A 144,179-nucleotide genomic window follows, 5' to 3' on the forward strand; every position below is an offset into this window, starting at 1 on the left:
ATCCTCGGATGAAGCCTGGTACCCGGCTTATCGCTATTTTTGTTGTCTCATTAACGCTGTATGTCCTGTCGTTACCTACATGCACGGGGGTAAGTTCATTTACATACATGAATGCCAAGATGCACGAATAAATAGTCCTCTTTGTTCGAAATAAAGCAGAGACACCTTGATATCAAAATCATGTCTACACTGAAAACCAAAAGAACCACAGTTTGTTTTTTCAGTCTTTTTTATCTTATCTTAGCAACTCGTCCCCAGACTTTAGATAAAATGTTGCCCTCTTGTTATAACATATACCCAGCTAGTAAACGTTATATTTGGTTTAAACTAACATGCAGTTTTCACTGTATTCCGAAATTCAATAAATGGTATACTTTGTATTTATATATGAGTGGGAAAACTGTGCAGCCAGATCAGGACTCGAACCCGGGGCCTCGGAACTTCGTTCCGATACTCTAACAGGCCGCCTACAGACATCCCCTACATTTAAAGAATCAACTATACCGTTCCATATTTCCCTACCATCTATAATTTCTGTGGGTACCTTATAAATTGAGCAATTACAGGCGTCGGAGACTAACCAGCGTCATTTCGTCACGGACCCACTTGGGCGCCATATATCACAGGGCAAGAAAAATGTGTAACCAGACCGGGTTTCGAACCTGTGGTCTTGGAATACCATCCCGTTGCTCTACCGACTCAGCTGGCCGGCCGCCTACATGTATTCTCCCATCTCGTACAACATCACATAAACAATGTATCTTATAACAAGTTTCACTTGTTTTTTAGTCTTGGTGTGAGATATGAATTTTAAAGGTTCCATGGCAGACAGTTCTAACAGCCGTTGCGTCTGGCTTTTAAATATGTTTCCTTCTGCAAAGACATTTTCATGCGTTTATGTTGCGTTTGGTTTATTGTCTAATAATGTTTTACAATAGAAGATCCACTACTGATCTGAGTCCTTGTTTTTATATCAAATTGTATATATAAGAAAATACATGTTTAGTCTGTAAAACAGGTACAAAAACGTCAGTCAAGCGATAGAAAAGTGATAAAAAATGTAGATTGAATTTGCAAAAGCCTGAATTAATATCATATACATAAAATATCAACTTTAATTATGTAGATTTTATCTAGATTTTATATATGCGATGTTATCTGCACGTTCATAAATTACATTTAATTAAGTGTGGTGGGTAACTATTTCTGTAGACGACTATAGATGTGTTTTACATTTAAGTGTGTAGGAAACCTATTTCTGTGGACAGTTAAGGGTGGTGTGTACCAGTTTATGTAGACGAACTTGAAGAGTAGGGAGGGGTTAAACCTATTGCTGCTGTTATTGCTGCTGTTGCTGCTCATTTTATGTAATGTAGTATGTTTATATACCTATACAAACAGTAAGTAACTTTTGGGTTAAGGCAGTAAAAGTTAGTCAGTAGTTTACACTAGTGTTTCTCTTTACATAAATCATGTATCATTAATTTACATTTAAGGGCGGCGGGTACCTGTTTCTGTGGACGGACTGGTACAGTGGGGCGTGGATCGGACCTATTGGTTCTGTCGTGGAGGTGGTGGTTGTCGCCTGGATCTATGGTAACAAGGCAGAAGATTGTTCTCATTTTATGTACTTTGTAATTTTATAAAAGTAGTGATATGTGTTTTACCATGACACTGTCTTTATTCATCTGAATGGGAAAAGAGCTACAACGAAATCGCGATGTTTATTAAAATGACAAGAACAAGTAGTGTAAGTACTTATAAAAAGTTCATGCAAACTTCTACTACGTTGACAACATAACTTTGCCATGCACTTACTTGCAACTGAAACTTTTATAAAACACTCATATCTCATGGTGTTGTAATATGTTTTTTCTCAAAATTATATACAGTTAATACTCTGATAACAGTGCTATAAAGAACACAAATTGACGAGTTTTGTATTTAAGGTGGTAGATCCGTAAATACAATCTCTAACTTCCGGTCTTTTACGTTTTTCTCCGTATGTGATTTCGGTATTCTCCGGTTGTTACGGAAAAGCAGAATTCGTATGAGCTATATTTACGGCCGAATAATGGCGAAATAACACGAAATTGCACGGAAATTGCCGATTGGCATAACGGGTCTACTATTTTAAATAAATACGTTAGTTTGATTTATATTTAAAATAATTTGCTGGTTAATTTAAGTATTAGAATTAACTTTTTGTATAAATACTGTCTTACCCTGATATTCTACCTAGTTTTAATTCAATATATCTTCTACAACAGTACTGAATTGTTTGACAGTTTTAGAATAATCCTCAGGTAAAGTCTTTTTATAAGGACATGAAGACACATTACAATGGCTGCTACCTTTTCTCTGTATTATATTAAAGCTATGCATAGCACCATTTTGTGTCTGCTGGTCTTTTTCCTCTACGTCTGGATCGACTCAATGAAGACGTGAACATGATGATCGGACGAAGAATTCCCGCCATTTTACGTATTGCACTTGCCGTTGTATCTCCAGCCGTTATTACCGTATGTAACGTTATGTCATACTCACATATCATAAATAGATTAAAATAAAAAGATTGCACGATTTAGACTTTTTATTTTACTTTTTTTTTTGATTATGTGTGTTTTATTTTCACAAATCAATTACATATAATTTCTGTGTGTTTTCAGTGTGTAATAGAGTTTGCCACACCAATATCAGTAAACACCTCTACAAGTAGACATCGTTATATCGTTGTGACGTTAAGACACAATTCCATGGTCATGTGACCGTATTGAAAACAAGGATAACGGTCACTTAGGAAAAGACACGTTCCCAATAACGCAGCCTTCCCGGAAGCAGTGTAAATATGGATGTGTAAATGATTTACATTTACACAATATTACATAGACAAAGTAAAACAAATCAGACAAGGAAATAACAAACTGCTAAATTTATTTATTTATTTATTTTTTATTCATTTATATTATTTGGTTTAACATCGCACCGACACAATTATAGGTCATATGGTGACTTTCCAGCTTTGATGGTGGAGGAAAACCCCAGGTGCCCCTCCGTGCGTTATTTCATCACGAGCGGGCACCTGGGCAGAACCATCGACCTTCCGTAAAATAAAACAAGTGGAAAACCACAGGTCGCCAAACATGACATAAACGAAAATGTTGCAGACTCGGTTTATTTGAGCCTGTTCGTAGACAGTAGTGGAAATGCAAGCAACCATCCACGCCCTCTAGCTCCGGTTGGAGCAGAACTCAACATTTACACATGTTATAAGTACTATAATATAATTTAGAGACACCCTTAGATGTATTCATACGGCGGTATACATGGAATCTTCAATGATGCACAGAATGCATTTCCATGAAAAGCGGTGTAGGGTCCCCAGATAAAATAATGGCTTTGCCCACTTGGATGGAGGCTAGAACCCACATCGATAAGGGGAAAGTGATTTGAAGCCTGAGACCTTAACCACTCGGCCACGGAGGCCCCTACAATAGACCACTAAAGAAACTCAGTGGGACATCACCTTTGAACCGTCAGTGGCATTTGAAACATAACCGGCTAATGGTGCACACATAACCTCACTCTTAGCCACTGCTAGGTTCAAAAGTCACAGAATAGTGTAAATAAAAGTTATCTCCGCCATGTGAGACAACAAAGCAGGTGGTAACAAAACAGGCATGTACGACTTTTATATCGTGTTATTGGTACTGTTTAGTTTCTCAGCATGATCATTTCGGCCTTGGTGGTTCCAATACTCCCGTTTTCATAGCCTTGGGTATTGTACAATCACCCCTTGGATATGGTGCCTGCTTTTTAATTTTGTCTTTTGTCAGTTCCTGTGATATGCAGGCTCCATAACCTCAGATCCCCTTTCTAAATTCCAGTTTGTTTAGTTCTGCCCATTGTTTTCTCGTTTGGGGCAAACTCATTATTTTATCCGGGGACCAAACGCCGCTTTTCATGGAATTACACGCCACAACACGTTGTTCCATGTGCACCGCCGTTTGAAAACAACTGCGGATGTCTCTAAATTGCTTTTTGTACTTTTAGCATGTGTAAATGTTGAGTTCTGCTCAACCCGGGGCTAGAGGGCGTGGCGACAACAATGCTGGTGGTAACAAAACAGTGCTTTGTTCTCGGTGCTTCCGAGGGATCAACTTTCCAGATTTTATTATATAGATATATTCATACACTTATAATTATAAAAACAAGGACGCAAATTCAATAAGAATAACCACGATAGAAGAAGGCAGACTTCCCAAAACGACACCCTACAGTAGTGCATGTATGCATATTCAAATGATTACCATTTACTTGAAAATGCATATGAAATGCAGAAAAGATAAGAGAACAAGGAGAAAAAAAAAGAACAAGGAAACACACCGGGGCACCGCTTAAGAACGCTCTTAGTGGCAAAATACTCAAGGGAGATCACGACCATGACGTTCAGTTTGTACAACAGGAATTAATCTCACAAAGTGGCAATTTAAAAACTTACAATTTTCTTCAACTTTGTTTGGTTTCGCATTATTTTTGCAAATGAAAAAAAAAGTTAACATGTCACCTTTGTGCGACCGTAATAAAGTGGCACAAAAATTTGATGTAGAAATAATATCTCATTTACAATCTTTACGCACAGTACCTCGATACGTTATAAAGAATTAATTTTCATAGACCTAGTATGTTACATTAAAATCATTAATCAATCATTAAATTGTCAAAATGGAACATTAAGTAGAGGCAGTTGTCACAAATTGACATACGGGCCTTATTTTATCTGTAGTGTAAATGCAGGTATTGCATCATCTTTTTGTAAATTTTTGAGTGATTGAGGTAAATGTCAGATTTCACGCATGAATACCTCAGTTTTTTTTGTATTTCATAATTTAAAATTTTCCATGTAAATTTCTTTAAAATTCTGTTCAGAAATAAGAAAGTTGATTTTTTATAAACTTCAGAAAATTTTGTTTTTATCCCAAAACCACTATAATGGGCCTCAAATTGTCAATGTAAATTCGCCCCAAAAAGTAGTTAGATTCCCCGGTTATCGTGAATCCCGTGAAAATGACAATAGTCGGAGTCCACGGCTGCCGTGAATTCCATGAAATTTAGTATTTGGCGGGACATTATCCTTTAAATAGACTGGACTAGATATGCCTTGCGCACACCACCTTACGACTTTAAGACGAATCTATGTCTGGGAAATTTTTTTCTTGCTAGAAATTTATGCTCGATCGAGTAAGAAATTTATTGTTAGGGTTTTTGTATGATTTTACATTACGATTTTTATTGGTAAATTTTTGTTCCCTTCTACAGAATTCTGTAACATTTTCTTTTCGGCATGTGATTTTTGCTAGTTTCGGTATGTTAGGGTGATTTAAATTTAAATTTTTCAGACTTTTGTAAATTAAATTTTGAAAGAGGGGAAACTAAAATGTTTCGTTTATATAAGATGTTAGATTTATACTGAATTTGTATCGTGATAATTGTAAAGCACTGTTTCAAAAACTTTTGTCAAACATTTTGTTAATTATGGAACGCAATTACGCATTGTATGGTTATGTATAAACTATATGGCAAGCTAGTACCCGTATGTAATATATTATTGTGATAAAGTAATTGTGTGCCAGTCTATTGCATACACATACAATGTCCGTTTTAGTATATGGCATTAGATAAATTTTATGGATTTCCAGCTATGATATAACGTTTGATTTACATTGAATTTTGTTAATTTGTATTGTAAATAATAGCTGCAGTTTTTCATGTCCGTTCTATAATGTTTCATCATATACTTTTTTATATCTTTTTCATACTTTAACTTTAGTCTTTTAGTAAGTAATTTTTTTTAATAATGGAAGTAATTAGTGACGTATTTTAATCACGTGACGTCGACTTAGTAGCACATATATTTTGTATAAAATAGCACGTATTATTTTGGAGCCTACGGAGGTATGGTGTACCCAAAGGAGCAGTTTTATGCCGACTTATTGTGTTTTGCTATGGTGCTTACCATATGTTATATATTTTAGCTTTTTCCGCCAGACGATTTTTCCTGGGGATGTCATAACCCCGGAAGTACAATGCCCGAGGTTCACTTGTCTTCACTCGCCTGGATGTGATATTCCCAGCGCAAGCTTTCGTCCTATGGTTGTGCCGTAAACCGCAAAGACGATGATTTTTGTTATCCTCTGAAGTCAGCTCAGGGATGCAATCACCTACCACCCTAGGGAGCCAACACGGAATCAACGTATTCACGGTTTAAAAGGGGCTGAATTTAGAAGCTATGTTTTGTTTGTGTACTTAAAGTTCACAATTACATTAAAGACCTGTGTCACGTCAGAAAAGAATGGACTATAAGAACTTTTGTATCTAGAGATACTGAACTTTTTTTTTCTTTTAATCAGGTTTTTTTCTTTCATATCTATTCATTGTTAATAATCATCTTATGTAACTAAATTTGTAAATATTGTAAAGGGGGTGATTTGATCTGATGGTTACTGTCGCCGGTACGGCCCTTTCCTGTCTCAATGGTGTCAGATGTGGGATTTGGTCCGACCAACACAGTAGCTATTCGAACATTATTAGACAACCCCATTTAACTGCGCAAAAATTTTGTAAAAGATTCCTCTTGTTTTGTTCCTATTGTTTACACATATAATAGTGTTTATTCATTTTTCAGAGTGACGGCTTACCTCAGACAATACAAGGACAGATCCGTAACTTTCAGCTAACCACTTTAGTGGTCAAAGACTAATAGACAGTTGTATACGACACTTGGGATTCTGGGGTGATTCGTATCCTTTTAATTTTTTCTTTTTTTGGTGTTTTTGTGTCACTCTATGATAAGCCACCATATATCTGTGCTGAGAGTGATCGCCCTTGACAAGGATAGTATCCTACTCACATCCTTTAATTGTGCGTCGTCGCCCTACTTCTCCCAGTGATCCTATTTTGGTATTAGGTACTGTATACATACCAGATACAGTAATTTTTTTTTTAATTTGTATGTTTAGCAAGCTTGTTTACTTGCATATACTTAACCTACTCTTAGATGTTTTAGTGCTGCACAAACTGTTGTGTTATACCTATTCTTTATCTTAGGATAAAGCTCTTTTGTTTATTCTGTTTATTTGTTACACGAAAGTGTTAACACCAGTTACAGTTGATTGATATTTTGATGAAGGCTAAGGTAATTGTTACAGCCTACTGTCCACTGTACTTTGTTTTTTGATTGTTGTCCTTACACCTTGATGACACATAGTAAAACTGTTTGCGCAAACTTAGTGTATTTTTTTAGTGAGGAACGTTTTGTGTAGTATATACGTAGTGGTAATAGTAATTTGTTTTTGGCTTCAGTGGTAACTGTATAGCGTTAAGTGTAAAACTAGTGTAGTCTAGTAATTCCCCTCACGATTTGTTTATTTAGTGTCTCAGGTTGTTCTAGTAAGCTGTTGTACTGTATTGTTATATAGTGTTAAACGTAGTGTAATCATACATGTAGTAGAGTTAACGAAGGTAGGAAAGAGTTAGGTTATGAAGAAGAGGAGTTACGTAACTTTGTTAAGGAAGAAGCAGCCTAGGGAACGTGGAAGGAAGACATAGTCATAGTGGCGAGAGAAGCATATGTAGCAGCAGAAAAGAATAAGAGTAGAAGCAGAGGAGAGAAAGAAAAAAGATAGTTAGATGCAGAGAGATTAAGATAGAAGCAGAAAAGGATAGGTTAAAGCAGAGAGAGAAAGAGAGAATGGAAAGGTTAGAACAGATAGGGAAAGATTAGAGTTGAAGTTAGTTGCAGAAGGAAAAGATAGAATATGAACGACGTAGTATTTAGAGGCTGAAAAGAAAAAAGTTAAGGTAGAACGTAAGTTAAACAGATAAGTTTAAATGGAAAAGGAGAAGTTAATGTTGCAAGGAAGTTAGAAAACAAGAGAAGGAGGAAAGCAGAAAGTAGGACATTAAAACAGAGCCATAAGTTTCAAGACAGACTTAGAAAAGATGAGTAAGAAACAAAGGTAAAGGTTTAAGATGTCTCCCTTTGGATGAGAAAATTGAATTCCATGGATAGCGTACTTGGAATGTGTACGCAACTTACGCTGTTGCGCAGGATTGGGATAAAGAGAATATGGACACTTAACTTACCGTTCCTTTCTAAAGGGTACGGCAAGAGAGTGTTTTTGATAGGCTTCCGTTGGGAAGATAGGAAGATAGATAAACTGAAAGCCGCTTTGCTACGTCAGTTCGAACTCACTGACGATGGCTTATAAAGAAGAAAAAGTTTAGAACTGAGAGGCCTCGTGATAATGAACCTTGGTGAAATGTTTCTAGTCCAGACATGGTAGAAGGCAGGCCTATTATAGATGGTTGGCCTTAGATTGATAAGGTGAGAAAACGTACAAAGGATTGTTAGATTTTATTCTTAGGGCCCAATTAAGATGTATGTAATAGAGAACTATTACCAGAATTTGAGTAGTATGAAGTAGTTACAGCTAAGGATGTAGCAGAAGATGCAGAATTTGTTTGCAAGACTCGTGGAGGTCCCAAAGTAGTCCCGTGAATCGAACCATAAGGGACGAGCTATAAACCATATGAAATTACCTCAGACACTACCTATAAGTCGTAATGTATGCACTAGTATGAGGTAGTAAGGCAATGTTCTAATGAGGTAGAGGTTTATCAACCCTTTGTGTACTGCAGTGTATAAGTGTGGTCGTTATAGGACATAGCGCATATTACTACTGGGAATGTGTGGAAAGTACGGCGGCATCAGTGCTAATGCCAGAGCACAAGTTAGAAGTAGAGGAGCAGGAACAGAAAGTAGTAACGGGAGAATAGAAATAGTAAGGAAAGTAGAAATAGGGTAGAGGCCGTGACCGATCTAGGAGTAGAGGTAGAGGAAGAAATAGAGATAGAGTTTAGGAGTAAGTCAGTAGGTCAGAGAGTGGAAATAGTATATAGAACTAAGTGAGTAGGAGGAGTTAGGTATGCTAGTGTAAGTACATGTCCTACAAAACCCGTTACCTTGTAATGGTAGGAATTAATCGCTATGCGGGATGTCAGGTTGTAACAGTGGTGATAGTGAAACGGAACTTATTAAGACGCAAGTCATTTTTTAGAGAAAACCGTAGATGTAAGTACAAGATGGGAGTGAACATAGGCTAGATGTAGCTAGAAAAAGATATTAATTGGTCCGTATTTCAAGGTATGTAGAGGCGTTGGTTGTAGAAATCCTACCATGATGTTTTAATGGAAATGTAAGAGGGAGCTGTAGAACCTCAGTTTAGTAGCTTGCGTCAGCAGTAAACTAGGCGCAAGCCGAAAGTTAATAAGCAAGTAAAGCTAAAGTTCCGTCTCAGCTTTTAGATGTATCTAGAGAGGAATTCTTAGATAAGCACAGAAAAGATAGCACGTTAGATTTTGTGTAGAAAGAAGGCTGAGGAAGGTACGTTAAGCAGTGTAGAGGTAAAGGTTTTCAGTTAGTTTTGAGATAAGGAATAGATTGTTATATAGAGAGTAGAACCGCCCAGAATTTAGACCAAAAAGTAGACATCAGATTGTTTCCTAAATGTCTTAGAGAAACTTGAAAAAAAAAAGTTGCACATGATTCGTGTTACTGTCAATGCCATTTAGGTATAAGGAAAACTAGTGATAGGGAATAGGCGAATTTTACTGGCCGCAGGAGTAAGGGCAGAGGTTAGGAGGTACTGCCAGTCATGTAGTATTTGTCCAACGTACTAGTAGCTAAGGGTAGAGTAAGTAAAGTTCCGTAGAATAATGCCTTTGATTGATACTCCGTTTAAGAGAGTTCTGTCGATATCGTTGGTCCGATCGAACCTATGACTGATAGGAAAAACCAGAGTACCATTTTTTGACTATGGTAGATTAAGCTACTTAGAATATCCAGAAGCTATACACTTACCTAGTATTGAAACTGAGAGAGTAGCAGAGGCATTAGTAGATATGTAAGAAGATTTAGATAGGAGTGCAAGAGATTGCTTACCACCGATTTTGATCGCAGTTTACGTCCAGAGCCTTATGGCAGAATTTAGTAGGTTATGTCATTAAGGCAGTAACTACAAACACCGATCACCCTATGTGTAACGGTTTAAGTAGAGAACGTTTTAACGGTTAGTTTAAAGCAGATGTTTGAAGCGTATGTGTAGTTGAGAGACCTAGAGATTGGAAGGTATTTGAATGCTAAATGTTTGTTTTGCTTACCGTGACGTTCCGCAAGAAAGTTTGAAAAGAGTTTCTCCCTTTGAGTTACTTACCGGCAGAACAATCCGTGGACCGATAACTGTGCTAAGAGAAGTTATGGCTGTAAGACGGAGAATGATGAGGTTACAAACCCCTTACCAGTATGTTATGGATTTGCAAGAAAAGTGGAGGATTTCGTGTAAGATAGCTCAGCAACAGTGAGCAAAAAGTAGTGCTAGAACACAAGAAGTATTACAATAGGAAGGCAGAGATAGGAAGTTTTAAGGCAGTGTAAGGGATAACTTGTTATTGTTACCTACAAACATAATAAGTTTTGTACATTGGAAAGGGTCCTTACAAACGTAGTAGTAAGGTAGTTAAATAGACTAGATGTCCAGGAATAGATGTTAGACCGGAAAGTTGAAAACGTTTCATGCAAATCATGCTGAAACAGTAACTGGGGGGGTTTTGGGGGGTGGGGGAAAGGAAGGATGATAGTAAGTCTATACCAGATATGGGTATTTAAGTAAGGTTGGAGCAGCTATTGTAGAGGAAGGCTCAAAGAGATTAATGACAGATTAGATCCGAATGAAAGTAGTGATGAGTTTTCGAGTAGAGTAGAAAAGGATATAGTTTTTGGTCCAATAAAGCATGGTACAGACACGAACTAAGATGTAGAGATAAATCGAGAGTTACCAGAGAAAGAAACAGGAATATAGATTTTGTTAGACAATTTTCGCAAAGTTTTGACAGATAATATATTTGTATGCGAAACTTCTATTGGATCCTTGTTTAAGTTTTATCCAATGTCGGTGCCATTGCGTTCCCCGCCACAGAATTTGACGAAAAAGGGTCAGCCAATCTTGAAGAGGTGGGAGAAAGTCAAGAAAAAGTCCTTATCAGACTTTGAAGGCTAACTTAATGGGTCCGCCTATTTTGAAGTTGCCAGATTTGGGAGATCATATCTTTTATATTGAGAGTGAAGCCCAGATTTAGGTTTAGGCTCAGTATGCTCCAGAAAGTGATGGAGAGAAATACCTGTAGCGTATGCCTAGTAGAAAATTAGCTACCTAGGAGCAAAATACTCAGTGATAGAGAAGATGTTTAGCGATAGTAATGGTCAGTAGCCAATTTCACACGGATTGTTCGGTAAAGACCTTTGTGAATTAGAGACAGGATCATCAGCCGCTCAACAGATTTATTTGAATAAAGCGAAACTTAGCAATCCAGGCTGATGTAGATGGGGGCATTGGCATTACAAGCCATATAGGATCCAGTATTAGAGCAATTCCTGGTAGAGAAAATGTAGGCGCAATTAATTTAAGTAGATGTAGACAGGTGGCTATATAAGGTGTACAGATAGTGGACAGCGTGTTTTTTTTTGTTGTGTTGCTATGTTGGCAGTATGCCAATTTTGTTTTCATTTAAGAAAATTATAAATTTTCTTTTTTAAGGGGGGGACGTGTGTCACAAATTGACATACGGCCTTATTTTAAACTTGTAGAGTAAATGCAGGTATTGCATCATCTTTTTGTAAATTTTGAGTGTTGAGGTAAAGGTCCAGATTTCACGCATGAAAGACCTCCATTTGGTTTTCTGTATTTCATAACTTAAATTTCCATGTAAATTGTCCATATAAATTCTGTTTCAGTAATAAGACAGTGATATTTTAAAACTTCAGTAATTTAAGTTTTTATCCCCAAAACCGACTATAATGGGCGCCTCAAATTGTCAATGTAAAATTCGCGCCCAAAGTAGTTAATTCCCCGTTATATCGTGAATCCCTGGAAAAGACAATAGTCGGAGTCCACGGCCTTAGCCGTGAATCCCAGAAATTTAGTATTTGGCGGACATTACCTTTAAATAGACTGGACTAGATATGCCTTGCCGCACACCAACCTTACGAATTTATAGACGAACTATGTCTGAATTTTTTGTCTCTAGAAATTTAATGCTCGATCGAGGTAATAAATTTATTTGTTAGATTTTTTGAGATAGTTTTTACATTAAACGATATTTATTTGGTAAATTTTTGTTCATTCTACAGAGTCTTAAAGATTTTACTTTCGGCATTGATTTTTGTTTTGCTAGTTTCGTATGTTAGGATGATTTATTAATTTTTTTTTCCAGACTTTTGTAAATTATTTAGAAAGAGGAATCTAAAATGTTTCGTTTTATAATAAGATTTAGATTTATACTGAAATTTGTATCGTGATAAATTGTAAAGCACTGTTTCAAAACCGTATGGCAAACATTTTGTTAATTATGAATCGCAAAATACTGCATTGTAATGGTTTATGTATAAAAATGCTATTGCAAGTCTAGTACATGTATTAATAAATTATTTGTGATATGTCATTGTGTGGCCAGTCTGATTGCATACCCCATACAATGGTTCCGTTTTAGTATATGGCATTAGATATTATAATGGATGCCAGCCTATGATATAACGTTTAATTTACAAATGGAATTTTGTTAATTTATAGTTGTAAATAATAGCTTGCAGTTTATCATGTCCGTATCTATTATGTTATCATCATATACTTTTTCATATTTTTTCATACTTTAACTTTAGTTCTTTTATGTAAGTAATTTTGTAATAATGGAAGTAATTAGTGACGTATTTTAATCACGTGACGTCCTGAACTTAGTAGCACTTATATTTTGTATAAGTAGCACGATTATTATGGTAGCCACGTAGTATGGTTACCCAAAGGAGCAGTTTTTTATGCCCCTGACTTATTTGTTTTGCTATGGTGCTTACCATATGTAATATATTTTTAGCTCTTCCGCCAGACCGATTTTTCCTGGTGATGCATAACCCGAAGTACAAAGCCCGAGTTCACTTTGTCTTCACATCGCCCCATGGATGTGATATTCCCCAACGCAGAGTCTTTCGTCCCCATGATTGTCCGTAAACCGCAAAGGAACGATGGGAAATAAAATTTTTGTTACCTCAGAAGTCACTCAGGGATGCAATCACCTACCACCAATAGGTGAGCCACACGGAATCAACGTATTCCGGGTTTAAAGGACTGAATTTTAGAAGCTATGTGTTTTTTGTGCGACTAAAGTTCTCAATTACATTAAAAGACCTGTGTCCATCACGGTCAGATTAGAAATGACTATAAGCAGCTTGAATCTGAGATCTGAACATTTTTTTCTTTAATATACTCAGTTTTTTTTTCTTTCATATCTATTTCAGTGTTAATAATCTCATATGTAAATAAAATTTGTAAATATTGTAAAAAGGGTGTTGAATTGTTTCTGATGTTACTGCGCCGGTACGCCTTTCCTGTCACCAGCATACAATTTGAACCTGTATTATTTATTGGCGTTTCATATTGAATTGCTTCCATGGCTAATAGCTTAATTAAGACAGGTTTTGCTGCATGTGAAAAAGTGTAATTGAGTCGCACAATGAGAAAACCAACATAGTGTAATTTGTCGACCCAGCATGGATCCCCAGACACAGCCTGCGCTTCCGCGCATTCTGGGACCACGACCATGCTTTTTCGCTTCAAAAGCCAATTGCAATTAGAGAAAACCGTTAGGCGGGGGGGGGGGGGGGGGAACAGCATGGATCCCTGCCAGGATGCCTTGGCTGTCTGGATCCATGCTGGTCGCAATGCCACCTATGTTGGTTTTTTCATGGTGCGGGCTCAGTTGTTAAAGGACGTTATGCTACCATAAAAACTTACTGACCATTACTTACAGTAACAGCTTCTTTGATATTCGATACATGGAATATATCTCGTAATATCACTTAACTAGGTCATCAAGCAGCAACCTATATTTGACTGTATAGTAATACTGAGAGCAAGTGCCCTGGATACCAAACATCAAAACAAGTTGTCCAGTATGAAAACCCTTTGCAATCAATCGTATGATTCATGTAATAATAAGGACATACGTTGAAGTTTAGCACTTAAGGGTTTGCTTGCTACCCAAAATTACAGCCCTTGGCATAGAAATAATTAGCTTAGAAAAAAAGGTTGTGCTGCACAAATTTCAAAAATTACCTACCGGCTCCATTGTTTAGAAGAGGTCAATAAATAACTTATTGACCGCTTATGAGACCTCCAAGCCTGGCCTCCTTTTATTGCTTACAATACCATAAAGACGTGAGAAGTTCGACAGATCATTATATGTCACTGGTGAGTGACTACGTCAATAAGATTATGGCTATTTCTTCACAAAAGTCTTCTTTCAGATTTACATAATGATATCTCGTTGATCAAAAACTGACTTTGCAATAAAATTTAAACATTTAATATTCAACAGGTACTGTGATTTGTTTAAGCTACTCGGTGTAACTTTCGTGATATATCTTCTATCTAAATATTGTTTTTTCTTCATATGAATGGTTCACCACTAACATGACCACTAATACCCCTTCACATCCACGAGTTTTTCTTACGATTTCTTACGATTTGCCAACTCGTAGGCAGTCGCACGCAATCGTAAATAGCTCGTCGGTAGTTGTAAATAGGCAATCGTGAACGTTGAGGTAATATTTTTGACAAGTCAAAAATTTCTTACGATCGTCCGCGATTTGAATTATCAGTGAATAGCTCGAAAAGTGCTCGTAAAGAGCTCGTAACAAGTCGTTAGTATCGTAAACAACACGTAAACCACTCGTAAGCGCTCGTAAATGTATCGTAAAGACTTTGTTTTACGATTTAATACGATGTGTTTACGATGTGTTTACGAGTTCTTACGATTTCTTTCACGATGCGGTACTAGGGGTTTACGATTTGTTATGTGCACTTTACGAGTACTTTACGAGTAGGTACGTATGTATGTACCAACATATTCTAAGAAATAAACAAACTAAGAAATGTACCGGACAAACTAGTAAATGTACATAACAAACTGCTTTATCTACATAACAAATTATGATTTGTACCGAATATGTTGGAAAATGCACATAACGATCTATTAATTGTACAGCACAAACTAGTGAATGCACAGAACCAACTAAAATATGTACAGGACAAACTATTAAATATACATAACAAACTGCAATATCTACATAACAAATTATGATTTGTACCGAATATATTAGAAAATGCACATGGCGATCTACTAATTGTACAGCACAATCTAGTGAATGCACAGCACAACTAAAATATGTACAGGACAAACTAGCAAATGTACATAACAAACTGCTTTATCTACATAACAAATTATGATTTGTACAGAATATATTGGAAATGGCACATGACGAACTAATAATTATCACGCAAAGGCAGTTTAGGCGTTCCATAGGCTACATTTGCTGAATGCATGGTTAAGGCCACAGATTTCGAATTGCTTACTCTTAACTGCTATGGATTCGAATTCTCGCTTGCAGTGTAGATTTCGTTCAAGGGGAAAGTCATCTAGCTGGCTTACGGAAGGTCAGTACTTCTACCAAAGTACTCGCGTCTGAAATAATGCCCGGAGGGGCACAAGGGGGTTTTCTTCACCGTCGAAGCTGGAAAATTGCCATAAGAACTAATAAAAACCCCTTTGAAACATTTATTTGTAATCACCTTATTAGCCTTTCACTATGTTGAATAAAAATTTGCACGAATGTCTCAAGTGTATCTAATTGCAGAAGCAGAAAAACCAAAACAATCATTTTTATATTAAACTTTACTTAAAATATTTTCCCAAAAGAAAAAGTAATTATGTTTTGATTCTTTACACTTTGAACTTAAACTATCCCATCCTATTATTCCTAGTCTATTTTTCTAAGTCTTTATAGAAGAGTAACTCCCATTTTTTTTACTTTTGATCCTATGCGTATGTTACCGAAAACAAGATGATTTAGAATTAAAAAATTGTCTTTTCTCTCCAAAATCCAGTAAGATTTATTTCAGAAAGAAGTAGCGTCAGTTTTTTTTTGGTTTGAATAAAACCATTTTAATAAGGAACCTTGATAAAAACAATATAAGATTTACATAACCCTTGCTTATAGATTATTCTTCAGAGCTATAAAAAATAATGCGCTTTATTCGACCTAGCGGGGCGGAGTTAATCTCTGACTTATGCAAGTAATGGTAATCTCAAAACACGTGCAAAATAGGTAGAGCAATATCTCCCATAACCAACGACTAAATTTCAACGCTGCATTGGTAACATGTACTACATACCCTGCACAATAATGTAGTGGACTGTCGTGAAACCACGCCACGCCATGTCAAATAAAATGCACTATAGCTTGCCAACGGTAAGATTCGTAGTCAATATTAAGTAACTTGCATTGATGTAAATTCGGGTACATATTCAGTTTACTCTCATAAAGATGTTTGATTTTAACTGATAATAAGTTAACTGGATATTTATTCAATAGATACACAATCTCATGCCCATTCATTTTTCAATTTCATATTCGTTTTGATTTATTGCTAAAACGACAAGATACTAAAGGAGGGTACACGTTTTACACAAGACACAAATTAAACCCTTTCTTGTGGTGTGAAAATATTTTTTCAGGTTTCTTTAATTAATGTCATATTTACAGAACATTCTCATATGAGAATCATATGTGGCGAAATTGGTTATGAATCCCAATCGCGTGACCGTGGTTTTATTGCATTATATTCAACTCTTGTCGAAAGACAAACATTCAATACAAGTGTAGTCTAGAAGTGAAAGGCTGGTAATGCTTATAAAAACATGATATACATTGTAACTTTTACATAGAAAACAGTAACGGAAATATTTAATATCTTCTAACCTAAAAACAACGAAAAAAAAACAACCCGAAGCTTTTGAACCAAATGGAGACTTTTTACCTTGCTTTCTTAGCGTGCAATTACGCAACCGGTCGATGGTACACCAGTATAATGTGTCCTCCACAAATCTCATGATATAATATCACTCATTAGCTTTTACAAAAACAAAAACAAAAACAAAATTTCGCCATTTAAATTTTTCCTGTATAATACGTAATATATTTGATTTTAGCTTGTCGAATGCTTTTTAATGGGTACTCGTCCAAAAGTATTGTCAATTTCATATCTGCATGCATCCAGTGCCACATAATACCATCGTGCAATTTCTGAACTTCCATCCAGTTCCTGAATAAATTTTGTAAATGGCTTAGATAATGCATGCATTTGATTTAAAATATTGGTATCACCCTTTAACAGAAACAGCCCACGGCAGTCATTGGCGTAAATATAACCATTTAATACACATCGGATATATATGTTATACAGTACGATTTACCAGTGAAACATCTTTAAGAACATCAGGTGTAGTGAGTCTGCCTCAGTTGAAGCCTATTGAAATCCAGACAAATAATTCAAACAGCATGGAATCTGTCGAGAAAACCGCACCACAACAAGATCAAAGAAAACCATACCAATTTTCGTCAACATTCAGCTCTTATTTGACGCTTATAGGATATGCTCTTGGAATGGGAGATATTTGGCGGTTTCCATTTATGGCATATAGGAATGGAGGAGGTAAATTATGTCTATTCATATAGGAACTGTTTTTTAAATGGGAGATATTTGGCGGTTTCCATTTATGGCATATAGGAACGGAGGAGGTAAATTATGTCTATTTATATAGGACCTGTTTTTTAAATGGTGGATATTTGGCGGTTTCATTTATGGCATATAGGAACGGAGAAGATAAATTATGTCTGTTTGTATAGGACATGTTCTTGCAATGGGATATATTTTGCAGTTTCATTTATGGCATATAGGAACGGAGGAAGTAAATTATATCTTTTTAATAGGACATGCTCTTGGAATGGGAGATATCTGGCGGTTTTAATTTATGACATCTAAGAACGGAGGAGATAAATTATGTCCATTTATATAGGACATGCTCTTGGAATGGGAGATGTTTGGCAGTCTCATATATGGCATATAGGAACGGAGGAGGTAAATTATATCTATTTATATAGGACATGCTCTTGGAATGGGAGATATTTGGCGGTTTCATTTATGGCGTATAGGAACGGAGGAAGTAAATTATATCTATTTATATAGTACATGCTCTTGGAATGGGAGATATTTGGCGGTTTCCATTTATGGCAAGTAGGAACGGAGGAAGTAAATTATATATATTCATATAGGACATGCTCTTGGAATGGGAGATATTTGTCGGTTTCCATTTATAGCATATAGGAACGGAGTAGGTAAATTATGTCTATTTGTATAGGACATGCTTTTGGAATAGGAGATATTTAGCGGTTTGATTTATGGCATATAGGAACGGAAGAAGTAAATTATACCTATTTATATAGTACATGCTCTTGGAATGGGAGATATTTGGCGGTTTCCATTTATGGCAAGTAGGAACGGAGGAAGTAAATTATATATATTCATATAGGACATGCTTTTGGAATGGGAGATATTTGTCGGTTTCCATTTATGGCATATAGGAACGGAGTAGGTAAATTATGTCTATTTGTATAAGACATGCTTTTGGAATTTATGGCATATAGGAACGGAGAAGATAAATTATGTCTGTTTGTATAGGACATGTTCTTGCAATGGGATATATTTTGCAGTTTCATTTATGGCATATAGGAACGGAGGAAGTAAATTATATCTTTTTAATAGGACATGCTCTTGGAATGGGAGATATCTGGCGGTTTTAATTTATGACATCTAAGAACGGAGGAGATAAATTATGTCCATTTATATAGGACATGCTCTTGGAATGGGAGATGTTTGGCAGTCTCATATATGGCATATAGGAACGGAGGAGGTAAATTATATCTATTTATATAGGACATGCTCTTGGAATGGGAGATATTTGGCGGTTTCATTTATGGCGTATAGGAACGGAGGAAGTAAATTATATCTATTTATATAGTACATGCTCTTGGAATGGGAGATATTTGGCGGTTTCCATTTATGGCAAGTAGGAACGGAGGAAGTAAATTATATATATTCATATAGGACATGCTCTTGGAATGGGAGATATTTGTCGGTTTCCATTTATAGCATATAGGAACGGAGTAGGTAAATTATGTCTATTTGTATAGGACATGCTTTTGGAATAGGAGATATTTAGCGGTTTGATTTATGGCATATAGGAACGGAAGAAGTAAATTATACCTATTTATATAGTACATGCTCTTGGAATGGGAGATATTTGGCGGTTTCCATTTATGGCAAGTAGGAACGGAGGAAGTAAATTATATATATTCATATAGGACATGCTTTTGGAATCGGGGATATTTGTCGGTTTCCATTTATGGCATATAGGAACGGAGTAGGTAAATTATGTCTATTTGTATAAGACATGCTTTTGGAATGGGAGATATTTGGCGGTTTGATTTATGGCACAGGACATGCTTGGAAAGGGATAAATTTGGCGGTTTGCATTATGGCAGCAACTAAAGAGGTAAGATAAAGTATTTGTATCTTTAAAATATTCATCTAAAATACGAAGAGGTGATACACCTTTGGAACATGTTGTCGGGAGCGTAGCCGAGTGGCTTTCTATAGGCGGCGAATAACAAAGGGGTAAGTTCACTAACCGTACTATTTTGCCCTGTAATTCCAAATATATTAAATACTTAAAAAATATCATTTAAGTCTTTTTTCAAACAGACTAACCTTAGAGCTTCTCAAAAACATTAATAGATCAGTTCTATCCACAGTATGTGAATATTTACATCGCTTCAATCCAACCCTAGTTTCGCAAAAAAACCTGAATTTTCGCTATTTTTTATTGTTCAGGCGAATCATTCAGTATCAGCGCATCCGTGTACCAAAAAAATATTTGTATCAGTGAAAGGTTATTTAAATACCAACAAAATGGTGTATGTATAAGTTTGGTACACAAATGCGCTGATGCTGACATTTGATAAAATACGTTTCCAAGTGGAGCAGAAAAATGTCTATACCCCACCCATCTGATTTATAAGCTCATCCGTAAATCATGTTCGTTTACCGGTGAAACAATCGTCATCACATGCCTGTTAGTGTTTAAACGTAAACATCCTGTATTTTTAAAAGCTGAACACATAAATATAATATTAAGAACTCGAATGAAAAATATTGTAAGAGCCTGTCACGGACGTAGATCTACATACACGATATAAATATAAGCTTTTAAGCATGCATTGTCGTTTGGTTATAGAGCATTTTGTTTACAATTACATGAAAGTTTTAACACATTAATGTTTCTGGTGACGCGAAAATATAACGTTAATACTTAATTTTCTATAAGCACGCGGTCATTACCGAAGGAGCATCATTGAAGGCACGTGCAGTTTTCCCGGCAAAATGCAAAGAAGAAACGTCTGCTTCCGGTTCTATCAAGAAGGCCCGATATTTACGCATATTCATTCTTTTATTATTCACGTTTCCATCTTAACGTTCACATATGTAAGTGTGCTCAACCAAACATTAGGAAAATCTTCCGAACAATGTACGAAAATGTATACATCGATCTAGCAGTTTCTACTGAAATATGGTTTCGGAAGAATCATGTCGAGTCATTAAAACATACGGGTATCATGCCCCGACGCCGATAAGGCTTGTCATTTCTTTGGACATGATTTATGGAAATTTTGTCAACCGGTTTTAGAATATAGATTTCACACAGAACATGTTTTAGTAAACTTGTTTTAAAGGCACTGACCTCCAGATCGTACGACAACAAATAAGAAAAAATTAGATATCAGAAAACTATTGCTATATTTCTTAAGGTTTTAAAACTTAGATACTGACAGAATATGTTATAAAAAACACCTAAGAATTAGTTGATTTTGCGATTTTTTCGTTCAAAATATCGGTACACTGTAGGTAAAGTGCCTTTATATTTATTTAACGACCGTTATGCGCATATTTCTCAGTGGTGTATTGATCAGGGACCGCAGGAAAATTTTTATTGCCGCGACGGCCCGGGTTTGATTCCCAACTCGAATATGCTTTTTTTCTCTCTCTCTCTCTCTCTCTCTCTCTCTTGAATTGCATTTTAAGACAGATTAGAAACAAATCTCGTGTACTAATGTTCAAAATATGACCAAACGTTAAGCGAAAATCTGGAGGTCAGTGCCTTTAAATGGCTAAACGCTAAAGTAACAACTCGTGTGATCTTTTTGTCCACATACTGTTTAACGTATAATGGAAATAATTAAGAATGGTAAGGTTTAGGAAAAGATATGACATACTACGCAGGTCACATTTATTTTACTTCCACGTAAAATAAGTTTAAAAAAAGTTTTTTTTACGATGTTGGCTTTGTCATTAATACTTTAAACTGCAAGAATGCACTTATTTCTGATAGGTCTGTCTATCATTTGCATTAAAGTGTGGGCAAAATATGATTGGAAATTATTAGAAGATAAGTTCACCTTGCAAATCAAATGTACACGTGGCTTTTGTCTTTAATCATGTTCAACATAAATCATGCAAGTATTTTAAAGAAATTGATGTTCACTATTTTATAGTTTAACTTTGCAGTGATACGCATGTGAATTAACTGAACAATTCGACAGAAAAATAGATAAACCGCGCATGAACAGTTTAAATAGTTCAATTACATGTAAGGCCACATATAACAGTAAAGAAACATTTGGGTAATACTGCATTAAATATGATTGTGTGCGACATTAGTGACTTCCCATAATTATTTATAAACGAGAATTATTGTTGGGAATATTATGATGTTGGTTTTCCTAGCGACTTACACATTTTCTTGTAAATAAGGTTTCCTAATCGGCTAGTGCTTCACAAATATATTGAAATACCCGAGGCAAATATGGATGATGACGATATGTTATTTACGTCGGCACTGAATAATGAAATCGGTAGCATTGATTTATTAAATACGATTTTAAGTGGAATCTATACACCCGTTTAAAATATTTGTGCGAACATGAAAAATTTCGACTGATCTTCATGCATTTTTTTTTTTACTGAATTCTCGCATGTTTTCGGTTCGGCCTGCCTCGGTTTCATTTAGCTTCATTCTACTATCAGACCAGGGATACCTGACAGTGACGTCATATTGTGTTTACTTTCCAATGTTTACCTTATATTGTACTGGATTATCATTATGTTTCTTTACCTATATCCTGCATGGATATGTAGCCCAGATGATAACGGCGCTGTCGTAATAACCGAAAGATACTGAGTTCGAATCCGGTCGGCGGAACTTTTTTTCCCGCATGGTATTTTCTTATTCAACTATATAGTTATCTTGATTCTCTAGTGCTTCACGAATTATGCGTACAGAACAAATTGTGTAGAAAACGTTCGTCATAAAATGGCTAAAATGGCTATGAGCACGTTTTTAACTGTAACAAGCCTTTTGAGAATAACTAGAAAGCAATATATATTCTAAAACACAATGGACTGACGGTGAGACAGGCATATGTTGCATTAACATTATCAATCGGCCATCACGGGTTTTATTGAATTCTACAGAAGTGCGAGGTATCGTACATAATCAGTGACTCGATTCTATTACGTCAGGAAATGTTGATGGACAAACTTTCGGCGATTAATGACGCTGACTGTTAATTCAACGGGAACGAGACAGAAAAATGAAATATTTAATGAACAGAAATAAAAATGATAATATTTTTTACATTAGTGATGTAAAAATTGCGTTCCGTGTATCGCGATCAGTAAAGTAGCGACTTCGAGTTAAAAAGAAAGGAAAATATCCGTAAGTTATTAAGAGAGGTGATCAAACACACGCCCACCCATATTTATTATATTTTTACAACCTCAACCCACCACCCATAAAGACGATTTTTCTGAGGACCACCACCCATAATTATGATTACTCACACTAAAGCTGTGAGTAAATCAATTATTCTCTAATCTCAATTATCAGAACAAAACAGATTCAGTATAGGTTTAGACTATGTATTTTGACAGCAAATATCTTTACATTTTTCGCGGAGTAAATACGACATTTCTATAGTGTGGATTTCCTCTTGTTGTACCCATCAGGCTTTGGCATGGATTGTAAGCTTGATTCTTTAAGATATTCTGAAACGAAACTAACACATACTTTTAGTAATCGTACAAACGTGTTATTCAAAACTAAAATACTCAGCTTTCCGAAACTATTATTTAAAATTATGATTCTAAATGTATATTATTCATGTTTTTGAATCCAAATGAACAGTGTAATTAATTATTCTAAAGTCGGATCACAATAATTCTTATTTTATAAAGCGATAAAGCTATAAGTCTCTGATATATCCATGGTCCATTAAATAGTTTAGTTCAGCTTCAAATAAGGGAGGGTGGGTGGGTCCTGATGTGTATTGCTGTCAAAATTCTAGCCTCAAGTGACGACTACACCTGTGTAACGCTTAAATACCCCCGAATTACCACGAAAACCCCGTTCTAAATTCCCGCCAAACAAGATCAATAAATTACCGTACAACCTGATAATTTCGAAACGAGAATAATTTCACTTTTCTGATGGACCCCACCACCCATACTATGATTTTACAGTGGACCCCACCACCCGTCAATTCAATTGCCGTCCGGCACACCCATACAGTTAATTCTGGAATCGCCTTAATTTCATTTAAAATGTAAATAAGTATAAAATATTATGTCATAAAATGTATACCCCAATAACGAACACCATATAAAAACTCACACAAATTGTTTTTCCGCCGGAAATGACAGACGACAGTTATAGGTAGAGCCAATTAGAAATATATATTAGTTTTACACGTGTAACTGTTGGTAGTCCATGTGACTCAGTGGTAGGGCGATCGCTTCACTTACTGAAGATCCTAGGATCGAGAAAAAGGGGTAATTTAGCTCTAAGTGAAATTTCAATGATATTGACATTGTTGTTACCATGACAACATCAAATTATTTGACTGTCTGCTATTTTACAAATCATTCTGATAATTATTTCATGACAAGTTATAGTCTGCTTAATTTTGTATAGGGCATCTACTGTTGTAATAATGAGAACTGAAACAATGTTTTGTCTCAAATATGCATGGTTACCATAGCAACATAACCTAAGATGGGATGGAAATCGAAGCAACTTGCAATTCATCAGTGTTGTGTTGTTAATGTTTATAACAGCAGTGTTTGTTGTTTAGTAACACATTATTAAATGCCAATTTTGCAGTAAAAACGGATTTTAAGGTAGTTAGCATTGTTGCCATAGCAACCATTATGATGTCCTTCAGCTGGAAATGAGTCAGGTATTTGAACAGAATATATATTGCTCTATCACATGTGTGTAATTTATCTGTTTCTGAGATTGGGCAAATTTTGACCATTAGTGAACTTACCCCTTTGGAGTGTTTAGATGTAAAAATATGGTCTTTCAGTATTCTGCGTCGATTATTATGTGCATTTTATGTAATAGATAAGCACTATGGCATGGCGCATGCATGACGCCGACGTGACGTGAACGCGCAAATATGAGGTAACACGTCCAGCAGAATAACTTAGAAATGCAAAGACGTCTAGTGAGTTCTTTTCCGCATTATTATACCATTTTGATTGTGAAACGTCCTTTATATAAAATAGTAGAACAAAGTTGGTAGCACTCTATGGGGCCAAATAAATAAGTCGACGTGACGTCAACATGTATTAATTGTTTGATCATATTCGTTGTTTCTATTTAAGATAGTTCTGCCCGTTCAGATCGAAATTTTTTCTACATAGTAGAATTGGATCAAACTCTAATTTTTATGGTTGTGTGCTTGTTTTTTTTTCTTTTTTCCTTTTTATGCCCCCGAAGGGAGGCATATAGTTTTTGAACCGTCTGTCAGTCTGTCGGTCTGTCAGTCTGTCCGCAATTTTCGTGTCCGGTCCATATCTTTGTCATCCATGGATGGATTTTCAAATAACTTGGCATGAATGTGTACCACAGTAAGACGACGTGTCGCGCGCAAGACCCAGGTCCGTAGCTCAAAGGTCAAGGTCACACTTAGACGTTAAAGGATAGTGCATTGATGGGCGTGTCCGGTCCATATCTTTGTCATCCATGGATGAATTTTCAAATAACTTGGCATGAATGTGTACCACAGTAAGACGACGTGTCGCGCGCAAGACCCACATACCGAAGAATATTCCTCCGGCCAATAGTCGATAGCGTTCAGATTTTCTATATAGAAATAAGAAGGGCGTGTACACATTTCACTTAATAACAAAATTACTAAAAATAAGAAACCTTAGGTGCAAAAATATTTCTAAAGTTTAACATTTGATTCATCACACGGTATTTTTTAATTAAATTTATTTTTATTTTTGATTCGTTCCTGACATGATGTTTAATGCCATCGTTTCGTCATTTTTTCCCTTCTATTTTCCATATAAAATCTGTAAAAATCTCATACATGCGTTTCTTAAAAGCAATTTTTTGGATAAAACCATTGATATGTAAGCTTAGGTGCAAATGATTTCCTACTCTCAATAAATTTATCTTTTGAATGATATCTATTTCATTTTTGTAAAATAAAAATTTGATTCGTTCTCAGACGGTTAATTTTCACTGATTTTGAGGAATATTCATCTTCAGTGCGAAGTTGTTGTTGTAGCGTTATGTGCAGACGACATATCAATGTCGCGTGAACATGCGGTATCGTGATCAATAGGTTAAAGTAAATGATTTAATCAGTTTAGTAAATTTACGATTGAATGTTTTATTCGACACAATGAGTGTAAGTTTTAAATTAATTTTATTTCGCGAATAATTCCTTCTGTGTTAATATCACAAATTATAACATGAGAAATTCAATTAAATATTGCAGTTAATATCCTAGTTCTAAAAAGAAAGAGATGCGTATTTCTTCTTACGTTGTTTTTCTTACTTTTTTTAATTTTCTTTAAACATCAGTGTCAGTTATGCCAATTACAATGTATGTCAATTAAATATGAAACGAGAAAGGATGATAACAGATAAATTTTCCATGAATGCAAGATAAATATAAAGATATCAATTCAATTCAAACATTTTATTTGAGTCTCATCTTAGTATATACATGAACATATATAAAATGTACAAGTACATGTAACACAAAGCCAATCTATACAGATTTGTAAGAGGCTATACATATAAAACACATTAATAAAACATTCAAGTCAGTGCTGCAAAAACTGCATCAGCAATACGTATGTTTTCACGATATCAACTAACTTTTTATGAAATTAGAAAACAATGATCATGATCATTTTTTTTTTCATTGTGTGGAAATATAATTTTACTTTCGTGACAATTTGAACTGGTTTCATTATTTTTTTTTCAGTTATCATGAAAATCGTCATTATGAAACTTTCATAATTGATTGTACATGCTCAATTTGAAATGATTTTACATGAATGTCATTTCTATACTGTAATGAAAGGTGATAGAAATTGTTGATCCATCACTCGTAAATAACCGTTTTATTGGCCCCCAATAACCACTAAATAAGGAGCGTTAAAACAACAAAGACATATACAACACTGATAAGGCTATAAATACGTTTTGACTTTAATTATAATGCCATTTTACTTTTTCGCGTCATTTTTTTTTTAATTATTATTTTGCAACAGTTTGGTAAAATTTGTGTAGTTATTTTCACATTGAATATGGCAAAATACCACGCTGATGCTAATATTTTTTAAAGGAAAGAGAAAATGATCAATTTAACCAAGGGTGACACAAGTCCCCCTTTTATTTATTCTACAAACATACCATAATTTTCGATTCATTTAATTTCTTACTTTCCCGATATATAAAGAATTACTTAATTGATATATTGATATGATATTTAACCATTTTATAGTAAAAAAAAAAAAATAAAATAAACTCTATACATGTAATAGTACAAATTGTAATCAACCGTTTTCAAAAAACACAACTTGTATATGTACTTTTGTGATTAAAAACTGGACGTGGTTGTAAAAATCTAACAAGGTCATTATCAGGATTTTAACCTGGGGTCTGAAACATTTGATAACATATAATATATATACAACATGTCACACAGAAAAGAAAGAGCAGTATTAACTATTATAAATCGACATGATTTTACAATGTCAATTCTAAAATTTATTTGTTTTATTTATTGATATTTTGTGACTTGAAAGACAAAAATACAAAATAACATTTAAGAAACTACATATTAAATATTGTAATGGTAAAAATGACTTTTTTAATTTCTTACGAAAAGCTGCTTCTTTTACATACCTTGTAACTAAAAGTGCATGTCAGTTATGGAAAACCTCTTGAAATTGAAATAAACATCCAGGTGATGATACCCGGATAGGGGCGTACCTGGGCATACGCCGATACGCCTGTGCGTACAATCAAATTCAACACCGGGAAAATGAAAAAGCTTACTTAAAGTGTGAAAAAATGCAATAAAATGTAAAGCCTAAAGAGAGTTAGGCGGCTATTTCAAGTTCTTCCTTTAACAATATCATCTGCATGAGATTTATCAAATTCGTTTTTGAAATAGATTTATTTGTTCCTGTAATTATCTTGGAAAAGGTACGGGCAGATTCCTTGCAAGCATAAGGCAAATACAGCCAGAGCCACCCATCGCCAAACAGGCCCGCCTTAAGTAGAAATACATACGCACTCCTGTACGCACGCATACAAACAGACAGCGATGTCAAAAAAACACTGTTAGCACCGCAGGTGCAAGTGGTTCAATGTTAGCGACCTTAACCAGTCGGCCATAGAGGCCCTTAGTAAAACATTGGTACTTAAGCATGCAAAGGGTGAACAAAAATGCTTCAGTCATCCGAGGTCACAATCAATATCGACGTGCAATTAAATATATCAATCTACATCCAGATCAGGATACCGAAATAACTCGCTTTTACGCAGTTTGAATTTTCGTGTGCAAAAATTAGATGTTGTTTACGTTTTCTAGAAAATGTTTACTTTCGTGTGAGAAAGATATATCAATGATTATTGGATAAAACCTGGCATTTCGCAATGTATGGGTAGACGCATTTATGAAAAACTGTCAAAATGTGGATGCAGAAGTCATGCATGAAATGTAAACATTACGATGATTTCAAAAACGATAACAAGAAAATCTAGAACACACTTGTAAACACAATCCAATCGAGACCTACTCCATACCAGTCGCAGCTTCGCTGTTTGGCTCATAGTTATGCTGTTCGTCTTTCTGGCGTACAGTTCAAAATCATGCAGGCACGCTCCTGCCGGAGGCAACAGATATCGACATCGCAATGCCGGTCACCCGTTACCAATACCATATAGCTGTTGTCTCCCCTGATTTTCTAAGATATCGGTCATGAGGTCAATTCTTCCTCATGAGTCCGTAGCTCAAAGGTCAAGGTCACACTTAGACGTTAAAGGATAGTGCATTGATGGGCGTGTCCGGTCCATATCTTTGTCATCCATGGATGGATTTTCAAATAACTTGGCATGAATGTGTACCACAGTAAGACGATGTGTCGCACGCAAGACCCAGGTCCGTAGGTCAAAGGTCCTAAACTCTAACATCGGCCATAACTATTCATTCAAAGTGCCATCGGGGGCATGTGTCATCCTATGGAGACAGCTCTTGTTCTTTCTTTTTTTTTCTCGGTTTTTTCTTCTTTTTTTTTTGCTATATTGATTTGAAAAATTTGGACCTTACGCAGTTTTTATAATGGGAGTCTGTGGGAAAATTACAACTTTTATAACATTTTCGAGAATAGAAATTTTTCTGTACAGTGTAGATTCTTAATAAAACTTTTCACAGTCGTAAATAAACGTATGACCTATGATATGGTGAAATAAATGTATAGGTCCGTGTCCTTATTTTTTGGGATACTTGATCATGATTAAAGTAAACCGCATATTTCAAGCTATATAATTTTAAGACACTATTTTGAATTATTTAACGTCTCAGTTGTTTTAATATCAGATTTTACAGATAGTAACAGTGCAGTTGTAATAAATTTACTCACAGGTTGCCAGTTATTCATAAAATGATTTTCTTTCCGGTCGCCGAATCACTTCCGGTTTATCAATGACGTTACGCCATCACTTTCGGTTTATCAAACGTGCAGCACTACCTTAAACAATGCTTTAGAATACAAGTGATTTCATTTTCAGGTGCTTTCCTTATACCGTACGTTGTCATGGTAATAGTCTGCGGGATTCCATTGTATTTTCTTGAATATTCCATTGGGAAATTTGCCGGTCGAGGACCATATAGAATCTGGGATATCAGCCCTTTGTTTAGAGGTAATATGGACTACACGAAGTTTTATATTAGTGAAACAATAGGGTTATTATAACAGAGCCTTGATCTGCAATGTTGTATTCGGCTCGGGTGGATTTTGAAGGCCTGAATCTTACGAGGTGCATGCGCCAAGTGTGATCCGGCCTGGTAGAATTCAAGAGAGCCGGAGGCATCATTGTAGAACAATGTACTGCTTTAATGACTCTTTTATTATACACTTATTTTTTGTGTTATGTCATTCAAATTTGACAATTTTACTGAAGTAAATAAGACTAAGAACTCGTTTCAAACGGCGAACGTTTGACGCATGGAACGTCATCATTACGTCATTTGTAACATCATATGTGACGTTAAAACTAAAACTGTGACTAAAACAGATCTGGTGCGCATGTGATATACAGACTATAGTATATGCCGGATTCAAGCAATTTGAACGAAAAGTATCTTAAATGTATATATATATTGAAACCATGGTAATCATAACCCTAACCTTTAGTCAGTATATTTTACATATTATAAATTAAATGCGTGTGGACATGAAAAAATTGCGTATTTTTGCCGTGCGCGCCGATGATGATGATTTTTGTGACATGCGCAGAACGATCGACTGCACCAGATCTGTAATAAAAAACATCATAAAAACTAACGCAAATAGTCTAACTATTGAATACTTTTCCGTATCCGATGGGAGTTGAATACAGGTGGTGAAAATCATGTTATATTTCAGGCAGAAAATTCGTAGGCATTTAATAAATTGGACAACGCATGTGTAATGAAAAAGTTCGACTTACATAAAATCTCATTATAAATGTAGTACTTTACGACTAATTTAAATGGTATTTGTAAATATTGACACTACCGTCAAGTCTTTTTCGCGATGAATGTAATATTGAAACAACAATTTCTTTCATACTGATAACATATGTATGGAAGATCTAGTACATGTGTTAATGAAAAACAAAGGTCATACAATTTAGAAGAAATAATAAAAAGGTCATATAACTTGATATGTTTAACGATTGTATTTCTCTTTCAGGTGTTGGAATCACTGTTTCTGTAGGATATGGTGTCTATATGGTTGGTTCGAGCATATTCCGGTGTTGGATTGGACAGTGTATACTCTACGCATTCCAGGATCCAATACCATGGAGTCATTGTGACAATGACTGGAACACGCCTTTTTGTAAAAGTAATCGAAATTTGGTTTCAAGGAACAGCAACGCTTTAGTACTTGTCGATTTACAAAATGGCAGCGGGAATGGCGCCAACATGACGTCGTCTGCATGGGCAGGCGGACCAAAAACAGATCTTTCTGTACATCATAACGTAACCGGAACTGAAATGTCTGCTGCTGAAGAGTTTTGGCAGTGAGTCTGTTTTCTTTAGCCCTTACCATGCTAATTTTCTATACTGAACTTGTTCATCTTCCAATTTGGACTGTGCCATTAACTGTTAAAAGATACTGACTGAATGGCGAACAGTGCAGATCATGATCTACACTGGTCGCAAAGGCAGAATTTACTAAAATTTTCAATGACAGTAATACATTAAATAAAGTCTAGAAATTGATTCCCAAGTCTTTGAAATAACCAAAAATGATTTCACAAATGTGAAGTTTATGATAGTTTGGTTAATATCAATAACAGAAGTTTCAATTTTTAATTTAAAGTTGTGATCCACAAAGAATGACAACTCTTGCCTTGAGATAAAACTTATAAGCAGAGATATCTATTAGTTTACTTCCCTTGCAATTACACAATTGAGTGGAAAATGAAAACTGTTTTAGACACAATATCATACTTTTTTGCTCAACAGAAATATTTAGGATTTATTTATTTGTGTTTGATTTACCCCTCAAAACATGGTTCCTATGATTCTGTCAACTTACATATGGTAAAAAATTAACTTTTAACAAGCCAATAATAAAATGATGTACCAGTAAGTAAATAATAGTGCAGATAATACAGTTTTGCTTGTATCAAAATGTCACAATAGAAGCACTTTTGTAACACAGAACACCTGGTAGGATTAGTAAAGTTGCAATTATATTGATCTCTATTTCCTATGCCTACAGCATGGTAAGGGTTTGAATTTGCGCTTTACAGTATAATGGTATTTTATTTACTAAAACTAAGAGAAAAAAAATGGTATTGTAAACAACGTTAGATCTTTCCATACTTCAACAAAAAACTATTTTTATATAAGCTTTTTTGTTTACAGATTGAAACTCGTTTAAATTCTACATAAATCTCTTTTCTAGTACTGTATGTTGCCTCGTTCATGCCATGTCTTGCTGTCGTGTTGGCGATGCCACACGACCTGGCAAAACGAGCCGAAATATAAACTGTCTCATTCAAAGCGCAATCTGTCTATTTGTATATGAATTGAATTATGATGTAATAGACTAATAATTTAAATACACATGTAAAAGTACCTAATTAGTTTTAATTAAATCTGTTTTTGTATTGCATATATATGTGAACAGCTGCTTTAATTTTTCAATACCCCTGTAATATTTCGAAATAAATTGAACACCACTATTATTTTAAAAGGACAATAACTTGACAACTATTCAGGGGCGTAGCGTGATCAAATTAGTTTTCTCAAGAGGAGAGTGTGAGGGTGCGGGGATATCACCTCCTCCGGCGGGCCCGGTACGGGGAGCCTCCCCCGTGGAAATTTTAGAGCAAACAAATAGAAAGGGTGGCATCTGGTGACTTTTCTAACCAAAACTATGCTCCTTTAGTTTAGAACAAAATATTCACAAAAGGCTCGGAATGTAAAGAAAGGTCTATATAAGCTGATGAACGTTACAAATCGGGGTCGGGGAGAGGGGTTGGGGCTGGCAATTTGGAAGGACTTGGACTAGGCTGTCTATTTATTCAGGACGAAATTTGTTATTTACAAATTAAGCAACGCGAGTTCCTTTTCCAAACGTATTTGTTGTATACAAAATTTGCATTCACTATACATTTTATATGGAAAGACAAATGCGTAAATTTTCGTATAAACAACATTGGAGTAATAATATCAATGACGGCCCTTTCCACGAGATTGCATCCTTCACAAAATTCATGAACAAAATGGCCTCGTTCCAAAAATGCTTACAAGATTGGACGCCAAAACGTTCAAAAAGAACATTTAATTATAGCTTTAACTATTTTTTCTGACGTCAAAGATCACAACTGAATCGACACGACTGTATAAATTTTCACTGGAGTTAAAAATATTTTAAATAAAAACCAGGAACTATATTTTATTCGGAAGGCGAATTTTATAGTTGAACGTGGGCGGGTCTTTTTGACTGTTCTGTTATAAGATGACAAAAAGATCGATATCTTGACATTTACTTTGATTTTCTGATACTCCTGTTTCAAGCAAGCTATCGTGAAATCTAAATATATGAAATGAATGCTATTTTTTGTGCGTTTATATGGGTAAACTACAGTGGAAGGTTTCTTGCTAATCATCCAAGAATCGCTAGCGCGATTCATGAATTTGCAAGAAGTTCCAATGTTTTTTATACCCGTATAAATGCAAAGAAAATAGCATTCAATTCCTAGATAAAGTACACATGTATGCATACGTGTTACAACGGAATGCAAATCACCTTGCAGTAAATATTCTTAAATGCATATGAACTGATCAGACTGCAATCGTGAAACATCGGGTATTCTCTCCGGTTAAAACTATTGCGTAGCATAAAGACTGAGGTGATCAGATGGATCAGTCGGCTGAAGACAACCTTTGACTTAAATTACGCACAATTTCAAAACAGACAAAATGATGAAGCTATTTCAACAGACTTCAAGTAAATTTACGGTGAATTCTCTTTTAAATATTGCAGTTAAAGGAAAATGTTGTAAGCATATAATTAATTTCTAGACTAAGATAGTTACTAAAAGTTATTGTTTGCCATATGTTGCATGTTTGCATGTTGCAAGCCTTTTCTTGTAATATCACAATCGTTCTTGCCGTTAACATTGATTTTCAAAACTTACAAGTTCCGTAAAATGTATCTAAACAATCAAGTAAATAATGATACAAAAGCAAAAGTCTTGTGACAGATGTTTAGGCTGAAATATAAAATCTAAATTCACGAAACGACAATAAAGGAAATGTGTGGACGACCTTAGTAATGAAATACTGTAAAATCATTTAATTTCGTGGGCATGAAATTTCGTGGTTTTGGTCAAAATGGAAATTTCGTGGGGATATGAATTTGTGGATTACAACTTATGAACATAAAATGAATGGGAATTTTCTTGTTCGTTGGGATTTAATTTCATGGATTGACTCAACCACGAAATCCAGGAAAATAAGTCCCCCACAAATATTAATGATTACACAGTATTTGCTGGTTATGAGTATTTGTTACATATGTGTATCCTAGGTTTAAAAAATCGTGGTATTACCGTATTTCAAAGGTGTATTTTTTCATGACATTTTTGAAGTGATAGCGTTACAACGAGACAAAACGATTGGTTTAAATGATTTTTTTTTTCTAAAAATGTTATACAATACAAAGGTGATAATCATCGATTTGTAAATATTTAACTAATGATTATATAGCATTGAGGTCAGTTAATTTGGGTAGTTCATCCCGTGATTCGGCAACTGTTCTTGTTAACAAAGCTTTCTTCTTGTTATGATTTTGTGCTACTGCTTATTGACAAATATAAAGTTCCACAACTCTCTTCTAGTAATCGGTTATTTGTTCTCTTCAGATGCAATTTGCCACAACCTTTTTATTGTCTTTCGGTTTATCTGATATAACATTAATTGTTGTTTACTGTTACAAAATTCTACAAAGCTCGTCTGTTATTCATTATTTATCTCCCGTGAACCAGCGCAATTTTTGTTTACAGATACAAAGTTCTACAACTCTCTTCAGGAATATCAGATTTATCTCCCGTGATTTGGCACTATTTCTTGCAGATGCTCATTCTCAGAACCATAATTTGTCTCAGCGGTATTAAGAGCATCAAATCCATTGAAAAGGTAACAATTCAGACATATTAACTTACCAGCAATATTAAAGGTATATAAGATCCAATTTTTCAAATTTATGAACATGAACAATTACTTCATGTAGTTTATGTAATTATGTAAACATAGAATTAACAAGGTAATATATAATAACAGTACTATGCATTATGTTCAAAATAGTACACACTGTGTACATGTATAGAAAAACACAGCATAAATGTGTAAAACCACTAAAAAAACTGGCTGTTTTTTTAACTATCAACTGTTATTGCATCGTAGCTCTATATGCGAACTTGATTCATATATTTAGTAAAGTTAAATACATTTTATGGGGATTTTATACATTTAAAGCAAATATCTAAAGGTTGAATATTTTAGTGAAAGATGACCATTGAATATCTTTAAATTAATTTGAAATTGTAACACCGCAAAAGGACATAATTATATTTACTTAGATGACCGTAATATCATCTCTGCTTTGTCTGTTGAGTTCGGAAAATTTATTCTTTATTTAGTTGCGATCAATCGGTCGGCCATGATGTTAAAACTTTCAATAATAAAATTTTCAAAGATTATTCGAGAAATAAAGGTAATATCGAATGGAATTCAATATTGATACCAAAGAACATCGTAGATTGTTTATTCAATCATATGTTGTAACGTTATTGTAAGATATTAGTGTAAGATACTGATTGTATAGATGGAAGGACTATTGTGTAATTTACGTTACATTTTTCAATTCTAGGTAATATACGTCACGGCGCCTGTGCCATTTATCATGACGGTCGCAATTTTCATCAGGTCCTTGATGCTACCCGGGGCTGCAGATGGCATCAAGTATTTCTTCTACCCTTCTTTCGAGACGTTACTTAGAGCTAGGGTAAGTGTTAGATATACGCTAAATACTCCACTATGACGTAACTGATAGCTAAGTAATCTCCTTAACATTTTTTCTTCTCTTACAGTGTAGAAATCTGACTAAAGTACTTGATCTTCTAAACGAAGATCTGAGAACGACCTATTCACATTCGTCTTCTGTATATTTTGGATTTCCATGATTGCCATTTTTATGTTATCCAATCAGACGACTTGTTCGATTGTCAAAGAGTAAGAAAAATATGCAGTAATTCCAGGACTCGAACCCGGGACCCCTCGCTTACAAAGCAAGTGGCCTACCGACTGAGCTAACCGGCTATCTGATACATTACGACATAAGAATTGTAAATATCAAAAGTCAATGCTAGAGGTAGATTTGCAAGATGTTGTAAGCTAGGCTCTGATTGGCTAGTGAAAGGGCCGTCAGAACGAGGCAATGAATAGGTCGTTTTCAGATCCTATGCGTAGCGTAATAGGAGATGTACTTTAGTCAGATTGACAGTGTAGAGACTTCTTCCATCACAAAATATTTTATCAATATTTTGATCAGTCGGTTTTTTATCGTTCTATATTAAATTTAGTTATTAAAATTGTATAGAGTATTTTTCAAAGATTACAGGCTAATATAAGTGATAAAATGAAGAAAAAAATCAAGACGAAAATAAGAAATTAATGTTTGAATTCCTTTTACGATAATACACTTTCACGTTACTAAGACCGAGGGTGTTAGATATACGCTAATACGCTATGACGTTAAACAGAGCTAGTATAAGCACTAGATGTTCCCTAATTCGCTATGACGTTACTGAGAACAACGGTAAGCGCTAGGTACACGCTAATACGCTATGACGTTACTGAGAACGGTAAGCGCCAGGTACACGCTAATACGCTATGATGTTACTAAGACCTATAAGGTAAGCGCTAGATGAACGCTTATCAGCTATGACGTTACTGAGAGCTACGGCATGCGCTAGATATACACAGTTTTCCGCTATGACGTTACTTAGAGAAGCGTAAGCAACATTATACGCGATTCATCATGTGAAATAAGTGACCTAATCAGATTCAAATTTTGATTTTTTTCGGCCTTTAATGTATAAATATAGCCTCAAAATTTCTTATAAAATTGGCGGCAAACTTTCTACCTATTGAAGATGATGCAATATCACACAATAATAACTATCAATTATTTAGTTTTTGAAATTTCTAAAACTGTAAGATGTGAACAAGATATGAACTTGTGTACATGAAAAATATAAAGACCATTTATAAATTGATGAAGAACCTGAACTGCGGAATCTTCTGTTTCTTGCAATTTCCTCCAGTTCATATCAATAACGTATAAATAAACCTTATTCTAATATGCTTGTTTCTGTCAAAACACGCTTACGCTTAAATGACGGCACGTTAACGTGCGATGATGTCAATGTTTTTGTTGCGACCAAGAAAAAGCCCTACTGTATTTTTTCTACTGTCTTAGATAAAGGGCATATTAGAATCGAAATAATTTATAGAAAAATCGGTACACCCTTGTGAAATTATTCCGCCGACGTATAACATCTTTTCGTATATTAATAACGTTAAAACACGTTTTTTCTATACATTATTTCATAATTACACGTGCAAAATAATGGATTTTTCTTCTGATTTTAGGTATGGATAGAGGCAGCTCTGATGGCGTTTTATTCTTTAAGTTTTGGATGGGGAGGAATAATACTGATGGCGTCACATGCAGATTTCAAAGATAACTGTCTCAGGTATAAATAAAAAGATGCAATTTCCGAACAGGATACGTGTAGTGGCTGATATCTGCCAGTTCGTTCTGGCATGTTGGAGCGTTTGAAAAGTACCAACACACCAGAACGAAATGGCAATAATCAGCCACCGTAGTATACAACATTTGACCGCTTGTTAAATACATGCAGCAAGTGGTGTCAAAAGTGACCAGGAAAATGGTCACATGGTAAACATTCATTATAAGAAAGTCTGTTTGAATTTGTCTATATACAAAGACTTACTTTGGGCATCATTCTTTGTTGCAACAGTTATATATACATACCATACTCTTTGCCACTGTATCTATGGAGATCCTCACCGTCTAGTTGTTCTACCAAGGAAAGAATGACAACCACAGTATCCAGCCCCATTCAGCTAGTCCACAATCGTATTAATCTAACTTAACATTGTACTTGCTATTGAAAGACACAAGAAAAAAAATAATACGCAGAGTTTTGTAAGAAGCTCGTCACCAAACAAAATAAAATTATTACATTATCTAGCATACATTTCACCCATAAGGAAAGCCCAGAATACTCACTTTGAAGGCTAGATGTGTCTTGCATTCCAGTTCTTACTCAGTTGTATAACTTGTCAAAACGAAAACAAAATTCAATTCTAACAACTTTACACACAGGACATCCATCGTTCTCCCAGCTATTGATGCACTTGCAGCTATTTTCAGTGGACTTGTTTGTTTTTCTATACTCGGAAACATGGCGGATTCCTATGACGTCGACATAAGAGAGGTTGTTAATGCAGGTAAGTTACGTCATAATATATCCTCGTAAATTGCGCTCATCTCATTGGTCGATAACTGTTCACAAAGAGGTTCATAGAAAGTGATGTTCGCCGCAAAAAGAGATATTCTTATACAAACCCACGTGCTAATCTAAATATAGGTTTATTTCTTATGGAAGTCTCATTTGCATATAATGCCATGTATTAGGGCTGGGGCGATTTCAAAATTTTGAAACCGGTTAATCCTTTGTTTGAAATCGAATCGAACCGGTTAATCGGCCGCCATATTGAAAATGCTGTTTTCTTTCCTGACGACCGTATCAAGGTACTTCCAGCAGCTAATTCATTTGAAACTTACCGACTTAATCGTTTGCAAGCAGTGTGACAATTGATAAGTCATATTTTGGTGTATTTTATTTCAAATAATCACGACATGCAAATTCAAGACTAATGATTCTGTTCAGCTGATATGTTTTAGCGGAAATATACTGCGGGTCTATGTGCTGGTCAAAGAAATGTATAAAGAATAAAGTACGACTCGTGATGTTTATTTTTTGAGAGCGATTAGCGGTTTTGCAAAATTGAAACCGGTTTCACCTAGTAATCGAATCGGATCCGATTAACCGAGTAATCGTCCCAGTCCTAGCATGTACTGGGATAAAAGACATCTGTAAGCTTCTATAGCTGTTTAACAATATTTTTTATTTTGCATTTCCAGTACAATGTGAGCGCTGTAGTAGAAGAGAATTAATTGTCTGTAAATTTTCCTTATGAACAATCTTACATTAATTTTTCTGTGAGATACTAACCATGATGCAGTCTTATTTCACTGTAGTCGTAAAAAAAAAACTTACAGTATGATAATATCGGTGAATATCCTAGGTCATGAATCTGATCTAAGTGATCTTATACGTCGGGGAATATCATTTAAGTCAGGTCCATAAAATTTGATATTTACTTCATCATCATACAATGACTGCTTACTAGTACAATGTTAGACTGGCATCAGTCGTTAGAGTCATTGAATGTAAAGCACCTGGCCATAAAATCAATCCTCTCTGATACCACTTTCTAAAAAAATTTACAATGAGCCTAGAGAGAAAATGTTTTTCTGAGAAAATAATTTAGTGTCAGAATAAAGAAATTAATATTATTACAGACTATTTGATCTCAACAGACTTTGTAAGTCTAGTACAATGTAGACATATCCAAAATTAATGCTTTATGTCTATTACTTTTCATAAAATTGCAGCCAAATGTTTAGTACTTTTCAACATACTGTTTCAGTCATATAAAATTTGTGTGAAAATTGATTTAATATATTTTGTACAACATATATAGGTAGGAGAGTTATCTTCCGTAGGTATTTTAACAAAATCAATGTACAAAAATTTCGTGTCTTTTAGAAAATTTCATATACAAAGGTTTAACTCCTATTAAATATTCGTATTTTTCCGTTTGTTACAACTTTAAATGCATTGAAATATGCCAACAAAATTGAGAGTCTTCTCAATGACGAGGCCGTTATTTTTAAAGCGTAGTGGTCTCATTTGAGTCGCGCCATGAGAAAACGAACATAGTGGCTTTGCGACCAGCATGGATCCAGACCAGCCTGCGCATCCGCGCAGTCTGGTCAGGATCCATGCTGTTCGCTTTCAAACCCTATTGCAATTAGAGAAACCATTAGCGAACAGCATGGATCCTGACTAGACTGCGCGGATGCGCAGGCTGGTCTGGATCCATGCTAGTCGCAAAGCCACTATGTTCGTTTTCTCATGGCGCGGCTCAAAAATTTCGTTTAGCAGACCTCCATTGTAATCATGCACGTGTTCATCACAGGAATGTCTACTGGAATTGTGGCATACATCACAGCCTTGTCGTCTCTCCCTATACCACAACTTTGGGCTGGATTGTTCCTTATCTCGATGTATCTCACTGGAGTGGAATCGCAGGTAGCTGCACGAAATTTTCAAGATATTATTCAATTATTGTCTATGAGTAAGGCTTATATGAATAGGCCGATATTGAAATTACCTTCCCATGACTGGTAACTCCTCATATCAACCAAACCTTTTAAGGTTTAAACCTTTATCCTGCTAAATTTCTAAAATGAACTGGTCTATCATTGAATTTGGGCAGTACCATTTATCATTTGAAGGGGTGTTCAATGAAAATTTACTGAGAATAGCGAACAGTGCAGACCATGACCTGCACTGGTCGCAAAGGCAGAATCACTTGATGCCAGCAGACTAAAGGTTAAACCTTTAACATTAACTCAAACAACGCGAATGTTGCCTGTGGAAAGGATTGCACAAATTTATCAAAGGTTGTTGATTTCTATCGCACTTTAGTATATGCAATAATTGCCTTTTAATGAGATCGAGAGAGAACTGAAAGGCAACTATCATCATTATTTCAAACTTGAACCTTACCGGGTGGCCACTCGAATGTCTGCCCCGTGATAAAAAAAAAAACATTTACATCTGCATATTTACTTCTTCCATAAGTATGTCTTTTTTGTATTGTTTTCTTTTTTAAATTATCTCTCTTCCAGGTTAATTGCCTTTTGCTTTCGTTCTTTAACAAAACTTCAGTTTTAACAAGATTTCGAATGTGACATTTATTTCCAGCTCTTTAGTTATTGACTGAGTTGAAAGTGTCACAGTCCAAAGCAGGATTTTGTACTTTTAAGCCATAGACAAAAAATTTCTGAACTTTCTTTCTTTTTATAGCTTTTATAAAAATATATGAAAATTACGTAAATTTTGATTTTATCCATTGGCAGTTAATTCCACTCGAGATGATCATGCAGTTTATCGGTGACTTGTATCCTCGGATGAAGCCTGGTACCCGGCTTATCGCTATTTTTGTTGTCTCATTAACGTTGTATGTCTTGTCGTTACCTACATGCACGGGGGTAAGTTCATTTACATACATGAATGCCAAGATGCATGAATAAATATTCCTCTTTGTTCGAAATAAAGCAGAGACACCTTGATATCAAAATCATGTCTACACTGAAAACCAAAAGAACCACAGTTTGTTTTTTTCAGTCTTTTTTATCTTATCTTAGCAACTCGTACCCAGACTTTAGATAAAATGTTGCCCTCTTGTTATAACATATACCCAGCTAGTAAACGTTATATTTGGTTTAAACTTACTAACATGCAGTTTTCACTGTATTCCGAAATTTTATAAACGGTATACTTTGTATTTATATATAAGAGTGGGAAAACTGTGCAGCCAGATCAGGACTCGAACCCGGGGCCTCGGAACTTCGTTCCGATACTCTAACAGGCCGCCTACAGATATCCCCTACATTTAAAGAATCGACTATACCGTTCCATATTTCCCTACCATCTATAATTTCTGTGGGTACTTTATAAATTGAGCAATTACAGGCGTCGGAGACTAACCAGCGTCATTTCGTCACGGACCCACTTGGGCGCCATATATCACAGGGCAAGAAAAATGTGTAACCAGACCGGGTTTCGAACCTGTGGTCTCGGAACACCATCCCGTTGCTCTACCGACTCAGCTGGCCGGCCGCCTACACGTATTCTCCCATCTCGTACAACATCACATAAACAATGTATCTAATAACAAGTTTCACTTGTGTTTTAGCCTTGGTGTGAGATATGAATTTTAAAGATTCCATGACAGACAGTTCTAACAGCCGTTGCGTCTGGCTTTTAAATATGTTTCCTTCTGCAAAGACATTTTCATGCGTTTATGTTGCGTTTGGTTTATTGTCTAATAATGTTTTACAATAAAAGATCCACTACTGATCTGAGTCCTTGTTTTCATATCAAATTGTATATGTGAAAAAAATGCATGTTTAGTCTGTAAAACAGGTACGAAAACGTCAGTCAAGCGATAGAAAAGTGATAAAAAAGTAGATTGAATTTGAAAGCCTGAATTAATATCATATACATAAAACATCAACTTTAATTATGTAGATTTTATCTCGGTTTTATCTAGATTTTATATATGCGATGTTATCTGCACGTTCATATTACGTTTAATTAAGTGTGGTGGGTAACTATTTCTGAAGACGACTAGATGTGTTTTACATTTAAGTGTGGAAGAAACCTATTCCTGTGGACAGTTAAAGGTCCAATACTAAGGAAAGTGAACATTTTAATTTCTTTTAAAAAGCACAGAAACTATTTCATTTTATTGGAAAATGAAAGTTGGTATGTAGAAATTCGGAATAAATCGCAGTATATGTACAATTATTTTTCTATGAAGTATGAAGAAAGTTAAAAAGACCTGGGGGGTCATTCTGTCGATTCATTGGAATTTCAACATAATACACATACAATTCTTTGAGTTCCAAAGACCTTCTGTAAATTTTGACCTGCCAATCTTCATTATTTAGTGTCTTGCAGAAGTCTATGCACTGGCTATGAAAAAAATTGCCAACTCACTTTCCCTTAGTAATGGACCTTTAAGGGTGGTGTGTACCAATTTATGTAGACGAACTTGAAGAGTAGGGAGGGGTTAGACCTATTGCTGCTATTATTGCTGATGTTGCTGCTCATCTTTTTATGTAATGTAGTTTGTTTATGTAGCAGTGTGTATATAATGTATATAACTAGTCTATGATATCGATTGTCAGATTAGCTCAGTTGGTAGAGCATCTGACTTGCAGACAGAAGGTCGCAGGTTCGAGTCCTGTATCGGGCTGCACATTTTTCCGCTCCTATTACATTGGTGCCGTGAATGTGGTGACTAGCCTTGGAATCCTAGAGCTAGGGTGAAGCAATGGCTGTCTTAGTCAAAAGAATCTGAGTTTGTCTTTGAAAAAAAGGAGAGAGGAATGTAGCAGTGTGTATATAATGTATATAATTAGTCTATGATATCGATCGTCCGATTAGCTCAGTTGGTAGAGCATGTGACTTGCAAGCAGAAGGTCGCAGGTTCGAGTCCTGTATCGGGCTGCACATTTTTCCGCTCCTATTACATTTATATACCTATACAAACAGTATAACTTTTGGGTTAAGGCTGTAAAAGTTAAGTCAATAGTTTACACTGGTGTTTTTCCTACACATAAAGCATGTATGGTTAATTTACATTTTAGGGTGGCGGGTACCAGTTTCTGTGGACGGACTGGTACAGTGGTGCGTGGATCGGACCTATTGTTGCTGTCGTGGAGGTGGTGGTTGTCGCCTGGATCTATGGTAACAAGCCAGAAGTTATGTACTTCTATAAAAGTGGTGATATGTGTTTTACAATGAATTTCTTAACTTATCTGAATGGGAAAAGAACTACAATGAAATCGCGATGTTTTTAAAAAGACAGGAACAAATATTAGTAGCACATATCAAGAGTTCATGCAAACTTATACGTTGACAACAAAGTTTTTGCTGTAGAGTTATTTGCGTTTCAAACGTTTATAAAACAGTCATATCTCACGGTATTGTACCAGTAATATGTTTTTCTCAAAATTATATCGAGTTAATACCCTAAATATAATGTTACAAAAGAACACAAAGTTATGAGTTTTGCATTTTAAGGTGATGGATCCATAATTACATTCGCTAATTTCCGTTAGACTACGTTTTCTCCGTATGTGATTTCGGTATTCTCCGGTTGTTACGGAAAGCAGAATTCGTATGAGCTACATTTACGGCCGAATAACGCCGAAATAACACGAAATTGCACGGAAATTGCCGATTGGCATCACTGGTCCACTACCTCAAATATTGTAACCTTTTAAAGTTAGTTTACTTTTAAAAGAAGTCGGTGCTTAATTTTAATTTATCAAAATTAACTTCCTGTATATGTATTGTCGTATCCAGATTTTTATCTACATTGTAGTTTTTATTAAATATATATTCTACGACAGTACTGAATTAATAAGCAAATGTTTGACAGTTTTAGAATAATCCTCAGTTAAAGTCTTTTTATTAGGACATGAAGACACATTACAATGGCTGCTACCCTCTCTCTGTATTATAATAAAGCTATGCATAGCACCATTTTGTGTCTGCTGGTCTTTTTCCTCCAGGTCTGGATCGACTCAATGAAGACGTGAACATGATGATAGGACGAAGAATTCCCGCCATTTTACGTATTGCACTTGCCGTTGTATCTCCAGCCGTTATTACCGTATGTAACGTTATGTTATACTCATATATCATAAATAGATCAAAATAAAAAGATTGGACGATTTAGACTTTTTTTATTTTACTTTTATTGTTTGTGTGTTATCTTCAAACAATAATACTTGTGTGTTTTCATGTGTAAAGGTTTCCAACAATATCAGCAACTCTTTTCACTTTATTCTGGATGTCCATTTAGAATTACACCATGTGTGACCGTATTGAAAACGAGAATAACGGTCACTTAGGAAAAGACACGTTCCCAATAACGCAGCCTTCCCGAAAGCAGTGTAACTATTGATGTGTAAATGATTTACATTTACACAATATTACATAGACAAAGTAAAACAAATCAGACAACAAGGAAATAACAAACTATTAAATTTCTTTCTTTCTTTATTTTTTATTTATTTATATTGTTTGGTTTAACATCGCACCGACACAATTATAGGTCATACGGCGACTTTCCAGCTTTGATGGTGGAGGAAGACCCAAGGTGCCCCTCCGTGCATTATTTCATCACGAGCGGGCACCTGGGTAGAATCACCGACCTTCCGTAAAATAAAACAGGTGGAAAACCACTGATCGCCAAACATGACATAAACGAAAATGTTGCAGACTCGGTTTAATTGAACGTATTCGTAGACAGTAGTGGAAATGCAAGCAACCATCCATGCCCTCTAGCTCCGGGTGGAGCAGAACTCAACATTTACATGTTATAGGTACTAGACTATAATTTAGAGACATCCTTAGATGTATTCATACGGCGGTGTACATGGAACCTTCAATGATGTACAGAGTGCATTTCCATGAAAAGCGGTGTAGGGTCCCCAGATAAAATAATGGCTTTACCCAGCTAGATGGCTTCCTCTCATGAAGAATTCAACGCCCTGAGTGAGGCTAGAACCCACATCGATGAGGGGCAAGTGATTTGAAGTGTGAGACATTAACCACTTGGCTACGGAGGCCCCTACAATAAACCACTTAAGTAAGAAACTCAGTGGGACATCACCCTGGAACCGTCAGTGGCATTTGAAACATCACCGGCTAATGGTGCACACATAACCTCACTCTTAGCCGCTGCTAGGTTCAAAAGTCAAAGAGCAGGGTAAATAAAAGTTATCTCCGCCATGTGAACACACATTGGTAACAAAACAGGCATGATATGTACAACACAAAATCCTCATGTAAATGTAAACATACATAAGAGGCAAACCCTAAAGACTTGTATACGCATGTACTCAATGATTTTGCAAGAGCATTAGAGAAACTCCAGTATGCATAAAAATGATTATGTTATCTCAATCTGATGCACAATTTTGCTAACTAAGCATTTTTCTATCATATTCAGGTAATATTCTTCACAAGTTTGGTTGAATATGTACCGCCTAGGTACGGCTCATACTCCTATCCTACATTAGCAAGGATCCTGGGCTGGCTGCTGGTTGCTATAATTATGATGCCTATCGTAGGACAAGCTGTTTACAGTGTTAGGCAAGCCGAAGGACCTTTCATTAAGGTATTTCATAATGTCTTACAAGTGCGAGTTGCCGCAACTAAGGATACCACCTGTTTACCGGACTCATTATCTAAATTTCCAATAACACGTTTTTAGTCACAGACACTTGGGGTTCGGACCCCCACATACCCCATTCTCCTCCGCCCCTGGTTAAGTTTAGCCAATACTTTTTAGCATTTTACCATGTATTGAGCATAGGTGACGATCATAAAACGCATTTTGTAACATTTCAGCGTGTTTTTAAAAAAAAGTATTTTACCATTTTCAAAGAACTGTTACATATGTTCGTTTTGATGCATTTGCAATAGCGTGCGAGCAGTGAAATTTCACATAACAAAGTGGAACACAGTTTTAAGCAATTGTTTTCTTTATTTCTTTCCAAATGCAATTCATTTTCAAAGGGAGATGACTTTTTCTCGACTGATACTTAAAATATTCGGAAAAAGTTATCTCCCTTTGAAAATAAATTCCATTTGTACTTGAAATATTCGGAAACTGTTGTCTCCCTTTGAAAATGAATGCCATTTGTAAAGAAATAAAGATAAACAATTGCTGAAAACTGTGTTCCACCTTGTTATATGAAATTTCACCACTCGCACGCTATTGCAAATGCATCAAAACGAGCATGTGTAACAGTTCTTTGAAAATGGTGAGTTTTTAAAGGCGTTTGACTGTCCGGAAGTGGGGCCCCTTTAGGCAGGCCTTTTCCGGAATTCAATGTTTATATCAGTATACCGACACTTGTTTCGTAAAGTAATATACATGTTTTACATGTTGTTCAATTTTCATGTCAAACAACTCTTTCTTTCCATGATTTGGTGTTGTTTGATTTCTGTTTCTCAAAGTCTAATTCTAAGCCTTAAAAACACGCTGAAATGTTACAGAATGCTTTTATGATCGTCACCTATGCTCAATACATGGTAGATTTTTCTAAAATGCTAAAATATATTGGCTAAACTTAACCAGGTCCGAACCCCAAGTGTCTGTGGTTTTAGTTGCACTCATAACACGTGTTTTAGTTATACTCGTAATGCATTCAGTATTTATATAAATAACTGTCAAGAATCGATTAAGTTTCCTGATATATATTTGCGTTATGCCAGTCATCTACGTATATTCATCAAATAGCCATTCTTTGTAACAACCATTTTGCTTGTGAAAAGTCAGTTGCTTTGTCCGCGTGCATTTTTGAACCTGAAATAAATTTTGTCCAAATGAGCACATGGGATCTTCCTTCGCTATAAAATCTGGATTTTTTTTGTTAGCGTTTCTTGTAGTTTTTACAAGGTTGTCAGTTGTATAATTCCTGTACTTCTATTGAAAATCTCATTTCAGAAAATAAAATATCTGACTGAACCAACGGAATCCTGGGGCCCTAATGACGAGGAAAAAATGGCAGAATATCAAGAAAAGAAATCAAAATACAACAGCAGAACATTCAAAGATTTATTTTACTTTAACATGTTTGGAAGTTACCCTTCATCGTCCGCTATGCACCGAGTGTCTACTCAGGAACTGGAGTGGTTGAAAAAATAATCTGTTCATTTAAGAACAAGAGAAATGGTTAAGGATTCAGTGTTGTTATATTTTCTTGGCATTTCGAGGGTTCAACGCAATAAGGGCGTATCTACATATAAAAATTATATCCAGATACGCCCTTATTGCGTTGAACCCTCGATTTGGGATCATGGAGTACATTCATTTTTACAATAAATGAATTTCTCTTTGGTCGGTAACATGGGGCGTGCGTGGAGTTGCACTTTTCATTACATCTCATGAACAGACTCAGCTGCTCGATTACGTTCAATGCTTCCAGTGGATCTTTTCACAGATTTTATTAATTGTGGTACAGCAATATCAGCTTTTTATTTATTTTCATTAACACACGAGCCTAAATAATCATGTGTTGGTACAAGTTGCATTTAAATGAAAAAAGCGAATTTTAAACTATCTTGTGGTATTTAATACAGATATCCTCCGTAAATGAGAAATGTAAATAAGAATTAATACATATTCCTGAATGGTTTCTTAAGTAAAGCAGTTTTAAAAAAGCATGACAACTGTCTAATTATTCACGTATTCATGCATGCTCTGACATAGAAGTACATTTTATATAGATATATTCATACAGATATAATTATAAAAACAAGGACGCAGATTCAATAAGAATAGCCACGATAGCAGAAAGCAGGCTTCCCAAAACGATCGACACCCTACAGTAGTGTATGTATGCATATCTAAATGATTACCATTTACTTGAAAATGCATATGCAATGTAGAAAAGATAAGAGAACAAGGAGAAAAAAAAAGAACAAGGAAACACACCGGGGCACCGCTTAAGAACGCTCTTAGTGGCAAAATACTCTAGGGAGATCTCGACCATGACGATCATTTTGTACAACATGAATTAATCTCACAAAGTGGCAATTTAAAAACTTACAATTTTCTTCAATTTTGTTTGGTTTCGCATTATTTTTGCAAATGATAAAAAAGTTAACATGTCACCTTTGTGCGACCGTAATAAAGTGGCACAAAAATTTGATATAGAAATAATATCTCATTTACAATCTTTACGCACAGTACCTCGATACGTTATAAAGAATTAATTTTCATAGACCTAGTATGTTACATAAAAATCATTAATCAATCATTTAATTGTCAAAATGAAACATTAAGTAGGGGCAGTACAGTTTCATATTGAATTGCTTCCATGGCTTAATAGCTTAATTAAGACAGGTTTTACTGCATGTGAAAAAGTGTAATTGAGTCGCACAATGAGAAAACCAACATAGTGTATTTGCGACCAGCATGGATCCAGACCAGCCTGCGCATCCGCGCAGTCTGGCCACGATCCATGCTTTTCGCTTTCAAAGCCTATTGCAATTAGAGAAAACCGTTAGCGAACAGCATGGATCCTGACCAGGATGCGCTGGCTGGTCTGGATCCATGCTGGTCGCAAATGCACTATGTTGGTTTTTTCATGGTGCGGCTCAGTTGTTAAAAGGACGTTATGCTACCATAAAACTTAATGACTTTCTTACATTAACAGCTCTTTGATATTCGATACATGGATATATCTCGTAATATCACTTTAACTAGGTGCATCAAATGCAGCACCTATATTTGACTGTATAGTAAATACTGAGAGCAAGTGCCTGGATACAACATCAAAACAAGTTGTCCAGTATGAAAAGCTTTGCAATCAATCGTATGATTCATGTATAATAATGGACATACGTTTGAAGTTATGCACTTAAGGGTTTGCTTGCTAGCCCAAAATTACAGCCCTTGGCATAGAAATAATTAGCTTACAAAAAAGGGTTGTGCTGCACAAATTTCAAAAATTACCTACCGGCTCCATTGTTTAGAAGAGGTCAATAAATACTACTTAATTGACCGCTTATGAGACCTACAAGCCTGGCCTCCTTTTATTGTTTACAATACCATAAAGACGTGAGAAGTTCGACAGATCATTATATGTCACTGGTGACTGACTACGTCAATAAGATTATGGGCTATTTCTTCACAAAAGTCTTCTTTCAGATTTACATAATGATATCTCGTTTGATCAAAAACTGACTTTGCAATAAAATTTAAACATTTAATATTCAACAGGTACTGGGATTTATTTAAGCTACTCGGTGTAATTTTCGTGATACATCTTCTATCTAAATATTGTTTTTTTCCATATGAAACCATCGCCACTTACATGACCACTAACGCAAATAATAATTACAAATGAGCCGCACCATGAGAAAATCAACATATTGCATTTGCGACCTGCATGGATCCAGACCAATACTGCTCGCTTTCAAACCCTATTGCAATTAGAGAAACCGTTAGCGAACAGTTGGGATCCTGACCAGAGTGCGCGGATGCGCATGCTGGTCTGAATCCATGCTGGTCGCGGACGCACTATTTGGTTTTCTCATGGTGCAGCTCAAATGATAAAATCACAAAATTTACTATTTTATATTTAATCTAAAACTTATTAATCTGTTTCACTTCACTGTCTATGTTATTTACTTCTATGCATAGTTTTTTTACATTATTATGTTAAAGTACCATAAGGATAATATGGACCATATGATAGATTGGCTATAGCGAAATAATTCATTCTCTTTAAATCAATTTATTATCATTATTATTATTATTATTATTATTAACGTTCAAGACGCTCTCCATAAGTTGAAAACAGATTCCAGTTCATTATACAGTAATATTAAGCAATAATCATGCCGATTGGTAAATAGGATTATGAACACGTATTTACGTGTAGTATCTATGCTTGAAGTAAAACTGGTTAAGGACACGTCACGGCTGAGAAAGTTTAGCATTATTGCAATACACAGTCGGTATTAAAATTGTATTTCCAATACATGTGCTCATTAGATAAATCCTCAATATCTATGTGAAAATAAGGGATGCGTTTTGTATGATTGCAACACTGTGAGTTTCCCTAATTAGTGACAATTGACGACTGAAACAATAGGAATTCGTACGTGACTTGGATAGACAAAACGACAGCGAGGTAACAATATATTCTTTTATTGTTTTTATTCATGAGTTGTAAGCTACAATACCCATTTTTAAGAAAATCAAACTGGAAGTTAGAAATAATAGAAAAAAAATTAATTAGGTCATGAGTCATCATACACAATGCTTTTGCCATAAGAAATGACTATTTGTTTAGAAAAGAATCCAAGGTACTAAAATCATCATTTACTTTTATCATTACTTCGATTTGTAGTTAAGCCAATATATATTTAATATAACACAAAAATAAACAAATTTTGAAAATGTCAATGTTTAAATCAATATAATATTTCCAAAATGTTAACCTTTATTCGTTTTTGGGGAAAAGGTTAACACTTATTGGAATATTTTATACAGTAAAGTTATTATCATCTGGACCTTTCTTTTTGCTTTCGTGAAAGGTTTACGGTGATCTTGTTTTTGAGGTATATATATTTATTTATATGTATATGTATATATTTCTCTTGGTATGACATTGTTTATGAACCTGGCAGAATGTTTCTTGTAGTATGGTTACATATAATTTTATTATACCTCACTTTTGTCTACAATGGTAAAATCCCATTACCCGAAAAAAAAATATTTTGACTATCAAAAACATTTTCAACCTTTTTGACACGTGACCAAGCGAAAGTGACTGTCAGGTCATGTGACCGCGCTGATATTTTGAATGTCATATAAGGGCAAATAACTGCTTCAGCTTTTAGCCATATAATTGCCTCCCTTGTACACATTGTAATGACATCACTATTAAATGTGAACACAGCTGATTACCGCGCTAAAGATGAAACTGTTGAATTAAATGAATTAAAAACATTTTAAAAACTTTTTTATGTGCTTAGTTTTGTTCAGTATAATAAAATAAATACCATATGGCAGCGTGTGTGACATTGATATTATCAACCCTCGAAACAGAATGTCACCACTCGGCTTTCGCCTCGGGTGACATTCTGCCCTCGGGTTGACAATATCAATGTCACATACGCTGCCATATGATATTTATATAATGTGTCTATGTAGATACCACGTCTGCTATTAGAATTGCATATTAGGAAAATTACATGTAATCTTCTCCGGCCATTTAGAACATTTGTCGTTAAGTTTCAAATATTATTTGTTAATATCACTGTTCGTCATATAACTACCATGCAATGTTTTTCCTCATGGGCTTCTTAGCCTAATGGAATGAAATATAATAAACTTGTAAACTTGTAAACACCTGTCAAAATTTGACATTAGTTTTCACGAGCTGTCAGAATTATTTTTATTTCTGGATTCTGCAAATGCATTGTTTTTGTAAGTATCTGGGATGGATATTGTAGTGTGTAACTTACTTTACATTACATTCCACATAAATATTTGTGCTTGAAGTTGCTTTGTTGAGCTCACCGAAGTCACGCATGAATTGCTATTGTTTTAGTTTATTGTCTGCTTATAAAGGTACCAAACCTCAATACTGAGATGTAAATGAAACATTAGCATTATCTATGCATTCGTTGTTTTAGTTGGTAAGCACAAGAAAAACAGAGTTACAACAGAGTTACCGACGTCCTTCGCCTAGGGACATTTTTTACAAAAAAACATATTGCATGCCAATACAAAATCTTCTACATAATAAGGCAATATACTAACAATGCGTGTAAGTCGTAACTAAATATCTTTTAATTCAAGAAAACGTTATTTAGTTTGACTATACGTGGTGAATTCTTTCAAATGAATATATGAGCCGCACCATGAGAAATCCAACATAGTGCATTTACGACCAGCATGGATCCAGACCAAGATCTACACTGTTCGCTAACTGTTTCTCTAATTGCAATATGCTTTGAAAGCGAACAGCACGGATCCTGAACAGACTGCGCGGATGCGCAGGCTGGTTTGGATCCATGCTGGTCGCAAATGCACTATGTTGGCCTTCTCATGGCGCGGCTCAATTATCTGTATTGTAAAGATCAATACCAAACGTTTTACTTTTAACATAATTTCATTTTTAGATTTGTAGGTAAACTGACATAAAAACACATGTATTGTACTTTATCATATAAAAGGGAAGTAAGTTCATGTGCAAACAAAATAAAGAAACATAACTTCGGTGCCTGTGACCTTGACCTTTGCACATGGTGCAATGTCTTGTAATGGTGAATATTTATGCCAAGTGATTTTAATATACACACATCCATAAAAAGTTACAGACCAGACAAAACTACAAGTTATAGGTCTGAGTCTTACATGAAGAATTTTTTATGGCGACTGTCTGTGTTAAGATACTTGAAGATCCACTAACTAGACCAACCCCCCCCCCCCCCCAACTTTTGTCTTTGACCTGTAAGTGTGACCTTGGCCTTTGGGGCAGGGGCAATAATCTGTCTGGTTCTATGGCTCATGCGGATTGAGACAAGGCTGGGTCCTGTCACCTGCATATCACATGAACTGCCAAAGACAAAATTAAAAAGCAGGCACCATATCCAAGGGGTGATTATACAATACCCAAAGCTATGAAAGTGGAATATTGGAACCACCCAGGCCGAAATGTTCAAGCTGAGAAACTAAACAGTACCAGTAACACGCTGAACGATCTGAGAAGATCGAAATATAACAGCCCTGATTGAATGTATAATGAATGAGATGATAATATCTGAAAATAACATAAAATAATTATTATGATATAATTATTATGCGTGCAGTCAAAATGTCCTATTCAAAAGCTTTAAGGCGTGAACATGAAACTGACAACTTTCTCAACCAATATTTTATCAATTTCTTTATATGAGTATTATAATCGTATTATAGAAATTTACCTTTATAAAATCCTTAAGCATAGATGCTGTATGATTTTAATATTTCACATGTTCAGGTATATTACAAAATGAACAATCAAATAGAACGAAAATCAAATAAATTACAAAATCAAAGAAAACTCTGCCAGAAGTTAGATTTCCATTTTTATTCTACTCACCCTGGCGTCGGCGTCACACCTTGGTTAAAGTTTTGCATGCAAGTACACATTGTTAAACAAAGGGAGATGGTCCTTGCAATAGAGAATATATGACCAAAAAAAAAAAAAAAAAAAAAACAGCAACAAGAAATACACTTCATATTAATGACAGTAATGCCTGACAAAAAGTATTTATATATCACAGCTTTCATTTAACACTATATTGATAACATCACTCAAATACTTTAATAATTTCCTTAATGAACATACACGCTCCGGGAGAAGTACATTCCAACGTAACCCAAGTCTCAACGATGCCGTGTTGCAAACTATCACCGACAATTTTATCACGTGACCTCTCTCCACAGCTGATTTACCCAGGAAAGTGTACTGAATTACGTGTTTTGTGAAGAAAAGTATGTTTTACGGGAAAGACAGATTTCATAATGCAATTTGCAACAACTGTATTAGCAAAAAATATATTCTATATTACCTGCTAAAACTGAAACCGAAAGTAAAATTTGGCTAGGTATATTGATTTCACATTGATGAGAAATTATACATACATGTACAATCAGTAAAAGCTTGCCACTTGTAAATGCCTTTCTGAATCTACATTTGTATCTACAAAATCTTGTCATATTCACTCGTTTAGCATATAAATATACATATTTCATTTTGATGCAAACTCTACACGATTGTTGCAATACAACGTATCATCGAAAACGAAAGCAGTTACTGTTTCTAACTTACTGTGTTACTATGTATCAACGACGGAGATTTCATTTGAGGAAGAAAGCGTACGCATTGAACACAACTAACAATTTTCAATCATTTACTAGGCAAGATATGATAAAAAAAGGTATTCATCAGTGTAAAGCGCAAATATCAAACTGTATATAGGGAATATTCATACAGACATTCACGTGTTCATGGCAAAATAGTTGTCAAATGTTGCAAATGTAAAAATCATTTTCAGATATGTACGACCTTAGACATCACGCATTGTCAATTTATGAAGGTTTAAAAATGTTATGTTAATTTTGTAACAAGCACTTCAACAACAGATTTACCCTGCAAAGATATGTTTAAACAGAGCATTCAAAACTACACATGTGAAATATGTGGACACCAGTTTTATGAAAAACTTTGTTATTTAAGGAGCAAAGACAAACGCCTAGACCTTTTGCGCGTAATACATGTAATAAAGGTTTCGGTTATACGACAAGTCTTAAAGCGCACATTGAAGCAATATACGGAGAAAAAGCATTTATTATAATAAGTATGACACATGCGAAGCATTTTTAACAGTAAAACTGCCTTAAATGACCATAGCAAGGGGATACATGGTCCAAACACGTTGAAATGCGGTCGTGGTTAAGCGTATGTATGTCTACAGTCTTTGCTCCGCTAGAAGACATCCTTGATAAAGTTTACTGGAGAAGCTTGATTATGTATTAATAACCTTTTTATTCGCATAAATGAGCTCTCATTGCTTAGTTCAGACTTCGCACGTTAGATGTTCAGTTTTATAATAAATATGTGTTTGCATTGGCTTCACATACTTAAGCTTGCAGTGTTTATATAACCTGGTCATCAATTTTGTCCCCTTTGTCCTTTTTATCTCGATTATTCGAATAATAAGGATTGCTTTGTACTCGCCCAATCGTTGGCTTCGGCATCGGGGCCGCTGTCTGTGTCGCCGTTGCATACAAGTTTTATTGCTGCCTTATCAATTTCACTATATGTGCCCCTATTATCATCAAACTTCACGTATAGAAGGATAAAGGAAAGGATTGGATATCTGGTAATTTAGGGTCTAATATCTTAAAGGTCAATGTCACTGGGGGCAAATATTATAATAGCGTCGGCAAACGTTTTTTTTTTGAAGCTTCACAATTTTATTATCATTTTAACTGCTATCCCTATCATTCTCAAACTTCACATAAGATTTGATCTTGTTAAGGGGCAGAAATTCGACAGTTTAGGGTCAGGTACCTCGCAGGCCATGATCACTGTGGTCAAAAAATGTAATAGTGCTGGTTAAAGTTAACACTGTTTTACAACATACCTCACATTTCCTTACACTTACTTATATCTTTTATCTCATACATATATTCACCTGTTTCAGTATCCCACATCCGCCCTCCTCATCCCGCAACATGTACACTTTTCTGTTTGATGCCCTCCTCATCCCGCAACATGTACACTTTTCTGTTTAATTTTACCTCTCTAACATTCACTTATATCTTATCAGGATTGTAAGTATCTCTCATATCCCCTCAATTTCGCCCCCCACCTCCCATCCACACACACACACACAACCTGCTATCCATCTTCCCTTCCCTAATTTGTTTTCGTATTTCTCCCACTAACTTTTAACTTAAAGGTCCAATACTAAGGAAAGTGAACATTTTAATTTCTTTTAAAAAGCACAGAAACTATTTCATTTTATTGGAAAATGAAAGTTGGTATGTAGAAATTCGAAATAAATTGCAGTATATGTACAATTATTTTTCTATGAAGTATGAAGAAAGTTAAAAAGACCTGGGGGGTCATTCTGTCGATTCATTGAAATTTCAACATAATACACATACAATTCTTTGAGTTCCAAAGACCTTCTGTAAATTTTGACCTGCCAGTCTTCATTATTTAGTGTCTTGCAGAAGTCTATGTACTGGCTATGAAAAAAATTGCCAACTCACTTTCCCTTAGTAATGGACCTTAAATTGTTTCTCATTCACTCAAAATTTTTTCTATGCTTACTAGTATATAGTTTGATATTAATATCTTTGTAAAAAATTTCGATTAGTTGAGCGGACAGTCCGATAAGAATACTTATTCTATCTCTTGCGGTTATTGATTGATCTAGAAGTTATTGTTTTAAAGGATATGGAGTCTCTTAGCTCGCACTTTTTGTAATCTTCCAAATTCAGAAAATTTAAAAGTACTAGTACTTTAATACAGTTGAACTTCGATGGCTCGAACTCGGATCTTTCGAACACCCGGGATCGCTCGAACTCTTCGCCCGGTCCCGAATTTATTCCTTCTTTATTCTATATAGTTCTACCTCGGATCGCTCGAACTTTGATAATTCGAACTCTCGAACTCATTTGGTGGTCCCCTCGGCTTAATTACAGTGATAATTACACCTATTCAGTCGAACAGACAATTTTTGCCGGGATGGCTTGTATATACAAAGTTTTTCACACTTCTGCCTGACATTCGCCAAGCTTCCCCTTTAACCGGCGCGTGCGTAAGTTTTCACACGCTTACGTAATTAGCGTCGGTATACGACAAACAAATTAAAAAAAAGTGACTTTCGTTCACTGCAATGCTTTAATGGGCTTTGATTTATACAAATAAAATCATTTAAAATGATTGAGCAAGGTACATACTACGTCTGTCTTTATTTTTTCTGCATAAAAACGGGACATCCGACGTCAACTTTCATAATGCTTTAGCATGGCTGAACAACTTAGTAAAGGGCCCGGATACGTGGGGATAGCTAAGTCAGCTACTGGAAAGCAATATATTTGATAATATTTGTACTGGACTATGATTCAAAAAGGTTTGTTATTCATGTCTTTCTATATGATGCTGTCTTCACCAAATTCTTATAATTATATTAGTGTTTTATCTGTGTTTTTTCCTTATCTATGTCATGTTTGAAAATAAATAATAAAACATATTTCAGCGTTCGTTTTTTATTTATCATCGTATCGTACACGCATTTAGGTACAATATGACAATATATTACGGTGTAAGGTTTGTAACACATCATGCCCTCGAATTCCCAAATTCAAAATGGCCGCCATTTGGATGGCTCGAACAACGGAAAATTCGAACTAATTTCCACGGGACCCTCGAGTTCGAGCCATCGAAGTTCGACTGTAAGTTGTAAATTGTAGACATATGTTGATTTAGACTTTACATTTGGAAATGCACAACATTAATCTAAATAGAATTGTTCGATTATTTAAGAAATAATAAGTTCCCAAACGTGGTTTATCGTAGAATAACCCGAGTTTTGAGTTCGTATGCGTAAGAATATATCACGGAGGCCGTAGGCCTGAGTGATATATTGTTTTGCGTAAGAACGAAAAACTCGGGTTATTCTACGATAAATCACACTTGGGAACTTATTATTTCGATTCTAACACGACAGACTAGTATCAACAGTGTTAGAAAAAATGGTAACTACTTCTTACGACCGTGCTACTCACCTGGATCGGATGACGTCATTGCACGCGATTGGTTTATTGCAGAATAACCCGAGATAGATTTTGCTCTTCATGTATGTAGGTTATTTGCTGGTCATGTTAGAATTTTTGATATCTTATGTAAGTAGAAAGTTGATAGAAAACGGAAGCGAAATTACTCCTATAGTCTATACGCTATGTTGGTTCTTAAAGCGTTAGTCACGCGATATAGTAGGAATGTAAAATAGAACATTTTATGTATGTAGAAATCTATTTGAAAACAGACATAAAATTACTCATAAAGTCTGTAGGATTCGTGGGTCTCTTAAAAGTAACTCGCGAGAAAGGTTTGATATTTTCTGATATTTTATATACGTACATCTGGGAAGCAGAAATGGATTTACTCGCAAAGTGCATTTGGATCTCTAAGGCCTAAGTCACGCGACTGAGTTAGAATTTAATATAAAGGTAATTTACTGTATTTTATATTACGATCAATATCAATTTCAATAGACTAGCTCCTAGACTATGATATATCTTTTAACATTTTTATGATTGAATGTAGTGAACTGAGCCAGTCTATATTCTATGTCCAATATCATTTTAACATCATTCCTCTGTTAAAATCTCTAAAATAGACTGGCTTTTGTCTTTATGAAATTGAATTCGACAAAAAAGGGGGGAAATGTAGAAATATGTTTATTATCTGTCTAGTGGCTAATCTACAATTTCAATAGAATGGATTGGTTTTGGATATTTCATGGACATAGTTATCTATTTGAAAATACATATAAAAATACTTCTATAGTCTATTTTTTTATCTTCAGTTGTCGTTTTCCATAACATCAAATATTTTACGGTAAATAAATTTTTTGTTTGCATGTTCAATGTTAATTTTTTTTATGGGACTATTTTTACTACTTTCCTTCTGCGAAATAGCTAGTTTTCTAGACTCATTGATATATACTGTCAAGGGCACAGGCTACATGTTTACCTTAAAAAGGACACGTATTCATTATTATGGCATCTGATGCTGGGTCAAACAAAGAGTCACATTTAAGATTGGAATTCTGTAAAGGTAGCATGAAATATATGACACTTTATTTATGATTTTCGTTGCAAATCTGTAACAATATTCCCAAAAACATCGATGAGAGCTGGTAACATATGATTGTGTCATCGTTTAGAGTTTGAACGTATTCTGTTAGACTTCGTAACATTATAAAGACTATCTACGAGCTTTTTTTTCAAACTACATGCACAATAATGATTGTAAGATCACTACTGACAACAATTAAAATATAAGCGTTTTGTTTAGTTATAAAATAACGTTCATTTCTTTAAATTGTAGTATACATGGTTTGACTGGGTGAAATATAAATAAACTATTGATATACTATGAGATCAATGGGTAACAAGGAAAGTTATCTGACCATGTCCGTTGCTGATGTTTGTTTGAAATCAAAAAATTGTTGTCATGTTGACACAGTAACATAATTGTTGAGATACCGTATCGTGTGTCGTTGATATTTTGCAACACGATATCGTTGAGACATGACTTAAGTTGGAACGTACTTCTCCCGGAGTGATACACAGCTTTCTATATTCAACATGGTTATTACAATTGGTTGTCATTAATTTTTCAAATGAAATAAAATAAGGGTTTCTACGGTGTTCCGTTAGGACCAGCGCCTGTTCCCTGTGAACGCGAAGCGCGATGGTACGACGGTACGATGGCGAAGCGCGACAGTACGATGGCGAAGCGCGACAGTGCGATGGCGAAGCGCGACAGTACGGTGGTGACAGTCCGTCGTACTGTCACGCTTCGCCATCGTACAGTCACGCTTTACCATCGTAGTGTCGCGCTTCGCCATCGCACTGTCGCGCTTCACCATCGTAGTGTCACCATCGTACTGTCGCGCTTCGACATCGTACTGTCGCACTTCGCCATCGCACTGTCGCCCTTCACCATCGTAGTGTCACCATCGTACTGTCGCGCTTCGCCATCGTACTGTCGCGCTTCACCATCGTACTGTCGAGCTTCGCCATCGCACTGTCGCGCTTCACCATCGTAGTGTCACCATCGTACTGTCGCGCTTCGCCATCGTACTGTCGCGCTTCACCATCTGTTATCTGTTTACATTAGAACCGACTTTAATTAAACTTTGTATTGTATAGTATTGTCAACTCTGTCCAATGATCAAATAAATGGAACGCTTTTCGGCACGGGTATTATTGAAATGAATATCACCAGACCTGATGTTATTTAAATGAATATCACCAGGCAGCTATTATTCAAACGGATATCACCCGGGTGTTATTCAAATGAACCCCCCCCCCACCCCCCGGCAGAGTGTCACTCAAATAAATATCATTTGGCACGATGATATTAAAAATTTCATACCTTAATGTTGTTTGAAATGTACTATTCAAAATTAATCTCCGTTGATCTATTTACATTGTTTACTTGAGGGATAATAAAAATGAATATCAACCGGTAGGGTGTTGTTTAATCAAATATCACCCGACCGAGTGTTATTTATGAACAAAATATCGTTGTATTTAAAATTAACCTCTCTTTTGAAAAATAAATAATAATGTATTTTCATGTAATTAATTGTTTTGTGAGGAAATGTTGTTTAATCAGCTCTTATATTTCAAGCTATGAAACGTTAAAATTATATATTGTCAGCTTAAAATAATAAAAAATATAATAAAAAATACACTTTTATTAAAATTTGTTTATAAATCTTTTGGGTAAATTTTATACAAAAGTGTTAATTAGGTCTAGAATAAACGGAGCACCGTATGGATCATATACATCTTGTACTGCAAAATAAGAAACCCATTTTGAAATTCAAACTGCAAACTGCAAACTGCAAAATGCAAAAGTTGACAATACGATACAGTACAAAGTTTAATTATGGTGAAGCGCGACAGTACGATGGCGAAGCGCGACAGTACGATGGTGACACTACGATGGTGAAGCGCGACAGTGCGATGGCGAAGCGCGACAGTACGATGACGAAGCGCGACAGTACGATGGTGACACTACGATGGTGAAGCGCGACAGTGCAATGGCGAAGTGCGACAGTACGATGGCGAAGCGCGACAGTACGATGGTGACACTACGGCGGTGAAGCGCGACACTACGATGGTGAAGCGCGACAATACGACGGCGAAGCGTGACAGTACGACGGACTGTCACCATCGTACTGTCGCGCTTCGCCATCATACTGTCACGCTTCGCCATCGTACTGTCGTGTTATCACCATCGTACTGTCGCGCTTCGCCATCGTACCGTCGTACCGTCGCGCTTCGCGTTCACAGGGAGCAGGCGCTGGCCCTAACGGAACACCGTAGTTTTCTTATATTGTGGTTTAATGATTTTTTTCTTGCAATTTTCCATCGTGGACCGGTCGCATTGCCTCGTAGAGTCACTATGCGTAGTTTTTAGTCATACAAACCCGAAACCAATCTTGACTATTTAAAAAAGGAGCATGTAGGTAACTCGGTTATCATTCTCGGGCATAGCTATGCATGGTGTTTATAGACCTCAGTGAAGGTTTGAAAATCTCGCTCGCTACACTTGCTCGGTCGACAATTGCCCTCAAAGGTCTATAAACACCACGCTGCCTATTCCTCGTACAACAACTATTGCATTTTTTGCTTTTTTTTGCTTATACCGGCAAATTATCGTCGTTTAAGTCGGATACACGTACTGATGTTATCGTATGCGGACGAACCTATTATTCGTTCAAGCGATTGAAGCAAAACACATACTGTCGAATTATTGTTATAAACCAGTTGAGTTAGCTTATATTTTGTTCGTAAAGGCACTGTATGCCCTAAGATATATTTCAATTTTGAGTAGTTATTTTTGTGTCATTTTGGATATATCTAAAACAATTTCGATTTGGGTTTAAATAAATTTAAGATGCTTGAAGGAAAAGAGATTTCATCAAGCCAGTGTGTAATGCCGCAGAATGAAAAGAGGGAAAAGTACCAGTTCGCATCAACATTCAGCTCCTATCTTACTCAGCTTGGAATTTCTCTTGGAATGTCCGACATTTGGAGGTTTCCATTTCTGACATATAGAAATGGCGGAGGTAAGTTTATTTCTGTATTATTCGAGCAACATTAAAAAAAAAACGGAAAAAGGAGCGATGCACAATAGTAATACAGTAAAACTCCCAAAACCGGACACTGAAAATCGGATCCATTTTTTTCTATTCTAAATTTCAATTAAAAACACTCTGAATACAGAAAAATGAATTCTGAAAATCGGACAATTTTGTATGGCCTCAAAGGAAAAGTATACATGAACTATCTCTTGAACAAAATATCGGACAATACGTTTATATTTTAACGTAATTCCATATATAAATTATCGGTCCATGTTCAGTGCTATATGACCGATATATATTAAACACAGGTTTGCAGGGCTATTGAATTCCAGTAAGATTTAGAATCAAAAGAAAGGTATAACTTCATTAATACTTAAACAAAAATTGATGTCTAAATACTTGTGGAGGTGTGTGTGTGGTGGAGGAGGGGGTTGGGGGGGGGGGGGGCATTAATATGTCATCCCCTGATCTCTCCTTTGCCAATGATTAATGTCAAAAGCAGCCAAAGTAGGTAAAACAGCAGGTCAGCTTACAAGAGAAACAAAACTGTCATTTTAAGAAATCGTGATTTTTACACAGAAAACCATAAGTTTCTTATTAGTTCATAGTAAAATAAATGATTGATTAACAGAAAGTTGGCCACTAACGTAACCGTCATAACTACAAACCAACTGGTCATTTACAACTTTGAAACAGTGCCTTTTACAATAGCTTTGAAACAATATGTTTTTCTCCACAAAAAATCCCATGAATTTAACAAAGCTTGAACTATCGTAAAAAAAGAGAAAAGAAAAAGTGCGAAATGTTATTATGTATGCCAAGCGTATTAGGATACCGTCATAAATTTATATTTATTAGGCGAGTCGAAGAAAATGTAAATGTCAAGGCTCCAGACGAGGCATTTATTGTTTCGTAGACATTCCCCGCTGGGGTCATGGTCACACTTCATGTGAAACCAGAAAGCTGACTCGAGACGGGTACAAGATTGAGACTTTCGAGCTAAACAAATTAGTATAAACTAAAACTGTAGAAACAATCATTTTTGTTTTCATTTTATGCTGGAATAGCGACATTGCACCTCATTTTGTATGTTAACATCTGTAGGTACCCGACCTCGGGCTTCAACTACGTCTCAAGGCTTCTGCAAATAAGGGCATATATACGGCTCAAACAAATCCAGGGGTAAAAGTGAAAAAAGTCTGTATGCGTTTTTATTTATATGCACTAACTTCTCATTGGATTGTAAAATACACATTTTTTGTAACTTCCAGGTGCTTTTCTTATTCCGTTTGTGATCATGATTGTTGTGTGTGGAATTCCAATGTATTTCCTTGAGTTTTCAATTGGAAAATTTTCCGGGCGCGGTCCGTACCAGGTCTGGGATATCAGTCCATTATTTAGAGGTAAGTCGGTGATAGAGTTAAGGAGACTGACATAGTTAACTTTTCATGACGTCATAAAAATAGATATAACGTTAATGATAACTAATTGCTGTGACGTCATCGAATGAAAGAATAATACGACAGAGAGACGTTATGTAATATTTGGAATAAAATGGTATTGTGTTCGTGTGACATCATCAAAAAAGGACACATAAAGCAATATGTACAGGTTATAGATCATTTATTGACTTTCTAATGCAATTAAGTTTGCCGAAACGGAGCGCAGCGTAGTGAAGGCAAAACTTAATGCATTAGAATGTCAATAAGTGTATCTATAACCGACTTATAGTTAAAACGCCCCTTTTCATCAATCAGCGACATCTCCGTCCCACGCAGGGAACCCTTCTTTGAAGTAGAAAGCTATTTTTTGAATTTGCACATTTGTACATAGTGATTTTTAAAATATCTTATTAAAAATCCGTTTCTGTTTTATTTTGCAAAGGTAACTTTGAAAAAAAAGTTTAAGATTTGAATTTCGCTGGGAGGTGTGGCCAGCATTGTACACAAAATCATGTGGTTGTAATTATAAATACATAGCAGACGACTCACTTATCGAGTAGTTTGTAGAACACCATATTTCATTCTTATTCAATGAAAATATAATATGCAGGTTTAACTCCTAATGATCTAACAGTTCTATTTACTATAACTTAAAAATAAAACAAGACAAAGTAATAACCACTGTGGCTGCTTTTGCTCAACATTTATATAGTAAGCGCACTCTGGTTTATTTTTAGACCAGTAGCGGTTTACATTTTTGAATTTAATGAACAATAGGAAAATTTGGATTATATATATAAACAGCAACAATTAGTGCACTTCCCGGTCAAAGCTTGGTAAAAACAAATCATATAAAAAATTATATATATATTATTTATAGTAAAATACAAATACCTAAAAATTGACAAAACATTTACAAATAATCACTGTATCTTACTGTATCATATACTGTGGGACCATAATGTGCAAGTCGGTTATATCCAGTTTTCAACCTGAAATTAATCTGTTTTCAAAATGTAATATATCTCCATATTTTTTCTTATTTCAACTTTAACGACTTCATAGATGTTATCATATGCGACAAGTATGAATTTATTAAAACCGCATTCTTATCGCGAAAGATTTTATATCGGTTATATTAAAATGTCAAAGTGATATTTTGTGTGCATTTGACAGTTGGATTTGTATCAATATCAGCTTATACACCTGCAAGCGGAAAAGTAGCAGACCTGGTTTGATTGAGTCTTCATGCCCGCTTAGCTCAGTAGGTAGAGCGTCGGTCTACGGATCGTGGGGTCGCGAGTTCGATCCTCGGGCAGGGCGTATGTTCTCCGTGGCTATTTGATAAACGACATTGTGTCTGAAATCATTAGTTCTCCACCTCTGTTTCAAGTGGGGAAGTTAGCAGTTACTTGCGGAGAACAGGTTTGTACTGGTACAGAATCCAGGAACACTGGTTAGGTTAACTGCCCGCCGTTACATGACTGAAATACTGTTGAAAAACGGCGTTAAACCCAAAACAAAACAAAACAAAAAATCATGAGAGATTATAAAATATGCAACACGCCTGAAAACTTTAACTTAGAACCTATGGTAACCGTTTATATTCACATATATATTACTCATTCATTAAATCGTCTTACGGCACCAACAAACACCAAACACCATTGCGCTACCCTTTTGTCTTCCGTTTTCATATATACGTTTGTGTCTGTCTGGAACATTTGTGTGTTGCTGCACGTTACCCTTTGGTCATATGGATGTGCTGTATGAGTGACTACTTTCTCTGAAAGAGGATCTTCCTGCTAGACTGTGTCCTTGTTTTGTTTAAGTAACCCGTTTACAAAATATAAGCATTCGCCAAAAAATGTTATAGAATTCCTAAAGACGTTTTATTCACGTTGACGTTACTTTGCGTGTCTGCGTTTTGCTTTAGGTGTTGGTATCACAATAAACCTGGCCTGTGGTGTCTACGTGATTTCCGCAACTATATTCCGTTGTTGGATTCTGCAGTTTATAGTATATGCTTTCCAAGATCCCTTACCATGGAGTCACTGTGGCAACGATTGGAATACACATGCCTGTGAAGGCAAAAAGAATACAAGTACGGAATTACCAGCTTATTGGAACCTCACACACGAAAATGGGACGTTAGAAGCAAACAGATCAGCTCCAACAAAAATGTTGTATATGAGTGCAGGAGAAGAATTTTGGCAGTAAGTGTTTTAGTGCTCAAGGTGACATATTGTGAAAGCCCTTTGTCTGTCGTGCGTAGTCATTATGCAACTATTAACACTCTGGGGATCACATTTTTGACTCATTCTTTATGTTTGACCAGCGTATTTGAAAATATAATCGCGGAAAAGTGAAACTTTGAAACTGGATTATCCAAGGTTAATAACTAAGTCATTTCAAAATATCTACGTATTAATTTAAAATATCTACGTACTTACCTTCAAAATATCTACGTCCTTACCTACAAAATATGTACGTATTAACCTTTAAAATAACTACGTATTAACTTTCAAAATATATTCATATTAACTTTCAAAATATCAACGTACTTAACTTCAAATCATAAAGATAAACCTTGTTAACAATCTAGAGGCCACATTTTACCCGGTCTTCATGATACATTGATAGAATGTTTGTCTTCATAAAATCTAGGCTAAGTTCAAAACTAGGTCATCTGAGTTTAATAAAATCTGTGAGAGCCTAGACTTACTAGAGTCCGCATTTTAATCTATCTTCCTAAAACACAGAATGTTTGCTTTTTAAAAATCTTTGTCAAGTTCGAAATTGAGTAAGCTTGAATGAAAAAGCTATGTTATTACATTAAATCTTAGAAAATCCAAGTTAACACCCCAGATGCCACGTTTTCTATTTGATTTTCATGAACAATGTCCAGCATATATCTTCATGAAATCAAGTTTAAATACGAAACGGTAGAAAATCTAAGTCCATGGATGAAATCATATAAAACCCTTGTTAAAAACTAGAGGTTTCATGAAAAGCAGGTAGAAAATGTTACCCGAAGTGGTTTAAAAGATTTTTTAAAATCCAGGTAAAGTTCGAAACTCGTTTATAATGGATCAAAAACTAGGTTACTAGGTCAAATCGAAGTAAAACAATGTTAACGTCCAAGAGGCCACAATTTTCTGACTTTCTTGAAACCTGGTAGGGATATTTGTCTTTATAAATGTAGGTCAGGTTTGAAACTGGATCATGTAGGATCAAACACTAAGGCAGTTTATTTTTGCTACACAAAGTTCATGTACTCGTATTTACATATTTATAAAAATATAGGTCACTTGACTTAAGGGAAAGGTCACAGAGGCCTGAAGATGGAAAAACTCTTTCTGATCAATAACTTGAGAATCACTTGACCCAGAATGTTGAAACTTCATAGGATGATTAGACATGCAGAGTAGATGACCCCTGTTGATTTTGGGCTCACTCGATCAAAGGTCACAGGGGCCTGAACATGGAAAATGGTTTACTTGAGAACCACTTGACCCAGAATCTTGAAACTTCATAGGGTGATTGGACATGCCAAGTAGATGATCCCTATTGCAGCCAACCATTAGTGTCTCTTTGTCTTTCGCACCTATCCTCATTTGACTTTTTGCCTATTACGACTATGCATTGGGGGAGACATGGGCATCGTCTAGTTTGAAAATTAATTGCCCTCCTTCGAAGGAGGAGGGATATATTCACTGGCGCCAGATCAGAAAGAAAATGCCTCTGTACATATTATACCCTACCCCTAGGTATTCTATAAGAACCATGGTCGTGAACGGGAAAATATACTAACCCGTTTCAATCGCGCATTTCATACCTAAAACACGCAGTTGGGTAAATGTGTACTATGGATATCAAACAGGTGGTAATTTATCTTCTATTGTGTACCGGTCACATTTTTAAATACATCTTATCTTAGAAAAACAACGCGTAGTTTATAGTAATTTCAACATTACACAAAAAACTTGCTTGAACTTCCCTGGTGAAGTTCCGTTCTAGATTACAAAACCATTCTGATTGGCTGTTGTAAAAATGTATGTCAATCGTCATTTTACTACACGTGTTCGCTAAAATGTGAAAATGCAGCAAAATGTGCAAAATGAATAAAATATACAGAACAGACGCAGACCAATGTACGATTTCAAATTAAAGATCATATACAAGATGAATTTCATTCATCATTTCGAGTTTTAGTGTAAAATTTTGATTTTTTTAAAATCTGTTTTTGTTTGTTTACGTTTCGCCAAACATGTGCGCACTGCCGTGACCTCTAGACCGGATGTTCATTAGGGAAGTTCAAGCAAGTTTTTTCTGTAACGTTGACGAAAGCATAAAATATGTTGATAATCTCAGCAATATGGAATATTGAGACAATGTGACTGGTGCACGATGGAAGATAAATTATCGCTTGTTCAATATACTAGGTACCCATTCACCGAACTGCGCGTTTAAGTTGAGAAATGTACGATTGAAACGGGTTAGTGCACTTTCCCGTTCATGACCATGGTTCTTATAGAATACCTAGGGGTAGGGTATAACATGTACAGAGGCATTTTCTTTCTGATCTGGCGCCAGTGGATATATTGTAAATATTATTGTTTGATGATGGATGTCGGTCGGTCTGTAGACCAATCGGTTTCCGGATAATAACTGGAGAACGCTTGGGTCTAGGATCATGAACTTTGATCGGGAGATTTGTCAAGACCAGCCGATGACCCCTATTGATTTTGAGCTCAGTAGGTCAAAGGTCAAGATCACATTGACAATAGAACTTTTTTGCCAGAAAACTAGATAATGCTTTGGTCTAAGATCCCATTTGAGACTCGCAAATGACCCATTATTATTGATTTAAGGTCAATACGTCAAATGTCCAGTGCGCAGTGACCAAATAATTTCTGTTCCTTGTCAGTTACTTCATGGAAGTGTTCTACAAGCTCTTGTTATAACTAGAATCTCCAAACATCACATAATTATCAATTAGTCCATGACCTTTGCTCACATTTACTGTTATTCCCCTTGTTCCAGTAAAAACAGAGTGTTTTCCCATTGATTTGTAAAAAAATGCTTATAATTCAAAAAAGATTTTGAGCAAGATTAACCAAACCTCACAAAATATTCAATAAGCACATGAACTTTGCTCATATATTATTCTATCCTCTTTGACAGAGTAAAAGCAGAGTTTTACCCCTTGATTTGGTAAAAAAAAAGGTTGAAAATGCTTATTAATCAAAAGTAGTTTAACTAGAATCACCAAACTTAAGCTAACTGTTCATGCCCATTACCAAAAGCTGTCAACCGCTGCCCACATCAGTCCTCTCAGTGCTTTGATTTAAATGTGGGAGAATTTTCAACAATGTACTGTAATTACAAATTAAACTTTACCCTAGGTGTAACAAAAACTATTACAGAATAGAAATCAAACTAGACCCTATATGTAATAAAACTGAAATAAATTAAATGTAACAATACCTTCAGATAATTTGGAATCAGCTAAACTCTTTTGCTAGACTCGATTCTATTTCTTTTTTCACAGGTACAAGGTTCTACAACTGTCTACAGGAATATGGGATTTGTCACCTGTCATTTGGCGTTACTTTCTTTTCTTGTTCATTCTTAGAACTGCAGTCTGTCTATGCACAATAAAAAGTATCAAGTCTATTGAGAAGGTAACTAACCATAATTCCTAGCGGATAGGACGCACCAATATATGAGCCGTGCCATAAGAAAATCAACATAGTGGCTTTGCGACCAGCATGGATCCAGACCAGCCTGCGCATCCGCGCAGTCTGGTCAGGATCCATGCTGTTCGCTAACAGTTTCTTCGATTGCAATAGGCTTTGAAAGCGAACAGCATGGATCCTGACCAGACTGAGCAGGCTGGTCTGGATCCATGCTGGTCGCAAAGGCACTATGTTGGTTTTCTCATGACACGGCTCATATATCATTCTGCAGGACGTGTCACCTGTTCGCCATGTTATATTATTAAGCCAATAAATAAGCGCATACCTATTTCATCCAGTTTTTCACAAAAAAGACATTAGAATTGAAGTAATATATATATATACAGCAGAATTACGTTTCACGTTTAATATATTTAGACACTTCGAACTGGTTATAAGCCACATAGAATAATTCACTCAGGCTACGCCCCCGCCTATGTATTACCTCTTCTTCGTGTATAGATATATTAAAACATGATTCTATTATATAATTTTTCTTAAATGTTTTTGTTCTGACCAGCGAAATTCTATCAGTTGGGCATAACTTGGCTTCTTATGAATATTGATATGAATATCCGTCATATATATATATATATATATGATGCATGCTATTTTTGTTTAAATGAACTTAAAGAAACATTCCGTGTACAGTGGCCAACGCAGAAACTACTTGCAGGCGCATGGCTATGGCATTCTTCATAGTACGCAGAGGTAATGCGGTGTGTTCTTGGTATCCTCCCCATGATTTTTTTTTCAACTGAGAACCGCAAATGGTGCATTTTAGCATGTATTTGAAGCTAAACATTGCACAAAAACCTTATTCGTTCTTAATCTTTTATATAAAATGTATTATTTTATTAGGTATGCGTGTAATATTGCACGTGCAATTTGTGGTTCATTGATCCATGTTATATGTGTGCAGTATTCAAAACAGATGGTTGGTGGTAACAAACTTTCAAAACATCATTATGATTGGATAACAAGAGATGTATGTATAAGTATATGTATAAGTATATATTCGAGATGTGTGTATAAGTATATATTCGAGAGTTGTTAAAAGGAATTTTGCCATAACTCCAAACTGAATACTAGTCAACAAAGACATGCTAAGTTTCATGATATTGTTACAAATGTACCAAATAAGAAACGGATGCCTTGCATAGGGAAAATATTTCGGCGGATGTCATCGACGTCTGCATTATGTCAACTTCGTTAAAATGTATTATTATCTTTTCTTCAACTAAAACAGTATTCTGCAAAATGTTTCTTACTCCTTTTAAATTATTTTGCAGTTTGCCATCGTGATCTTGCGCTTAGCGCTTCGTGCATCTCTTTCTCTGGCGAGCTGTAAAGCGCGAGATAGCGATGGTGAAGCCATCGTGATTTCGCGCTGTGAACACTTTGCCGCGAAATTTGCGTATTGTGAAGCGTGAAGCGCAAAATCACGATGGTGAAGCTAAACATCACGGTGGTGAAGCGAAAAATTTCGAAAAAGACAACAATAAAATTTAAAAAAACAAACTCCATTTCGTGCTTTGTCATTTTGATCTCGCGCTTCGGGTATCGCCTTCCCATGACAGAGAAGCGTGGAAGACGAAGCGCGAGATCACAACGGCGAAGTGCGGAACTATAAAAATCTCAGGCTTTAACATTAGCATTGGGCAGATTTCGTACCAACACTTTCGAATCACAAAACAAATATTTAAACGTAGCGGGATTGTTGATATAATATTATCTAAACGACATCTAAAACCAAGTATTACACTGAAATCTTGTTTTGATGATTTGATGTTGCTTAAGATCCGAAATATTATACATAATTGAGCCATGCCATGGGAAAACCAACATAGTGGGTATGCGACCAGCATGGATCCAGACCAGCCTGCACATCCGCACAGTCTGGTCAGGATCCATGCTGTTCGCTAACAGTTTCTCCAATTCCAATAGGCTTTAAAAGCGAACAGCATGGAGCCTGACCAGACTGCGCGGATGCGCAGGCTGGTCTGGATCCATGCTGGTCGCATACCCACTATGTTGGTTTTCTCATGGCATGGCTCATATAATTTAGTTACGTAATACGCATCACCAATTATATAGAAAGAGCATATTTATCTCACTGTGAATTGGTTGTCAAATACTGTAATATCGTATGACTTGTACCGGTGTCAATAGCGTAAGATTTAACTAGGTGTAATGAATGGATTTCTATTGAATTTTATTTTCTATGGAATAATAGTTGATAAATTCATACACTTAAGTACAATTGTAACATATATCTATGATATCAAAGGCTGAGCGTGAAGCTATTATATCTTATTTTTTATTTATATATCGTTACAATAGTTTCGCGCTCAGCTCAAGATAAAGTAAATATTATGCGAGACAAATTACGTTTACTCTCTCTCTCTCTCTCTCTCTGTTATCGAGAGTAAATTAATTATTATCTTATCTGCTATAACAAAAACAACAAAAGACAGAAATAGGAATAAGACTTATTATTTGGCAGTACGTATTTATACAGTGCAATTTCAGCCAATCCGTTCGATAATTAATCTTCATGGTCCATTGGTATTGTGATATTGGCATCGTCAAGTGGTCCTTTGGCACTGAAACGATATATTAACTGATTAAAATCCGCGTACACAATGTAATTGCAATGTTCTTGTGATATACTGCTTGAATTCGCCACATCTCCATTGACTCTATAGAAATGACAATTATCTATAAAACAAACATTCAATTTCTTGAAGTGCTACAGCATTCTGAATACGACATTCTGTAATAAAATATATTTATCAGGATGGGTGGGTGGGAGGGGTGTATATGACAACAAAACAATGATGCGTTTACTGCCAAATATTAGTCTTGAGTGAAGAAAACCCGCGAAACATCTATATAAATGCCTGAGATATGCACGAATTTCACGTGTTTACCCGCGAAGGTTATAAAACACTTAAGGTGATAAACACCCACTAACATTGTTATATCCGAAACGATAATAATTTCCTCTGCGGTGTTATACAAAAAGTCATATTCAAAAGCTTTTAGCCTTGAAAATGTATTTTTTTCCGATTTCTCAACCAACATTTTATTAATTGTTAACACTGTATTATCATTTTGTTATAGAAATTTCCTCCTAGACAGCGTATGATTGTAATATTTCACATGGTCAGGATTATTACAAAATAAGCAATCAGATAGTAGGATTATGAGATAAATTGCAAAACGATTGGTGAATTTCAATGCACGTTAAATCAACTAATTATATAAATCAGTTTACTATACAAATAACTGCTAGTTCTGAGCGTTACGCAGTATAGCTCAGAACGTATGTCTTAACTTGGGCGAAGCACAAAATCGCGGGTATATTTTGTGCGATTCAGTGACGCGGAACGTCACGTGATATTAGGCGGGCTATTGCACGGCCAGCGCCGTGTGAATAAGTTCTAGGCTTGACTTCTATACAGACACACGTATTTTCGCTATTCAAATTCGGATATGTTTCTTATTTAAGGTACTTCCGCCATCTTGAATTTAGAGTGACCTTCATTTGAGGTGTGAAAATATAGTGAACCAAAGCTTTCAAATGCAGCTGTTCCGTAGCACAAAAACAGCTCAGTTTGCAAGACCTGAACTAAATGTAGCTGTATAAAAAGTGATACTAAAATTGGGAAATAAACAAAGCAGATATTTTACCTGTATTTTTCCAAATTTTTGGTTAGATTTATAAATCCTTTCAAAATACTTTATTAAAAATTCATGAATGGCAAAAGTTAGTTCAAAGTTTCAATTAGTGCATAGGAGAATTGTCTTACTGAATAGAACTTAACTTATTACAAAATCTGTTTTCAAATCTGACCACTTCATGTATTAAAACGAAAATACATTTGTACATATTGCTATTTTCAACATACATAAAAGTAGTGCAATGTGCGCACAATGATTTTTCTATGTATGGTGTACCAAACTGCCTAAAATTGTTAGAGAAGTCTCCGACTTAATGCGACCAAGATTTGGCAATGATCAAAAATTCGTTTAAAGGATTGTGCAAGTATAAGAAAGGTTTAATTTATTACAGCGGAATTTATGTACTTACACGCTGCTTATCTCAAGGAAAATTTGGAGCAAATGGAATTTTCGAAACTTCCTGCGGTAACTACCGAAATTACTTAACGTAACTTTCTCACACATACGTGATTTTATATTTATTAATTATAAAAACAATCGAAAATATTTGTTTTATCACGATATATGCAAACATTTTAGACAATCTTGAAACATTGGGCCACAGTATTTCCGCATACTGGTCCGGGACAAGTTCGATGTGTATAGAGATTCCTTATTAGATGTTTCATGCGTTGTAAACTAACCAGTTTTGATCTATCGACTTTTTATACACTATGAGAATTTATGCAGCATGTTTTTAAAAACGCAGTGAGATTAAATCGCAGACAAAATGTACAGCCAAATATGTTAGGAGGTAATACAATTTATATACAATTGTAGATAACTACAAAACAAACAAAATGCAATCAGTTGAACTTTTCAGGCGAAAACCTGATGATTAAAATCAGAAATATCTCATAAGTTACTGTTCTTCGTTAAACAATAATATTTTTTCACACTTCCATAGATATATACTGATAATAAATGTGTATTGAAATTCCGGCATAGAAATGGACAATGACTTTATATTACTGCGGTGTTGACAGCGGAAGCAGCGGTCCAGTACTAAGACTGTCTACGAAACCAAGGATAACGAGTACAAACATAAGGCTCAGTGTTCAGTATACACCTGAAAATAATAGACTTGCTATTGCCGAGTGCACACTTGTTTTCTATAGTCGTTAATATATAGTGACTTTGAAATATGCGCACACATGCATAATCTCATAAGCACTTCTTTAATGTATGAACCGCCTCGGTAGCCTAGAGGTATCTAGCGTCCGCTTCGAGAGCGGGAGGTCGTGGGTTCGATCCCCGGCCGCGTCATACCAAAGACGTAAAAACTGTACTAGTAGCTTCCTCGCTTGGCGCTCAGCATTAAGAGAATAGTGCTAGGACTGGTCAGTCTGGTGTCAGTATAATGTGACTAGGTGGGGTAACATGCCGCGTGTCTACGGCGTGAAATTCCAGTGAGGCAGCACTATAAAGTTGGGCATTGTGCTCACTGCTACAAGAAGACACCGTCGTTTATGACTGAAAAATTGTTGGAAAAGACGTTAAACCAGAACACACACACACACACACACACACACACACACACACACACACACACACACACACACACACACACACACACACACTCTTTAATGTATGTTCTCTGAAATTAACAAATAACTGGCTCAACTGAGACACCATACTTTAAAGTAAATTCAGTTTATTCACCACGAGGTTCAAAATGCACGGGAGTCTCGTGATAGTACATGCCTTTAATTTCACATGGTTAAAGTGTAAACAAATAGTTAAATTTGCTTCGTTTTATTTCTCACAGAAAAGATCGGACGGTTTTTGATATTGGAATAATTTTAGAACATATATGCATTTAAAGTTGAAAGTTGATCGTTTTCTACAGGATGTAAAACTGAAACAAGTAAGCACTTTTACTTTTTCAGCAATGTGCCTCAGGTGAACTTTGACACTGTTTACAAAGAGAAACCAGTTTTGTGTCATCCTGAAATGCGTTGTTCGGCTGAAACTTATAGTTCCCGGAAAAGTTCTAAAATGGTTTATTTTAGGGGATTTTTGTTTTATTTATGTATTCAACACAATGTGCAATATTTTCAGTATTTGAAAATGATTGAAATTGAGCTTTATTTTAGAAAACGTTCCGATCTTTCAATAATATTTTGCCAGCGGATGCTTACAAATTTTAAGTGAAACGCCTTTCTTGTCCAAAGGTGGTGTGTAAAGCGAAAAACTATCATTACACATTGCGTTTATTCTTTAAATGTAAAGGATAGGTAACAGATTAAGGAGATCGGGCAGTGCTAAACTTTTCTAAATGGATATCTCTAACCATGAATAAGGAGGCATATATATTTCAGTAAAGAAATCTGAGGTAAAAGAACAATCATATATTTAATTCATTGAAATAAACATGGCGGCGAAATATTTTAGAGAAACTGTGCACGTGTTTTGCGCATTAGAATGTTTAACGACATTTTCTTGAAAAAGTAACGCTCGTGTGCACTATTTTGACATTTCTTTGATTTGAAAATAAATATTTTATAGCAATTTAGATTGCATACGATACCGAAATTTTGCACCAAAAATGTTCACTCATTTTCTTCCAAAGCACTGTGGAGATATGGTTCAGCGTAGCTTTCATGCTCGCAAGTTTACCTACAGATATATCTTTTCAACTTTTATCATATATTTTTTGTGTCCTTGCATTTCGAAAGCTGTTTTGAGGATATTGATTTTTCACATGAATTTCTAATTTCAATTTGCGGAAGTACCTTAAGTTTGTACATCACGATAATAATAACATTATTTTAAAGTACGGCGCTATTGTTTTGGAAAGGCGTACAATGATGAGACCCAATATCTAGTGGTATGACAGTCGGCGTAACTCGCTGATGACAAACGGGTGGAGGTTCCCACTGGCGCCAGATCAGAAAGAAAATGCCCCTGTACATGTTATACCCTACCCCTAGGTATTCTATAAGAACCATGGTCGTGAACGGGAAAATATACTAACCCGTTTCAAAAGCGCATTTCATACCTAAAACACGCAGTGGGGTAAATGTGTACTATGGATATCAAACAAGTGGTAATTTATCTTCCATTGTGCATCGGTCACATTTTTCAATACATCTTATCTTAGAAAAACAACGCGTAGTTTATAGTAATTTCAACATTACACAAAAAACTTGCTTGAACTTCCCTGGTGAAGTTCCGTTCTAGATTACAAAACCATTCTGATTGGCTGTTGTAAAAATGTATGTCAATCGTCATTTTACTACACGTGTTCGCTAAAATGTGAAAATGCAGCAAAATGTGCAAAATGAATAAAATATACAGAACAGACGCAGACCAATGTACGATTTCAAATTAAAGATCATATACAAGATGATTTCATTCATCATTTCGAGTTTTAGTGTAAAATTTTGATTTTTTTAAAATCTGTTTTTGTTGTTTACGTTTCGCCAAACATGTGCGCACTGCCGTGACCTCTAGACCGGATGTTCATTAGGGAAGTTCAAGCAAGTTTTTTCTGTAACGTTGACGAAAGCATAAAATATGTTGATAATCTCAGCAATATGGAATATTGAGACAATGTGACTGGTGCACGATGGAAGATAAATTATCGCTTGTTCAATATACTAGGTACCCATTCACCGAACTGCGCGTTTAAGTTGAGAAATGTACGATTGAAACGGGTTAGTGCACTTTCCCGTTCATGACCATGGTTCTTATAGAATACCTAGGGGTAGGGTATAATATGTACAGAGGCATTTTCTTTCTGATCTGGCGCCAGTGGAGGTTCCTGAGTTTTTTCCCTTTAAAATAGGAAGGTTTTACTTCAGGTTTTCCTCGGCCAGTCGACCACGTCTGTAAGCGTTTTCATAACCTTGTACGGGTTTTTTACAACAAGCATCATCAGTTATAACTTTATTTTGTATTTTTCGAGGAGCAAATGATCAAAGATGTTTAATTGTAGTTGCAGATTTGACACAGAATGAAAAAGAAATATTCATATTCAGTTGTACAAGATTTTATTATTCTGCGTAGACTTGATGTTTTCATATAGAATATACTTTCTCATATCGAAAGTTTTCACTTAGTCCAGAGCATGATTTAAGCTTATTTTGTGCACGTTTGAACTTATGTTGATAATATACATCATAACAGTAACGCTTTTCAGAATTATTTTAAACTACTTAGATCTATTATGTTATCACAATTTGTTACCGTACATGTACATATTTTGTGCGCCTGCCTTTCGTCCAATAAATATAGCAAGTCTTGCCCACTGCAAACCGGAGTTTGTTTTTGTGTGTAGTTAGGTTAAGACTAAGAAACAGGTTCGCTATATTTTTATTACAAACTCAGGTTATAACGAAAACGCACTTGCTTGTCCCGATGAGTTCGCTAAAACCGGAGTTTAGGGTAAAATGGGGTAACTGGGACACTTAAAGAAACACTGTTGAGTAATATTTTAGAAAGACAAAATATAAACTGGATTTATTGATTTTTCAGTATGCGCAGCCTATACAATATATGACGAATGTAAACTTTTACAAATACCTGAAAACCTGTGATTAACTTTAAATTAATTAAACATTGGTCAAGTGTCCCAGTTGGGGTAACTTGGGACATTTTAATTGTATTAAAACTGTGTATATTACAGTCGCATTTATGAAAAATGAAACCATTCATGTCCACAGATCAAAACAGAAGTCTAAACTGAAAATATAGCTCAATATTAATTACAGTTTATGACTGTTTTGTAAAACAAGGATGCATAAAGAAATCAATATGTCCAAATTTTGCCAAAATTATGTCATTATTTGTTTCAATATATGCTTATCGGATAAATCGGTTAAAATAAAAAAGTGTTGTAAGTGTAAAATACAATGTGTGAATTAAACATAAACTTGAAATAATCCATTACGTACTTATATATGTGACTTTTACACTTGAAACTGATCAAAATTTTAAACAGTCTTAAAACATAGATTTTATCAAATATTAACGGGACAATTGAAATGTGTGTCTTTTTTCACAAAGAAATAAGGACATTAACTAGCTTTGCATACATTTTTGCATACAGGAAGACTCGGGGAGGAGGGATGAGATGTGAGGGGAATGAAGGCAGGGTTAAGGAGATCCAGAGGGATACATAGGCATATGCTCTAGGAAATTATTGGCAACTGTACCTAAAATGTGTTGTCTGACCAATATTTGGTGTTTGCTTTAGCCTGAATATTTGGCACAACGGCATAGTAATTAACAAAAAGAACAACCCAGTTGGCTTGACTGTCAGTTGGTTTCTACGCTTCACCTAGTATAAATACTATTTATTAATATAAGATTTGCCGACAGTTTATTTAAACATGAAAGAAGTATCAGTATTAGCCTATTAGACTATCAAAAATTCTAAACTCACCAGATTTTACGCGGAATGAGTGGGAGGGGTTTACGGAACGATCTCTCTTAGATAAACTTATGTGACTTAACAGTTACTTGGGTCATGTAAACTTGGTATCAGGTAGAAAATGTTCAGTAATTGCACCCAAGTTAAGCTAATATAGATTATGACCACGCCTGTGAACTAGTGGTATACTTACAAAATATCAGAGTTTCATCATTACTAGACTTTCTTTCCTTTTTTCATTTCATTCGTGGAAAAAGATTAAAAGTTGACAATTTATAGTGGTTATGTACAGTTATGTACAACATTTTATGTACTGTCCATTGGAGCATATCCCCTTTTTCTTCCAGCATCCAGTTTGTTCAAAAATAAAAACATGGATAACCTTGTTCTTAACGAGAGTGTCCCACTTGCCCTAATAAATTTGGGTAAGTGGGACACTTTTGAAAAGGAACGTTCAAAATAAAGTATGTTGTGATTTCTTAAAACCAAATCTCATTGTATGAAACAGTAATGTGATACCTACAGTTTTGCCACTCTTCCTATAGCTGAAGGTATCAACACATACCAATATAAATATTTTAGACTTGCCATATTTCACAAACAAGCACCTGTTTTATAACGTCATTGTCTGACGTCAACGCAACGGTTCATGACAGACCACTTTATTATTCAAAATGAAAGTCATTTAAACCAAATTATTATACTTTTCGATAGAATTTTAAAAAGATAATGCCATGTCCTTGATTTGCAATGATACAAAATACGATTCAATATTTCAAACAAGTTTAATGCGATATTACATACACATACGAGAACCAGCTTCATGCGTCAAAATTATCATGACGTCACATTTATGATCAAGCCGTATCGAAGTTAAATATCTTTAAGATCTTATTGATATACCGACCACATATAAGCAAATACATCTATAAAGTCAGAAGACTATTTCTACTGTGCGTTTCACTAGACAGGAACATAACGAGAATATTTTAATGCACCATCTGAAAAAAATAGGCATAATTATTTATAGCGTGTAATTTTATGTTTTCTTATTTTTATTTAATCAGTAATACTCTCAACATATGTCTAAGAAAATTTACTCTTAAAATATTTTCCAATTCATAGGTAGAAAAAGTTTTGTCAAAATAGGCTTTAACACTGAATGTTCTTTTTCAACATATGATCTTATTTAGGGAACGTAACCAATATTTTCCCCCAATTTACTGAAAAGTGTAAAGTGTCCCAGTTACCCCATTGTCCCAGTTACCCCATTTTACCCTACTGTACTTCAAACACAATATGAAGTAAGCAATGATAGTGTATGAAGCCATCTCCGTTGCATGACACTAGCCAAGTAATTGTGTATGGTTGCCAGATTTTCACTACGCAGCTGCGTATTTGCGTAAGGGTAGCTACGCGCATGTAAACTATATTTTGGCGGATCCTATATAATGTAAATTTATACACCTAAGGACTGATCTAAAGAACTGTACTATGTAAAGAAACGTACAATAGTGATACTGTAGCAGTAGCTACCTTGATTTGAAATATATTTGGCTTGGGTAGACATTGCCAGGCCTGCATCCTAATATGCACTTGCGCTGAGTGTGACCCGCCCTGGCAAAATCCAACAGATGAAAATCCATCGTTGCGGATCAAGGTACTGTTATGAATTACACCTCTAAGTTTTTCTAGAAATTGTCTAATTTGAGACAAAAGTGACCAAAAATTCGCTTAAAACAGTGAACTGTTTGAGGCATGGAACGACGAGACGCCATTATTACATCAGTTTTGACATCAGATGTGACGTCACGACTAACACAAGTAGTACCATTATTAAACATTTGTCCGTATCTAAATAAAACTAAACATACATATTCACAATACAGTGAATACCATTTTTTCACAGCGTTATGGTAAAAAAAATGTTTAAATGTGTAGGCAGATCAGTAGTGCACTGGATGACACTGTTGCCCTGGACCCATGTCCACAAAGCAATTTCAGTCTCAGTTGAGTTATATAATGAAACGTTATTTATTTGTCACTTATATCTAAATTTCATGTTTTAAATTAAATATTAACTTAAAGACTATTTTCAAATGACTATTCCATATTGACATTAGTCGCAATTTGAATTTAATCTTGAGCTTCCAGCAGAATTTGCTAGATCTATTAACATTTCAATCTCTAACTCAGCTGAGACTGAAAAATGTTTTGTGAACAAAGGGCCTGAACTGGATGATCTGAAATAAGTCTACCTTTTTTTTTTGATTTCAGGTGATTTACGTGACAGCAACATTCCCCGTTATTATGTCGGTGGCAATCTTCATACGTTCCGTTATGTTACCCGGATATCAGGATGGCCTATACTATTTCTTCTATCCTAAGTTTGATAAACTTCTAGACGCTCGGGTAAGGAAAGTGAAACCTGATGGTTATACAAATCTGAGGTTTGAAAAAAACACACAAAAGAATCAATTTGTCTAGAAACTAGGATGTGATACATGGCCCTACTGCAACCGTCCCATTCCTGTCATGATTTATTATTATTAAGACCCCGTCCATCACATGTCAAAACTTTGTCCAAAAAAGACTTTGAATATTATTTTTTTGGAAACTGTTCATTACAGTTTCAGCTGAATTCCATGTCTCAAAAAACATCTAATTGAAACAAAAGTTTTAGTGAAGAATAAAATTGTGTATTTCCCGTTTCTGTTTTTTTTTAGATAGAAATTGCAAATGTCTGTTATAGTCAAATTATGTATAATCAAAAGTATAGTTTCTCAAGCACTGATATTAACCTTTAGCCTGCTGGCAGCAAGTGATTCTGCCTTTGCGACCAGTGCAGACCAAGATTAGCCTGCACATCCGTGCAGTCTAATCATGGTCTGCACTGTTCGCTATTCAGTTGGCAAATTTTAAGTAAACACCCCTTTGAATAATAAATGGTATTGCCCAAATTGAATGATGGACCAGTTCACTTTAGAAATTTAGCAGGGTAAAGGTTAAGGTTGTGGACCCGTAGTGACACTAGGCAATTTCCGTGCGATTACGCGGTCTCATCAACCAGCTCGGCATTCTTCAGTTCGTAAATATAACTAAACGTGCACCTGGATTACGCGGTCACATCAACCAGCTCGGCATTCTTTAGTTCGTAAATATAACTAAACGTGCACCTGGATTACGCGGTCACATCAACCAGCTCGGCATTCTTTAGTTCGTAAATATAACTAAACGTGCACCTGGATTACGCGGTCACATCAACCAGCTCGGCATTCTTTAGTTCGTAAATATAACTAAACGTGCACCTGGATTACGCGGTCACATCAACCAGCTCGGCATTCTTTAGTTCGTATAATATACATACTATAAAACGTGCACCCTGGACTACGCGTGCCACCGACTCAACCAGCTCGGCATTCTTTAGTTCGTAAATATAAGTAAACGTGCCACCTGGATTACGCGGTCACATCAACCAGCTCGGCATTCTTTAGTTCGTAAATATAAGTAAACGTGCACCTGGATTACGCGGTCACATCAACCAGCTCGGCATTCTTTAGTTTGTAAATATAACTAAACGTGCACCTGGATTACGCGGTCACATCAACCAGCTCGGCAGTCTTAAGTTTGTAAATATAACTAAACGCGCACCTGGATTTCCGAAAAAAGACGGAGAATACCGGAATAACATACTGAGATTACGTAAATTGCCGATTATCACAATTATCAAGCATTGATATTAAGGTATCCGATCCACAAATGGGTAACATTTCGATGTCTGGTGACCCCATGTTTTTTTTATATCATTTGAAAGAATACTATAAAGCAAATAAATAAAAATTCTATAACATATTTTGGAGATTCAGTTCATTAAAACTAACAATTCGGATACTGATGCTTCAGTTTTAGATTTACATCTCTCTATTTATGACAATATTATACATACCAAAATTTATGACAAGAGGGATGATTTTAATTTTAGTATTGTAAATTTTCCCCATTTGGATGGGGATGTACCTCAGGCTACATTTTATGGGGTATATGTTTTACAATTAATTCGGTTTGCCAGAGCGTGTAGTCATGTCAATGATTTCAATGATCGTAATCAAAATATTACAAGTAAATTTCTTCAACAAGGCTACCGTATTACAAATTGCGTAAATATTTTGCTAAATTTTACTATCGTAATTCTGATTTGGTTTTAAAATTCAATAGTAATATATAGACACTTTTGCGAGAAGGTATTTCAAAACCCGTTTTTATGGGGATGTGGTTTACAAACTTCGTATGATCTTGGGTAATGGTAATTTTCCAACTGTATTTGGTAAAATTATAAAACGTTTTATTAAAAGAGGTTACGGCCCAACTGTTTTGAGACATACCGCATGTTTAGTGTTCAACCCGTTTACAGTTGGACACTATGCTTCCCTCTTTGATTGTGTCTGACGGAAGAGGGGGAGGACTCTATGATAAGCAGTTTTTAAATCCCACCAGGACTGAACTGTTTTGATATCTGTCTTTTGGCCTGTTTCGTCGGGCCCTTAAGGGTGTTTCTCTTGTTGCTCTGTCTTCTGCAAAGGCATTGAGTACATACGTTTTTGGTTCTTAAGGTTTGTTTTTTATATATTTATACACGAGCATTTTTGTGTTTTACATGACATGCCTTTGTTTACGTGTGTTAGAGATTCACTTGGAGGGAATTACTTTTATTTACACTGTCCCGTGTCTTTGGAACATGGTGGGGGTAAGAGTGAGGTTGGGTGCGCACCATAAACCGGTTTAAGCTCCCCAGTGGTGTTTTTGCCACTGACCGTTCCAAGGCGGCGCCCCACTGTGTTCCTTTGTTTGTTCGTTTTATCCTCGTGTGTTGGCTTTGTGTGCGAGTGTGTGTGCGTGTGTGTGTGTGTGTGTGTGTGTGTGTGTGTGTGTGTGTGTGTTTGTAGTGTGCACGTCTGCGTGCTGTTGGTTTCGTTTTGGGTATGCTCGGTTTTTGGTACGTGGCATTCCCTGTTTGATATTTGTCTTTGTTTTTTTTTTGTCATGTAATTTATATTTTCTTTTTCAGTAGGCATTACACTTTCAAATGATATCAAAATTATATGAGCTTACCAGGCATCAATATTTAATATATTTTAATAGCACTGTTATATACAACTTGCTTATTTGTGGATCGGATACCTTAATTCATGTTTAACATACGCAGCAGTTACCAAAGCATACGACAATGCTATTGCAGATATGGTAATATTTGCCAACAGTTTTAGCAGTGCATAACCACATTCAAGTTAATTCACGTTTTATTACCTTTGATGGATGATATGTTACTACCTTGGAAATATGACATTTAATTACCTTAGAAAGATGACATTTTATTACATTAGATGGTTGACATTATATTACCATAGACAACTGACGTTATATTACCTCAGATGGATAACTTTCTATTACTGTATGTAGAAGACATTTTATTATCTTAGATAGATGACATCTTCTCACGTTAGACGTATTGCATTTTATTATTTTGGATGGAAGACATTTTATTACTTTAGATGGATAGCATTTTATTACCTTAGATGGAAATTCTATTAACTTATATCAACTTAAGCTGCATAATGTTCTATTACCTTAGACGGATGATATATATATTATCTTAGATGCATGAAAATGCTTTCATTTGCTCCAGGTATGGATAGAAGCAACTTTAATGGCATTCTATACGTTGTCATTTGGATGGGGAGTCGTTGTATTGCTCGGATCACATGCAGACTTTAAGGAAAATTGCCTAAGGTCATAATTTACGTACTAGGGCAGTATGTTAGAAATATAAAAGTAATCATAATCAGTTAAGAAATCAACGGCTATCAAGCTATTGCGAAAATAGAAAAATCCATTGTCTAACACAAAATATTTAAGTTTATGTCATATTTTGGTGTTTTGAAATGTTCTGTTCGAATCCGCTATCAGCGAACTATTTACTAAACGTGTTCAAAAGGCATTTCTAAAACACTTACTGTCATTTGGGTCATTTTCGTGTTGGCTTTTATAGACGTGGCGACTACTGAGGCAACCGAGGCACTTGCCTCGGTAAATTTTTCTGCCTCTTCTGCCTCGATCGATTTTCCTGCCTCAATTGATTTTTTGCCTAGCCATTATTTTTGGTCCCCGGGTTTGGTTTTGCTGTATGAAATACCGGCCGTTCTTGAAGAATCTGATCTCGGTTTAGAAAGTATTTTTTTTCAAACAGATTTGAGATAAAAATATGGAACAAACTACAGCATATATCTACGACGTCACACCCTCGCGAATATTAGCAAAAATTAAACACTTACGAATATTACCCAATCTGTAGTAGACTTCTAATACTGTAGGATTTAACAACATTTACAGATTAAAATGTGATCTTTGAGACGTATTTAGTCTTTTCCGCATTTTAATTTTATTTCTGAACTGTATCAAAGTTTTGTAACTAACTATTATTTTGACAATACACATACAAACATAATTGTCCAAAATGCATAAACGACGTTATATTTTCTCCTTCTATACAGAACTGCTGTTATAATACCAATCATTGACATGAGTATGGCTGTTTTCAATGGAATGGTTTGCTTTTGTGTACTTGGAAATATGGCGCATGCGTACAATGTCCATATTACAGAGGTTATCAATGCAGGTAATTTTTCAAATCACATATCGACATATGTATGTGAAATAAGGCGCATGCGTACAGTTTCAATATAACGCAAGGTAATTGTATGAAATTTAAACTGACGTAATCAATGCAGGTAAAATATATATTCTGTTAAAGTATTCATTCAAGTTAAATCATCTTGTGTACTGGGAAATATGGCGCATTCACACAATGTTATCATTATCAAGACAGTTAATGTTGACATTGTTCGAAAAACGTAATATTTCCAAGTATACGAAACAGGTTGTCAATGCAAATAAAATGTAGAAGGTTCAAGTTATGTTACCTCGCGTACTTGAAACTATGGAGTCTTCGTACAATGTCATCATAGAATAGGTCATGAACAAAGGTCAAGTGTATATATTTCAACTGACACCGCAGTGTATGCCTCTTTTGTATTATGGTAGCATTCCAGATACATGTTTATCATTCGACTTGGAAATAGGACATATTTTTGTATTGAAGCCATTTCAAAGGTTTCCAATGCATGAATAACGCGTGTTTAAATATCAGTAGAATCCCGAGGGACCAGTTGGTTCAAATTGTTTTTCGTACTTATTTAATGATATACTAACAATCATTATTTATAAGTTTGAGTTTAAAGAGAATAAAAATTAGCCTGCAGTTTTAAAATATTGAACAGACGCATTTTGGTGTATCCGTTTTTATGTGTTGCCTGTTATGGATATCTAAAACATGTTTACAGGTTTTAGACAAGTGGATAGTACGGATACCGGAATTCATGAAGGCGTCAAGACGCCATCATCACATCTTTTCTGACGTTATATGTGACACAGATTTATTTCACATCTGCAGAACCCTTTTTGAGCTCCTGCTTGTGTACGTTCAAAAACGCATGCTGTCCCAATAATATTCTCATCATTCCATTGCAACGCTCGTTTTGCTCTAATATTTGCTCTAACAATTGTACTAAAATCAGATTCTGCAATGGTGTAGAAAAAATGTCATCATTTATTTCAGGTATGGCAACGGGAATGGTAGCTTACGTCACAGCTTTGTCTTCTTTCCCTGTTCCACAGCTTTGGTCTGTGTTGTTCTTGGTGTCCGTGCTTTTTACAGGTATCGACTCACAGGTAATACTAATACTACCCAGGAAGTGGACTTGAAGGTGATTCAAATAAGCTTCAAGCTTTCCCCACACTTTCTAAATAGTAAAACCCATTTGAAAAACACTCGAACTCATCTAGGTCTTTTATGAAGTTGTATCACTGCATAAAATTATAAGATAACTTTGAAAACGCAAGATGTCGCCAGCAATTTGGAATGAACAATTTGTTTACGTCACGTGACTGGTTAAGGCCAATGAAAAGCAACGTTACAATTCCTGTGTTAATGTTTACTTTTTCAGATGCTTCTGCTAGAAATGATAATGCAGTTCATAGGAGATGTTTTCCCCAGGGTGAAGTCGGGTTACAGGGTTAGGGCCCTCATTGTAATATCGAGTTTAATGTTTCTACTTGCATTACCTACATGCACAGGGGTAATTATCATTCGTAGTTTTACGGTCGTTTTTCCATCAAATTCCGGCAAGTTTCTTCTATTCTTTAATGGGATAATGGTTTAATTTCTTCATTTTAAGTTTCACATTTATGCTCGTATGATTCTGATTAAAACATTTTCCTTTCATTCAAAATGCAATTAAATTCAAACTATTTAATGACTTTGATATAAAAGCAAACAGTCAAAGACTTTTGTTCTATTTAAGAAGATGTACATACTTCTATACATCAAATTACATGGCGTTTGATTTTGCTCGACAAAGACTCGATTATTTATCATTTATAAATTTAAATTGCAGAGCGGCGGGTATTTGTTTCTGTGGCTAGACTGGTACAATGGGGCGTGGGTTGGACCAATTGTTGCCTTTATAGAAGTGTTCATTGTTGCCTGGATATATGGTATAAGTTCTTCGCAGTAATATTGTTACATATTGGGAATGGCTGATATAAAATCCACATGCAACATCACAAACCAAAAACTCGTGTAATTTCAACTGTATGTTAATAAGTTAAGGCAGCTGATCCGTAAAGACGCTCGGCAATTTTCGTGTGATTACGTACTATCGTTAGGTGGTTCGGCATTTTCCGGACGTAGAAAATGGTTTTCCATATAAAAATAGTAAATGTCGAACTCGCATACGGAGAAAACGTATTTTGTCGATTATTAGGGATCCACGGCTAAATTTTTACAATGAACTTGTCCATCTTCCAATTTGGACAGTACCATTAACTGTTAAAAGGGGTGCTTACCAAAATGATACTGACTGAATGGCGAACAGTGCAGAACATGATCAGAAAATACCGACGATATGCACAACTAGACTTGGCATTGAACACTCTTGTTAAGTTTGGTGTAGATTCATTCATTGGTGTCGGAGAAGTTGCGTCGACACTATTTGTGACAGACAGACAGATAGGCATCACTAAATCAATATGTCTCCCCCACTAAATGTGGGAGACATAAATATCCAAACTAGATAAAGACTTGAGCAAAAATATAGGACGAATTTTGTGTTCCTGAAGTAAAATTGTAATGTTTTGTATATAATTCTCCTGAGTAAATATACTAAGCTAAGTTAATTAGGATATGCAAATCTTCGAGAATTTTGACATCTGTGTGTATCTTTTATTTAAGCTCACCTGAGCATGAAGTGCTCATGGTGAGTTTTTAGGGTTTTGGATGTGCGACGTGTACCGTTCGACTGTAGTCAATAGTTACTTTGTTTGCGCTCTAGCATCAACATTTCTAAAGTAATCTTATACAAACTTACAAAACAATGTACGAAGCTATAAGAAAATCAAAGGCTTAATCGGATCACAATGGGTTAGACCCTTTGTCAAAATGATACATTATTTAGTCCTATTTACATTCAAGCTCTTTCATTTCACCACTAATCATAATCACATTAGCCAGAATATGTATAGCCTTTAGATATCTGTCGAATTTAAGTATGGGCTAAATCAAACTTCTAAGAGTGAGGTTGGGTGCGCACCATAAACCAGTTTAAGCTCCCCAGTGGTGTTTTTGCCACTGAACGTTCCAAGGCGGTGCCCCTCTGTGTTCCTTTGTTTGTTCGTTTTGTCCTAATGTGTTGGCTTTGTGTGTGCGCGTGTATGTGTGTGTGTGTTTGTGGTGTACTGGCTTTGTGTGTATGTGTGTGTGTGTGCGGGTGATGTGCACGTCTGCGTGCTGTAGGTTTCGTTCTGGGGAGGCTGCGTTTTTGGTGCGTGGCATTCCCTGTTTGATATTTGTCTTTGTTTTTTCTAAACCCTCAGTTATGGCACTTGCTTTATACAAAATTCCAGTATGTCACAGTAGCACATGCATTGCTTCACCATTCCTTGTCGTACATAATAAGTATATAACAAAGGTATTGTGCAAATCACATGATGGGTCAGATTGAATCAGTAGGTCTTTAGTTCCGTACCTTTGATAGCCCTCAGTTATGGCACTTGCTTTATACAAAATTCCAGTATATCACTGTAGCATATGCATTGCTTCACCATTCATTGTCGTACATAATAAGTATATAACTAAGGTATTGTGCAAATCAAATGATGGTTCAGATTGAATCAGTAGGTCTTTAGTTCCGTACCTTTGATTTATCAAATATGTCATGCGTCACTATTCGAATACGGCCATATATTTTAACACGGTCCAGTTGTTTTCATAGTTTACAAAGAAGACGTTAGTATGCAACAAGTCACAGTTTGTACTTCACACTTATTATGTTATAGTGTCACACGTCATAGCGGTACACTGGAAAAGGAAGCCACACAAAACAGGCAAATATTTGGTGGATATCAAAAAGGATGTACATAATAATCCTTGATGACGGGTTAGAATTGAAATAATATATCTCAAACAATGATTTGCTCTTGTTTAGATGTGCATTATTATATCACTCGAGCTGTGCTCCATTAATATAATTCCTTCGCATCTGTACAACGACAAATCACTGTTTGGGATATATATCTTTTCTTAAACAAAGAAGACTGAAACTGTGACGTTATAGTTCAACAAAATAAGTGTTTGTTCGTCATAATTATTACGTCATCGCAAATCGTTGGAAAAGAAAAAAAAATAACATAAAAGAAATAGGCAATTACTTGTTGGATATCGTCAAGGATGTTAAACAGTGATTTTCTATGGAATAAAATCATTGTCGTTCAGAAACATATTGTTATATCACTGTACCCAATGGTCTAGAGTATCACTGATTAATAAGTTTAAAGTGTGTTTCATCGTTTTAGCAAGCCAGCTACTTCATTTCTTCACAAATCCTGGGGCAGATTATAGAATTTTCAGAATCTTATAAAAAAATTGCTCTACTTATCACACGCCTATTTCATCAGCAGCCTTTCTCCAAAGAACAATATGGCATTAATCACACACCCTAAGTACTCAGGTGAGCAGGTATAAAGCCATCATGACCCTCTTGTTTCTTTCTTATCACAGGACTGGACCGATTTAATGACGACGTATATTTGATGGTAGGAAAACCTATTCCAGGAATTCTGAGATTTGGACTCGCATTTGTGTCCCCAATCGTTGTTGCGGTACGTAAATATATTAAAATAAAATGTAATCATGAATGTACATAATTCGTATTGTAAGCGTTCAAAATAGATATTATAATTACCAAAAAAGTGATCATTAAGTGTACAAACCTGAGATCATGTGTATAAGAATAATTTCATGAATGCATAGAATTTTTGTCATAAGTATCTAGATTCTTATCGAGAGTATACGAAATTAAGATCATAGTCTTACAAAAATTTATATAGTTTAAGTGTGCGAAATTGCTATTTTAGTTGTAAAAATGAAATATTATGTATTAATTTTGTTATCAAAAATAAGTACCAAAAGTGTGCATTTATGTGTAATTTACCATTGTAATCATGCTGTTATGTAACCTATCTTGGTGCGTCTCACTTTGCTGTGAAGGTTTTAAGCTCTTTTCGTATTGTATGTGTTACTTACGTTACAGCAGAGTCCGTCGGTATTAATTCACATTCAAATGATGTACATGATGATGAGACTGAAATAGAATTCATGTATCTCTTAAAACTGTGTGTCAATAACAGTACACGCGTTGAGTGTTTAAAACTATTAACACTTAGACTGTTTTGCCGCACCTCAAGTGACAACTGACTAGTTGCTTTCTGAGCATCTGAGAGGGAAGAATTAGACAAAATTTCTAAAGGCACGTTGTCCTAGTAAACTGTAATTCCTTGTAATTATCTTTTTTTTTTATTTGTATAATCATGTAGTCATCTTTCCAGGTAGCATTCTTCACAAGTTTGGTAGAATATGTACCGCCTAGGTACGGCTCATACTCCTATCCTACATTAGCAAGAATCCTGGGCTGGGTGCTGGTTGTTTTTATCATGACGCCTATCATAGGACAAGCTGTCTATATTGTACGGAAAACGGAAGGCCCTTTTAGGAAGGTATGCTTCAGACCCAAACTAATCTTTAAACAGAACATTACCGCCGACAGTTTAACATCGCAACGTTGTAGCATTTAGCTGTATAAGGGCTGAACACCAAACATACTAAGTGGCTTCTTAAAATCGGCTCGAACGTTCCGAGTTATACTTTAACAGTACTAGGAAGGAAATTTCTTAGTTTTTGAACACGTTAAAGTTTTGAAGATCTTGAAAACTTTTTATAAGTTTTCAAAAACATTTCAAACGTACGAGGACCCATTGAGGAAATGATACATAGCTAAAGGTAAATTTCAGCTTACAGAAAGGACATTCATTGACGTGTTATTTTATCATTTGTTTTTTTCCTTTTCTCCAGAAAATGGCTGGCCTCCTTAAGCCATTAAATACATGGGGACCACACGAAGAAGCGCATGAAGCAAAGTATCAATCAAAGAAATCAAAATACAGTAACAGGACATTTCAGGATTTGTTTTATTACAACTTGTTTGGGAAATACAGACAGTCCTCCGCTATGAATGTTGTTTTTGCTCAAGAATTGGACAATCTGAAGACATAACGAACAGAATGAATATACTTGCATACTAAATAAAATGAATTCGGTTTATATTTGCGTTAAACTTTATTCTGTAACACTATTTACTCTATCCCCACTTTCCCTGCAATCTATCGGTGAGTCCAACAGTGACACGATGTGTAACTTTTAAATAACAAAATTGTTCATGTCATATAGATACAGGGAAATATTCATACGTGGGTGCGTGCATGTGTTCATGCGTGCGTGCATGCATGCGTCCGTCCATCTGTCCGTCTAATTTTTGTCCAGATCATAACTTCGTCGATTATTTTGAAAATGTTTTATGCTTTACTCAGTGAGATCGATTCTCGCGAGCAAATATAGGACCTCTATCCACACTTGACTGACGGGGTTAGACAAAGGTCGTGCTCACAAAAATCAACACACTGAGGCAAGCATGTAGCATTTTCCCAATGTGGAACAACAAAAATTAAACAGACGGATGTTGAGAATGACGTCACACCGACACAATTTTAGTCATATAGCGGCTTTCCAGCTTTTGATGATGGAGGAGACCCCATGTTCCCGTGTGTGCATTATTTAAGGGAAGAGATAAAATGTCATGTGCAGGAGATGAGATGCGCGCACGAGATAAAATGTAGAACACACAAGATGAATTGTCATGTGCTCGAGATAAGATGTCATGCGCTCGAGAGAAGATAATTTAATCTAAAATAAATGTATTTTTCCTAAACATAAAATCGCATAATACAGTGCTGGTATCCTAAAAATATTAACACTGTCTTTTTCCTAAACATAACATCGCATAGTACAGTGCTGGTATCCTAAAAATATTAACACTGTAAAGTTCGTTCTTGTTTGTAGACAGGGATTTTTCTATAAGGAATAAATACATTAAAAGTATGTCAACATTAAAATCATTTGCAACTTTTTTTTTCCAACAGGACGAAATGCTTAAATTGGCACATTGTCGTGACCGCGTGCAGGGCATACGCGCAATATTAACTGAGAAGGTCGGAAAAAAGTGCTAGTGTAACTAACAGGTCAAAATAATAAACTCATTGTCATCAAATTTTGATAGGAAATGAAAATGTACTTTAGCAAATGCAATTTTAGTATACGTTTCAGTACTATTGTTAGTGCACATATAAGAGTAGCATTTCATTTCTAAATTTCATAGTTCTTTAAACTCCCGAGTTATCGAATTCAGAATACGACAGCTTGTGCAAATTCATTGTTCACGCTTAAAATGTAAAATATAAATCTGATAAGTTATACTTGTAGCTATGTGTAACGGGCAAAAAGATGGAATATATTTGTAAAAAATAATGCAAGTGTTTTTTTTTTTTAACATTCATAGAAGTTCACTGCACGTACGTGTAACAGTATGGGATCGCATCGATATTGCGTGGAACAACCTTATCGAATGTATAATCAAATGCAATAACACACTTTTCCCAATTGCTATGAAAATGAGTTAATGCAGATGCTGCGTGTGTTCTTTTCATTCAATAGACATTTTTTATTTATTCTAAAAACAAAGTTGTGAAATGCAAGACATTTTTCACTTTTGTTCAGTGGTTTATTCCACTTAAAAAATGATTTTTTTTCAGTAAAAAATGTTCTAAATAGAAAATAGAATAGAATTCTTTTATTACCCCCACCCCCACCGCAGGAAGAGTACATAATATGTTATACATACATATATATATATTTAACATAAAGTAATCGTTTAAAGAACAATACATAATACAAAAATACTTAAAGCTTGATACTTTGGTATTTCTGTCATATGCTTATACAAACAAACCGTGAGTGAAAACGTTTTGTGTCTGTTCATCCATATTATTCTATTGACGCAACGTTAATTAGATAGAGTTTTATTATATGCGTTATATTTTGACGTCACTTTTTACTGACGGATATGTTTAATAAACCATTAATTAAAAAAATAACTGGATGGTAAAAGTACTTAATTTTTTTATATTCTATCAAACATAAGTCTATCTTGGAAATATAAAAACTTGGCAAAAAAAAATCAAACCGTTTTTCCGTTAATTAGACAAGTGTGCCATTTGTTTCTAAAAATCTAAAAAATTGAGAATGTCGTTTGTCTTCATTTTTTCCCATAATTTTGAAAATAAAAGTGACAGATAGTGTCTAGTGCCATAGACCTTTGTATAACACACATAAAGATGTAAGTTTCATTGCTGTAAATTAAAAAAATAAACAAATGAGAGAAAATAAACCAATTTTTTTATCGCTTTTTTAGCGTGGCGCGAAAACAGACGTGCATGGTAATGTTTGCGACGTCACAACTAAAAAGTTTCACTTATTACCAAGAAAACAGTTACACATTCATGCCGGGGGTAACTTCTACTTTATTATGATATCAAAATCATATGCGGGTTGTAAAAAAAAATACAAAGTGCTATTCCCCCTTAAAAGAAATATTACATGCCAACAGGTAAAACACCATTAAATCAAAGAACTATAGAAACATTTTCTTGGACCTAACTAAGACAAATTCTATAAATATTTCTTTCTGAGTATTTTGTGTTAAAGAGGAACACGTACCTGGATATTCTTCCATTACTGCAAAAGTCAAGACCTCAGTTGAAAGAAAGCAGTTAATTAAAATTGGCATTCGTTTATTTAATTGTAAGTAATACATTTCTTTTTCAATGAAAATAAGGAACTGATGGATTAAAAGCTATACTGAGGAGAGCTAGATATGTATTGGAAACTAATCAGTAAATTGTAAAATCAAACATTAAATGTCAAAAACAACCAATAAAAAACAAAGTCTGGTCACTGTTAGCAAATTTGAAGCAGTACTTTATAATTTTGCATTTTCTCTAAATGACTGATGGATGGCTTCCGGATTCTCCATATAGGCCCCAAGAGTTATTGGTTTATTGGTTGTCTTACACACGTTCCGTCTCTTCGGTCGACGAGAAGCCCCATACTTCAGAATGAATGTGATATATGCATCGAACAAGTTAAATTTTATATTTATCGACATATCGATGTCGTTTATGAGTGTTAATAGAGATTTCATTGATTTTATGGCCTTGCTAGACAATGCATAATGAACCGTTACTGATTTAAGCGAATCCTAAAATAATTAAAGAGTCCAAAATTTCTATGTCTTTACCATCATATGTCCACTTTACTACTTTACTTAGTTGACAATGACCCTATTTAGATGTGATAATTTTTGCTTTTGCAAGATTAATGGTTAATCAACGTTAACAGTATTGAAGCAATAAGTCAAGATGTGACTGTAGACCCTCCGGTGTATAACTTAGTAAAATACAATCTTTGGCAATAGGTAAATATTCCTTTGTTCAGTGGTTAACCCAGAAAATGTGTTGCCTGCATTGCCATTCAATGTCGTTTACGAAAAGAGACACCAGTAACGACGAGGTCATCTAACCTTGAAATACACCCAAATCACAGTAATGTGTCAATGTGTTTAACACACGACCTGACCTCACTGATAGATCTCAGTAGTTTTAGTATTTTATCACCAATTCCGACTGAATATGTTTGTTCCATAAAGCATTTTTTGAAATCGAGTCAAATGCCTTTTGGTAATCGACGAAGGCGCAGTTAATCGCTTACCGCTAATTAAGTTGTAGTAGTCAATCAAACTTTGCAAAACAAAGATGGCATCGGCGGTGCCATGTTTCGATCGAAATCCAAATGGTGCATCGGTTATTTTAAAGTTGTGTGTAACCCATGTCTTCAAACGTTCATTTAGAACTGTTGTAAAACGTTTTGCAAAGCATCTTATAAGCGTTAACCTTCCGTAATTGCTTGGGTTATCGGATGGCTGTTTTTAAAGTAACTCCATGGTTTTGGCAACTCTCTAGAATTAAGAATGCTGTTAAGGCTTCTAAGGCTTCTATGAGGTATACGTTAATTATGTTACCTAACCTGTTGACTTGTTTAGCTTTTAGGCTAATCAGGGATGTTATATTTCGATCTTCTCAGATCGTTCAGCACGACTTTTATGTCGTGTTATTGGTACTGTTTAGTTTCTCAACATGACCATTTCGGCCTAGGTGGTTCCAATACTCCCGCTTTCATAGCCTTGGGTATTGTTTAATCACCCATTGGATATGGTGCCTGCTTTTTAATTTTGTCTTTTGACAGTTCCTGTGATTCCTAAATTCTAGTTTGTTTAGTTCTGCCCATTGTTTTCTCGTTTAGGGCAAACTCTTTACTTTATCTGGGGACCAAACGCCGCTCTTCATGGAATTACACGCCTCAACACGTGTATCATTGAAGGTTCCATGTTCACCGCCGTTTGAATATATCTGCGGATGTCTCTAAATTGCTTTTTGTACTTTTAGCATGTGTAAATGTTGAGTTCTGCTGAACCCGGGGCTAGAGGGCGTGGACGGTAGCATGCATTTCCACTACCGTCCATGAACAGGCTCAATCAAACCGAGCCTGCAACATTTTCGTTTTTTTTTTCGTGTTGAGCGACCTGTGAAGTTCCTACTTTTCTCTATTTTGCATACTTTATTAACTTCTTCCTATTTAATAAAGATATCTAATTCTGCAAAATGTTCATGATTGTTCCCTGTGCTAACACCAACAAGAAATCACTGAAATCTTCATTGCCCTCTATGTTTTACTTCGATAGGGATTTGAATGTTCAAGCAGACCCTCAGGTGAGACAGAGTCGTTAAGGCATGTCTATCTTGTTTGAAACATTCGCCGAAACTTCCTAGGCCTTATCCATGTCATATTTCACTAATAATGTTCCGCTTTTCTATATAATCCGCATTAAACATTTCTTCCTGTCTATATTGTCATCGACGAAACTTTGACACTTTTCTTAACGTACTGTTCTGTGTTCTCTGTAATAATGCTATTAAATATTCCACCTTTTTATCCACAGATGCATCAGCAGTATCAAGAACAGTATTCAGTTCCGGGATTGTATGTGAAATGTCCGCAACAAGTTTCGTTTCATCTGTATAGTGCGAATCTACCCTTACCTATTATCTCCACTACATTATTCGTAGAGCCATTTGTAACACAAACGAGACGGGCTTATGATTTGAAAATTCGGTACACCCGTGCACTTTGAATTCCTGGAGATAAACAAAATTTTAGTATTTTGTTAAGACAAAGCCAAAGAGGCTTTCAACTCTGTATATCATACACATGAAATTACCCATGTCGTCTGTCATTCCAGATCGATTATAAAAATTACTCCGTTGAAAAATTATTAACAAATAATTGTCTGTTCTATTGTGACTTTGTAATCCAGATTGTGGTTGTCAGTCTGTCGTTAATTTTTATCAATAATTAATATGTTAGCAATGTCCCGAAGACATTCTAAAGGTATCCTAGGGTGGTAGTATTTAAAAAATCTTTAAAAATGTCAATTTTAGGAACAAAAATGTATTTTTTCCCATACAAAAATCATAGTTAAACCCCCCCCCCCCCCCCCTCCCCATCTTTTTAGACATTTTATTTTTTTTTATCTAAATATTGCTTTTATGCAAACTAAGCTATTCTGAAAGTTTTATTACACTCCATTCTATTCGCAAACAAAGTCAAAATTGCTGTCAAAGAATGGCTGAAATTCTCAAAGGAAAAGATCGTATCAACATAGTTTTATAACAATATATTCAATAAAATTTGAATGAAGATCCTTTGGAAGCATAGAATACAACTAAGCAAGATAATAGAAGACTCGCTTTGATTGAGTCGTTCATGATGAGAGGTAATGGAAAGTGCAAAACCTTCACGCCCACTCCCCCAGCCCCGGCTTAAGCGGAATTCTAAAACTTATCATAATATTTTGTGAAATTAAAAGATTCTGTTGCAGCCCTCGGAGTCCTCTCGAATAATATATTATATCTGAAGTGAAACTTTTTAACGGATAAAACGGTATTTTGGAAGTATGTATAATGGTTAGAATATGTACTATGTTAAATTGCAATCATGTATAATGATAAGGAATTATACTTAGTTGCAACTGCGTATTATGGTTAGGAAAAGCACTTTGATAAGTTGCATGGTAGTGAACATTATTTTACTAAGTTGCAATTGCGTATGGACTATGCTATGTTGCAATTTCATATAATTAAGAAATGCACTATGCTAAGATGCAATTATGTATCATGGTCAAATATGTACATAGCGAAGTCGCAATTGTGTATTTTGGTTTAAACTACAGGTTTTATTATAATCGCCTTTTGAAATAAAAGTTAAAGTAAACAAATTGCTGCTTTACGGCTCGACGGATACGTAAAATAAAATTGTTATTTTCCTTATTTATTAAATAGTAAAGGCTATGATCAAGCTCAAACTTTTACATTATCAACAAGTAAAAAATTGCTGCAAGATGCAGCAAATAGATGGTCGCACGGCCAAAAAAAAACAAAGTGTTTGACCCATATTCAAACTTGACCTAGATTTTATCAAGGCAATAATTCTGACCAAATTTCATGAAGATCAATTGAAAAATACTGTCTCTATCGCATACACAAGGTTTTTCTTTGATTTGACCTATGACCTACATTTTGGCCCCAGATGACCCATATTCAAACTCGACCTAGATTTCATCAATGCAATCATTCTGACATAATTTTATGAAGATCAATTGAAAAATACAGCCTCTATCGCATACACAAGGCTTTTCTTTGATTTGACATAGTGTCCTAGTTTTTGACCCCAGAAAAACCATTTTCGAACTTGGCCTAGATTTCATCAAGATAATCATTCTGACAAAATTTCACAAAGATCAGTTGAAAAACAGGTGAATGAAGTATTGCCATGCAATACAAAGTCCCCTACTGGAAGGCACCTAGTTTTCTCTACTGCAGTATAACATGATGAACTGATATCTGTCAATGATGTATAAACAATATTGTACTTTATATACAATATGTTATAACAACACACTTGGATTAAAATGTGCATATATAAAAACCCACAGTTGTTTTCATATTGAAATGTTTTTGCCGATTATAAAAAAGTTATCATGTAAGTTATTTATAGTACCAACAAAAGGAAATTAATCTTAAGAAAAAAAAAATCTATATAATATAAGTCCACAAGAAACTCTTTACCAGGTAGAGATAGGTCAAAATACACCTAAAAATTGGATGTAACATGCATGTTGTACCACAGAAAAGTGGTCTTGACTTTTCTCTACAGCCAATAATAAAAAAGTTACAATAAAATCTGTTTATAGTAACAAAGGGACATAATTCTAAAATAGGGTGCCTCATGGTGGTGACCATTTGGTCCAAGTTACATCAAAATCCCTCAATGCATGAAGAAGAAATGCTCCGGACAAAGTCATTCTTGAATTTGACCTTTGACCTCTAAATATGACCTTGACTTTAGACCTAGGGACCTGGTTCTTGCGCTTGACAATCCGTCTTATGTTGGTGAACATTTGTGCCAAGTTACATCAAAATCCCTCCATGCATGTAGAAGAAATGCTCCAGACAAAGTCATTCTTGTGTCTGACCTTTGGTCTCTAAGTGTGACCTTGACATTAGACCCTGGGCTTGGGTTTTGCGCCTAACATGTTGTCTCATCCAGGGGAATATTTGTGCCAACTGATGTCTAAATCCTGTTTTGCATGACAAAGTTATAGACTGGACAGGAAAAAAATCCTACTGACCTTTGATCTCAAAGTGTGACCTTGACCTTTAAGCTAGGGTACTGGGTGTTGCGCATGACATGTCATCTCACCATGGGGAACATTTATGCTAAGCAATATTGTAATCCCTTCATGGATGACAGAGTTCTGGATCGGACAGGAAAAAAACCTTATTGACCTTTGACCTCCAATTGTGACCTTGACCTTTGAGGTAAGGGTCCGGGATTTGTGCATGACAAAACGTCTCATCATGGGGAACATTTCTGCCAAGTAATATTAAAATCCCTTAATGAATGTCAGAGTTATGGACCGAACACGAAACAGACCCTGTTCATGCTATGTTAACATTTGACTGCTAAGTGTGACCTTGACCTTTGAGCTAGGGGTCTGAAAGTTGTGCATGACACATCGTCTTATTATGAGGTACATCTGTGCCAAGTAATATTAAAATCCTTTCATGGACGGCAGAGTTATGGACCGGACAGGTAAAAAGCCCATTGACCTTTGACCTCTAATTGTGACCTTGACCTTTAAGCTAGGGGTCTAGGTTTTGCGCGTGACTCGTCGTCTCATCATGGGGAACATTTGTGCCAAGTAATATTAAAATCCCTTCATGGATGGGAGAGTTATGGACCGGACAGGAAAAAAGCCCTGTTGACCTTTGACCTCCAATTGTGACCTTGACCTGTGAGCTAGGGGTCCGGGTTTTGCGCATGACACATCGCCTCATCATGGGGAACATTTGTGCCAAGTAATAATAAAATCCCTTCATGGATGGGACAGTTATGGACCGGACAGGAAAAGAGCCCTGTTGACCTTTGACCTCCAATTGTGACCTTGACCTTTGAGCTAGGGGTCCGGGTTTTGTGCATGACACGTCGTCTCATCATGGGGAACATTTGTGCCAAGTAATATTAAAGTTCCTTCATGGATGACAGAGTTATGGACCGGACATGAAATTGCGGACGGACGGACGGAATGACGGAAAAGCGCATTCCTATAGTCCCCGAAACTGGTTTTTCAACCAGTAGGGGACTAATAAAGCCTCTGTCGCATACACAAGCTAAATGTTGACAGACGACAGAGTGACATCGAGTGATCACAAGAGCTAAAAAAAAAACAAAGAGTACAAATATGCCCCAAAGAGTAAACAAAATAGTGGGGAATAAATTTATTTCAAGGTAAATACAGTATTACAGCAGTTTAAGTAAATAAGATGCATTTTTATATTTTACCTGTAGATCTTCTATAAAAAAAAAACTGGAAAAAGTTAACTTCACAACGCGACAGTTTGCACAGCCAGACCAGGATTCGAACCTGAAACCTCCCCAAAACACAAATTACCATACGTAATTTCCTCAATTTTGGGTTGCTCTGCCAATTGAGCTATCTGACCAGCGGAACTGCAATATCCTAGCAATATCACTTAAGATAAATGTTTGATTTGCGGTTTTTAAAGCTGAAAGGGAGCATGAAAATGTGAAAAAATGGTAATGAGGATATTAGTAACCATTCAAGTTTCTACCAAGTCAACTCTGTATATAAGCTGATTTACCACCTTTTTTTCTATTGAGCCTGCTGAAATTCTCTCAAAAATATTAATTAAATCCTCTTTTAATATTTAAAACAAGCATTGTCATAAATAAATACAAATTAGGTTAGAAAAAAAAATTGTTTCCGGTATCCCGACCTACCCTTTATTCCGGACCCTAATTCTTTTTCATTGCCTCGGAGAAGTTTTTTTTTATTTAATGTTTTAACAAAAAGTTGAAAAACTGCACTTTTTATGTTTTAAACATAGTCAGTGATGTTAAAAATCAACTTACTCAAGAAAAAATCAGCAGGGGCTAAGGGTGTAACGATACATCGGAATTCATTTTATCATGATACATCAGTTTGGCCATACAAATATCGTACCATAGGCCTGTTATTTCGAAATTCATTTTACCATGATACATCAGTTTGGCGATACGCGTATCGAATCATAGGTCTGTTTCACAATACAGAAACGATAAGTGGAAACTAGAAATATTGCATGATATCTTACATACAATCAGTGTTAAGGATAGTAACTAAAGAAATGTATCATTCCAAGAGTAGAGACATTGAATAATTTTTTTTTTGTCACACAAATGCTTACTTACGATACTCAATTCATATTGCGATATGTACCGTATCGTTGCATCTGTATCACGATACATATTGTATCGTGAGACTAGCATATTGTTACACCCCTAGCAAGGGCCCAGTAGCCCATGGTTCCTAGATTTTTGGCTGGGACCCTAAATTGTTGAAGAAAATGCCCATATACCTGATGTTAAACATTTATTTTGACAGTCTGGGCCCAAAAATAAAAATAGCTAGTTTATATCCTTGTTACTGAGGCTCTAAAGGAATAACTCCCTTATTCGTATTTTTGTACACAAAAATAGTTTCCGAAAGGTCCCACTTGATAATAAAATCCAGATTTTTAAAAAAAAAAATTACTGACCAGCTACCTACCTATTTTTCTTTAGCATGTTACTGGAAACATTTGTTTGGCCTTACAGTACATGTATACCTAAATTGTAGTCATACAGGGTATCTTGAATACTATATGATTTTTAAGACGGGAAAGTGTGCAGATTGGAAATTATACCTACACTGTTTTTCAAAGTGAAAGCACCTAAGTTGTTTTTCAAAGTGAAAGCACCTAAGTGTATTTGAATGGGGCTAAAATTACATTTTCATTTTTCATCGAGTGGGTGCGTAATCTCCCTATAAATCCATATCTAAATTTACAGAAATACTCCCAACATTCAACTATTAATTTCTGATCATAACTGGGAGGTCAAGGCAGTTGTTAAAAACTGGGGATATCTTCAAATAAATGTAGCACAAAATATGCAATTATACCTGCTGTCACTCATGCAGAAAAACCTGAAAAATGTGTTAGTGTCATAATTTAGGGCCTATATAAATCTTTATTACTTTAATTTTATGTCAAAAGCATTGATTTGTCATTCAATACATTCATACACTTACAAGAGTCCAAACACAATTTTCGTCTTGTAATCAAAACTAGCAGAAAAGTAGTGGTTGCTATTAATCAGGAAGTACATTATGTACCAGAAGACAGCGAGTCAAAAATTTTCAAAAAGTCTCAAATCGCCCATTATCTGGACTGTCATTGGACCTTATAATAAGACGAAATGCCCCCTTGTGCAGGACATTGGATTATGTTTAACGGTTCGCTTTAACAATTGGAAAAAACCTTGAACAGTGCCACCTGCCGAGTGTAACACATGTACATGTGTAGTAAATTCGTGTCATAAGTCACATGGTCTATTCTAGGATTTCTTCGTTTTAAAATATATACTGTACAGTACATATATGGACCATCCATGATTTCAAAGATTTTTCTATCTATAATTTTACAGAACATTCAAACTCCTAGACTTGTTATCTCTTTAGACAAGCTTATACAGCGGATTATTTCGACTATCTATCTCTTCATACTGCATCGCGCCTCTTGTTATCAGGAAGTATGTATGCTGCTTTCTCCTTGATTCGAGCCTTTTAAATCTTTTAGGGGCGTGCATATTTTTATAAACCGGTTCAAAGAAGTATAAAATACACAGAAAGGAAATTGGCTGTAATCTCGCGTGAGCTCGTGTCAGAGCGTGATTCGGCGTTATCTTACTAAAAACAAACATCGGCGAGCATGGAGTTACAATTTGTACCTTTAAAACTACATTTAAAATACATGTTAGCTTCTAAAACAAAATTAGTTTAATGTGAAATGGTCTTAAGACACGAAGTACACGTTTTTTTTTGCCATCGAAAGAAGCGTGGTCATACGGTGATAATTATTTTACCGATGAATAATTGCTTTCGCATACAAAATAGCGCGTGGAGAAAGCGCCACTTCCGGTAAACGAGATCTCGTTTTTTTGTCACGGGAGGTTGGCGAGATTTGCTCTATATGCCTTTCAAGTTGCCAATCTATTTATTTTTATAGCTCTTTGACCGGTTCAATTAAATAATTTTTGTTTGTTGTTACAAAAATATTTGCATTTAACAATGAACATTAAAATTACAATGTTATCATGTTTTATATGTACCTTTTTGCACGAGACTGAAGGAGGTCAAACTCTGCATCATTTTAAAACTTTCTCATTGATTCGAGCCCTTTGTTTGGTAGGTCAATAAGTGTTAATGTTTGCACAGTCTATTTCCATAAAACAAATTTCTATCAAGACTGACTTCTTGTTCAATTGTTACAACAGTCGAAATATGCTCAGGATGCTTTTATATTGAAATTTTGGCTCATAATATTACCCACTGTGTAATTTCCTTTTGAAATAAGCATTTTTTTATGCAAAATATTAAAACAAGTATTTACTCAATTTTTCAGTGATATCATGACTAATATTTTCATAGGCATTTTAAATGTAAATGGCACGAGTTTCTGATGGAAGAACATGCTTCATGAGCATGAATTTTACTAAAACACAAGGGCTCGAATCGATGAGAAAGCTCGAATCGACGAGAAACAGGCATACAAGAAAATTCTCTCCAAGACACCGAGTCAAAAGTTCTGACGCGGTCTCAAATTGATAAATTAAAATGCCTAATGTTTCAGTAACTGTTTCAGACATTGGGATATGTTTATAAATAGCGTCATTTAATAATTGGAAAAACCCTACACTGCGCCACCTGCCAAAAGTAGCATATGTACATGTATGTGTAGTAAAATCGCGCCAAAAATCACGTGGTCTATTGTTTACACTATTCCGTCTTCAAAAACTTCACATTTATACACATTAAAAAATGATACTTTGACTGCAATTCATCTCTATAAACCTATTAAAATGCATAACTAAGCAAAAAGTCTTCTAAAGCATGCTATTTATTTATGATTCCTATTGATAGTGTAAGTAGAATCTAGGTCATCACTTAGGGTGACTCGCTTTGAGTTTGGTTTATTCTAAAATTTAGATCAACGAATGTGAATTGGCACTTAAAATGCATTGTTATCAAAAACAATATTGTTCGTAACAATTTACCTTGTTCTTGACAAAATCCACTACAAAATATTTCAATAAAAAAGACGTTACACTGACTGCAAGAATGTATAATTTAACTGCGCAAGCGCGAATGGCTCTGCGCGAAGAACTTGAAAGGCTGAAATTGATCAAATCCGATTCAATATAATGCAAATTCTGCAAATATTGCAAAATATAAACCAGAAGGAACACAATTAAATAATATTAATTCCATTATTTTTGCGATTACACGTTTGAATATTCACTTTCTGAGTGTCAAACGAAAATTTAACAGAAATATGACTCGAAGGGAAAAAATTGTCAAATCCGAACCCATTGCACATTCTAAAACCACCTCTATATGCCCGGCCCTGATGGGCCGTGCAATAAAATACTGACGTTCATACACGACATAGCGTTTGACGTCCTCCCAGTATATGTGTACATCAAGTAACAGCTTACGTTATAAATTCTCATTCGATATTTTGGCAATATCTTTAAGGGGACGCATATTGCTACATTCACAGTTCATACAGAAATGCGGAAGGGGTGCATATTGAAGAAATCGATGGTGGGAAAATAAAAAACATATTCCTAAACTGATATAATACTGATGGACACCTGTAATATTCAGTATTTTGTGGATAAGGATGTGGTACTATGAATGTAATAGGAAAACAGAGGTGTTTGTGAAAGTACATTCAACACAAAATACTAAGCTTTTGTATAAGGAAAAAACAGGTTTTTTACAAAAACAGTGTTCCAAATAATGTTGAAGGGATGAGATTTTCTTTCTAACACACCAGGTTTGCTTAAACATGTAAAAATTTAACGCCACGTCATTTCAGCTCGGGATGGACGCCATATTTCTCATTGATAAAAATGTAAACAAAAAAAATCAGAGTGGGATTAACATTGCAAGGGCATAACATGACATTCTACACAATGAATACGTTAGAACAGATATCTAAGATGCTACACAGGTCAGGCGGGTTAAATGCATAATGGCGATCACTTGAAATTCATCTTGAAACTGTGGTTAATTTTAGTTTATTTACATGGTTTTTAATTTTCCCACGACTTCTCGGCGATTCACTGCAAATGTATTACTGCGCCGGACGAAAGGTAACTCTAATAAACAACGGGAGACAACTTAGGTGTCAGCACGTGTACGATTTTTAAAAAAACATGTCGATGGTTATAATTTCTTATCAAATAATGAATCCTATTCAGATATTCGTCTTTAATATTAGAAAATTATTAATTTTTGTGGACATTTGTCAAAAAATATTACTTACATTGGACTACTTTGCGCATCAAACTGGTTTCCGCTTCAGTTGTGAGGCACTTCCGTTATACTTTTTGACAACAATAACAAAACACAAAACGAATCAATAAAGTCACTTATAAACCGACTGCTACTTAAATCAGTGTAAGTAAAGTTGTTGTTACAACATTATACATGTTCGTTACGTTATGAGATAAAGTTTATCTTGAATTGCATATTCCATTAATTACGTTTAGATGATATTGCATTTACAACTTATTTGACCCCATTTTTTTACGTGAATGACAGCATTCTCGTGCAACTCGCGCAAACAGAGTTATGAAAAGTATGGTGGAGAATTCAAGGACAAAATATAAATGACATTAAAGTGAGGATAAATGTATATTCGTCCAGTTTTGATCATTGACATGCCTGCTGTGTATTAGTAACTTTTGTGAACAAGATTAGAATGTTACTTTTGCACATAAACACATTGATTGGACCTCTGAACCAAATTTCATACCTTATTTTAGGGATTTTTAAGACAATACATTTTCAAAAGTTTGTTGAATGTGTTTTGGTATTTAAGTGCATTGTAGTTCATGAATACCAAGTTAAAAATTACTAATGGCAACATTTCTAGGCCCTTATTGTAAGCCACTAGACTTCTGTAACGATAAATGTTTAATATATCAAGGGGAATATACTCTTTTAGATTTGGAATGTGGCATTCCTTGACCACCGTATCTTTTCTTATGCACTACTTTGTAAACAAACTAAATAATGTGTTTTAGCTTACATATGCGAAATGAAAAGCAAGACAATGACCATATTTCACATTATTTCTTTAAATTAGAATCTGTAGGACATTGATAAATGTTTGGACAAGGTGAAGCACTATTATTTTCGCACCAAAAAGTCGTAATTGTTGACTTTGAATGTACACAATAAGTCTTATGTAATTCAACAATAACTTTCTTGTTTCAGTTTTCTCATTTTTATTTTAGTGAGCAATCCTTTGTGTACTTATAACAGTTGAAACAGTATCCATTTCATGTACCAAAACCTTGTACTTTTTTGCAGGTAAATTTTATCATACCCCACCCACTTTTTTCTAATTTCAAAGTATGCGTCCCCTTAATACTACTGACGGTACATTAACGAAAATCTCACTCGTTTAGAAAAAAAAAGATTTTTGTTTCAAATGCTATATTTTAATAAAATCAAGTTATGCTTTGATATTATGTTATTCGTTGTACGACCCAAATGAAGTTACAATAACTCACATAAAGGTGTAGAATTTACTTACGTACGTGCGATTTCGTTAAAAGACAAGAAAATCATGAGAAAAAATGTCTCTTTTTAGAAACAATTTTTTTTTTGTATTTGACCAAACATCAGAAACAATTCAATATCTGTTTCTTAATATCTTTATCACTGATATTTGTTGAAAAATTCATGTTTAATTCAATGACTTTTTGAAAATGGGTAGAGGTCGTAAATTGAATAAAATAATATCACTGCATAACCCGATTTTTTTTATTTCTTTTATATTTGGAAATTAAAACCATGATCTTCTTTTAACACGAAAGATTCATCGGCGTAACTAACACACGTGTTGATTAGGAAGCCATCCGACTTCTTCGTTTAGCTGTGGTACAGTGGTTAAAGTATCGACCGCTTAACATGAGGGTCATGGGTTCCAGCCCTAGTGGGGTGAAGACCACACATTTTAATATGACACATGTACTGTGTTTTTTCCAAGAAGAGGAATCGAACGTAGTTCAAATAAGATTGTACCTCGCCATAATCTAGATAATCAGATTTATAATATACACTCACTGAACTCGTGGTTTATAATATGACAAAATTTTCCAATCATTTAATGGCATTTTCAACACTTTTTCATTGTCAGAATAAATATTCGAATATACGCATATGACTTGAAGTAACTACATACCAAAACATTTTAATTTCTGCATTTAAAGGACACAAAATGATCTGGTTTTTTTGTGGTCTAAACATATCTTATTGCATTACAAACTTACACCATAGATGTATATACATCTCAGTAACACTGCATGAAAAATAATAAATGTCAAGAACACAAACAATCAAAATATTTCTCAAATCTTCGAACGTGACGTCGTTTGTATTGTACGTTGTTATTTCTGGCAAAGACATAAAAGTCGAAACTTGTAAAGAATGTGTTGTCTTGGTAATTTTAAATCCTTTTGATCTATTAAATCTCCGGATAACGTGTGTGGCCTGTGTTGTAGTACTAAGTAGTTTATCTTTCGATGTATCTTAGGTTTTGACCTATGTAGTACTAGCTGAATATCCGTTAGATGTGACATGGCAGGAAGTTAGGCCCTATGTAATGATTTCATCATCCTCTAATATGGTGTTATAACTGTCAATATTTAATATCATTACATTTTGTTAGATAAAAAAGCAAACAGAAACATAAAGTGCATTTTATTCAGTCCACAACTATATTAATTTCTTTCGTTATGTCTTCAGATTGTCCATTTCTTGAGCCAAAACAACATTCATAGCGGAGGACTGTCTGTATTTCCCAAACACGTTGTAATAAAACAAATCCTGAAATGTCCTGTTACAGTATTTTGATTTCTTCGCTTGGTATTTTGCTCCATGCGCTTCTTCGTGTGGTCCCCATGTATTTAATGGCTTAAGAAGGCCAACTATTTCCTGGAAAGGATAAAAATGGTAACATAACACGTCAATGAATGTCCTGTTTATAAGCTGTAATTTACCTTTGGCTATGTAACCATTCCTTCAATGGGTCCCCATGCGTTGAACTTATAAAACGCTTTGTAAGATATTCAAAACTTTTAAGTGTTCATGAAAACGGAATGTTTTAGGTTAAACTGATTTTCAGAAGAAACGCAATATGTTTGATGTTCAGCCGTTTGTACAGCTGGACGCTAACTGTTGGCAGCGAACATGAGTGACAACAACTTTGACTGCATTAATTCCAACAACTGTGTCCTATCTAAAAATTTGTTTATGTTTTAAGAATACCTTCCAAAAAGGGCCCTCCGTTTTCTTTACAATATAAACAGCTTGTCCTACGATAGGCATCATGATTATAGCAACCAGCAGCCAGCCCAGGATCCTTGCTAATGTAGGATAGGAGTATGAGCCGTACTTTGGCGGTACATATTCTACCAAACTTGTGAAGAATATTACCTGGAAAAATGACTATATGATTAAACAAAATAAGAGAAATAATCGCAAGAAATAACATTTTACTAAGAAATCTTGCCTAAATGAATTCAACTTAATCGTTCTTTGTCTTAGCAACTATCCCTTATGCTCAAAAAGCAACCAGTAATTTGTTAAGACGCGGCATTAGTATTTTAAACATTCAATGTACTGTCATTTGACAAACTGTTTGAAAATAGACAGACAGACAGACAGACAGAGAAAAGATTAGACCGACAGACAGATAAATAGATAATTTTAGTATCATGATTAATCCAAGATTTATGTTCTTACTGCACAAATACCACAGGAGGATATGCAGACATGTTTGATTAAAGTCGAATCGAGTTCCGATAGGAATCAACAAAAAGGATACAATCAATTGTAAACATGTATATGTATCAAGGAGGAACTCATTTAGTTCTTTAACTCAAAAACATAACAAATAATAATTGTTAAAAAACGCTAGAGATCGAGTAGAAAAAAATAAGTATATGTTCGAGTATGCAAGTTTTTAACTTACATTTTACATGCAACTGCATAATAATCAAATGCCTTCATAGTTGTACATTGCTGCTTATGTCCTGAAAACTGACTTTGTTCAATCCAAAACTATGCTATAAGCCATTAAGTACAATTACTGAATGCATTTGATTACTTATCAGTTGCATGTAAAAACATACTAAAAACTTGCAAACTGAACAATTAATTCTTTTTCTAGTACCCTTGCTAGCATTTTTTCCAATTATGATTTAATATCTACCATTAAAAATATTGTTAATGTGGCAAGTATATCAATAGAATGCTTAAAGCAAGAAACCACGCTAGTTACATTTTTTAACACATGTTATTCTCATTTATTATATGTCCTGCCATAAAGAAATCAACATAGTGGGTTTCGACCAGTCATGGATCCAAACAGCCTGCGCATCAATGCATCTGGTCTAGGATCCATGTGTTCGACTAATGTTTCTCTAATTCAGTAGGACTTTAAACGAAACAGCATGATCTGACCAGACTGCGCGGATGCGAGGCTGGTCTGGTCTTGCTGGTCGCAGTACCCACTATGTTGTTTTCTCATGCTACGGCCTCATAATAATCATTCACCACGTTTACTTATTCTATTGACCTGTTAATTAATAATGCATGATATTATTACAATGTATTGAGGACGATTAGACCTTTTAGGCGGTTTGATCTGATCTAATGTTATTAAAAATTGTACTGTATCTGTTTATTTTGTACCTGTCACTATAATAATAAATAATAATAAAAAATGCTCTCGGACTATTATCCTCTTCTCAGAGCCATTGCCACTCAAAGGCACCGCTCTTCCATTCAGTTACATAAACATTATGCCCGCTTTCGGTTATTTGGCTTGGAGATGGGATTTTGTTCTGTGCAGTTTTGTAACAATATATGATCATTAAATGTATTTACGTACAGAAACCACGATAGGGGATACAAATGCGAGTCCAAATCTCAGAATTCCCGGAATGGGTTTTCCTATCATCAAATACACGTCATCGCTAAATCGGTCCAATCCTGTGGTAATAAAGAAACAAGAGGGTCATGATGGTCATATACCTGCTCACCTGAATAGTCAGGATGTCTGACTTGTACCGTTTTGTTCTGTGGAGAAAGACTCCTAACGAAATAATGTAGATTCTATTTAGAGTAGACACATGATCAACAGAGTTTTTTTTTTAATTAAAGGAACGCTACTATGGAAGATTTGTCCTTTCTTGAATTACTATAACCTGGCCAATGAATAGTACAGAAACAAAGATGAGTAGCTGGTTTCCAAAATGGTGAAATACTTTTTTATCAATCAGTGACACTCTAGACCATGTCTTTTTTGACCCGTAATCAAACATAATCCTGAATATACCTTATACCAGCACGATCTCAGTGTTATTTCGATAATGGGTTTTTATCTACATCCTTAATATTTGCTTATTTTGGGTGTTTTCTTTTTCAGCGCGTCGCTATCACCTTTGGTGCTATGACGTAACAATTGTGACGTAGAGATACTAACTTTGTTGAAATATAACGTCATAGTTTCAGTTTTCTTTGTTAAATGAACATTTGAAATTGTGAATAATGACATATTTGATAAATCAAAGGTACGTAACTGTAGACCTACTGTTTTGATCTGATATAACTAAACTTGCACGGGGCCTTATTGATATATTTAATCAGGTGTCATGTCATAATTGAAAGTCTAAAAGATAGATTTAGCCCATTCCATTCTTGAATTCGACAAAGATAGTAAGGACTAAAATTAATGTGATAAGTGATAAAATAAAAAGGCTGGAGTGTAAGCATGAATAATTAATGAATCTTTTGGACGAATCAAGTCCCGTTCATTTAATCCATAATTAATCTTGACAGAGAATTCATATCTATATAAATTTCTGTACGTTTGAAAAAAGATCGCTTTAGGTATGCTGTAGCTAGAGTGTAAACAAAACAATTGCTGATAACAGTCAAGTGATAGATGACGAATATCTAACCACCCTGAAAGCTCATTATGAAACACATCATGCTCAGGTAAGCTAATAATAGAAATTACACAAAGATGTCGAAATTATCGAAGATTTACATATTCTATTTCACTTAGCTTAGTATATTGACTGAGGAGGATTATATACAAGATAGAACAATTTCACTTCCTTCCTCTGTTTTTGTTGTTGAAATAGTATTTTCCTTTAATGTTCATTTCACAGATACCACAATACTAAAATCGCAAAGAAACACTTTTATTTCATCATACTTCATGTTACATCTATCAAATGAAAAATGATTCATCATATTTTATTTAAGGTAGTGGATTCCTACGGACAATAGGTAAATTAAGTAATTCTCCGTATGCGACATTGATATTTTCCGTGTTTTATTACGAAATCCATCAGCTATATATATGTCCGAGGAATTCCGAATTGCTCAATGAGAGTACGTAATCACACGACAGTTGTTGAAAGTCATTACGGATCCACTACCTTAACTTTTTGACATACCTATGCAATTACGCGACATTTTGTATGTAGATTATATACCTACCATTATAACATGTAATAATATTACTGCAAAGAACATATACCATATATCCAGGAAACAACGAATACTTCTACAAAAGCAACAATTGGTCCAAGCCACGCCCCACTGTACCAGTCAAGCCACAGAAACAAATACCCGCCGCTCTGCAATTAAACTATATTAATGATAAATAATCGTGTATTTCTTGCACAAAATCAAACGTGGTGAGTAAAACAAAAGTCCTTATTTGCTTTTATATCAAAGTCATAGAATGGTTTGATTTTAATTGCATTTTGAATAAAAGGAAAATAGTTTTTATCAGAACAATACATAGAACCTACTCTTAATGAATAAATCACTATCCCACTCGATATCTCTCTAACATTAAAACATAGAAGAATTTTGCCTAAGTATGGCGGAAATGGCATAATGGTGGAAATGGCGTAAAACTACGATTGATAATTACCCCTGTGCATGTAGGTAATGCAAGTAGAAACATTAAACTCGATACTACAATGAGGGCCTTAATCCTGTAACCCGACTTCACGCTGGGGAATACATCGCCCAGCAACTGCATTATCATTTCCAGCGGAAGTAACTGAAACAGTAAACATTTCCACAAGAATTATTTTGTAACATTGTTTTTGTTGGCCTAAACCAGTCACATGACGTAAACAAAATAGTAACTGATCAAGCCCATTGCAGTTTACGGGCAACATCTTGCTTTATCTAAGTCATGTTAAAATTGTAAGCAGTGATAAAACTACATACAAACCTCAGTATAAAGATTTAATCACATGCTTGATCCTCGCATCATCATATTAAACCTAATAAAATTTGTTTGATTTATATGAGGAGTTTTAAAATAGTTCTTATTATTTTAGAAAGTGTGATGAGAACGCGAAGCTTCGAATCCACTTCCTGAGAAAACAAGCATTGCATGTAGTATTACCTGTGCGTCGATATCTGTACATAGCATGGAAACCAAGAATAACACAGACCAAAGCTGCGGAACGGGGAAAGAAGACAAGGCTGTGATGTAAGCAACCATTCCCGTTGCCATACCTGAAATAAATGATGATTTTTTTCTACACCATTGGAGAATCTGATTTTAGTACATGCGTTAGAGCACATATTTGAGCAAAAAGAGCACTGCATTGGAATAACAAAATTTTATAGGTATAACATACGGTTTTTGCTCCAAAACGTGTGTTATAACCAACGCCATTACAGCTTCTATAGACGTTTAACAAATCTGTGTTGTCCCTATTTTTGCATAAAATTAAAACATAGATACTAGGTTAAGATTTGACTACTTGTTTGAATCCTGACGTCACATATGACGTCATAAATGATGTAATGATGACGTCTTGACGACTTTATAAATTCCGGTACCTTTACTATCTTCTATTTTAAATCTATCGTTTTGGAAACTGCAAACATGTTTAAGATATACATAACCGGTCAACACGTTTTGAAGTTTTTGTTGGGTTTAACGTCGCTACGACATAATTCAGGTGATATGGCGACTTTCCATCTTTGATGGAGGAGGAAGATCCCAGGTACCCCTCCGTGCATAATTTGACTGTGACTCAATGCAGACTTGGACCGCCGGTATAAATTACAGTCTCCGGTACATACCGGATTAACTAAATTTGAACGAAAATATCTTAAATGTATATATTTTGTAACCATGGTGATACTAACCCTAACCTTTAGTCAGTATTTTATGCATATTGTACACTAAATGCATGCGGACATGCAAAAATATGCATATTTTTGCCGTGCGCTAGAACTGATAATCACTTTCGGGCATGCGCAGAAGACCGCTCCAAGTCTGCAATGAGTTACATCGTATTTTATCATGGGTGGGCACCTGGGTAGAACCATTGACTTTCCGTATGCAAGCTGGATGGCTCCCTCACATGAAGAGATCAACGCCCAAAGAAAGGTTCGGACCCACATCGTTGAAGGCCAAGTGATTCGACGTCAACGACTTTAACAACTCGGCCACGGAGGCCTTTGAAGTAGCGTTTAAACATGGAAACAAAGGTATGTAGACACGGAGATCACGTGTTGTTAATATGATATATATTAGAATACTCGCTCGTTGTTGTACTGTTATGATATAACAGCTCTATAACGCAGATTAAAAACAAAAGAACAAAAAAACAAGGAACAAAAAACCCGCCTGGCATACCATTAATTTAATTTAGCTTTTTACACATTTTATATGTTTTAAGCTAGAAAACAGTTAACAAGTATTTGTTCCATGTTAAAACATTCGTAAAATCATTTAGTACACGTTGGTTAGAGTCCGGGCACCAATTCTGCAGATATTTTAACACGAAGAAAAAACATGCGTTCTTCATGCATTGACAATCTTCAATACAAAATTGTATTCTATTTTAATAATACAAGTAGAATGATAAGTAAATGATCTGCAATGTTACTATGATACAAAAGAGGCATATTGCCAAATTCACCAGCGTCAATTGAATTATATGAGCCGTGCCATGGGAAAACCAACATAGTGTGTTTGCGACCAGCATAGATCCAGACCAGCCTGCGCATCCGCTTTCGCTTTCAAAGCCTATATAGCATTCAGAGAAACTGTTAGCGAATAGCATGGATCCTGCCCAGACTGCGCGGATGCGCAGGCTGGTCTGGATCCATGCTGGTCGCAAACCCATTATGTTGGTTTTCTCATGGCGCGGCTCATGTATAAATTTGTTTTTTTTTTTATGACTTATCCTCTGATGACATTTCAAAAACACTACATATTTTAAAAAAACATGAGTTAACATAATGTGAACCTTCTACAGTTTATTTGTATTGACAACCTGTTTGGAACACATACACGTATGCTTCGAAATATTACGTATTTCGAACAACGTCAGCATAACTTGTCTTGATAATGATAACATAGTGTGAATACACCATAGTTCCCAGCCCACAAGATGATTTAACTTGAATGAATAAATACTCAGACTTTATAAATTTACTTGCATCGATTACGTCAATGTTGAGGTGACACTGTACGACTATGTCATATTACCAAGTACCGTGGTCAATATAGGTTGAATTTTATACATTGTACCTGAGTTAATAATTTCAATAAAGGTGAAATTGTCTGACTGTGCCGTGTTTCAAAATACACAAGTCAATATACATTTAAATTTTATACGATTACCACATTTAAATTTTATACGATTACCTTGCGTTATATTGAAATTGTACGCATGCGCCTTTAATATCTCTCATACACATGTCAATATGTAATTTGAAAAATTACCTGCACCAATACCCTCTGCTTTATGTTGCCATTGTACGAATACCCTATATTTCCATGTACACGTCAAGTCGATATGTTATTTGAAAAAAAATACCTGCATTGATAACCTCTGTAATGTGGACATTGTACGCATGCGCCATATTTCCAAGTATACAAAAGCAAACCATTCCATTGAAAACAGCCATACTCATGTCAATAATCGGTACTATAACAGCAGTTCTGTATAGAAGGAGAAAATATAACGTTCACATTATACACACGTAGTCTATGCATTTTGGAAAATCATGTTTGTATGTGTATTGTCAAAATACTAGTCAGTTACAAAACTTTGTACATTTCAAAATTAAGGTGCGGAAAATACTGAATACGTCTCAAAAAATCATATTTTAATCTGTAAATTTTGTTAAAATCTACAGTATTATAAACTACTTCAGATTGGGTAATATTCGCGGGGGTTTAATTTTCGCAAATAACTCGCGAATTTAAAAAATCCGTGAATATTGATCTGCATCCTTTCCTTAACCACACAGACTCAAGTTTCACGAGTTCTTAACATCGCAAAAAAGGCTGTTGACCGTGAAATCGTCAACAAGGCCCACGCGACCGTTGGATATTAGTGAATTCGAACAGATTTTAACACAACAAAGTATGACATAGATATTAATAGTTTGTCTTAGACAATGGATTTTTTTTTCACAATAGCTTGATAGCTTGATTTCTTTACTGATTACGATTATCTTTATACTTCTAATATACTGCCCTGGTGCGTAAATTATAACCTTAAACAATTTTCCTTAAAGTCTGCATGTGATCCGATCAATACAATGGCTCCCCATCCAAATGACAACGTATAGAATGCCATTAAAGTTGCTTCTATCCATACCTGGAGCAAATGAAAGCATTTTCAATGCATCTTAGATAATAGAATGTCACCCACTTAAGCTAATAAAATATCATGTATTTATGGTTTATAAAATGTCATCTATCTAAGGTAAAAGAATTTCATCCATCTTAGGTATTAAAATGCCATCCATTTGCAGAAATAAGATGCCATCCTACGAAGATAATAACATGTCTTCCATTTAAGTTAATAAATGCTATCCATCTAAGGTAATAAAATGCCATAAGTCTAACGTGATAAGATGTCATCTATCTAAGATAAAAATGTCTTTTACATAAAGTAATTAAAAGTTACCAATCTAAGGTAATATAACGTCATTTATCTAATGAAATAGAATGTCATTCATCTAAGTTAGCCTCATTACCGCCAAATGCGCAGGTGCCCTCGGGACGGATATTTCTATCCGATTCGTAAACACATGACAAATATTATTAATCTTTTTAAGGTAGTAAAATATCATCCATCTTAGTTTATAAAATACATTGATTCTACATTGGGCGATATTTCATTCAAATTCAAGAGTCGCTTTCTAGAGACATCGAACCCGATTGAAACTACATGTACATGTATTATCATTTTTCCTAAAAATATCACATTTAAGGACGGTTGCAGCAGTTTTGAGTAAAACATTTATTTGTTTAAACTTTGTATATGAAGACAGTGTCATGTTAGAAACAGAGTTATGAAAAAAGAGAATAAAATCGAAAGTCATCAGGCTTGTTCAAGAGTTATCTGTCTTTGAATATAAAAAATTGAAGAAAAGTCCAGTTAACTACTACACAAGCACGGTGACCTTTGATTGTTTTTTTTTTTTTTTTTTTTCATTTTTCTGTTTCTAACATGTAACTGTGTTCATATACAAAGTTTGAACAAATTCTATTGTTGGGAAATGTTTTGCCTCATGTCTCATACAAGAAACTACAGCAAGTGTCTTTACAGCTGTTTGGACAAAATTCTGACATGTAATGGACGAAGTCTTGATACTTGTAAATGGCAGAAATGGGACGTTTGGGATAATTGTGCCAGGTAGAAGCATCTTGGTATCTAGAAAAAATAATGATAATATTTTTTTTTCAGACCTCAGATTTGTATGAACATCATGTTTTAAGTTCCTTACCCGAGCATCTAGAAGTTTATCAAACTTAGGATAGAAGAAATAGTATATGCATCTTGATATCCAGACATTACGACTATGAAAATTCCAACGACAAATAATGGGAATGTTGTTGTGACTGTTAATAACCTGAATAAAAATAAACAACTTTATTCGTTTAATATGCACTCACTAACAGTCAGGTGATGACCAGGGCCTACTGACCTCCTTCTTTAGGTAGCATGCATATTTTTACAGTATGTTAAGAAAAAATATTTGACTCTACTGTGAACATGCAATTCTTAAACTGTCGAAATTACCCGACTTGTCAACGCCAATTTTTGTATGATATAGCTACCACTCGTATTTTGCAAATGAGAATCATCTATCGGACCGCATAAATATTTATTCAACACACCGATTTATTCTATTAAAAAAGAGGCTGAAACTGTGTTTATTATACAAAATTCATTTTTTCGACTCCATTTATTACTCATAGCGTCAAACGGCAGCAGCCGCAGGAAAAGAACAGCGGAAAAAATGCAAGTAGTCTTGTAACGTTTAGACTCGAATACATCATCTCATTAGTGACTGCTCTGAGTAAAATTTTTGTGTCAGATCTTAATATCATCGGTGGCCTCGTATATAATTCATTCGCATCGAACCAAACAACGCTTTTATTCAGCGACAAATCACTAAATGAAACATATTAATACTATTTGTTTTAACCGTGACGTCACATATGATGTCAGAACTGATATAGATCTAATGATGGCGTTTCGAGGTTCAATGTGTCAAACAGTTCACTGTTTCAAACGATCTTTTCTGTCATTTTTGTCTATAATTAGTCAATTGCTAGATATAGGTTGAAGTTGTATTTATGGCAGTAGATTCTAGATTTGTGTCTATGTTCGATTTCTATATTATGTTCAATAATCGGACATATATGCGTTAAGTTGTTTTTATTTCTGCCCGATTATCGAATACAAATAATTATTTTCATGCTAGATCTACGTTTGTTCGATGATAAAAACAAAATGTATCTAGTTTCGCACAGACTGTTTTTAATTAGATTTATAGATCTATGTCCAATAATCGAAGACATATTTGATACATTACTGTATATATGTGTTCAATAATTGAAGACATGGCCTAGATCTATTTGGTACAAACTTCTAAATGTGTGTCCAATAATCGAAGACTTATTTAATGCCTGTTACTTTATATAAATGTGTTCGATAATCGAAGTCGTATTTAATACATGTTCTAAATTCTTCTTTATATAATAATGAAATGCTTCCCACCAGGGTTTGCCGTAGGCAGCCATTTTAATTGTTGACGTGACGTGGTTCAACCAATCATTATCGAACATAAATTATCGAACGCAAATTTTTTAGTGTCTTTCAAAAATGTCTTCCATTTTTGAACACATAGGGTCTATTTAGTAGTTTGTACTAAATATGTTTTCGATTATCGAACACATATAACAGTATGCATTAAACATGTCTTCGATTCAGCGTGCCAATTAAGTGTAACACCTTTCTATTACTTAATTCGATCCTGAATTGTTTTTAATTTAAAATAGTAGATCATATATGGAAGCATTCTTTCCCGGTGCCTGCCAATTTAGCCGTATTTTAATGAAAATAAACATGATTTGTTTCCATATAAGAATAGGAATTATTGATACATAATACTGTAAGTCACCTTCTCAATAGACTTGATGCTTTTTATTGTGCATAGACAGACTGCAGTCCTCAGAATGAACAAGAATAGAAAGTAACGCCAAATGACAGGTGACAAATCCCATATCCCTGTAGACAGTTGTAGAACCTTGTACCTGTGAAACAGAAATAGAATCTCAAGAGTTTACTCGATTACAAATTGTTACATTATATAGAATACAGTGTACTCGGGTATTCCGGATCAACCTAAGATGCGTTTAACAGCTGAATATTTCAGCAAAACTTACAATGTAACATACATTTAAGAAAACGATTGATACCACCATACTTCTGGGGAAAGTCTAGTATGTATAAATTTATTGAACTTGTAAATTCAGATAATCCACGCACTGTAAAGAATTGATCTATTTATATTGATAAAGCGTTTGCAACAAGATAAAATCTATAATAGATAATAATTTCCATATAGAAAAGGCAATTAAACATTTTGGTACAGTTATTTTGTAATAAGAAAAATAGACAAGTTAAAACAAAATGTAAGAAATCACTTTTATTTTTGAAACGCATCAATGATACAAGTGTTTGTCATTTATGGTTGTCAATATTTTCACTATATTGTATTAACCTTTACCCTGCTAAATTTCTAAAATGGACTGTTCCATCATTCAATTTGGGCAATACCATTTATAACTGGAAGGGGTGTTCACTGAAAATTTACTGGCTGAATAGCGAACAGTGCAGAACATGATCAGCCTGCACGAATGTTCATGCAGATCTTGCTCTTTACTGGTCGCAAAGGCAGAATCGCTTGCCGCCAAGAGGCTAAAGGTTAATATATTTTATTTTATGTGTTAATCAAATTATGTACAAAATTTATAATGGTTTTGCCGGTTTTGGTGAAGATTCCACAAGGCCCTTTCGCTTTTCCCTTACAAGAACGGTCATCCGTGGATTACAAATATAGCTTTAGTCATATTGTGTCATTTCTTATTATATCAATGGTGTAGTATATTAAATGGAAATTGATCTTATCTTGATATTTCGTTTTTGTTTTAATCAAAATCATTTTATTCGTTATATATAAAACAATCTAGTATAAATACCTTTAGACAGCTTTCATCAGTGGAAAACTTTAAATCATATTGCAACTGCATGATATTTCAGATTGCAACATACATGAAATGTTAAAGATGTTAGAATTGTTATACTATATGAATCATTTGCATATTGCGTTATAACTAAATGTTCACTGTTACCATGGATATATGATGTATATGTACCACATGGATCTATATCAAAATAAACTTGAATCTTTGAACTTAGCAATTTGTGTGGTCTGACGATCATAAAGTTTTCACAGCATACCGAAGAGCACTTTACTTTAAAACTAGTGTCCGTAGTTAGTTTGTTCAGTTTTATTTCACGCAGAACTTTTCTTCCATAGTTTTGTTACACATAGGGTAAAGTTTGCTAAAAAGTGTTGACAATGTTTTACATATAGGGTATGGCTACTTTCAATTTTGTTACATAAAGAGTTTAAGTCAGTGAAACGCTGTCTTATTTGAATTCTATGCTTCCAAATGACTTGAGCCGTGCCATGAGAAAACCAACATAGTGGCTTTGCGACCAGCATGGATCCAGACCAGCCTGCGCATCCGCGCAGTCTGGTCAGGATCCATACTGTTCGCTTTCAAAGCCTATAGCAATTAGAGAGACCGTTAGCGAACAGCATGGATCCTGACCAGACTGCGCGGATGCGCAGGCTGGTCTGGATCCATGCTGGTCGCACACCCACTATGTTGATTTTCTCATGGTACGGCTCAAGTCTTCATTGCAGATTATATTACATTGTTTAAAATTCTCTTACTGTTTTTTACCTGGGTATAGATTTCTTTCAGTTTTATTAAATATAGAGTTTAGCACACAGATTTGTTATTCAGTGCACCTAATGTTTTAACTGGGATCTCACACACAGCTAAACCAGAGTTATGGTCCTCGACTTAGTCTATATATGCATCCAAAAAGCCTAATTTGCATGTATCTAAAACCCATAAATAAGCAAAATTACAGGAATATCATTCAGCATATGAGTTTGTGCACCTTGCTTTTTTATAGATTTAAGTTTCAGCCAGAACAGAGTTATGACCCTTGATTTAGTCAAAAATATATATAAAAGGACATAAAAGTTGTTGTCGCATGTATCTTTAAACTTTTCTGACCTAGTGTGATGAAACATGATAAGAATACTATTCAGCATGTGAAGTTGTGCACCTTGCGTATTGTATGCATAAATGGCACACAAGTTTGTGTCGCATGTATCACAAAAGTATTAAGCATACAGTTATGTGTCAAACAATTACAGAATTGGTAAATAGTATATAAACTTGTGCAGCTGTTGTTCTGTTTTGAATTCACCCAGTCAGACCAGTCCTTGACTAAGTGAAAAATATACATGAAGTGCTTATATGTTTATGTTGCATTTCTCTTAAAATATTTCACCAAAAGTCACGAAACCATACACGAATATTATCCAGCATGTGAATTAGTGTACCTGAATTGTTTTATTTCATTCTGCAAGACCAGAGTTATGGCCCTTGTCTTTGTCAAAAAATAAAAGTTTGTAGCCCCTGTATCTCAAAATGTACTTGACTTAGAGTACATTGCATGTGAAGTTGTAAATTAGGCTTTCACTCAGCTAGACCAGAGTTGTGGTCCTTCACTCAGTGAAAAATACACATAAAGTGCTTAAAAGTTCGCGTTGCATATATTTTAAAAAACATTTCACCTAGTATCATGAAACAATGTACAGTCACATGAGTGGTGGTAACTGTTTCATATGGACATACATCTAGTTTTCTTAAAAATCTCTAAATTCCACATTTATTTTTGTTAGAATGTATAATCTGATATTGCCCATTGCCAGAAGACCGGATTTGAGAGCGCCTTAGCTTAAAAATCGAGCTAGTGCAATAAGGTCACGCGTGGTCTAAAGTATGCTTACAATTTTATTTTTATTTTTCAAACAATTTTTAGAATAAGCTGGTGAAAACATATTAACTTCAGAAAGATAAATAATTCTATTTACCCGTGCATCTGAAGTGCGAGGTTTTATACATTAATTAATACAGGATTAAGCATAGCTTTGAAATGAAATGTGCCCTCTGGAGTGTTTACAAGGGTTTTCCAAGATTTAATGCAATGAAGAAAAACATTCTATTAAAGTATCATGAAGACCGGGTAAACGTTGCCTCTGGAGTTAGTGTTATTGGGATCATGGAGTCCATAGAGTTCCGCTTAAACCGGTGCTAGGGGGTGTGAGCGGTGTTGCACATTTACTTACCTCTCATGAACAGACTCGATAAAACCGAGTCTGCTGCTTTTCTTCTTGGTTGCTTCCAAGGATCTTTTTACAGATTTTATCAAAAGGTTTATCTCTATGATTTCAAGTGAGGTACGTAGGAGTTTTTAAGCTTAATGCGTAGATATTTTGAAGTATTCAGTACGTGGATATTTTAAATTAATACATAGATATTTTGAAATGACCTAGTTATTCATCAGTTTCAAAATGTTCCATGATTATATTGAAAGCAAACACGCTGGTCAAGTTTCATTAAGAATGAGCCAAATGTGTTGCCTCCAGACTATTAACAGTTAAATTGTTGACTACGCACGACATACACAGGACTTTCACAATATGTCACCTTGAGCACTAAAAACACTTACTGCCAAAATTCTTCTCCTGCACTCATATACAACATTTTTGTTGGAGCTGATGTGTTTGCTTCTAACGTCCCATTTTCGTGTGTGATGTTCCAATAAGCTGGTAATTCCGTACCTGTATTGTTTTTGCCTTCGCAGGCACGTGTATTCCAGTCGTTGCCACAATGACTCCATGGTATTGGATCTTGGAAAGCATAAACTATAAACTGCAGAATCCAACAACGGAATATAGTTGCACCCACCATGTAGATACCATAGCCCAGGCTTATTGTTATACCAACACCTAAAGCAAAACGTAGACAACGCCAAGTAACGTCAACGCGAATAAAACGTCTTCAGGAATTTTATAACATTTATAATAATACATATAGAGGCCCTGATGAAAATGGTTGGTTGAAAATGTTTCATAAGAGAAAATACGACATGGAATAGTGCTTGTATCTTTTTTTCTGAAATTGATTGTGAACGTCTCGCAAACTTTCCCAACTTGACGTAAAGAAATAAAATAAGAAAGCAAAAAGATTAACCATCGTGAAGTATGTATTCCTCCGTGCTGTATTGGTCAAGAACCCTGGAAATTTTCTATTGGCGCGGCGGTCCGAGTTCGATTTCCGGTTCGAGTATGATCTTTTCCTGACTTCGCATTTTTAAGACAGTTTAGAAACAAAAGCACATGCTCTTATGTTCATAATATGATGAAACTTCAATTCTAAAGAAAGATTATTTTAGCTAAAATCTAGAGTCCAGACCCTTCAAGCCAAATGTTTGTTGAAACAAGTTGTCTGACTGGTTCAAACAAAAATAGATTACTAGAAATAAAGATAGCAATATTGGAAATCCGATTATACAGAAAATATGATTTTGAATGGGTCACTATCTAATTTTTAGGAAGATAGGGTAGTTAAGTCAGATGGAAATACATGAAGACAGAACACAGCAGGGCAACGCAATTGATCAGTCAGTGATAAAACCTCTGAAATGTTTGAACCTGTTTGTTGGTAATGAATGATTACTATATTTGTGAATATATATGGTAATCATAGACTCTTAGTTATAGTTTGAGAGGGTGTTGCACATTCCATTACCTCTCATGAACAAACTCAATCCAACAAGATATGCTGCTATTTCGCTTTGTTCAACTACATAGAAAGCTGATATTCATACAAACCGAAGTGTCAAACTCAAATTTGCGCAACATATTATGATGGTATTTTATCATACCCGATAAAATCCAAGACATAAACTGATAAAAAGTACGAGTAAATGTGGTTTAATGGCCTCATTATTGTTGTATATGAGCTGTGGTTAATATTCATGAAGTCGTAAAAGTTAAGATAAGAACAAATACGAAAAATATATTAGATTTAAGTGTCCCTTTTTGAAGATGTCACAAAAACATACAAGATACCATTTTATTCCTAATACAGTAAAACTTGCTTTAGCGGTCACCTCTATTAAACAGCCAACCTGTCTCAAGCAGCCAGTGTCTCATTTCCCAAATTATTCATTCATTCTATAAATTACCTGCATTAAGCAGCCACCTGGTGTAAGCAGCCACTTTTTCCCACTCCCTTGGCTGGCTGCTTAAGACAGGTTTTACTGTATAACGTAAATGCATGTTGTTCTCTCATTCATCTATTTATATTTTTAAGATGTCACAACAACTATATTAACATTACAGTTATAATATATCTATTTTATGACGTCTTATTACAAAGTTAACCATGCCAGTCTCGTTGACTTACCTCTAAATAATGGACTGATATCCCAAACCTGGTACGGACCACGCCCGGAAAATGTTCCAATTGAAAACTCGAGGAAATATATTGGAATTCCACACACAACAATCATGGTCACGAACGGAATGAGAAAAGCACCTGGAAGTTATGAAAAGGTATATTTTAAAAAACAAGGGATGAGAGCAAACGAGAACTTTTTGCATATAAAACTTCTTTCACTTTCATCCATCGAGCCGTATATATGCCCTCATTTGCAGAAGCCTAGAAAAATGTTGAAGCCAGAGCTCGCTCGAAGGGCGCGGGTATCTATTAATGTTAACCCACAAAATAAGGAGCAATGTCGCTTTTCTGACATAAAATGGAAATAATGAATAATTCCAAGGTTTTAGTTCATACTAAATTTTTTTTACGTGTCATTCTATTTTTTTAGGAACTCCTGTCCCCCAACTTTTGAAGTATTTTTTTTTATTTTTAAATTTTGCTGACAAAAATGAATATAAAGCATTTTAGTTACCTTTAGTAATACATATGTGACAGATATCAGTTGTGTATTTTAATTTTTTATTGTATTTCTAATAAAACTTTCTTTTATCATGACCAGGGATAAGGAAAACTACGTGTCCCTCAACTGGGCTTGACTTCAACAAATCGATTTAATGCATGTCAGGCAACAGTTATTAGCTAATTTCAGTGGCCTTGTTTGCTTGAAATAAATTTATGAGCTACTTGCAAGAAACATCATAAAAATAACTGGCATAAAAATTACAAAAAAATATTGACTTTCATCTGTCCCTAAATTTTACGTCATTTCCGTAACCCATGTGGAATCCCTGTGATATCTGAACAGATTTAAGTATTTATTATCATTCAAAGGGGTGTCATAGAAGAATGTTGTGATGTTTTCATTTAAAGAACTTTGTCTTTTACAAAATATAATGGAATATGTATATTCTGATGGTCAACATGTTTTATTTTTAGTGAGTATACTTTTTGTTTGTCATTACCGTAAACGCTTATTTTAGCCAAATTGCTGTATCTAGATTTAAGAGCATAACACCCCATTGTAGATTTTGCGTACATGGTTCCACACCTTGAATTTAAAATACTTATTTAGACTAAATAAAGCAGTGATGTGACAAAATTTAAACAGTTTGTCATTTCCGTAACTGTCATTTCCATAACGTGATCGTTACGGAAATGACATTTTGTTATTAAAAACAGAGATTTCATTACAGAAAACAATTCTATAATTTATGTTTTATACAATTGTTAAAAAATATTTTTGGAAACCTTACTTTAAAACGAAATTTTAACGTCAAATATAGCGTCTGTTAACCGTACTATGTCATTTCCGTAACGCTGATTGTGAGCAGATCTCTCATAATGTGTGTAGAAATAATTTTTATGTTATGAAGTCTTTGACCCTTTGAGACACTTTTGTTTCGCAAAATAATGTTTTCAATGATGTTGACAGATTCAAGTGTGTTCTAGTTAAAGGAAATTGTATGTGTTGCTACGGTAATGACCAAATGTTTGGAAAAGACAAACAAGAAACTTATTTAAAATAATGCCAAAACGCTATTTTTCCACTATGGATTAGTTTTCTAATTAAGAATAACCATATGTACGAGGCCAAACCAAAATTTTGTAAATTATAAAGCTTTAAAAATTTATCATTTTTTTATCCATAAAAATTCAAAAATTAATAGAATGACCCTTGCCACGATTGTGATGAAAGCCGCGAAAACTTATTTGTTCCAGTGTCTAGTCCGGTTTCTGGTTTCATATGAGAAGGTATGACCATGACCAAAGTGGGACTTGTCTACGAAACAATTAATGCCTTGGCAAAAGTTTTCTATATTTTCTTCGTCTCGCCTAATAAATATAAATTATTGACAGTATACCCCCACCCCCTCATTAACTCCATCTTTTGAAGACAAGTATTTAGACATCTATTTTTGTTTAATTATTAATGAATTTACACCTTTATATTTATTCTAAACCTCACTGAAATTCAATAGCCCTGCAAACCTGTGTTTAATATCGACGGGTCATATAGCACTGAATATGGACGATTTGTATAGGAAATCACGTAAAAAATACATGTATGTACGTATCGTCCGATTTTCAGGGGATATTCCTTGTATGTTATTCCTTTGTATCCATGCAAAATTGTCTGGTTTTTTTTAGATTTCAGTCAATTTCGGTATTCAGAGTGCTTTATTTTTTGGAGAAAAAAATTGAGACTTTAAAAATCGTCCGATTTTTACAGGGTCCGGTGTTTCGAGTTTTACTGTAATATTATTGTGTATTGCTCCTTTTTCAGTTTACTACTTTTATAATTTGCATACAGAAATATACTTACCTCCGCCATTTCTATATGTCAGAAATGGAAACCTCCAAATGTCTGACATTCCAAGCGAATTCCCCAGCTGAGTAAGATAGGAGCTGAATGTCGAAGCAAACTGATACCTTTCCCTCTTTTCATTTTGCGAAATTTCACACTGGCTTGATGAAATTTTGTTCCCGTCAAGCATCTTGAATATATTTAAACCCACATCGAAATTATTTTAAATATATCCAACTTAAATTTAGAAATTATAATTGACACAAAATTAAGTACAAAGGATATACAGTGTCTGAATTCTTCCTTCACGAACAAATTTTACGCTACATTTTTGTAACTCAACTGTTGTATTATTTGGTTATAATACTTTTTTGTGAGTCTCTACAAATGTAGGGATATAAACTAAACAACACAAGTGTGCTATCTACGAGTATATTTCAAAGACTGAAGCACAATACACAATGCACGCTGCGGGTTAACTAGTCCAAATAATAAGCCGTTTCGGGACAGCGTGATACTTTTTATTCTGCATATTTCTGTTAGGAAATCCCCAATGAAATCCGTTGGGAACGTTTTCTGGTACATGTACAAAGTATTTGTAATGATTACATCTCTGATAATGAATTTATGTTGACATTAATGCATAAACTTGCCTTGCTGACATTTTATGAATGTATATTTTGTGTTTTGCAGGTGCGTACCTGGATATTTTGAACTGTACTCCAGATATGAGCAGCACAGCTACGAACCAAGCAGAAATGCTGCGAATGTGGAGTAGGTGAGGGAGGGAGTCTCCATCTCCCGGCGGATTAGGTCTTTGGGGCCTCCCCTTGAAAATGTTGAAAAAATGTTCGGCAAGAGATGCGTTCTCTTGCTATATTCCAGCGTTAATATATTTTGTTTGTCACATTTGTACTACATATTACAAAGATAATCATCTAAATTCATAGTTTATCACACCGCGCATGCTTACTGGCAGGGATCGTAACAGTGTCTAAAATTGCAACTGGGGCAGCCCTGGATACTTGGAGGAATATAACCATTTTTTGTATAGAGTCCTATGTAACGTTACCCTGGAAAGTGTGTGTTCGATCGCTCTGGCACGATACTTGGCCCGTACTAGTATTCATTAATAATTTTATCTAAGATTTTAAAATGTTTAATATCTATTTCACAGATTTTTCCTTTAATTACTTCGATACAACTGAATTATGCCAGACTTAATATGTTGAAAAGTCAGAGTTATGTGAATTGCTCTATACTATACACTCCAGAGCAAAACAACTTTAAATCAACAGTAACAGTAGATATAAATTATAGTTATGTTTCAAAATATTGCGTCACTGAAACACTGTGTCATTCTATGATATATTTATTGTGCAACTGCCAATTCGGATCTATAGTGCACCTTTGAGATATGGTCTGTAGCTTGTATCCGCCCGTATCTTTGTATGTTCGAAACCCCGCACGAGGTGTCTATTTTTATATACGAGTAAGCCATCAAGCTGGCTTTGTGAAGAATTCATGGCTATATCAAAGTACCAGTTCATGTCTAAAGTTATGTCCGAAGGAGGCACCCGGGGTCTTCCTCCCAACATAAAACACTGTTAAAAGCTGGATTGTTCTTTTGAAACACAAACACGAGCTTGTAAAATATTGCAAATTTACTTTAATTGATCACTTTCTAAACATTTTAGCGTTTACCTGCATATTTTCCATGGCATTAATACACTTGCTTCACTTGCATTGTTCGAATGTTTCTACTTAGGTTTGCCACCTGGGTATTTTGGTTCTTGTGTGAGACATTTCTATGCGTAATTTCTTCTATAGAAAACTTTAACCAAGGGATGCCCAATATACACATATCCGTTCGTTTTGTCCCCGCTGTCAGTTTGTGTACTCATGCGTGCTTGTGTGCGTAAGTGTTTCTATTTGTGGCAGGCCTATTAGGCGGTCTGTGTCTCTGGCTGTGTTTGCTGTGCTTTATGATTCCATGAAATTTACTCTTACCTCTTACGTTTTTTTTTCTATATTCACGATTATTAAAACAACACAAATCAGTCTAATATTTCAAAAACGGATTTGATAATCTCATTAAGATGATATTGTTCAAATGAAGAACTTTAAATAGCCACCTAAACTCCTTAGGCTTTACATTTTATTGTATTTTTAGCATCTTAAGCCTTTTCATTTTCACGCTGCCGAATTTGAATTTTACGCACAGGCGTATAGGCGTATGCCCAGGTACGGCCCTGTTTTGTTTCTGCAATTAAGGTAGCAGGGTACACTTAGATTCGAAAATTTTGGGCACGGCCAGGCTTACATGTAGCGAGTCGTAATATTTCACTTCCCTAATGAGCAGAATCAGGGTGGCCATTTTATAAATTGTGTGCATGTTTTGTGCTTTTAATTAATGAAAAGATCAGGACTCTCATACAAGAATACAGAAAGTTATCAAAACGAGAGTTTTACACCATCCATTAAAAATAACATGCCAAAATCATCAATTTTGCACTTTTTAAACAGCCTGCAATGATCCCGTTGCAGGAACTATGTCCAATTTTATTGCATTTCTCATTTTAATAGTCCCTACTGAACTACAGGATATTAATGGAATGGGGGCCCATCCATCTCGTTTTTTCACAAAATAGCAAAAATGTTCCTGAGTATCAATCAACAAGCATGTAACCCTTCTATGATTTGAATTTCACGCGCCAGGGTGACTCATCGATTCATACAAAGCTAGCAGCAGTTAGTTTTACAACTGACATCAGAATTTTACATGTATCAGCTGTTTAACAATCATTATCTCTCACTTTAATTTACAGACATCCAAAATCACGATGTTCTAATTACTACAAATATTGACGGGGACCAAAATTCGAAGTGTACCCTGCTACCTAATGTCATCGGCAGTCTGCTGTAAAGGCATACAGACACTAAATAGAAAAATGGCGCGAAAAAGAAATGGTAGTCGTATAATGGTGGATACAATTAGTCCTCAGTTTTGTTTGCTCTGTAGAGCTATTTTCCTTATTTTCTTTGCAATGTTTTGGCTAAAATCACATGACAGATCTATGCTTAACATGTATGTAGCATTTTCATAATGAAATAACAACATGACAAAATTTTTCATGGAAACTTAGATCATACACCACCAGTATAATTTGGGGTCTCATTTTTTAGCTGATTTTGCAGTTTGTGTGTTTGACTGAAATTATTTTTCTTGCATCAAACATGACCCCCACTTTTCTTTTGAATTTTAGTTAACACTGACAATATTCTTCAAGAAAATGTAGGTTACAGACGTTTAAAATGGGTCCTGATGTGTGCTGCGGCCATTGGGAATAGGTCAATTTTATATAGAATAAAGAACAACAACTATTTAGTGTGTTATAACCTATAAGATGACATTGGTAAAAATTGAAATCTGGCCAGATGATGGTGGAAATGGGCTACTTTGATTAGAATTTGATAGAAAATGACAAATTTATTGCAATTTCGTTGAAAATGAGGATAAAACCCAAAAATATCACATTTTCACTGTTTTGCGTATATTTTTTTCAAAAACTGCATATATATAGCCTACTGATTGCTAATTTCTGGCCATCAGAGGTAAAAGTGAACATATTTAACAGTTTAAATGTGTAATTTGCATGCAGATCAGAGTAGAAAATGTCAAAACAGGGCAAAACAAGGCCGCATTTAGGGTAACTGCTTCAAAAGTATGTCGCGACATCTATTTTTGACAAAATCTGACGCTTTGTCTTATGGTACTGAAAATGCCATAAAAACTTAGAAACTGTTGATATCAAGCTAAAACCTTGCATTTTTTCATGCATTTGGGTTCTTGTACATTTCAAATGAAACTGGCACAGTGTCAGAGAAAAAAAAATTCTTATAGGCATACAGACACAAAATAGAAAAATGGCGCGAAAAAATGGTAGTCGCATAATGGCGGATACAAATAGTCCTCAGTTTTTTTGCTCTGTAGAGCTATTTTCCTTATTTTCTTTGCAATTTTTTTGGCTAAAATCACATGACAGATCTATGCTTGACATGTAGGTAGCATTTTCATAATGAAATAACAACATGACAAAATTTTTCATGGAAACTTAGATCATACACCACCAGTATAATTTGGGGTCTCATTTTTAGCTGATTTTGCAGTTTGACTGAAATTATTTTTTATTTTCGAAGATTTAAGTCTCTTATTTAAACAATGGATTAAATTCAACCCATTTGAAGTTTCTACATGAATATTAATGTTTAAAATATTAAAGCAAGTAAGTCTAACCAGTATATTATGACTTTTTTGGATTTTTAATGTCTTCGTTTTCCTAACAGTAAAATGCAGATACGGGTTAGGCTTAGGGGGATGACAACTATAAAATATCAGATCATAAAATAAGTCATCCCGATAAGTCAAATGAGTAAGGCTACGGGTTAACAGACCATATAATTAACTCATGAATATGTATGTAAAATCATTCTGTTGTTGAATCAGAACCCAATACTACATTCCGGTCCTTTTACTGAAAAGAAATAATTGTAATAGTTATTTAAAGAAATAGGGTTTCAACATTTCTTGGGTCATGGGTAATACAGACTTGGTTCTCCGGCCTTGGAGGAGCTGGACAGGGGACGCCCCACACTGAAGTGGACAGTTATTCCAAGAAGTCTCGACCGCTGTCTTTTAACCTTTTGGTCAAGCGCTTAACAATAGACACTGATTTCTTTTGTAATCCATTGCTGGCAGGCTGATAAGGTGACGAGATTTTGTGTTCAAATCCCCATTGTTTGGCAAAATCTACAAACTCTTGGACACTAGGTTTGGAATACCATTCCTTGACATATGCACCTTCAGTTTTGTAATGATCGTAGAAGTACGCATGTCTGGGAGCAAATCTATTTCGAAAAATCGACTGTAATAGTCTGTTGTCAGGAGGTAATTTTACCATCATAGGTAAAAATATCACAACCAATTCTTGGTATGGCCTTAATTGGAATTCGTGGGGCATGAGATGTTCTTTTTGGTTGGAATCTCTGTGGGTCAAGCAAACTGGGCGATTTAGTACAAGGTTTGTTATTTCTTTGACCATGCCGGGCCACAAAATACAGTCTTTTGCACGTGCGATTGTTTTGGTAACCCCTAAGTGATTGGAATGGACCGAACCTAATAACTTCTTGCGCAGTGACCTAGGGATAAGGCCTCACTAAATTAAAAAGTTGTTCATCGGATTTGCCGCTCGTATATTTTCAGAAACACACAAAAAAAAATAAATTTTGTTTGGTTTTGGCTTGCGCTCGCCCCATTGAAAAAAATCAAGCCAAACTTTTTTGGTGCGCTACTTCTTACGGACGTAACAGTGTACAAATGCTTATAATTCCAATCCCAGATTGTTCTAAAATGGACTTTAATCATAATAAATACATACTACTACACACATCGTCTATAATATATCATGATACTTATATTTAGTTGCATTAAAGTTATTTCCCCTTATGCCGTTACGCCATTTTCTTCAAATTTTGCTACAAAAATCGGATTCATTTTTTTGAAAATTGGATGAAAAAACATACTAATTTATTTGATAACATCAATCTACATTATTTTGGTAAGGGTAAATACGTATTGATGCATGTCACTTTTCTGTTTTCTGTTTTTCCTGTCAATGCACGTTAATCTCCATTTCAGACCTTAATTGAGACTTTGTTCCAACAAATTTAATCCGTTAAGAAAGTTTAAAGTTAGAACAAGAGCTGTCCGTAAGACAGCACGCTCGACTTTTCTAAGTGCTTGACTCTGAATTAGAGCTTTGCCAGGGGCATAATAGTCAACAGCTTTGAAAGTAACAGAGCTACTGGACGTTATACAAAACATAAACAAAAATATTCTAAGTTAAAAAGGGGCATAACTCTTTCAAAATTCAATCAGAGTTATGGGGATTGTTTCTCCTGGTGTGAACTTTGATAGTAAATAACTTTTTTTAGTGTCAAGTCAAAAGCTTTAATAGTAAAAGAGATATTTGACTTTATCAAAAACTTTGAAAAGTTGAGCTAAAAATGCTACATTTTCATAGCAGTAAATATTTAACTCACATATCTATGTCATGATTATGGCTTAATGTTATGCATTGTTGTATATTACATATTTTCTAACAGCATTTTCAAACGCATACATTATTTGATTACATTGTACTGTATGCCAATGTTATTACCTTTTTGCACGAGTTCGCTTTGTTGTGCGCCTGCAGGTCAAAATTTACCCAAACCAAAATGTACCCATGTTTTCTCAATCCCTGGTGAATTATTTTTAATGAAGGGCTGTACATTCTATTTTAAGGTTTTTATTAGTTAATCGAGAGCCAAATCAAGACAAATATATTTCTTCGCTCTTCGCTCGCTCCTGCTTTTCTCAAAAAAAAAAAAAAAAAAAAATATTTAAATTATTTTTTCGCTCGCCGCCTCAATTTTTTCAGAAAAAAATAAAAAAATCCGATGAACAACTTTTCAATTTGGTGTGGCCTAAGTAGCTTTTGACCTCTAAAGATTAAGCCTTCTGCATAGGACAGCTCGTCTCTATGATTCCAAAATTCAAGGATTTGTGGATCACATTCTTAGCGGGTCTTTGGCCAACCTAGATCAAAAGTCTGGATCAATTTTCTGGGATTGAGGGTCAGACTTTATGGCGTCTTTCACAGATTCTATGCGTCTGTCTGTTACACACAATTGTTGAATCACTGAATGAACATGCAAATCCAGTCCTTCACTGAGGGATGGGTATATATCTGACATAGCATTTCTGGACAGGAAGTCACTGATTGACACACTTCGGCCACTGACATGTTTGACCTCTATGTCATATTGGGACAGTTGGAGAAGGAATCTACCAAGACGTGGTGGACTTGCTGAGATTCCTTTCTTCATGATACTCGAGATTGGACGACAATCTGAAAGGACAATGGCCTTTCGCACATGCAAGATCCAAGTCCGGTTCCGGAGGCATCGACCTCCAGGAAAAGTGGTTTGTTGGGATCAAAATACCCGAGTACGGAGGCATTTGTAATAAATTCCTCAACCTTAAGGAGCGATTGCTTTTTGGGAAAATCCCATACAAACTCCACATCTTTCTGAAGTTATGATCCTCAGGGCACTTGTTTCATTTGCAATGTTTGGACAGAACTTTGAGAGGTAGTTTACTAAACCAAGAAATTTCTCCAACTTAGCCCGTGTATCAGGTTCTTCGAGGTTTGCAATAGCCTTAACCTTACTAGGATCAGGTTTGAGACCCTCTGAAGTAATAACGTGTCCAAAATATGGCACTTCCTGTGCCCCTATAATGCATTTATCAGGGTTAAAACACAAACCTTTGAACTGTGCTCGCAAAAGCACTTTCTCGAGCATTGCATCGTGCTCGTCTCTAGTTCGACCCCAGATTAATAGGTCATCTACTATGCATATTTTAGGCTTCATTGATCTTTCTTTGGAACAGATCCTGGCTTGACTTTTTTCCAAATGGTAACCTGAGAAATCTGTACCTGGAAAACGTGGACGAAAATGTTGTAAGATATGACGAAGCATCGTCCAACTTACAACTTCAGAAGCCATGTGTACAGACAAGTCTAGAGAACCATGACTCAACATTAAGCCTTGCTGTGACATCATCCACGGTTTGCATTGGATAAGGTGGTCTCATGATTGAGCCATCGAGATGTCTGGAATCCAGACACACCCTTATGTCATTACAGCGGGGCTTAACTGTAATGACAAGACTGTTAACCCATTATGTTGGTTCTGTGACCTTTTCTATGACATCTTGCTTTTCCATCCGGTTAAGTTCAGCCTTAAGTTTGGGTTTTAAGGACTCTGGTACCCGGCGGGGAGGGTTAACAACTGGAACTGTATTTAACTTCACATGCAATTTGCATTCTCTCTCAAAAAGATCAATACCTTTAAATGCATCTTTGTACTTATTTAGGACTGTTGACTTATTCAACGGGGAGTCTTGACTGACAGCATACAAAATCTTGATTAATTGCAAATCAAGAGACGTTTGCAACGGTGTCTCTTTCTATAACGTAGAAAAGTGCATCTATAGTATTCTCTGCGTGAGAACATTGTAACCTGAGCATTCCTACTACCAGTATAATATAATAATTCACCACCAGGGGGGAACAGATGGTGATTTATGCCTAACTGGTGCAGAAGTTTACGAGGAAAGATATTTGCCTCAGAGCCAGTATCAATTTTAAATTTATCTTTTTGACGGGGAGGAACGAGAGAAATATCAACTAGCACACGGTTAGGAAGAGTTCCCTACCGTATCAATGTTAATTTCCGAATCGCTAGAATAGTCACTGTTTTTATTCACATTTGAAAATTCAACATCACGCACTCTCTTCGTCCTGCACATTTTGATTCATTTTGCAGTTGAAACATTTGACACTACTCGCAGGACTATTGGCTGGATTTTGGTGTGAGTTACCGCATTTCCCACATTTCGAGAATTCAGCTCGACCATATTTCGATTGCCCTTTGTATTTATACTGTACTTTGGATTTCCTGACGTAATTTATCAACATTATTCCTGTTAGATAAATACATTGTCTGAATTTGTTCTCGGCAATATTCAAAGTTTTGGGCAATTTGGATAGCTTTGTCCAATGTTAACTTTTCACCTTCAGTGATAAGTTTTTCTCGAATCCCCCGATTCGAACACCCAAATACAATCCGATCCCTTATCATTTCTTAACTGTTAAATGAAATTGAAAGAGTAAACAAATATAGAGATATGCACGACACAAATTCGAACGGACGGACGAACAGACGTATATACAAGAGTAATTTTAAATGCTCCAAAGACCAAAAAAAAGTTTATTCGCCAAGGCGTAGCTTAGTGTAATAGTATTATCGGAGAAAGGCCCGATAAAGGCACTTGGCTAACATTCTACTCATCCCGCTATCAATATAACCTGTCAACGGCAACTTATTTCTTACTTCGTAAAAATACTATAATCCAATAATAATGGGTATTTTATTGTCTTTTAAAATCCTCAGCCCCTACTTGATTAGCGTCTCACGATTTTTTGCATATTACAAAAGATTCATTAACCCTTATCTTACAGTTTGACTTCTGATAACATTTTTAATGATGAAAATAAGAAACTGACAATAATGATGAGGATATATGATATATTAAAACAACGTATTAGGAAATGATGATGATGATGATGTTAAGAAGATTTAAGAAAAAACAGATAGTGATAATGATGATGATATATGATATATGAGAAACGTATAGGAAATGACAATATCGGTAATGTTTAATATAAAATAACGTATAAGGAAATGACGATAACGAAGATGATGATGATATAGGATATATAAAACACGTATTAGAAAATGACGATAACAATGAGGAGGAGGGTGTATGCTATATTAAAAACGTATAATAAAATGACGATAACGATGTGGATGATGATATACGATGTATGAAAATACGTAAGAGGAAATGACGATAACGATGTGGATGATGATACACGATGTATAAAAATACGTATGAGGAAATGACGATAACGATGTGGATGATGATACACGATGTATAAAAATACGCATGAGGAAATGACGATAACGATGTGGATGATGATACACGATGTATAAAAATACGCATGAGGAAATGACGATAACGATGTGGATGATGATACACGATGTATAAAAAATACGCATGAGGAAATGACGATAACGATGTGGATGATGATACACGATGTATAAAAATACGTATGAGGAAATGACGATAACGATGAGGAGGATCATATACAATGTATAAAAGTACGTATGAGGAAATGACGATAACGATGAGGAGGATGATATACGATGTATAAAAATACGTATGAGGAAATGACGATAACGATGAGGAGGAGGATGTAGGCTATATTAAAAACGTATGAGGAAATGACCATAACGATGAGAAGGATGATATACGATGTATAAAAATACGCATGAGGAAATGACGATAACGATGAGGAGGATGATATATGATGTATGAAAATACGTATGAGGAAATGACGATAACGATGTGGATGATGATATACGATATATAAAAATACGTATGAGGAAATGACGATAACGATGTGGAGGATGATATACGATGTATAAAAATACGTTTGAGGAAATGACGATAACGGTGAGGAGGATGATATACGATATATTAAAAACGTATAGGAAAATAACTATATATGATGACATACGATAGGTAAAAAACGTAAAAGGAAATGACGATAAGGATGCTGATGATGATATATGACAAGTAAATAACGTATAAGGAAATCATGGTGATGATGATGATTATGTTTTTTGTTGTTAGAAGATTTAAGAAATTGCAGATAGTGATGAGGATGGTGATATATGATATATAAAAAGAACGTATTAGGAAATGACGATAACGATGATGATGATGATGAAGAAGATGATTATGATGTTAAGAAGTTTTAAGAAAATGCAGATAGTGATAAGGATGATGATATATGAAATAAAAAATAACGTATAAGGAAATGACGATATCGGTAATGATGATGTTACCATGATAATGATGGTCAGAAACCACATATTCAAAAAAAAGATACATTGGACTTACGTCAAAATACCTAAGGAATGAGATAAGACTTAGTCCGTTCTGATTCTTCCGTTATGTGAACAAACCAAAGCAGTGTTTGTTTTTCAAAGTTCAAACTCTTTTTCTTGCATTTGTAGTATCTTATTATATATTTCAACAATATTTGCTATATGATGTGTACTTAAAACAGTTTCTCTCACAATGCCACCGATATAACAGGGGATCATGCGAACTATCACGCGAAAACGTACAAAGACAGTACCATTATTCATATGTTTTATAATAAATCATGTTGTTGAAATTGTCTGGAGAATAATCTACTAGAACCTTTCAGACACTAGTAAGAACTTTGTACTCTACTCTGTATCTCACAGGTAGCCACATAGGGCCACTTCAATACAGGCCAGCTATGACCGGTCGTTCTAATAATATCATCTGTTAGAGTAATAGTAAGTCGAGCCTGATAATTGACTGTGACTTTGAATTTGCGCTGCTTTTGCTTAAGCATGTATTTTAGATGATGTCATAGTTGTCTTCTTCTTGAAATCCGTCCGTAAACAAGGGTCAGTTTGAACGTCGCAGTACGATTTTTTAAAAAAAAATTTGCGGACAGGAGAATGTTTGTGATCTGTTTAAATATACACTCACTAGCTTTTCCTCGTCTGTACATGGCACATATACATGTGACGTAGAAATGCCCTGTTTGTAAGAATTTACGTCAATAAAGCATAGTTTTCTAAATGGTCATGTGACATGTTGACAGTATGATAGCAGTGACCAAGGCAAACTAACTGTCTAAACACTGAAAACACCATTATAATAGCATAGGATCAGTCCCTGTATATGCTTACCTAATGAATAAAATGGGTTTTTCTAGACACTGGTGTGGTGTGATATTTAAAGGCTTAAAGATTATCTATGACTTATATGAGCATTGTTGTTTGACACATGCAAAAACTACATTATCTGCAACTGCTGTGATACTGTGTATAGCTCTTTGCCAATGTTTTGGTAATTTTGACAAAGGTTGATAAAATTGATAAACTGACTACCTGAACAATAAACATATATTCTTTGCATTTCAAGGTACATGTATAAACATAAATATGATAAGAATCAAACATATTCAATTCATTTAACATAGTGTTCATGTTTGCTTACACATTACATAACAGTAAAACAGTAAAATGTCTGTTGCTGAGAAAGGCTGTAGTAAAACGTTTTGTTTCTTAACCTTTAGCCTGCTGGCGGCAAGTGTTTTTGCCTTTGGGACCAGTGCAGACCAAGATCAGCCTGCACATCCGTGCATGCTGATCTTATTTAGCACTGTTCGCTATTCAATCAGTAAATTTTCATTTAACACCTTTCAAATAATAAATGCCATGTTACTGCCCAAATTGAAAGATAGACTAGTCCATTTAGAAATTTAGCAAGGTAAAGGTTAATAATCTTTCCCATATATATTGTTATAGATTTGTTTAATCATTATTTTTTTACGCTGTACAATACATACTATGTAGTTCATATATGATTATATTCTTAATCTACAGTATCATATGATATTCCGATTGAAGAAATAAATTGCTACTTCATATTCATAGTTTTGGCAGACATTTTAGTTTTGGCTGCTATTATGATGCTCAGTATCAAGGAATAAACTATACATATTATACTCGTAATGTGTAAATATGTTGCATTATTGTGTGTGTGTGTGTGTGTGTGTGTGTGTGTGTGTGTGTGTGTGAGTTTGTAAACGCTGCCAACTGGGTAATTTCGTATGAATACACACCAACGTACTGGGGATACGCCTCGAACCGGGGAATTCCCCAGTTCATTTTAACAATACCACGTTATTCCTGACCTTCAAATTAGTCGTATCTCGAAATTTGAGCTGATTCTGAGCGATAGAAATTTATTCCCCGGTACGCCGGTTCTGGTCATACACATATCTCACACACAATCAGAATTTTACAACGGTGTGTATCTCTCGCCATTTACTGCAGTTCCCCAGTTTACCTGTATACAACTCGTAGTACATACACACAAAGGTTTAAATTATTTTCACTAATTTAACATAATGCTTTCGTTATTATAAGCTTATGAGTGAAAAGATTATGTTGATTAATTCATCAATTACCAATTAAATATCTTTTTACGTTCACAAGACAGTATTATATTTATGTTACCGAATATCTTTTCCGGCTTATTGTGTTATGCGCTTTTATTGCTTAGTTAATGACTTGATTTGACAATACAAATGTTAAACTGAGAATATTATAATACACAGGAACACTACTCAAAATATACATTCTATATATATTCATCGCATTTAACAAACTTACAACTTCAGGCGCGGTGCTGAAATATACAAATGTACTAATTCCTTTTGAATTACCGTGCTGCATTTGAAAAAATAAATGTAGTATTACCTCCAAAGATGTTCATATATTCAGCTCATAATGCAATTACCTATGTAAATTCAACAGTAATTAATACAGCAAAGCGAGAGAATTTTAATACAGTTTCGTTATTTGTAAAAAAAAGAACAACAACATTTGTACATTAACTTATTGATATTATTTACTACACATCAAAGAAATGCATATGAGGATCTGACTCCAGTACGTTTAAAATACTGGTTAAGAACACGTGAAAATAATAAAACCTATATCATACAGTTGCTAACTTATGCAATTATCTTAACACAGGATTCTCATGCTATTTTCCCGCTGATTTTGTTCAGCAATCGCAATGTGTTGAAATCTATGATGTAAAAATGTCCCAAAAGTAAAAAAGATACTAATACCTCTCAAAAACCTGTGCTGCATTTGAAACAGCATTTGTTATGTAATTACCTCCTATGATGTTTATACATGTATAAGCAGCTGTCAACTTGTTACGCAATTATCTACGTGTGTTGAAGAGTAGTAAATACTACAAAGCCGAAATAGTTTAATACAGTTTTATTTTATTAAGTATTTGTCAAATTTAGAGACCACATTAATCATAACATTAGTACATTATCTGATTGATTTTATCTACTACACATCAAAGAAAATGACACAAGGATCTGACTCCAATACATTCTTAAAACTGTTTAAACACTTGGAAATTCTAAAGCCTAGATCATAGCTAACTCGTGCATTTACCTTAACATGGGAATTTCATGCTATTTTCGCGCGATTTTTGTTTAGCGATCGTTTGTTTCAACAAATGTTTCAACAAAGCATAGGCTATAAAGTTTGTTGTACATGTCCGAAATAATTGTAGTTTACGACGGTTAAAAAAAATGATAATGCTGCGGCTGCACGGGTTTAGGATCATTTGGCAAAAAAATATAGAAACCGTGAGACATCAGTTAAACACATGGGAATCACAGCAAAACAATTTTCATGCAAAAAAAAAAATAAAATAAAATAAAATTTGATGTTCCCATAACGAACAGATATATCCTACAGAAAAATTGTGCCCAGATTCTGCAACCTGAAGCACACTATTTTAAAACTTATGTCATAAATTTGCTATATTTTAATAAGCGTCTTATCTTTATAGACTGTCGCTTTTAGCATTAAAAAAGTTATTAAGTTGTTACACACAAAAAAAAATGAGGTGTAAAGTTTGAAAATTTAAAAGTCTCATTGCGTTACTGACATACCAAGGGTAATTTTTTTACAATGCTTATGCTCTTAAAACCAAAAAGGTTTTTTTTTTTCTGTCACGACATTCCAAACTTTCTACAAAAGTATGAATATACATAAAATTTAAACACTGCACTTTGAAATTTTTTTAAACGTCAGGCCCGTAGAAGTTCAATTTAAATCAAAAAACGTTAAAAAGAATTTTTGTTTTTTTGGACGGGGGGGGAACGCCTCCCCTCACCGGGCTTATAAATTTTTGTTCATCCAGTGATATATGACACCGTCTTTTAAATTGCGGAAAGCATTTTCTGTGGTTTTTTGGGGAAATAAAAAAAACGAAAATTTTTGTTTAATTGAACGAAAGTGCTATGAAATAGAAACAATCACAGTATTCTACAAAAATTTTTCCCCGGGAAAAATTAGAAAAAAACAATAGGTAACGCACGTATAATTCACAAACTTTTTAAAACTTTTAAACAAAACGTTTAAATTGAAACTTGAAAACAGAGAAATTTTATTCCCGATTGAAGGTTTTTAAATTAAATATAAACCCTTTTAAAACAACCCAGGAAGCACAGAAAACGTTGTGAAAACGTTGTTACAACTTTGTGCTGAAATTTTTGTGACAACTTTAAGAAACAACTTTGTACAACGTAAAAGTGTTGGGATTCCTGCAACTTTGCGACAACGGGGGGCATAAATTTGTGTTGGGGTTCAGATACAACGTTGTGACAACGAAAAATGGGGATCGTATCAACGATGTAAACAAGGGTTTTTGGTTAAGTTGTAAACCAAACCAAAAATACAACCAACTTTTGACAGCTCATTTTTAAAAATAAATAAGCAAAAAAAAATTTTCAATTACATTTTTTAAAATTCAAGATCTAATTAAAAAATTTATTTAAAATATTTTTTAAAATTTTTCAGAAACAACGAAAGTAACCCCCTTAACAGTAAAAGGGGAAACCCCCACCCCTTAAAAACCCCCAATAAATTTAAAACAAAAGTAACAATTTTTAAAATCCATCAAATAAAAAAAAACTTATGTAGTTTAACAATTTTAAGCAAATTTCAAGCCCAAAAATTTAAATAAAAAAAAATTATGTATTTTAAACCGAAAAACGAAATTTAAATTTTAATTAAATACAAAAAGCTATGTATTTAAACATAACAAAATCAATACAATGACATCCCACAGGAACAAGGTAAAAACAGACTTCTTTAAGCTGCAAGACCCGGCAAAGGTGAACTAAAAAAATTAATTTGAAGGAAAATGAAAGTCCCCCAAATGCATAGTCGTAAGGCAAGAAGTCAAAGGGGCCCTGTAAAAGACAAGAACAATGATGGTTGGTTTAAAAAAGGGATCATCAACAAGGCATGCCCCAATCATCCGACTAATTTAAAAATTCTGGACTACGGTTCAAAATTTAAAATGGAAACTTTTCCATGATCGGGGTCCATTGACCCCCAAAATAAATGGGGGTCATAAACCTTCAGGGGCAAAAAACCCAAATTTTTGTTTTAAAACATTCAGGAAAGGGGTTTCTCAAGTTACAAAAGAAAAACATCTTATGCTGAAACCACAAAAAGGGGGCCTTTGGGTTTTTACCAAATAAAATAAAATTACAAAAAAGTTCCCAAGAAATTTTTTAAAAAAACAACAAAGGGGAAAAAATTTTTAAAAAAAAAAATCCCCCCCCCCCCAAAAAATTGCAAGCCCCCACAAAAAATTTTCCCGGGAAGAGACAGGCCCAAAATACATCCGGGAAATTGGATGTATCTTTCATTTCCACTACAGAAAATAAACCCCTTTTTTTCCCCCCAAACGACTATTAATGAAAAAGTTGCAATATAAGGCAAAAAAAAAACTGTTTGTTTCCGGAACCCCCTACCAAACCCCAAATTTTTGGCCCACCCTAAATGTTTTTAGGGCCTTTGAGAATAATTTTTTTCAATTTTTTTAACAAAAATTTAAAAAAAATTTGCACTTTTTATTTTTAAAACATGGCCATGATTTTAAGAAAACAACTTACTGATGCTCAAAAAAGGAAATAACCTCCTTATTTGTATCCATTTTTTCACAAAAAAAATAATTTCCAAAAAGTCCCCCTTTTAAAAAAAAAAAAAATATTTTCCGACCTACCCAACCCCAAAAATTTTTTTGAGCATTTTTTAACCGGAAACAAAGACCCCAAAACTATTTAAAGTAAAACAAAAGGGAAAGGTAAATTCTAAAAAAGGGGACCCCAAAACCCCTCCTCCCATAAAGGGGGACTTTTTGGCCAATTTACTAAAAAACCCCCTTTTTTTAAATGAAGAAGAAAGTTTGGGGGACAATGAAACCCTTGTTTTCTAAACTTTAGCCCTAAGTAAACCTTGCCCCTAGCCCCTAGGGACCCGGTTTCGGGGGCCATGAAAACCTGCCCTCGGAGGGTTTAAACTTTTTGTCCCAAAGGGAAATTTTCAAAATCCCCCCAAATGCATGAAAAAAATTCTCCGAAAAAAGTTTTCATTCTTGTACCCTTTTAAAACCTCAAATTTACCTTGCCCTTAGCCCCAGGGACCGGTTCTTGTAAAGACACTCCGTCCATGATGGGAACAATTGTGCCAAGTTTTTCATAAAAATTTCCCTTTCCATGCATGAAGAAAAATTTCCCCGGGAAAAAGTCTTTAAATTAAATTTTAAAAAACCTTTTGGGACCCAAATTGGCCCTTTGCCCTTTCCGAGAAAGGAACCGGGGTTTTTGCACATGATTTCCGTCTCACGGGGTTTAAAAAATTCATGCCAAAAAAAAAAATAAATTTTACCCATGCATGCCCAAATTTAAACAGCCCGGGCCCAATAAATACCCGGGAAACCAAAACCACAAAAGGCACATACTCTGAACACCCTAGGACCGGTTTTTGCGCTTTGACATTTTCCGTCCAAATGATGGTGAGCAACTTTTTGGCCAATTTTAAACAAAATCCCCCCAAATTCTTTAAGAAATTTTCCCCGGGCCGTCACCTCCCGGGCCCCGCCGGGGGCGTTCCCAAAAACCCAATTTTTAAAACGGCGAAAAAAAAAGGGGGCAAAAATTTCTTAGAAAATGATCCGGGAACATTTTTTACCTTCCCTTGTCTAAAAAAATTGGGTCATCAAAAAAAATTTAATTCAAGTATCAGGGCCCAAAACCAATAAATAAATACTTTAAATTGGGAATTAAAAAAAAAAAAAAACCCTAAAAATTTTAAAAGGTAAAAAAAATGCAATACTCAAAAAAAAAACCCAGTGAAATCCCCCTAGTCCCAGAAAAAAGGTCCCACGAAAAGAAGAAAAAATCCCTTTTTAACTTTAAAAATTGAAAAATTTTGAGACTGAAAACCCAGTAAGAGGTATTACCTCTGTAAAAACAAATCAAAAGGGTTACCTGCTTTTGCAATGAAAAAAAAGTGAAAAAGGAACAATTTTTCCCAAAATTTTAAAAGGGTTTAACCTTTGACATTTTTTGGGAGAAAAAAAAAATTTAAGTAACCCCAACATCAAAAAATTAAAAATTTTCGGGTTTAAAAAATAGTAAAAAAAAAACCCCAAGGGAATGCTTAGAACAACTCTCTTTTGACCTTGACCAAAGTGTGCCCTTTAAACCCAAGGTTATATGGATGCCGGGTGGGGAAACACATCAAGTGAAGATTTTGCGACAACAAATTTAAAATTTCTCTAAGGGGGGGGCCCACAAAAAAAAAGGGGCGGGTCTGTAAACAGGGGGGGGGGCCTCCACTATTCGGCGATTTGACAGAAAAATGGCAATTTGGAGAGTTTTTGCATCGGGCTGGGTTTTAAGCGCGTTATTTTATTTAAACGTTATATTTTTTTCCCAAAGTGTTTCCCCGATTTGACCCACCCCCTGATCAAATCAAAAAGAACTTACGGGAAGGGGAATTAAACGGCATTCCCAAGGGGGTGTAACATTAAAAATTTTTACCCCTTTGATAAAAATTTTAAAAGGTTTGAAATGTTGGGGGGGGGGGGGGCCATTTCCCAAGGCTGAAAAAGGTTTTTTTTTGATAAAAAATTTAATTTAAAAATTTGAGGGGGTCAATTCTCAACTTTGAAAAAATGACCCTTTATAAAAAATTGATGTTGAAATGTTGAGGGGGTTCAATTCTAAAAACTTTGGGGGAAAAGGGATCTAGGGGTAAATTTTCAAGGGTCAGTTTTTAAATTTTCCCCCCTTTTGGTGTGTAATAAACCAATCGGGCCCATTTTACAACAACTGAAAAATTTCTAAAGTTTCCAAAACAAAAATTCATTGTTTCCCCCTGTGAAAAAATTTACTGATAAAATTATTAAAAAAGTACCTTTTTAGCTTTATACAAAAAACGATCATTTTTCCTTTTTTTCAAAGCAAAAGCTTGCCCGATAAATTGTGATCAAATATGAAAAACTAAAACAGACCCCTCATTCAGTTGCCATGTGATTAGGGGCGAGTTTTGCTCAAAAACCCTTTAAAAGTTGCCCAACTTTTTTTCCTTTGTAAAAATAAAACAAGTTAGTAGTAAAGCTGGGGAAATTTTTTTAAAGAGCCTGAAAATTTTTTTGATAATTAAAGGGAATATTAATTTAAAGAAAAATTTTTTTTTACAAAACCCCTTTAAGAATAAAAGGGCCCAATCTATTTTAACAATATCAATAATTTAAATCACTACAGAATTTTTTTTATTTTTTTGCCTTCTTTTGTCATAAGAAAATCATTCAGAATCGGGCCCAAATATGATTATCTGTATCGGCGTGAACTTTTTTCACTTTCTAC

At 35.0% G+C, this 144,179-nt stretch overlaps 4 protein-coding genes and 2 long non-coding RNA genes across 7 annotated transcripts; 3 read left to right on the forward strand and 3 right to left on the reverse strand.

Annotated features, from left to right (window-relative positions):
* The first annotated feature begins 17,284 nt into the window (after positions 1-17,284).
* Positions 17,285-48,147, forward strand: LOC123535245 (sodium-dependent proline transporter-like). The gene is made up of 13 exons (XM_045317832.2): positions 17,285-17,660; positions 29,227-29,358; positions 30,393-30,723; positions 34,225-34,357; positions 35,091-35,225; positions 36,875-36,978; positions 37,635-37,759; positions 39,578-39,690; positions 40,524-40,655; positions 42,822-42,921; positions 43,752-43,852; positions 45,197-45,364; positions 46,700-48,147. The coding sequence occupies exons 1-13, from the start codon at positions 17,300-17,302 to the stop codon at positions 46,898-46,900; spliced, it is 2,136 nt and encodes a 711-aa protein (XP_045173767.2). The 5' UTR covers positions 17,285-17,299; the 3' UTR covers positions 46,901-48,147.
* A 1,464-nt stretch (positions 48,148-49,611) lies between these two features.
* LOC123533827 (sodium- and chloride-dependent glycine transporter 2-like) lies at positions 49,612-90,219 on the forward strand. 2 transcript variants are annotated; one of them, XM_053518975.1, is made up of 14 exons: positions 49,612-49,813; positions 60,975-61,146; positions 62,436-62,567; positions 64,543-64,822; positions 68,161-68,293; positions 79,728-79,862; positions 83,134-83,237; positions 83,999-84,123; positions 85,123-85,235; positions 85,511-85,642; positions 85,961-86,060; positions 88,621-88,721; positions 89,448-89,615; positions 89,971-90,219. In XM_053518975.1, the coding sequence occupies exons 2-14, from the start codon at positions 60,975-60,977 to the stop codon at positions 90,169-90,171; spliced, it is 1,896 nt and encodes a 631-aa protein (XP_053374950.1). In that variant the 5' UTR covers positions 49,612-49,813; the 3' UTR covers positions 90,172-90,219. The 2 variants fall into 2 exon arrangements, with proteins under 2 accessions (XP_053374950.1, XP_045171673.2); XM_045315738.2 differs by having other exon boundaries at positions 49,613-49,895.
* On the reverse strand, positions 63,459-68,222 carry LOC123533829 (uncharacterized). The gene is made up of 3 exons (XR_006682892.2): positions 68,097-68,222; positions 65,060-65,082; positions 63,459-64,687 (listed from the first exon to the last, which is right to left on the reverse strand). It is a non-coding gene; the product is annotated as an uncharacterized LOC123533829 (long non-coding RNA).
* Positions 71,160-79,298, forward strand: LOC128547180 (uncharacterized). Its single transcript, XR_008366355.1, has 3 exons — positions 71,160-71,861; positions 74,815-74,945; positions 75,836-79,298. It is a non-coding gene; the product is annotated as an uncharacterized LOC128547180 (long non-coding RNA).
* Positions 90,220-105,953: 15,734 nt separating the features above from the next.
* Positions 105,954-116,969, reverse strand: LOC123535301 (sodium- and chloride-dependent glycine transporter 2-like). Its single transcript, XM_053518901.1, has 10 exons — positions 116,904-116,969; positions 115,667-115,792; positions 114,428-114,531; positions 113,743-113,867; positions 111,306-111,418; positions 110,820-110,951; positions 110,418-110,517; positions 108,759-108,859; positions 107,132-107,299; positions 105,954-106,798 (listed from the first exon to the last, which is right to left on the reverse strand). The coding sequence occupies exons 1-10, from the start codon at positions 116,967-116,969 to the stop codon at positions 106,598-106,600; spliced, it is 1,236 nt and encodes a 411-aa protein (XP_053374876.1). The 3' UTR covers positions 105,954-106,597.
* Positions 116,970-117,322: 353 nt separating this feature from the next.
* LOC128547150 (sodium-dependent proline transporter-like) lies at positions 117,323-125,702 on the reverse strand. The gene is made up of 4 exons (XM_053518902.1): positions 125,152-125,702; positions 122,793-122,924; positions 121,051-121,330; positions 117,323-117,482 (listed from the first exon to the last, which is right to left on the reverse strand). Exons 1-4 carry the CDS (start codon positions 125,321-125,323, stop codon positions 117,323-117,325), a joined length of 744 nt encoding a protein of 247 aa, XP_053374877.1. The 5' UTR covers positions 125,324-125,702.
* Between the last annotated feature and the right edge of the window lie 18,477 nt (positions 125,703-144,179).

Source organism: Mercenaria mercenaria, chromosome 12 (assembly GCF_021730395.1).
Source record: "Mercenaria mercenaria strain notata chromosome 12, MADL_Memer_1, whole genome shotgun sequence".
NCBI classification, from domain to species: Eukaryota; Metazoa; Mollusca; class Bivalvia; order Venerida; family Veneridae; genus Mercenaria; species Mercenaria mercenaria.

Coding starts and splice junctions, on each gene's coding strand:
- LOC123535245 (XM_045317832.2), top strand. CDS start 17,300: ATGCATGCATTTGATTTAAAATATTGGTATCACCCTTTAACAGAAACA. Junction 37,760..39,577: donor AAGAGAGGTTGTTAATGCAG/GTAAGTTACGTC, acceptor TGTTCATCACAG/GAATGTCTACTGGAATTGTG. Junction 40,656..42,821: donor CGTTACCTACATGCACGGGG/GTAAGTTCATTT, acceptor TTTACATTTTAG/GGTGGCGGGTACCAGTTTCT.
- LOC123533827 (XM_053518975.1), top strand. CDS start 60,975: ATGCTTGAAGGAAAAGAGATTTCATCAAGCCAGTGTGTAATGCCGCAG. Junction 61,147..62,435: donor GACATATAGAAATGGCGGAG/GTAAGTTTATTT, acceptor TGTAACTTCCAG/GTGCTTTTCTTATTCCGTTT. Junction 89,616..89,970: donor CGGAAGGCCCTTTTAGGAAG/GTATGCTTCAGA, acceptor CCTTTTCTCCAG/AAAATGGCTGGCCTCCTTAA.
- LOC123535301 (XM_053518901.1), bottom strand. CDS start 116,969: ATGGCTGCCTACGGCAAACCCTGGTGGGAAGCATTTCATTATTATATA. Junction 114,532..115,666: donor ATAAACTTCTAGATGCTCGG/GTAAGGAACTTA, acceptor CATTTGCTCCAG/GTATGGATAGAAGCAACTTT. Junction 108,860..110,417: donor CGTTGTTTCCTGGATATATG/GTATATGTTCTT, acceptor TTATTACCACAG/GATTGGACCGATTTAGCGAT.
- LOC128547150 (XM_053518902.1), bottom strand. CDS start 125,323: ATGCTTGACGGGAACAAAATTTCATCAAGCCAGTGTGAAATTTCGCAA. Junction 122,925..125,151: donor GACATATAGAAATGGCGGAG/GTAAGTATATTT, acceptor CATAACTTCCAG/GTGCTTTTCTCATTCCGTTC. Junction 121,331..122,792: donor TATCAGTCCATTATTTAGAG/GTAAGTCAACGA, acceptor GTTTTGCTTTAG/GTGTTGGTATAACAATAAGC.